The sequence below is a fragment of the Clytia hemisphaerica genome, unplaced genomic scaffold, assembly GCF_902728285.1.
Source record: "Clytia hemisphaerica strain Z4C2 unplaced genomic scaffold, Clytia hemisphaerica genome assembly, whole genome shotgun sequence".
Classification (NCBI taxonomy): Eukaryota; Metazoa; Cnidaria; class Hydrozoa; order Leptothecata; family Clytiidae; genus Clytia; species Clytia hemisphaerica.
In genome coordinates, this window is record NW_027104580.1 from 101,443 (window position 1) to 227,133 (window position 125,691).

At 35.6% G+C, this 125,691-nt stretch overlaps 4 protein-coding genes, 1 long non-coding RNA gene and 1 other non-coding gene across 7 annotated transcripts; 3 read left to right on the forward strand and 3 right to left on the reverse strand.

Annotated features, from left to right (window-relative positions):
- Positions 1 to 1,174: 1,174 nt before the first annotated feature.
- Positions 1,175 to 54,159, forward strand: LOC136823550 (nose resistant to fluoxetine protein 6-like). Its single transcript, XM_067079738.1, has 17 exons — positions 1,175 to 1,246; positions 20,293 to 20,635; positions 21,052 to 21,182; positions 28,064 to 28,145; positions 28,335 to 28,416; positions 28,847 to 29,061; positions 29,684 to 29,863; positions 29,987 to 30,083; positions 30,821 to 30,928; positions 31,321 to 31,501; positions 31,807 to 31,886; positions 32,491 to 32,637; positions 33,780 to 33,909; positions 34,327 to 34,522; positions 35,162 to 35,304; positions 35,791 to 35,926; positions 53,768 to 54,159. The coding sequence occupies exons 2-16, from the start codon at positions 20,314 to 20,316 to the stop codon at positions 35,896 to 35,898; spliced, it is 2,202 nt and encodes a 733-aa protein (XP_066935839.1). The 5' UTR covers positions 1,175 to 1,246; positions 20,293 to 20,313; the 3' UTR covers positions 35,899 to 35,926; positions 53,768 to 54,159.
- Positions 22,991 to 24,359, reverse strand: LOC136823552 (uncharacterized). The gene is made up of 2 exons (XR_010849046.1): positions 24,274 to 24,359; positions 22,991 to 23,920 (listed from the first exon to the last, which is right to left on the reverse strand). It is a non-coding gene; the product is annotated as an uncharacterized lncRNA (long non-coding RNA).
- Positions 54,160 to 55,079: 920 nt separating the features above from the next.
- On the forward strand, positions 55,080 to 86,598 carry LOC136823549 (O-acyltransferase like protein-like). Its single transcript, XM_067079736.1, has 16 exons — positions 55,080 to 55,342; positions 61,835 to 61,988; positions 67,029 to 67,159; positions 71,547 to 71,634; positions 75,773 to 75,857; positions 76,388 to 76,599; positions 77,000 to 77,185; positions 77,764 to 77,857; positions 78,738 to 78,836; positions 79,394 to 79,571; positions 80,147 to 80,226; positions 80,947 to 81,108; positions 81,909 to 82,038; positions 82,936 to 83,128; positions 83,679 to 83,821; positions 85,109 to 86,598. Exons 1-16 carry the CDS (start codon positions 55,112 to 55,114, stop codon positions 85,214 to 85,216), a joined length of 2,274 nt encoding a protein of 757 aa, XP_066935837.1. The 5' UTR covers positions 55,080 to 55,111; the 3' UTR covers positions 85,217 to 86,598.
- LOC136823558 (U11 spliceosomal RNA) lies at positions 70,047 to 70,181 on the forward strand. Its single transcript, XR_010849047.1, has one exon. It is a non-coding gene; the product is annotated as a U11 spliceosomal RNA (small nuclear RNA).
- On the reverse strand, positions 70,807 to 99,482 carry LOC136823551 (organic cation transporter protein-like). Of its 2 annotated transcripts, XM_067079740.1 has the most exons (10): positions 99,058 to 99,482; positions 98,288 to 98,391; positions 96,674 to 96,997; positions 95,926 to 96,135; positions 95,199 to 95,333; positions 94,859 to 94,944; positions 93,576 to 93,684; positions 92,844 to 93,052; positions 91,925 to 92,039; positions 70,807 to 70,830 (listed from the first exon to the last, which is right to left on the reverse strand). In XM_067079740.1, exons 1-9 carry the CDS (start codon positions 99,400 to 99,402, stop codon positions 91,948 to 91,950), a joined length of 1,614 nt encoding a protein of 537 aa, XP_066935841.1. In that variant the 5' UTR covers positions 99,403 to 99,482; the 3' UTR covers positions 70,807 to 70,830; positions 91,925 to 91,947. The 2 variants fall into 2 exon arrangements, with proteins under 2 accessions (XP_066935841.1, XP_066935840.1); XM_067079739.1 differs by lacking the exon at positions 70,807 to 70,830 and having other exon boundaries at positions 91,412 to 92,039.
- A 2,583-nt stretch (positions 99,483 to 102,065) lies between these two features.
- Positions 102,066 to 116,074, reverse strand: LOC136823527 (organic cation/carnitine transporter 2-like). Its single transcript, XM_067079713.1, has 6 exons — positions 115,433 to 116,074; positions 110,552 to 110,680; positions 109,642 to 109,727; positions 104,921 to 105,029; positions 103,004 to 103,208; positions 102,066 to 102,306 (listed from the first exon to the last, which is right to left on the reverse strand). The coding sequence occupies exons 1-6, from the start codon at positions 116,062 to 116,064 to the stop codon at positions 102,211 to 102,213; spliced, it is 1,257 nt and encodes a 418-aa protein (XP_066935814.1). The 5' UTR covers positions 116,065 to 116,074; the 3' UTR covers positions 102,066 to 102,210.
- Positions 116,075 to 125,691: the final 9,617 nt, after the last annotated feature.

The following is a 125,691-nucleotide window of genomic DNA, read 5'->3' on the forward strand; positions in this document are numbered from 1 at the left end:
CATTGACGTTGACCCGAACCCGACTCGAACTCGGGATCCCTAGAGTGCAAGAGCACAATGCGCTACCATTAGGCTGACTTCTATTGAAATAAATTAAAAAATTTAAGGGTCTTATTCCTTGGTCAGATAGACAAGACCTACGTTAAGAATATTTCACCCTCAATTTTGGCACTTCTTAAGAATAATTGACCCTCTCATCCGAAGTACACTATTCTTATAAAAAAAGCGTTTAATTCTTAGAGCATTTAGAAGATTTGACCAATTGTTTGTCGTAAAACGGCTGATGCAATAACGCCAACGCGCTTTATGATGAAATCATAATGAAATTATAGCGCATCCCGACGCACACATATCATTGGCGAGTTTATGTATGTGTGTTTTTCAGCGACGGAGACGGTAAAGTTCTAATTTGAGTAGATCCTGACCAGCTGATGACGACGGTAAATTAGCACTTTTACCGTCCTCGATTTTGCGGGGCGGAATTGCGGGTTTTTCCAAATCGCTTCAGTCACTCTACCGTCCTCAAAAGTGCAAATACATAAACTCGGTATTATAACCTGGTTGTCCGAGAATAAAATCGGGGAAAAAATTTTTGAAAGTGGGCCAAAGGGTGGGCCAAAGGGTGGGCCAAGGGTAGGCCATATGGCCCGGGCCAGAGAGGTGGGCCAGGTTTTCTACCTACCCAGCCTGAAGGGCTAGAGGTCAATCTCCTTGGTAGGATTTGAAGCCAACAAATCCTACCAAAGTTGCGCGGCCTGGTTTTTACACAAATGACAGACTGAAACTAAAATTTACCGCTTAATTTTGAAAAATATATCACTCGAAAACAAAGGAATTGCTAGATTCAATCCGTCATCAAAAATGCGGCGCATATTTTAAGGCTTCACTTTTCCTTGCCTAAGAAAGGTTAAAGATTGACCTCTAGCCCTTCGGGCTTGAAACTCAATGGTTCGAATCCCACCGGTGGCGATCTGTCGGTAAGTTAGAAAACATATATAGAAATTAACTCACAAAGATCCAGAAAGTCAGAAAAACTACGAACAAGAGACTGGAAAGTACGAAATAAGTCCAAATCTGTCTTTCGTCCTTGTGAAAAAGCCACGACCACGCATTTTGCTGAAAGGACACAAAGTGACCTTCAGGCAGAAAATCATTCGATCATGTGACTGTATTTGCATTTCTCAGCAACATTCCAACTGCAGCTTAAAAATGTTAAAACTGTTTTTGATGACACTTTCAATGTGAGGTTGGTATTTTATGATTTGATTTGTTAAAAAGATAAACTGGATAGGAATTTTTATGTTTATAAACCACAGTCTAGCACACTAGTCAGAAAATCTTCTGCTGTATACTCTCCAGATCCTTGACTATTAAACCATGTGTGTGTCGGCAGATTTAGTATAAACTCTTACTACTAATAATCAGTGTGTTACTGAGTTCATGGCCATTTGTAAAATTTTATGCTTGTGAAAAATTGACAAAATAGAAATCTAGGTAAAACCAACATTGTAAAATTTATGGCACTTAAGTTACCGTAAGTTGGTCTAATGACAATGACGACCCACGGCATGGCCCGAACATGTTCGGGCCTGTTCGGACCGGTTGGCAAACGATATCATCCACCAGGATGCATCCTCTCTTTATTTTCCCCCTATTTTCTACTTTCCTATCTTCTATCCTGATTTTCTGACTTTCTCTAGTCTAGTGTTTCTAACTGTTTTCTAAGTATTTTTCTGAAATTTGACCGTACCGGTGAAATTGGTCTTCGACCCCGGTTCGAACCACCAAATGCAAGCAACCTTGGTTTACAAACCCAATGCTTAACCGCTTGCGCCAACGAGACACGGCAGAAAGTTGTCACTCACAAATACTTATAGCGTGTAATTTACCGACCTTTATTAAGAAAGCTCCCAATCCTACCGGTGCCCCTACAAGGATCCCTTCTATTCATTAATTCAGAGGGTACATACGTACAATTTCCTGAATGTAAAATAAAATGGTAATAAAATAAAATCTATCTAAATATAATAAAATCTAGAATTTAATAAAAAGGCAACCACTTTGGATTAAGAGGTAATATTGAATATTGCAGAAAAAAGAACTTAGATTACAGAGGAATTTATTGGTTACCAAAAAGAGCTACATGGCTGTATTGACATTGAAAACAAACTAAAGGCTAAAAATGTGAACGATAAAAATATGTGAAGGATAAAAGCAATTCTGAGTAAAAACATTTTATTAACTAATATATAAAACATAAGATAAATTGAAATAAATTAGATTGCAAGGTTGAATTGAGGAGAAAAACTACAGAAGAAGTTATATGACCTCACGCATCACTGAAAGAATTTTGAAAACTTGATAAGCCAAGACAAGATTAATTAACACTGAGATTTGAAGCAAACTTAAGAAAATAATCTATTTGAGGAAGGCCACTAATTTATCATTAAATATATCTAACGACTCAGCATTAACCAGACCAGCTGAAAGCATATTCCATTTTTTGATTGTGTATGGGTAGAAGGAGTAGGTATACCGTTGAATTGCACCTTGGATTGGCTGAAATCGAAGATCATTGCATCTCTGAGGTTTAATGGTATTAGGAGGCATGAACTTGATTCCATTGTGAAACTGGTAGAGAGATGTTAAGCGCTTGACTGTACGCCTCTGCTCCAATGTTTGCAGGTCAAGGTTCTTAATCATACTAGTTGGAGAGGCTTCTCGTTGCCATTGATTAGAAATCCATCTAGCTGATTTTCGTTGTACAGACTCTATGTGTCGATTGAGTTTTAGATTTCCCTACGTGATCTTAAGTTAGGTCACAGGGTACGGATGCCCCTAAGAAGGCCTTCGGCCTTATATTGTGACTCTCGAGCTCCAACCCTAACCCTAAAACTGATAATAACCGAACCCCCGTCTAGGTCCGCAGATTGAAAAATTTCACTTGCATCCTGGTGGATGATATCGTCTGCCAACCGTTCGGACCATGCTCGGGCCACAAAAAAGTATTATTGAATCGGCCCGAACATTTTGTTCGGACTATGTTCGGGCCATGTATTTACAATTGATAGGAATAGTAGAATTTAATTTTATTTACCTTTCCTGGTTTATCATCATCCATTGCTAAATATTTTCATTAGACAAATTCAAAGTTCCAAACACCAGTTTGATTCACAAAGCTGTATAACAGTACAAAAAACAATCCAGAAAAATTCTGCTTCGAATAGGAGAAGACCACGAGAAAAGGGAACGGGATAAAGAATAAAAAGAAGACATTATGTAAGATTCAAATCATTCTTTTTAATAATTTTCCTAACTTAATTGGAAAATAGATGATTAACTTTTATATTTGAACAATATATATTTGAATAAAGATGAAGATTTTTAAATTTGTTTGCTAAAATAAGGAATTTAAAATATAAATATTGGGTCCTGAAATTACACCCACGATTGAGCAAAGTTTCGAAAACCTGGCCCGAACATGGTCCGAAACTGTGCGGGCCATTTTTAAAAAGTATTAAATGCCGTGGGTTGTTCAGGGTCGTTGACAATGTCGACATCCCTTTTCGAATTCCGACACCCTTCTTTAGAGATAGGAATAATATGAAGGCCGGAATCACTGATAGCCAGACAGTGTCAATCGAACAACGAATCGAGTGCCGAATCAATTGAACGCAATTGAACACAATCGCATAATTGCAATTCGATTGTCAAACGCAATCGAATCGCAATCGAATATTACTCAGGATTTGCCGTTCGATTGCTTCAATTATGTTTGATTGTATTCGATTAGGGTTATGAGTACCCATTTGATTTACTGACCAGGATTAAATCGTGTGAAAAAGAATAACATACGCTTTTAAAAATAAATATAGAGTGATATAATAATAACATACAAAACAAATAATATAATATGTGTTTATAACATAATATTATGCTTGTTTGCTTTAAAACATGTGTTTGAGAGAATCAAAGACTACTTCCTAATGTCGTTTCATATCCAATTATATTTCCTGCATCATATTGAGTATGAATGTAATTCTTAATCAAAGTAACCTTAGAACTATTGTATTTTATGATGTCATCTGTTGCGGCCATGATAACATTGGCCCCAACCAGTGTAGACCTAAAGCTCTAAAACAGCATCTAATAACATGAAAACCAGAATATGATTCTTCAATGGGAATCAAAACTATAAAGTGCACTTACAAACATCAATTTGTCAGATCTAACAAAATTAATAACCAACCGCACTGTCATCATTGACAATAAAACAAACGATTTTCCTTCAAGAGTCTTGTAAACATTCCAACAACTTCCATTGAAATGATCTATCACAGCTCAGTCTACCATTTTTAGCGCGGTCCGAGGATTGAGCCGAGAACGCTCCGCGAACTCCTGCGTGGGTGAAAAACTTCAATCTGTCAATCATTTTCTCAAGCGAAGAGTACGCGAAGCGATTCTAGCTTTACCATAGTGCCACGGGTCATCAATGGATAGTATTCAATTCATTATCGCTTTATTTTCATTCCTAGAACTTTTGCAAAAAAAAGGAAAAATAGAAAAGTTGTATTTTTTACTGCTCTATTCACATACTGAATTTGAAAGATCTTCTATGTGGCGTTTTTTTTGCAAACTTCAAAAAACTGATTTTTGTCCCGCCTTTGCAGGACTTTGGCTTAAGTGCTTGAGTGCAGCATAGGGTACAAAGTCCAAACATGCGTTTCCCGTAATTTTTGTGTGTTAAGAGTTAGGTCTATACTGCCAACAGACTTGTGTATATAGTATGACGTATGTTGTTTTGGTAGCTATATTCCCATTTGGGAATTAGCGTAAGATATCGCGTTTTAATGTTTAATTTAATTAGTTTTTTAATGCTACAATGCACAATTTTCTCTATTTTTATCTCGCCCTTTTTTGCTTTTGAATTCAATCTAGAAATTGTTATGAGAACGTGTAGACGTTTTGAGGAGTTTGTAGAAACTCCATTTTCACTTCTCGTTGGAGAAAATTTACAGTTACATTTTAGAGTTCATTGAATTGATTTTCATTTTGGATTTACTTGAGAATTTATTTTGGTGTTTCCTGTGGAGACATCTATAAACAGTGCTTTGGAGCTTATGTTTCAGTAAGTTTTTCCTATATTTTTTGACTTGTAATTTTTCCTATTTTTGTACATTTTTTTGGTACTAGATTCTCTAGGATTCTTAAGATTTTTGCTTTGATTTTGGTCACCTTTTGTCCTGGTCTGTGACTTTCTTTTAGTCGATTTTGGGATCATTCTCCTAGCTATTTCTGCTCACAGACCGTTAGTCTTATGGGCATCACATTTCGTCCTTTGGTCGTATTGGCTTCATACTCTATTTCTGGCCTCTATTTGCCCTCTGTTTGCTCTAGGACCATTTTACCTTTTGAGTTCCGCATTGTTTTCCGTATTCCGGAATTGGCCCTTTCCATCCGGAACTGGCTGATTTCCGAAATTCGGAACTTAGCTATTTTTATTTTATTTTAAATTTTAATTAGACTTTCTTTGTATTTTTCTAGCCTCTGATTCAATAAAGAGCGTTGTAACACACCACACTGTTTCGGGGTTCCACAAATGTCATCAAAATTTTTGGTAGAAAGTGTCAGTTTAGTGATAAAAATGACAAAAGAAAATGTCATTGGTTTTCTTGCTCTAAAAGCTATTCTTTACAAATTTTCCAATGCTAAAATGACTGTTAATTTGTATCCTTTTGTACAATGAGCATCACCTTCAGTATAATAAATCTTTTTGGAGGAATTTGACTTACTATTATTATATTTCAATATTTCGTAAATATCTTTGCAAGAAAGTGCCTTTTTTTGTCAGCATTCTGACATGTAAAAAGAAGAGATAATCGTAAGATGTTACTAGCCAGCACCTTACAATTTTCCTGATTTTTAAAGCTATAATATGATGTTGGTTACTTGATTGGAATACTGTTTTGTTTAGGGATCTTCTCAAAAATATAATCGATTTTCGATTATTAAGTTCGATTAATGATTCGACTATTTAATCGAATAGCTGCCCGTTTAGTCGAATAGCTTCGACTATTTAATCTCCTATATTCGATTATTTAATCCTTGTATTCGATTAATTAATCCTTTTTCGCTTATATCTTAGGGATCCTTAGGGCAGTGGCTAGGGCCAGACCTAGGGTCTCGCTCTAGAATGGAGAAGTGTGGCGCCTCCTTCCCTCCACTAGCCTGGGTGTTCGCCTTGAGCAAGCGTTACTCCACCCACGCTCCCCTTGTCAGGGTCATGACACCAACTGGCAATGATGTTCTGACAACTCGTCATCTTCATTGGCAACAGCAATGTGGCTTGTCAACTCGGCATCCTCGTTGGTACCCTGGCGGATATCAGAATCAACTCGGTCCTATATCTGGCATCTATTGCAACAGACTATCTTCATTTGGCTGCCCTAGCTTGCTTTGCCGCCGTGTCCATGGAGTTTTCTGCCAAGGGAAGTTGCTCTTGTCCCAAGCAGCTTCGACATACATTGGGACAGCCTTACAGTTTATGTATGATTAGAACTTCGTAAGAGGGGGATACCACTACTGCATCCGAGAAAACCGATGAATACACGAAATCCTTTCAACCTCACACTTGGTTCGTGGAATGTACGCACGACAAACGACACTACCAATTCAATCAGACCCGAACGAGCAACTGCAATCGTTATTATTTTATTTATTTTATTTATTTATTATTTATTAAAAGATTTACAGTCCAGGCACACTAGGGCCTCTAAACCGGTCTATCTACATAATGATTACAAAAGTGATCTTGAATCGTAACGTAACGGGTGCTTTATCCATGCCTGAGTCAGTTCTTCTTTAAATGCTTTGATTGACTTAGCATTAACAACATTTTTTGGGAGCTGGTTCCACGCCGATATGCATCTATAATAAAATGATTTTGTTTGCACACCCCTTAATCCATCATCTGAGAAATTAGGGATCAATTCGTAATCATGTTTACGATGGGGACGAGTTCGGCGAGAAAACTTTTTGACGATGGTATTTTTGTCATAGAAGTGAAGGTGTTTGTATATTTGAACCATGTCGCCAAATTGTCTCCTAAATTCAAGAGATGGTAAGTCCAGTTTTCGCAGGCGCTGCTCGTATGTTAAATTTCGTAGACGACGTACCATTCTTGTTGCACGCCTTTGAACCCCTTCAAGTAGGTTGACGTGCTTACGCAATCTAGGTGCCATACAGATTGAGCATATTCCAAATGAGGTCGAACAAAGGTGGTATACAGTGTGTAAAGTGTCCTGGGACATAATTCCTCGAAGCCTCTTCTGATCACACCGAGAATTGAGTTTGCTTTCTTGACCTGTTTCGATATGTGCTCTTCAAAGGTAATATCGGAGTCGATCAGCACACCTAGATCCTTTTCAAGGGAAACGTGTTCAAGTTGGTTTCCATCTAACGAGTATGGGTGTGCATGGATGATGTTCTCGAATTTCCCGAGAGTTAGTACATGGCATTTATCTGGATGGAATTTTAAAAGCCATTTTCTCGACCAATGTCCTGTTGGATTGTCAAAGAATCCTCGATTGAGTTGATCTCTTTGACTATCTTCGTATCATCGGCAAATAGGAAAATAGATGAGATGACGTTGTCCGGGAGGTCATTGATATAGATAACAAAGAGAAGTGGTCCAAGGACACTTCCTTGAGGAATACCACTTACAACGGAGTTTGTACTTGATCGAGCTTGATCGACCTTTACGAGTTGCTTTCTGTCTGTCAAGAAAGACTCTATCCATCGTAGACAGTTACTTGATATTCCATATCCTTCAAGTTTCTTCAGCAAGCGACGGTAGGGAACAGTATCGAAGGCTTTAGCAAAATCGAAATATATCGTATCAACTACTTTACCATTAGCAATGCTTTCGCAGCACTTATCCAAGTAGTTCAGGAGTTGAGTAACTGTTGATCGGTGACTGATGAAGCCGTATTGTTTATTTGACAATAGTTTTTGATCTTGTAGATGATTCATGATATGCCTCCTTAGAAATGATTCCATCAATTTACAAACAACTGATGTCAGGCTGACTGGTCTATAGTTTATTGCTAGATTTTGAGCACCCTTGTTCTTGTAAATTGGCGAAACGTAAGCCATCTTCCATTCTTTCGGTATGATTCCACACGACAAGGTTTTATTCATTATGATCGCCAAAGGCTCGGCTACGTGGTCGACCAATTCTACCAACATTTTGGGATGAATTTCATCTGGACCAAAGGATTTGTTGGTGTCAATCAGTTTTATCTGTTTCTTCATCATCTCCTCGGTGACGAATAGATCACTAATCTTCTTATCTGTTCGTGCAGGGAAGTCTGGTAATTCACCCTCTGGCTCATCAGTAAAGACACTACAAAACTGCTTTTGCAAGATGTTTGCCTTCTCGTGGTCGTCATGTTTAAGAGACGATTTATCGTCAGGGTTCTGAAGAAGTGGCGAAACTCCACTTGTTGATTTGAGTTTACTTCTTACGTGAGACCAAAAGATCTTGGGTTTCTCTTTGGATTTGTCACAGATACTCTTCTCATATACCCGATGTGCCTTCACCAGCATTCGATTTACTCTATTCCTTGCGAGTACATAGTTGGCGCGGTGATGATCTCGGTAGAGAGGTGGAGATCTTAACCACCTTCTATTCAGCAATTTCTTTCTCTTGATTTCATCTTGCAGGTCCTTTTTTATAGGGATTTTGCCTTTATTCTTCCAAAAGCTGTTACCTACTTCTTTCAGTGGTACAAACCTATTTCTGAGGTCGAGTATAGCTTCTTTGAAAGTTTTCCAAAGATCATCCACTGATGTTTCCACGGATGCTTTCTTGAAACTTTGTTTCCAGTCTCTTAAGCTAAGATCGTTATTCATCGATTGGAAATTGGCCGACGCAAAGATATATCTTGTCTGTACACTTTTGGGGTGAGCGTAACAAGCAAATTTGAACGCTAACGAGCTATGATCACTTTTACCAAGTGGACTTAAGTAATCTAGATTCACTATTTGATTTTCTTCCCTGTCAATATCAGGTCGATTAGAGATGGGTCATCTGTTCCACGACATCGAGTTGGCTCGTCAACGTGTTGATGAAGATATGCATCTCTCAAAGCATCTAGAAACTTTTCTTCTTTACTATCTTCTATGTGTGGGGTTGTCCAATTTTCCCAATTTATCGTTGGGAAGTTGAAGTCTCCTAGCAAACATTTGTGGGAATACTTGTTGTTCAGTGCAATAGATTTGATCAGACAATTCAGGTTGCTGTTATTTTCGTTTGATGATGTAGAACTGCTTGGACTTCGGTAGATGCACGCGACAACAAGCAAATCTTTTCCAGATAATTGTACTTCAATCATGCATACTTCGTTGAAAGTGATTGGAGGTTTGACATCGGCTACTAAATGTTTTATCGAGGTGTGAACAAGTATGACAACGCCACGCCCTTGATCTGTGTCTAAGTTAACTTGACTAGCAATTTTATAATCATCGAATTCGTATTCATGTAATTCCCTCAACGTACCTACTTTTGTCTTCGCTTCGCAGATAGCGACGATGTGAGGCTTTTCCTCATGGGCCATGGACTGTAATTCCTTAATTTTAAATGAAGTCAACTGATCGGGATTTGTATACAGAACTTTCATATCTTTGATTAATTTTTCTTTTTGAGCAAAGTTGGCTCCTGTTGGTCGATGATATTTGTCTCCGTTAGGTTGTTCGAGAAGGAGACATTCTTCATTGTTGGTGACTGGTTGGGGGTTGACGGTTTTCTGAGTGGTACTTCTTGACAGTGAAGCCGTTTTTTGAATCACCCCGGACGCGATATATTTCTGTTGCTGGTTTTTCGGTTTCATTAAGTTCTTTAGCTTCAATAGACAGTAGGCGCAATTTCTTACGCATTTCAGGTGTAAGATCTTCAGTAACGCTCACTCCAGAAAACTTTTCATTCCCTTTCAGAGCTGGTAAATTTCCAAGAAGATTGAATTTCTCGTCTTCGTTCAAGAGGCAGATCAGAATGGGACGCTTCTTATCGTTCGAGGTCTTACCCAAACGGGCAATACGCTTAATGGTAACGTTTGAATGGGTTGTTTTAATGAGATCCTCAACCCAGCTCCTGTCCGTGTTGGCATCTTGTTCTGGTACTCCATGAACAATAATGTTTGAAGCACGCTTCTGTTTGTTCGTTTCCTCGGCTTCTTCTTCCCGCAGAGCTTCTTTAATCACCTCTTTGATCGAAGTATTGGGCTCATCCTGTGAAGGGTCTTTCACCACATCAGCATACGACTGCTTTACCTCAGCCATCTGGTTTTCAACACTCAAGAGTGTCGCTTTGATTTCATCAATAATTGACGCCTTCATGGTTGCACCAAGTTCGGTGATTTTCTCATGGATTTTATCGTTCATTTCTTCGACAGTACATCTCTCGATTGACTTGTCTTTGAGTTTTGCATTACGGGACTTTAGTGTCTGGACTGACTTGATTAACTTCCTCTCATTATCGTCATATACTTCGATAGCACGATCACGCTCTGAGATATCATTTTTTAGTTTGGTAAAGTCGTCGTCCTCAACTGCACCACAAAGAGCAGGGAGATCTTTCGGTACTTCAACACAGTTGTTGCAGCAGAAGGTCCATCGTCCATTTCTTTTCGCTTTTGCGTTCAAAAAAGCCTGAATTTGGTATGGTGGGAGTCTGGAGCATTTATAATGTACGAAACGTTCACATGCCATACATACTAAGATGTTTTCTTCGAAACCGTAACATTTCGCTTCGGAGCATCGGAGATCGTCAAAATTTTGACTGGGATGGTCTTCTATGGAAGTGTCAGCTGATGTGTCCTCATCCATCAGGAATCGATGTTGAAGTGTGGAAAAAAGCTCTAGTTTAGGTGGAAAAAATACAGATTTTTTGATTTTCTTAATAATCATAACACGAGAACTTGCTAAAGCTAACATTGATATATGTGCACTGAGCGAAGTTAGACGAGAAGGACAAGGAAACCTAGTCGAAAGGGATTATACAATATACTGGAGCGGAGGCACTAAGAAGGAAGCCGGTGTTGGATTTGCCATTTCTAACAAATTATCTTCTTTCGAAATGACCACAGTACCGATAAGCAATAGATTGATGGTGTTAAGAATTTGACTCCATTCTGGAAAATATCTTAAACTTGTCAGTGTATACTCCCCAACTATGCAACGCACACAGGAAGAGAAAGAACTCTTTTACCAATCTCTCACGTTTACGTTCTGACAGAGACGACCTTTATCTTATTCTCGGTGACTTCAACGCAAGAGTGGGATCAGATTGGCAACTTTGGCCAAACGTCCTCGGGAAGCATGGTATCGGAAAAATGAACTCAAACGGACTTATGCTACTCGATTTTTGCACCCAAAACTCATTCACTGTTATGGGTTCTGTTTTCCAACTTTCGAATAAATTTAAAACCTGCTCCTGGCAACATTTACGGTCAAAACATTGGCATCAGATTGATCACGTCCTCGCCGATCCTCAAACAAGACCCCACATCTCAATCACCAAAACGTATCTTGATGTTGATTGCTACTCAGACCATAAACTTGTTATATGTAAATGTTTCTTCCGTTTGTTTCGAAAAAGAAAAGGAACGAAAGCTCCATCCAGACCGAAATACAGCATTACGCCAGAAAGAATTTTGGAACTTCAACGTCGTCTAGATAATGATCTTGCGAACTCTGAAATTAATTGGGAAAACTTAAAAACTTCTCTGCTATCTGCTACGTCAAACACCTTTCCCAAACAAAGAAAGCAAAACAGAGATTGGTTTGATGAAAATGATCAACAGATTCTTACACTTCTTAAAGACAAAAATGGAACCAGGGCCGACCCTAAAAGAAAAAAAGTTTCTGGTCCATCGGCCGGGTGAAATTTTTGTTCGTCGCCACCCGGCCGCATTTTTTTTTCATAAGAACCAAATAGATAACAGATGATACTTTCTTCTTAAAAACCTTTACTCGTGACTCATTCAAACTGTTACATCGTTCCTATATAACACTCTTCGAAAAGTTTGTTTATTAATTAGCAACACGTTTGTTTCAGTGAAAGAGAGAACAAATATAAAGACAGAATGTGGGGTAACACAAACAGCCAGAGAGATGATTTTTTTCTTCCTAATTTTTCTTATTAGAAATCATGAAAAGGACCAAAAAAAATTTTTCCCGGCCGCCCGCATGACATTTTTTTTCGTCACCCGGTGGACCGGAAACGAAAAATTTTTTAGGATCGGCCCAGGCGTGAGATCCAACAAGAAGTGAGAAAGATAAAAAATGATTGGTTCATCCAAAAAGCGTCAGAAGCTGAAAGATATCGTTTGGAAAACAATCTGAAAGACTTTTACGCTACTCTTCGTGAGGTATACGGTCCTTCATCTCGCAATTCACACCCTATCAAATCGAAAGATGGGAAGTTGCTAACAACCAAAGGTGAAATAAAGGAACGTTGGGTCGAACACTTTTCAGAACTTCTCAACCGACGAAACAGTTCTTGATGAAATCGATCAACATCCTATCGATTACTCACTTGATGAACCGATCACCGAAAAAGAGCTTGACGATGCAATAAAATGGTCTAAACTTGGTAAAAGCCCAGGTCCCGATGGCATAATTCCTGAAGCAATATCATTTGGTGGACAGTCAGTCAGAAACTTCATTTTTTCATTATTCACGATATTCTGGACCACACTTAAGTTGCCCTCTGATTTAATCGATCCCAACATCACCGTTCTATTTAAGAAAGGCAATCGTAGTGTCTGCGGAAATCATCGTGGCATATCCTTACTCAGTTGAGTTGGGGAAATCTTTGCCGATATCGTTTTACACAGAATACAGAAGCTTGTCAATAATGTATATCCAGATTCACAACACGGTTATCGTAGCAAACGTGGCATAATCGACGGCATTTTCACGGTTCGTCAGCTAATGGAGAAATCTAAGAGAGCAATGTCGTAACCTGTATATCGTTTTCATTGATTTCACAAAAGCGTTTGATTGATACTGTCAATCGTCCCCTTTTATTTAAACTTCTCTTCAAAATCGGATGCCCGCCAAATCTTCTTAAAGCAATCCAGCTGCTATATTCAAATATATGTCAAAGCGAGACTCGTCATTGAAGGTGAACTTTCGAAGCCTTTCAACTACGATTGTGGTCTGAAGCAAGGTTGTAAATTAGCCCCTACCCTCTACGGTTTATATGCTGCGATAGCCCTTTGGATCGCTTTCAAAGATAACACAGAACATTCAATTTACGTACGTTTCCGAATGGATGGCAACCTCTTCGACCTTAGAAGATTAAAAGCGAAAACGTAAACTTTCCACATGTATATCCGTGAAGCTCAATATGCCGACGACATCGCTGTGTTCAGTGATACTTCCGAAGGACTGCAATCTCTACTAACAAGCTCATCTTACTGCCAAGAGATTCGGTCTGCAAATAAACGCCAAAAAGACTGAGCTTATGTGCCTAGGTCCTGAGTGTGACTTCTTTATTGACGAAACGAAACTTAAATGTACCGACCGTTTCAAATATCTCGGAAGTATATTGTCTAAAGAATCGAATCTCAAAGATGAATTGATCACACGTATCCAAGCCACATCTTGTGCATTCGGCAGACTAAAAGACAGAGTCTTCAACAACCATGATTTGACAACACGTACGAAAGTTACAGTTTTCAACCGATGTTTAATGCCTATACTACTTTATGGTTGTGAAACATGGACTTTATATTCCCACGAAATAAAGCAATTAAGAACTGTACAACAACGTCATCTGCGAAACATTCTGCATATTAAATGGGATGATTTTGTCAGTAACGAGGAGATATTAAGGAGATCCGATTCGGTAGATATCGAAGTTATGCTAGCCCAGAATCAACTCCGTTGGCTCGGTCACGTTGCCCGTATGGACAACAATCGAACTGTTAAGCAACTTTTTTACGGTGAACTAGTTCTCGGCAGCAGACCAATTGGGCGTCCACGCTTGAGGTACAAAGATAACATAAAAGCTCTACTTAAGATTGGTGACATCCTTCACTCGTGGAATGATTCAGTTTCAGACCGATCCGGTTGGAGACGTAATGTGTCATCTGTCTGTGAAAAATTGAATGTAAAACGTGTGGATATGTATGAAAGAAGAAAAGAAAGAAGAAAAAGATAATATATTTTTTCTTAGTTCTCTTGTATTTTTAACTGTATTTTACTCGAATATCGAGTTTAGGCGTATTATTATTATTATATTAGGGATCCTCTCAAAACTACCGAATTTCGGTAAAATGGTTTTCGGTTAAATTCGGCTGTTTGTTTTGGACAATTTCCCACCCATCGCAGTGAAAGAGGATAAAAAATGCTAAAAAATGATGTATAAAAAAGTACAGGGTGTAATCCAATTTTCATCGATTTTTTTGCCTTGAAGTTATATCTTTTTTCAAATGCTGTAACGTCAATTTTAACTTCAATGGAAGCGCAATTTTGAGAAAAAAAAATCCCTTTATTTTACAAATCACCGACACATATCTACTCATTCTCTTTAGCATTTTTTACCTCCAAAATAAATAAAACTTACTGGTTATCCTTGGGAGTTTTTGATATCCAAAAATGAATCACCATTAATAAAAACAAAGTTTAGATAAATAAAGGCTCCCATCGAAAACTGAATTTTGTAGGGAGGAAAGTCTGTAGTGAAAACTGAAGCAAACAAAGCATTCCATTTCCATACATACATACCTCTTACAACCATATCTCAATGTAATAAATTTTATAACTTTCTGTTTTCAACGTCTTTTCAAAATACGAATAAAATCACAATATTTTACTTTAGGTTTAATTTTTATGGTTGTGAAACATGGACTTTATATTCCCACGAAATAAAGCAATTAAGAACTGTACAACAACGTCATCTGCGAAACATTCTGCATATTAAATGGGATGATTTTGTCAGTAACGAGGAGATATTAAGGAGATCTGTTAGCCCAGAATCGACTCCGTTGGCTCGGTCACGTTGCCCGTATGGACAACAATCGAACTGTTAAGCAACTTTTTTACGGTGAACTAGTTCTAGGCAGCAGACCGATTGGGCGTCCACGCTTGAGGTACAAAGATAACATAAAAGCTCTACTTAAGATTGGTGACATCCTTCACTCGTGGAATGATTCAGTTTCAGACCGATCCGGTTGGAGACGTAATGTGTCATCTGTCTGTGAAAAATTGAATGTAAAACGTGTGGATATGTATGAAAGAAGAAAAGAAAGAAGAAAAAGATATATATTTTTTCTTAGTTCTCTTGTATTTTTAACTGTATTTTACTCGAATATCGAGTTTAGGCGTATTATTGGTCAGCCCCGGTGACCCTTCAAATCGGTTCCGCGATTTTTTTCCAGCAGCAGCATCCGCAGCGCATTTGGATTTGTTTTTTAACTCCGATTTCGGATTATTTTCGGAAAACAAGTTATCGGTAAAACTTTGGGGCGAAAAATATTTTCTATAGGAAGAGAAAAAGAAACACGTCACTTCATTTATTAAGATTTGCGCATAATATAAGAATAATAAAAGTACACTATGTAAAAGAAGAAAGTAATAAAAATGAAATTTTTTTGTTTATTAAATAAATTGAAAGAAGCTAATGCATTGTAAATAAATAGAGAGTATAAAAGAAAGTTTTTTATGATTAGTTTTGAGGCTTTCTTGTCTGGAGAGAGTTTTTGTGTGTAAGAAAGCAGAGAAATGAACGTCAAAGTGTGGCGTAACATTAACAGAAACTTAGAATCATCATAACTTTTGATTGAGTTATCGAAACTGGACGGAATTTTGGACGCAGCTTCCTCAATATAAAATGCCCCTACTCATTCACATTATACTAGGGGCCTACTTGGTTCAACACGTCATTTAAATCAATCTGACAAATGTGACGAAAGCTGCAGTGAACAGTGAACATCTAAAGCGACCGCCTCGGATATACTTTCTCAGAGAATAACGAACAGGTTTAAGACATTCTAACGAACAGATTTAGGTGAAATTTCCCGGGGGGTTTACTTAGGCAAAATGGATGCAAACCATAAGGGTACCTTTTTTCAGGCCTCACAAGTCTCTCAGAGGGGTACAAATTCATGAGTTAGTCTCTAAAAGGGTCCCAAAATCACGAAAATCGAAAATTTTTCTCCAAAAAGGACACAATCCAGAAATTTTGACCAAAATTTGGTGAAAATCAAACCGAAATTTGGAAAAAATCATCAAAATTTTGTCTCTCAAAGGGTCGATTTTCGGCTCGGACACCCGTCACCTCGTAAACCTAGTACCCCCTGGTGAAATTCCAACATCTATCCCATGTCCACTTTGGACAAATCCAACTTTGTGTTAAACATTTTTTCGTCTGAAGTTTCAGCCAAAATGAGCTTTTCAACCTCTTTGACAGTTTAACAACGAATTAGGTTTCTTGATTGTACTTCCTTCTGATCGTTTTAAGCTTATTGGGCTGACCTTCCAGCGCAGCTGGTTTATTATTATTATATTAGGGATCCTCTCAAAACTACCGAATTTCGGTAAAATGGTTTTCGGTTAGATTCGGCTGTTTGTTTTGGACAATTTTCCCACCCATCGCAGTGAAAGAGGATAAAAAATGCTAAAAAATGATATAAAAAAGTACAGGTTGTAATCCAATTTTCATCGATTTTTTTGCCTTGAAGTTATATCTTTTTTCAAATGCTGTAACGTCAATTTTAACTTCACGTTTCAATGGAAGCGCAATTTTGAAAAAAAAAATCCCTTTATTTTACAAATCACCGACACATATCTACTCATTTAATTTTTAGAAAATGTTTTCTTCTCAAAACCAAACTCACAAATGAATTCAATGTTTTGATTGCAACATTTTCGAATCTTTCGAATGGGTGACGCAATTTGATTGGCAGAAAATAGAACTCGCGCGAAAAACGATACAAGGACTTCATTTTTTAGATGACAAAAAGTGCAACATCAATTCTGCGCGATGATTCGATCTCTTATCTAGCCATTAAAAAAAACCTGGATGTAAAATTCGAATCCATTTTTGCAAACAGAATAATAGAGCGTGACGTAACTTGTAAGAATAAAAAGGTTGCATTGACCAATCAAAACGCCATGATTGACGTTTGCGAACAGAACAATAGAGCAAAAGAATGTTTTCTTCCTGCTTTTATATATGACGTAATGACGTATTCTTGATCTTGTGAGCGCCCTCCCTTTTATCCTTTTACCTTTTTTTTGTTTTGCCCTTTTTGATTTGAACATGAACACAACGATGGAGTGCTATTTTCGAATCGAAAAACAATAACAAAGACATAAGAAACAACTGTGTTGAGAGGTTGATAACAGAGGGAAGAGTGTGGAAATTAAAAAGATAGAAAAAGATAGAAGTACTTTATCGTAGAGAGATCGTGGAATTGTTATCCAAACATTAAGAAACTTAAAGATGATGCGATAATGTGATTCACAAAAGGATTATTCTATCATTTCATAATTTATGATGCCCCTTGGTAGATCAAAATTCCTTAAAGGTAAGAAGAATTATGCAGTCATTGGTTGATTTGACTACGGCTTTTTGAAAATATTTTTTATTCTGTCTTTCAAATCATAAGTAGACAAAGGCTTGTTTGCGCTGTTTTCGATCTACGACCTACGTAAGAAAAAATAATGTTTTGGAAAAAATTCGATTACATTTTGGAATCAAAAGGATTAATTAATCGAATAATAAGAATAAATAGTTGAACCGAGGGGACTAAATAATCGAACTGAGGTGACTAAATAATCGAATTTCGATTGTTGAATAATCAAAGTACTTCGATTTAAGCGAATTTTATTTTTGAGAAGATCCCTTAGTTACTGAATTTATTCTGGTCTTACGTATTCTGGTCTGTAAATTTTTGAATTAGGAAAGGAAAAAAGCAAGATGGCAGCAGATTTAATTAAAAAGCAGTAGATTTTCACTACGAGTCGGAGAACGGCAACGTGACAAAAGTTTTGTGACAATCTGAAATCTAACTTTATCAAACCATCAATGAAAGGTTTTAGCACCATATTATAATGAAATTAAGTGTCATTTAACAAAATTAAGGGCGGAAAGTGGTACGCCAATAAGTACCCCAATTGGTGCACCAATTGGGGTACCATCAGGGGGGGGGGGTCGGTACTAAAATCTCAGACATCATGACATTTAGTGACGTGGTGGTACTGCGAAAAAGCTCAAAAATCATTTTAGTACCATGTGTACTAAAATACCAAAAAGGGTGGTCTTTCGAAAAATCTTCAGAAATCTTTCAAAAATTTTTCCAAATTTTTAAATATTTTTTAAAAATATTTTTATGTTCAGTTTAGTAATAAAATTATATTATTTTGCAGATTGATGCACTAAAGTCGACTAGGTTTGTAACAATGACCCCATTTTGGTAAATTTAAAGCTGTAAAAGGGCAAAAAATGGGTGGTATCTATGTTAAATTGCTCAAAATAATTTTAGTACATGTGTACTAAAATAACATCTTCGAAAATAGGTGGGGGTATGTCAAAAATTAGCGAAAATCCTTTTAGTACTCATGTATGTCTTACATTTTAGTACTGACCCCCCCCTGGTACCATACTTTTTAAAATAACCCCAATATAGGGGAATTGTTTACCGAAAGAAAATTTCGGATAATACAATTGATTAGAGCACCCGTTTTTTGCTTCGTACATTACGGTCCTCAAAATATTATTATTATTATATTGTTATTGTTCGCCAATATATTCTTTTATTTACTTTAAAAAAGAAATTCCTATATTCGTTTATGATTGTTAAAACTGAGAGCAAAATATTTCTTGTGCATTCTTTACTTTCACTCTCTGTTGGAGTTTACTTTTACTTTCATTATCAACATTATGTAAGTTTTTATCATAATTTTACGATCGTAAATATTTGTAGTTCCATTGCTTACTTATTTCTTTTTTGTTGCATAAATTCACCGTAGTAAACAAAAGCGAGAAAAGATTATGCCATTGTTTTAGAATTATGTTATATAATTTAAGTTTTATGATAATTATTAGGAATAATCAGCATACTTTATGCATGGATTGTGAATCGTAGATCGTTAGATCGTGCATCTTAAATTACACCAACCCCTAACTGTTCATATAAGATTTATGTGGGAAACACATATTTGGACTTTGTACCCAATGCTGCACACAAGCACTGAAGGTAGAATCCCGCAATAGCAGGGCAAAAAGCAGTTTTTTTAAGTTTGCAGAAAAACACCACATAGAAGATCTTTCAAATTCAGTATGTGAATAGAGCAAATAGATGTTATATCATTAGCAACAAAAGCAATCTGGGGGTGGAGGTACAGTTGCAATTTCGGTGTCTGTGTTTGCATCTCTACCGGGGACTTATCAAGGTGAAAAAAGGAACCCTAGACCAACAAATGAACAAATTTTCTAAAATTGAGTTTTGAAATTTCCAAGGGGTTAGATATTGATGATTCCTGGCATACTGGTTGTTGAAGATTTCCAAAGAGCTATATAACGTTTCTAGGGAATTATCTTTCCTTTTATTTGGAAAAATACATCAATATTTGTTTTCCCGCATCTCATTGAATGCTTGCCCCCATAGTATTAGTAATGGATTGGGGAATGTGTGAAGCTGAAAAAGTCAAAAAATGATCACTAATGATTTCAATGAATCTATTTATTGACTGAAAAGAAAAGGGACTAAACAAAAAATGGATGGCTAAAACTCCAACATCAGGATTAGAAACTAGGCTAGGCTTTTCTCTTTCACCCCTCTCACAACTAAATTGCTGACTTTAGTTGAATACTTAAATGTAAAAAAAGTTTCTGCCATGAAAAGTTAAATAATAATATCGAAATCTGCATTAAAAAATGAAAGATAGGAAATAAGTATCTACTTATGTTTTGTTTTTTAAGATGTATGTTCTTACAAAGATGACATAAAAAGACAAAAGTTTTTTAGGAGAACGCAATGACCTTTTGAATATAATTATTTAAAATTGAGGAGATCATGCAGAATGATGATACATCAAATATAGACCCAGCAAAACAATGATGAAAAAACTCAAATTTGGAAAAAGTTATTGGATTTTACTTTTAGAAAAATATTAAAAGACTGGCCCTGAGAGGAGACATTTTTTTAAAATTTTTTCTTTGCAATTCGGGTCTAAAAATATTAAATTGCTTTGTTAAAACCTCATTTTAATTTTTTCTAGAGTTGAGTTCAGACCATCAAAATGATGAAGAATCTCCTGTTTATCGGAAGCTTAGTGCTGATCACTAATCTCTGTGACTCTCAAGACTTCCAATACGACCCATTCGCTCACTTAAGCAGACAATATTCGGAAGATTCTTTCAATATCAGCTCAATCAATATTGAGCAGATTCATGATCAACTTCAAACTGTCAATTTAGCCAAACTTTTCCAAAATTTCAACACAGTTTCAGATGAGGCAGCCTGTTTGACAGCGCTGCTCAAATTATTTGCTCCAGTGCTAGCAATTAAACATTGGACTCCTGAGGCAATTCTTAATCTCCTCAGTCAACCTGTTGGCAAAGGTAAGTCTGTTTCAGTTTTTAAGAATTGATTGTATCAGGGTCAAGATTTGGAACAATTGTTTTAGAATACAGAGCCTTAGTAAACTTTTGAGTAGGTTCAATCACAAAATTTCTGAGCTGTATGTTATGATAATTATTTGTTACCCAGTGCTAAAAGTTCATCCAACTCAGATTTTGACCTCAACCAAATTTAGAAACATTACTCTGTCAGAATTAGTGAAATTTCATTAAAACTTTACACAATTTAGTGTATTCTTAATGTCTAGTCCATTTTCCTTCCTTGCTTTGACAATAATTTACCAGCTTTATAGTTAAAATCCTTTTGTTCGGATGAAACATTTACATAGAATATTTTGATTGATAAAACCCATTTAAAATCCTAGTAGTACAAAACACTTTCCATTTTTTTATCTTAGTACTTGATTCTTGGGGAAAACCACCATCTCGCATTCTGTCTGGCAACTTGGTGTGGCTTGGTGCTTATGATGAATGTGTAGCAGTAGATGACATGAAATATTGTTCATCCTCGATGGCACTTGGAGGAAAGGTGAGTCTTTTGAAAAGGAGATTTCAACAATTTCTAAGGAAAAAGAAAGAAAATAATTGTTTCTCCAGGGGGGGGGTACATGTTCAGTGTAGTGACCCATGGCCGGTGGGGTGGTGGTTTTTCGAAGTTATTTCCATTTAGTACATGGTAGTAAAAAGGGTGGTCTCATAAAAAAGATCCCAGAAAAAATTACTACCATGTACTAAATTAGGTGGTACCAAAGTAAACTTGAATTTTAAAGGATAGTACAATGTAGTATATTCAGCTAGATTTGATCAAACCAAATCGAAAAACTGCCAGTTGTATTATCGTACTGCACTGTACTGCATGTGCCATAACTAAAATCTTTCTTTCTTCTTTCTTTCTTTCTTTGTTTATTTTTCTCTTTCTTTCTTTTTGTTATGTTTAGAAATTTCAATTTCGAATGTTTGAAATATTCGAATTTCGAATGTTTACATAAATCAGTGCTGATTTCGCCGTGACATTTAATATTATTGAAGGACTTACTTATTCAAAACGTAAAATAGTCATTAACTCAAGAAATGATTTTCAATAGGTTTACCGTATTACTTCGAATAAACGCCCCTTTGAATAAACGCCCCCTCGAATAAACGCCTCCTTGGAATGGACGCCCTCTCTAGTGGAGGGGCGTTTATTAGAAACTTATGACTTTCAATACAGATTTTAGTCATTTCTTGTAACCAGAGCAGTTCTCGATGCAATTTTAATCCTTAAACCAAAGAAGTTTTGCACTAAAATCCTGATAAAGAACTAAAACAAAGAAAGGGCATAGTTGCTGTAAATATTCGACTTTAGACTAAATAATAAAAAAAAACGCCCCCTTCTTTTAAACGCCCCTCTTAAAATTGAAATTTTTTTCGAAGTAATACGGTAAGTAGGTTCAAGGAGCCAGCGAAAGCTTTTCTATCCCAAAATTTTAGAAAAAAAATCATGGTTAGTATCAATGACTGCATTTGTTATTGCTTTTCAGTACTTTTTCAAAAGAACCAGAAAGAATGGTTATTTGTATTAAAAATAAAGACAAAGTAAATGGTACAGGTGTGGTTAGTTACCTGCAGCGTATTAAAAGGGTGTTGTAAAGATTCAAAATAGGTGATGGTAGCCACTACAGGGTATTAAAAGGGTGGTATGAGGATTGAAATGGGTGGTGCTAGCTACTACAGGTTACTAAAAGGGTCTGAAGGGTGGTATAGGGATTTATATGGGCGGTGAAACACTGTGTCGTCAAACCAGAAAATTGTCGTTTCAGTTAATTTTCTGAATATAAACGAGATTCAAGGATCTTTTACTAAAATAGCAAGTTTTTCGGAGTAAATTTTCAATTTGTTCAATTGATTCCTAAGAATCGATGAGAGTCGAGAAAGGCTAGGAAAAAACAAAAAAGAACTGTCATTTTACTTACCAAATTTAATATCTACAACATTTCAGTAAAACAAAGTCTAAGATGGCAGATCTTACTATTAAAAATTAAAATGTCCCCCAAAGGAAAACAACTTGAATTTTAGGTCAGAATTCAAATAAATAAAACAAATCAGCATTCCTTGTTATATTTTTCAAAAGAAATTTCGAAATTCTGAAAAGTCTGGTAAAATTCGGAATTCCGGAAATTAAAATAATTCTGAATTTTGAAAAATAAAAAACAATTCGGAATTCCGAAAAATCGAAAAATTCGGAATTCCGAAAAATAAAAAAATCGTAATTTCGAAAAATAAAAAATTCGGAATTCCGAAAAATTAACATCCGGATTAACATTAAAAATTACTACACTTGAAGATGCTGTTGAAATCTTTGGACAGTAATATGCTTGTAGTTCTTTTCAACAATATAATAAGATATCTATTTATATAAAACAATATTCAAAAGTATAATTAGCTTCTAAATTGTTCTAGAAATAACTAGAAATAACAAAATATCCAAACACTTCCCATATTTTCTAAATTTGACGAACAAATTTGGTCATTGTCGTCAGGGATCATAAAATTTTTTATACCTTGAATCACTTAGCATAGAGAATTCAAGTCGAATTTTGCTACGCCACTCATATCTTAGAAAATAATAGCTTGCATGCTTTTGAATTTTAGGTTATTTAGGTTAACTTTCAAGAACACCTGTACAAGTTCTTTTTTTAAGAACATCCAAAATTTTGGAGCCTTTGGATAATCTTAACTTTTAAAGCCTAAAATTATTCTTAATATGTTCTTATTTTCCCAATTTCGCGTTTATTTTTGTCCATTTCGAAATCGGGCGTTTTAGAATCCGCAAACCCTTAAAATGTTCTTAGCATGTTTTGAGCATTTTGGCCATCGAAGCCTTATGTTCTTATATAGATTGTTCTTACAAAAAACGTGTACTAACATAAGAATTCTGACAGCCTTTGAGAGTGCATTAGTTCAGGCTTAGTTTTCTAAGTAATAATGTTTGAACATTTCCAACAATTCAAGAATCAAATGTGGAGCAAGATCGTTGTTTGTTATTAGCCAGCTTGTACCCATCACACGCCGTTTTTATTGTCACTACATATCCAAGAGTTTATAAGAAACACGACGATCGAGAATTGGCTAGGTTGTAATTAACGTCGAGGAATCTTTGATCATAATCGTTTCAATTCTTCCAGATTTTTTTTCGTTAGAAGGGGTGATCGGGACAGACATCGATTTCGGTTACAGTATTAGTCAATTCGGAAATGGGCATTTTGGATGTGCGTGTTGACATATCAGCTGTAACGAAAAATGAACATTATTAAATGATTAGTATTTGTGTGCACTTCATGCTGTATCCAAAATGTCTGAAGAAATTTGACAATGTATTTCCTCGATGTGTTTGGGTACGCAATTTTACACAGCAATCAAGCAATCATGCCAATGCAAAGAAAAAGTTAACAAAGTCAGAACATGGTTTGTCAAATTTCTTCAAAGAAATTTATTGCAAATCTCGATTAAAAACTTTTTATGAATTACTACAGAGAAATCAGGTTTTTCTTAACAAAATCTTTTCAAATTTACGAACCGGTACAACCACAAGTACTTAAAAAAGGTGAATATATGAAATAAATTATAAATTACGATCTTACCATTTTTCTTCAGATGCTAAAATGTTATCTTTTCTTGAAATTCATTTTCATATCACAGCTACACATCAATCTTTCGTGGCTGATAGTAATAAGCAAGAGCTCTTTTTTCAGTTGATTAGATTAAAAATATAATTCTCAATAACCCCCTGTTTTTATCATCCTCTCAGCTATTATGTGCATATAAGTTCAAACTATGACAGGGGGTAACTAAAAATTCTTTATTAATAACAAAAGGCTCTGTTAACGAAATTTTTGACGCCTTCGCAAAAGAATACAATGAATCACGAAAAAATTAGCTTGTGTGAAGAAACCAATTAATTTAATTGAATTTTAAAATCATTCCGAAATACTTCAAAGTATCATAGGTGACAAAATTTTTTTTTCTTTTCTTTCTCGAAAAACAGAAGATATGAGTTTAATCATGAGGTTTCATTTACGAAAAAAGTTGCTGAAATACTGAATGTATAAAAGTATAAGAGCAAAAGAAGATATGATATCAGAGCGGGTTAGAGCGCCAGCATGTTTAAAAAGTCTGCTCTCGTGGATTCAGCCTTTTTAATGACAGCGAGGTAGTCAGAGCTGTGTTTTTATCGAAGAAAACATGCTATCAATAAGAGTTCCATCTAGAGCTTCGACTGAAGTACTGTCCCACCATCAAGAAAATAGATAATAACAAACACCAGAGATGGCAAGCCGATGACGAACAGAATAACTGCTGTAAGTTTTCTCGTCACACTGCACATATTTATCACACCTTAGTAATTTTAAAAAGAATTCAGAATGCAGCGCAAACAGCGAATGCTGGACGTTTTATTTTATTTTGAGAGCTTTTTGATTGCACACAAAATTATTGAATGCTAGAAGGATGTGAAACTGTACAAGTGAAACATTAACTCTTTCTTTTTTAAGGTAAATGTTGGGACTTGCGCACGTTCACAGCTGAATAGCGCTGACAAAACTGTGCTATAAAAGCAGCATCTGAACGAGTATTGAAGAAAATGCTGACTAATGTGAATTATTGGAAAGATTTCAATGAAGAGGTGGTCATGCAAAGGAAAGATCAATAAGTTTTTGCTATTACAAATGGTGAATACTACCGAAAGCAAATTACAGGATTTAAGAAAGCATAGAGGTATAAAGAAAGACAGGAGATGAATTTGTCGGTAATTGGTCGTTTAAGTCTTTTGATTTCTTTTATGTAATAAATCAAAAGAAATTCTAGGCTCGCCCGATGAAATGCGACTTTTTAGTAGAACTCAAGTTTGCTCTGAACATTCTTACTATCAGCATCGAAGATTTCTAGCCTTCTAATATACGAGAATAAAATAAAATTTAGCTCCACGAAATAAGTTTGCGTTCAATTTTGTCATCCATTAAATTTTGTTTTGAAAAGATATTTTCTCAAGCCAGAAAATAAAAAGTTCTTTATAAGCACACACAATTTCAGACCCAATTTGTAGACAAAAAGTCGCTGGAGAATTTTGGAGGAAAGTATTAAGCAATAGAGTTCACCTTGAAGAAAATGTTCATCGAAAAATCTTGTCATTTGATGAAGGATTGCAAAGTTTACAGGCCCTTTTTTAATCCAAATATTTTCTTACGCCAATGTCAGAAACAATGAATCTCGTCTCATCTTATTTCCAACACTTAAGTTAGCCAATAAGATTTCACCTATCAACAAAAGAGCTCATTAAAAATGCACGATATATGAGATTATGAGCATGCATACCTCGTATTTTTTTTAATCGTAGGGCGAGCATGGTTACAATAGCATACTTCTCCTGTTTCTTTATACCTCCATGAAGAAAGTAATACACGATGAATTCAAAGAGACTCCTGTCAAGTACAACAACCTATACATCACATCAGATAATACTTTGTAAATACCCTAACTATCAGCAGTAATATTGGTATTGCAGTTACATCGTCTTAATCTGAATCTTAATTTCCAATTTTTTCGGAATTCCGAGTTTTTATGATTTTTCGGAATTCCGAATTTTTATGATTTTTTCGAAATTTCTAATCTTTTTTATTTTTCGGAATTCCGAATTTTTACTATTTTTTCGGAATTCCGAATGCTTCTGACTTTTCGAAATTCTGAATATTTCCAATTTTTCGGAATTCCTAATTTTTCTAATCATAATGTTTCCTAAACTTTTCAATTTTCGGAATTCCGAATTCTTCACCTCTAAGAATTTCATTTTTTTTATCTTACTTTCAAATTTTGGTAGATTTCACTCCTGAATATCTTTGAGTTATGGTGAAAATTTTTGATTATATTATAGAAACTATTTTAGTACTTTCTTCAACATAATTCTTCATTTGTGAATTATTAGTAAAGCTTTACCTTTTTTATCTATTCAACTCAGAAAAGAATTACACCAATTAGCACAGTGTTCACTCTTTGTAAAAAAATTAACGAATCTTCAATCCGCTACTTTTTTTATTAGAATTATGACTTGAAAAGAGTATTAGAGTCAGATTTGCATATTTCTATGAGAAAGTACCTTAATTTTTAATGTCTATTCAGATTAATTTCTTAAGACAATTATTCAAGCTGAACATCCGTCAAAAGTATAACTTAAATCCGAGTCTTAATTCAAGTATTCTTAGGTTGATCTTCTTCGATTTTCAGAAGCAGTAAAATAAATAGGAGTCGATTAGACTTCCTTTATTCTGTGCCGACTTTTCACAGTAGTATAGAAACAAATGGATACATTTTTCCTACATTTTTAGAAACGACAATTTTCTGGTTTGACGACACAGTGTTGTGATATCTACTACAAGGTACTAAAGGGTGGTATAAGGATTCGAATTGGTGGTAATAGCTACTACATGGTAGTAAAAGGGGTGGTCCCCTAAAAAAAATCCCAGAAAAAACTAGTACCATGTACTAAAAAAGGGTGGTGGTCCCAAATTTTTTAAAAATTACCGAAAATCAGGTTATTACCCCATGGGTTACTACACTGAACATGTACCCCCCCCCTGGTTTCTCTGTTTAAAAGATTTTCTGTTTTAGATGGAGACCTTTTAATGAAGTAAAGCTTTGTGTCATGAGGCATTCAAAATTAATTTATACAGTATATACTATATAAATGTGGCCCCCAAAACGTTTATCTAAATTGAAATCTTTCTAGTGAATTCAGAAAATAGGGAAAGTTAAAAAATTTTCTTGTGAATTAAGCTTCAACATGTCTAGTTTCTTTCCCAAAAGATAATTTTCTTTTAGAATAAAGGTTTTTGTAAGATTTTTTTCCAGTCAGAGTCACATTCTTCTAATGTCCCCTAAAACGGAGGTTTGGTTTTTTTGAAATATCAAAAAGCATAGCACCGACATCAAATTACTATCAATAGGTATGAAACCAATGCTTTACGACTTAAAAAAGTCAACATTTACTTTTCTCTTTATCTTTATACAAATAGTTGTCAAAACGTAGGTTAGTAGCCCCCAAAACGTCGATTCTAATTTTTGAAAAAACAACGAAGAAGAAAATTAGCCAAGTTAAAAATGCAATTTTGGTATTTCTCTTTTTTCGGACTCAAGAGAAATGTGTTATGATTGAATCTAAAGCTTTTCCAGGTTTTAAAGTACGAACATGAAACCTCCGTTTTGGGGGCCATATACTGTACATAATAAAATCCATCTAACTTTGCTTGACTTATTCCTGCTTAGTCACCATGTTTGGTTTTAGGTGGGTGCTAGTGACCTGATGAAATATTTTTAACATAGTAATCTTTCTATTTGAATATTTCCTTTCTCTTAATTTTTATTTCGTTTACTTTTTTACAGTATCCTGGTCGATTTGGATTTTGCTTTCCAAAAATTTGTTCAGCAAACGATTTGTCTCCTATTATTGCTTTATTGAATAATCGTAAGATTTATTTTCTATTTTTTATTTTTTTAAATGATTAGGAAAATAAAATGTCAATTTTTATTAGCCAGTCACAATGAGCAGTCAATATTTTCCGAAAGTTCTTTATTCACGAAACATAGTAAATAATTAACTCTTTGGAATATTATTTGTTTAAACAAAGTTGTAACTTCTTTTCGCAATTTTCAGAAACAAAAGGAGCTTTGGTATTTGGCAAAGACTTGACTTGTGAGAAAGAAAATTCCTATGATGGTGTTACAAAATTTGCATTGTAAGTTCCAACAAAGTCTCTGACAAGCATATTTCTCAATAAGACACATTCATGGTTTCAGCCCCCCCCCCAGTAATCTGAAGGGCACCTAGGCCAAAAGTGTCAATTCAAAAAAATTATCGGCTGAATAGGGGTACCTAACTCAAGGCAATTTTTCAAGGGGACTTATACTCGTTGGTGGCACCATATGCTTCAATGGGGGCACCTGAAAAGTGGGCTGAAACCATAATTTTGCTCTTGGTAAATCTTGTATAGTAGGATGGTCTCAGTATATTTCTTTGTAGTAAAGGATGTAGCTGATGTTAGCTGTCCAAGTATCAGAATTTGAATCTCATTATTTTCTTAAGTGGAAGATTATTTCTGGTTTAATTAATGTTAATGTTACTTGATTTTTACTTACTATTCCATATCCTTTTCCTTTCACTTTTAGTGTAGTATGTGGCCTTTTGCTTGCTTTGAGTTTGATGGGTACCTGTTATGACGTCATAAAAAAACTTCGTAAAACTCCTTACAATAACTTGACAGAAGAGGACAATCATATTAATCAAAATGGTGACGTCTCAGTGCTTTCTAGCAGTGTTAGTAAATCGGAATTGCCAAAAGAAGATAGTGTTGAGACTATGCGAGTCAATGGGCCAAATCAAAGTATGCTTTTTTATTAACACAATGCGCTTGACCTTTTGAAATGATTTCCAAGATAATGATGAAATTCTTTTCATCTAAAGATACATTTCTAAAACACTACAATACAACAATATTGTTCACCATTTTGAATGTTTTCTGTGCTTTTGCCAGTGATATATACAGCCAATTCGATTGACTTCAAAATTTGCCATACTCACCAACTTTGCCAAATCCATAATTTCAATGTCAAAAGATCACAGTCTTGTGGCAAAACCTTACACTGCTACTCTGCCATTTTGATTTCTGTTTTGTGATGCTTTGTCAGCAGTTTTCTCTTGGCGTTTGTAAAGCGCAAAGTGTTTATACGCGCAGGCTATTTTTTTAACCAATCAATTTGCCGATCGGCATTGTTTTGCTTTGTCATTGGAAGGTGTTCTATTTTATCTTTCATAAATCTTTGCCAAAAGTGGCAAAAAGAATGCCAGATTCACCACATCTTTTTTATTTGACACTTTTGGTGCTCAAATTATGCCACAATTTTCTGTGATTTTGCCAGTGATTTATTTACATTTTAGTGATGTATACATTGGAAAACAATTGAAGAGATTTTATGATGTCTCACTTCTTTTGCTTTTGTTTTTAGAATTCAGTGTCATCCATGACTTTTTGATGGCATTCTCCATCCCTAAAAACATAACAGCAATCTTATCAACAGAATCACCAAAAGGGGCTATTGGATCAATCAATGGAATAAGAGTTCTCAGCATAACATGGGTGCTAATTGGACACGGATATGTGTTTGGTGCAAGTGTTTTTAGATTTGGTAATGATAGCCGTTTCATAATGAAGGTTTATCCTTATTTAAATTTCTTCCTTAATTTCTAATAGCATTACTATATATTCGATGCTTCTAATTCTAAATTCCTAAAAATTGTTTTTTGTTTAGATAATATTCTTCCAGTGTCGAACGAATTGATGCATAGTTTTGCATTCATGGCCATTTCCAACGCAACTTTCTCAGTGGATTCCTTCTTTCTACTCAGGTACATTTAACTTGTTGAAATTTCTCTTTTACTTTATCTATCAGCTATGTGTCCTGATGTGTCATAGATCACTTTACATATTCGGTCATTATGGGTGTCACCCCTTGATAGCTACGGCGTAGACCTACCTTAAAAAATAATATTCCCAAATTCCTTTGTTTTCACCCAGTCGCAGTTTTCTCAAACATTTCAACCTTTTTACAATTTTGTTTAAAAATTCTCTCTATTTAAACTTTTCTACACTTGAACAATCTAAAATAATTTATCTGTAGCTCCTACTAGAGTCATATAGCGCAGTATACCCTGCTTTAATTCAAAAGAAAAGACGAGAGAGAAATCATGAAAAGAACCAAAAACTTTTTTTTCGGCCGCCAGCTTGACTCTTTTTACCGTCACCTGGTGGATAAGAAACTAAATAATTTTACAGTTGGTCTAAGATATGTTACAATAACGAGGGTACTGAAAATGCACAGCTTATTTGGGGGACCTAGCTTGGATGAGCCAAAACTACATCACTGAGATTGGTTGCCAAATAATTTTTTTATAGTTAACTTCTAGATTTCATAGCATTAAAGGAGAGCTTTCGGCTACGGTTGAGGGTTCAACCCCCAGCCAGGTCATACCAAGGACTCACATAATAATTTGGTACTTTAAAAAGGTTCATCAGTTGTGGAACTTCTAATTCTTTCTTTGCAAATCAAAAATTCATTAAAATACCTCCATTTTTTTGTTTGTAGTGGACTTTTGGTTGGTTATTTGACCATTCGAAGATTGGACAAACTACCCATGACAACTAGCAAATTGATTGCACTATTTGCCAAGTCAAATTTACATCGTTACATCAGGTGTTTATAACTCATTGTTTTCTTAATTGTTGATCATTTTGTTTAGCAAGTAAGCCAAAGTACACCACTCTTTCAGTAACCCAGGTCGGGTTTAGAAGCTCACTAGGGTGGTAAAGAAAATAACAGGGTTTCACTGGGGTAGATTTTTTGGTAAGTTTTCTCTTCGGACAGATATAACAGGTTATTATTTCTCTAAAGAACTGCTTTCTAAAATCTCAAAATCAAATAAATCCACAAAGGTGAAACAATCCTCAGGAATCTTTGTACTTAAAAATTGAAGCCTTTTATCTGATGCTTTTCAAATTAACATTCACAATTTAATAAATTTAGCTCAAAGAAAGTCCTCGCCCTCATCATCTGAGAGTTTTTATACATTTTCCTTCTTCTTCCAGGTTGACCCCATCTTTGATGTTTGTGATGCTCATTTGGTCAAGCTTCTATCCACGAATGATCACTGGTCCAAATAAGATGTTTTTTCAAGATTCATCAAACTGGAATAAAAATTGTGAAAAATACTGGTGGAGTAATATATTGTACATCAATAATTTCTGGCCAACAGACTTTAATGCTGAGGTAAAGAATTGTTTTTTTTTCGAGTTTGAGACTTATTATTAGCCACAAAGATAAAATTTAAATAGAATATCCCAATAAATGACTTTTTAGATAGTATTTTTGGTTTTCATTAATTTATTACCCATTCCAGAAAAAATTGAAAATTTGAAAAAGTCTTGTCTCAACACAAATTATTTTAAGTTTATTTTAGATTTGAAACTTTAACTACCAACTACTAAGTAAGAAAAAATACCAAAATGTGAAGGTTGGTTGGCTGGCTACTTTCAAAATATTAAAGTTTTTTGTTCTAATTTTTTTCTTTTCAGTGTATTGCATGGGTATGGTACTTGGCAAATGACATGCAATTCTACATTCTTTCTCCTTTCATCTTGGTTCCAATGCTCATGTAAGATTCTATACCTTTCACTTTGTTTTTCCTAAACAAGAAAGATTAAACTATGCCTATTCTTTTTTAAATGTTTTCTCAACTTCAGTTGAGCTAATGTGTAGAACCTAAGAATTTCTGTCTGTGTGTTGTTTTTGTGTATGTCCTAAAACTTGGGGGCAGCCTGAAGACCTCAAAAGTGGCTGGATTTATCCGAAATATGGCAGACTTTTTTCTTGGATGAATATCTAGGGAAATTTTTCTGGGTGAAGAAGAAAATTTTAGTGCAGTGTGTTGAGCATATGCGCGGCCATTTTATTATTGCTTCCACACACACAATGAATAGAAGACATTTTTAACTGCAGTGGTTTTGTCTGTGTAAATATAAGGAAGTTGCTGATTTCAAATTTGCGTAAATAATATTTTAATTTGTTTTTTAAAGGACTGAAAATATGAGTCGAACCAGAATCTATTTTGGTCGGATATTTCATCAATTGGGTTGGACAATGTCAGATGTCCGACTGTTATTTCAGGCCCTATAAGAATCATGAAAACTCAAAAGACCAAGAAGATGTATTTCATATTTTCTCATCTACTTTTTACAAAATTACCTTTTCACTTACAGTCTTGAGCGTCGATTCACCAACTCAGCTATCAGTAAAAGATTGTTTCCAATATTGTACATTGGAGCATGGACCTGTGTCTCTCTTATCATCACCGCAATCATCTATCAAGTGTATAACCTTCCCGCTATCGGTCAAAACCCTAAAAGGTATGTTTAGTATAGGTGGCGGTAGTTAGCATAAATTCTTCAGTTTTCAATCAAAGGTCTAGCTGCTATGGTGAATTTATTTATATTAAATTCCTATTTTGATAATAATATTTTCTTAACAAAAAGAATTGAAAATACAATTTTGTATAGGGGTATCTATAAAGTAAGTAAGTCTTAGTCAAAGCGATTTTTCCACTTTCACACAAATACCTTTTTTTCACAAAAATATATTTTGGTTAAATTTAGGTTGCATACCTTTTAATGTTCAAAACCAAAAAACTGAAACTGTTTCACTAAAATGCAAATGGTTTGGGTTTGTTTACCTAAACAAAGAAGCTGTTAAATTGCTAATTCGATTTCTAGGATCTTGCCTGAAGTCACAGCAACAAATTTCAAAATGGTAGCCCAGCGCTTTTAGTGAACCAGCGTAAGCAAAGTGTAGTGCTTGGTTAGAATAATGGTTTAGCAAAACAAAAAATCAAATGGTACAGTTTGTTTGCTAAACCTTCGGTTTAGCGAACGAAGAAAACACAGAAAATAAACTGTTGGCTTTGATCGTCTGTTTAGGTAAACTTTTAAATGAATCGATGCGTTCGCTAAACCCTCTGTTTCACTTTTTGGGGTTTTTGGCTAAATGGTATGCACCCTTAGTACTTTCCTTTAAAAAGCTGCACTTTAAAAATTGGAAAAGTGGGTTGGTCTAAAAAGCAGGGTAGCCTAAAAACTTATAAACAGTTATATGCCTATATAGGCCTAAAACGACCAAAAAGACCAAAAACAGCTAAAAATGTCCAAATTTACACTGTTGTAATTTTTTATGATATATGATGTATAACTTTCTAATATAGCTTAAGGATGCTGAGAAAATACTCAAAAACTTAAGTGTCCACATACTTTAAAGTTTTTAATTTTTTACTCTGGTCTGTGACTCCACAACTAGGCGAATTCGATATCCAAATTGGCTACAACAATTGGCTGCCCTGCTTTTTAGACCAACCCAAATAAGTATTGTTCTCTCAAGAGCGCTGAAAAGCATTTTGTTACTCGCCTTGAAACTTTAAAACAACTTTTTTTGATGCTCCAAGGAATCGGATTTTAGGAACACAAATTTAACATTACAATCTTAATTTTTTTTATTTCAGGGCTAGCAGTAATGAAGGTCAAAATAAAGTTTATGGCAAACCGTACACAAGAATTACACCGTATCTGGTCGGTATTGTCTTGGGTTATCTTTTCTCAAGGCGATTGTTTGTCAACGATAAAATGAAAAAGGTAAACAATAATTTACAGACCAATAAAAAGGTCTCTTTTTAATATGACCACTCTTATACTAAAGATAACTAGGTTAGGAGATTCCTTTGCGTCAGTTTTTTTCTCCACCTTTTTTGCCTAAAGAAAAGATTACTTCATAAAAAAAAAATTGAAGGAAGTTCAACTTTTTTCAACCATTACATCAATGTTGACCAATGGAAGATGCTTTACTTTTCAACCGACCAATGTCCTTAGAAAAGCGTTAAAAAGTTTTCGCTCGTTTTGCGCGAAAGTGGAAACCGGCCTTTAAGGACGTGCAAGCGCGTGGTTGTTCCCATTTGAAACTTGTTGTTGTTTTGGTCTATTTCAGGGCTTTGACGCATTTTTCAAGTTTTTACAAGTCAAGTCGACTGACTCTCTTTCTCTTAATATTTTCAGGCTTTTGTCTTTTTTGGATGGGTATGTGCATTCATAATTGGTTTGCTTGTCATCTACGGGCCATACTGGAAAGCCGTTCAACCTGGAGCAACGTTCTTCAACGACTTTCAAAGGACTATGTACGGAACATTCATGCGATTCGCTTGGGCTGTTGCGTTAGCTTGGGTTGTGTACGCCTGTCATAATGGCTCTGGAGGTTTGTACCTTTTTCTCATATTAACTAGCATGCTTTTGAAAGTTTGGCCGAATAATACTACTAAACGTTGAAACTATCCAAATAATGTGAACTAAATAAAGTTAATGACAGAAAAAAGCTAAATTTAAAATTTCAAAGTATCTTCTACTAAAAACATTTTGTCAATTGTTGTTGTTGTTGTTCGTGTGTCAGGCATTTATCAAAGTTCAACAAAAGAAACTGTTAATGTAATATAATTATTGTAATCATAAAAAATACTGACTCCTCATTTAATATTGTGTCACATATAGTACTGTTTTCTCTCCTCAAAAGAAAGTTTTACTCAGAGATTCTCATAAACCAGGGAAAAAGTTGCTAAAAAGCTCAACCCTGTGATTAACCGTCATCGATTGTAAAGATGTCATTCCTCAAAATTTAAATGTTATTTCAGTGCCGTAGGAAGCATTTCCATATTGGGGGGGGCTGAAGTTTAGCTCTAGATTGCTTGAAAATGCACTCAATTGTGACAATTATGACAAATTAAAAAAGAAAAACTTTGCATTTTGCAAAATAACCATTTTTGAAAAAATTATTAGGGGGGCATAGCCCCCCCCCTTGCTCCCCCAGTTGCTACAGCACTGTATTTTCATTTGTTTTTAGGGTTCATCGATTCTTTCCTGTCTTGGAAAGTATGGATTCCGTTGAGTCGACTGACGTACGGAGTTTATCTGCTTCATATCCTCGTCATTTATTACTTCTTCGCAAGCAGAGAAACGGTCTTCCATTACCAACATAATTTGTTTGTAAGTTTTTTATTTAAATACCTTATCGGGAAAAACTTCGTCGGGAAAATTTTCGTCGGGGAAAATTTTTTTCGGGGAAAAATATTCGTCACTTGCTGGTTTTGGTAAACGCATTAAGGCCAGGAAAAATTTTCGTCGGGGAAAAATATTTGTCACTTGGCCAAAATTTCGTCACTTTTCCCCGACGAAATTTTCCCCGATATGGTAATATCCAAACCTTCGGGTATTCTTAACTTTTTTAGTTTTTTAAGCCTAAAAATGTTCTTAACATGTTCTTATTTCCACCATTTCGTGAGCATATTTTTACCATTTTTTTCAAAGAAAATAGGTGATTTAGGGTCTCCAAACTTGTTCTTGATGTTTTGGCCATCGAAGCCTTATGTTCTTATATTATAGTTTGTTCTCATTAAAAAAGTGTACTCTTTTTACATAATTTGACGTCTAATAAGTAAAACTGTAATGTCGAGCTCTTTTTTGTTTTCACAGGCATTTGATTTGGTTTCAATGACTTTTGTTTCGTTCGTTTGCTCATTTATGATGGCTTTGTTCCTGGAATACCCTGTCCTGAACCTGGAGAAACGTTTTCTGATGTAGAATTATGAATGGTTCACACATTTTGTCTGTAAGAAGATTTTTTTATATTTGATGTTTTGCTATTCATGATATGCACCACTGGAGAGTCTTCTGAGAACTTTTAAAATTTTCATGTACGTCACTTAAACAATAGAAAAAGTGACGTATTGGGTGGAACAAAAACAGGAAAGTTGCATAATTTCGTGAAGTCATTGCAGTGGTGCATATCATGAATTGACCATAGCTTCTTTTTGGCAGACAGCTTTTTCTTCGACATGAGGTTGGATTCTGAAAGAGTTTTACAGAACTCATCTCATTTAGACGTTTGTTATGTTCTATCGAAGGGCTTTCTAACATCGCGCAGCGCTCAGTTCCATTTCATATTCTGACTAAAATAAATTTATAAAATTTGAAAATTCAAATTTAAGTCCGATGCATTCAAATTCAAACTCAATGCATTCAAATTTTATTTACTTTATGATGAACTTTTAATATTTCTTTAAAGTAGTAAAGGTTTGCAAATCGGCCATTCCCATTATTTTGAAAGTCATTATCTGATGAATCTAGGAAATTATTCTGTCAGAGACTAAAAAATTTGCAGACAGTCTAAGTTCACAAAAAACCTACACCGTGTCCACCCCATTACCTTGTCACCTGATCACACCCGCCCTTTCCGCCCTAACGATCACCTTGTGCATCTCGATAATCGCCTATTCCAGCCTATTCCGCCTTGATTATTTTGGCATTCTATTCTTTGAAACACATTTTCAATTTACATTTAAACATTTTTGCACTCTAGAAGCCATTACTTTAAATGCTTGAATCTGTACGGGTTGAAGGCCATTGCAAGCGTCAATGATAGCATTTTCAAGTTCATCCAGCAGTGTCATAGGCTGTTCGTTTATTGCTTTTGTTCCAAAGGTTACTTCAGTTTACTCCGTAGAAAGATAGAAATCACAGGATGGCGAGGTCCGGTGATCCATGGCCATTCACCTCGTTTGTTGATAGTAGTATAAGTCTGCGACAGCAGTCGGAAGCGACCCGAAGGCTCCTCTTTCGATAGCTATCTACCCGAAGGTAGGGCTTGTTCTCCCTGAAGTTCCCCACTTACCCTTGACCCTTCTCTTAATTGCTGAGCATCAAGCAGAAAGGCGTCAAGTACCATTTTGAGAATCTTTGGTATGACCCGGCTGGGGGTTGAACCCACAACCTTGCGAACCGTAGCCGGATGCTCTACCACTGCACTACGGTCGTTTACTGATAAGTTTACTGGGAAATTGACCTCGATTGAGCGGTTACTAGTGTGAATAGTTGCTTCATCCTGCTGTCGCCACGCATCAAGGCTATTTATGTAGTTTCGAGGAATATCTCTTTGAACCATGTTGTAACGGACGATCCCCAACCTAATTATTCATGGGTATCCATTTTGATGGTCACGACAAACGAAACGAGGACCTAAAAGGACCTTTAAACCCACCCAAAACATAAGCTGGTCTGCTCCCGGTTAGAATTCAACGTAAGGATTGTTTGTAAGACCGTGCCCAAACTCTGAATAATAACAAACATTCCTTGTGTTTGTGTTAACCTCGACAATTAAATTGAATATTGCTTTGTCTGAGGTGATCAAGTTTTGCAGAAAGTTTGTATCCTGTTGAACAGTTCGAAGAAAACGATTACCTAATCCTAATCATTGTGTAGGATCACCATTTTGAAAACCTTGACATCGAACCATATCGTTGATAATTTCGTGATGATCCATCATCATATTCTCTCTATCCTCAATGTTAGGTTAAAAAAATTGTGAGTTTGACTGGCTTGCTTACGCTCTTTCTTAATTCAAATTTTTGCGTCATCTTCTTCTGAGTATACCCTTATACTAAATATCAATTTTTTAACCCTCGTTATATATACAGAACTATTTTGAAATTAAATCAGCATAGGATGAAATAAAAGTTCTCTATTTTAATTGATTCATAACTTCCTGCCTTCTATCTGATTGCATCACTCTTCGATGAACACAGTAAAACAATGCGATCTTCACATCTGTATATATCACACTCGTTATATCTTAGAGTCTCTTTGGTTTTTCCATAAATAATCCTTTTGAGATTCCTTCCAAACGTGCTGACGTCAACCAATTCGTCTCGAGGAGCTTTTTCCATCATTTTGAAGGGAGTTTCAAATTCTATTCATGTTTTGCTGAGTTGTGAATCAATTACCTCGGGGTCTAACTTCTTGATCCACAATCCTTCACGTCACCGGACGTCCACACCAACCTTCGTTTGAATGATAACAGGTTGCTTGTCATGTGTATAGGAAATGTAGTAGCTAAAAGTTTAGAACATAAATAAAGATCTAGATTAAAACTAGATTAAAAGATGTAGGATAAAAGGAATAAGGATCTTTTATTACCCAAACGTAGAGGATTTGATTTTTGCATTGTAACCATAATATTAACGTGAATCAAGTTCTTACTACATACTATCCTAGAATTTCCTTTATTTTCCAGCCTTTTTTTGTTTTCTTGGCTTCAACTTCGGTCATTTGTGACTTTAGATCGTGCACCGGGAAGAACAGTTAATTTGCAATATTTCAGCATCAATTATTCCTGGATTTGAAAACCTCTATCAGCCATAACTTTAATATATAGATCTAGTACATCATAGAAGTTGCTGTCTTGACAAATGAAACGATCAGTTGCTCTACCATAGCAATGAGACAAGAAAGATATGAATCCAGCCGGTGTTATCCCAATCAAAAATTTGACGGTGCTGTGCGATTTATAATCAGACCAGGTTTGTACCTAGACTTTAAGGGATTTGGAGCTTGAGCTTCAGAAACAATGATGTCAAAGTCGGTTTGCGTTTATTTGTCGTTCAAGTCATTTTGTACAATATACTTTAACTGAAAGTTTTTATACCACCCATAGCGTCATCAGCTCATTCCTAGAGCAAGTTAAAGGGAATCTATCTCCTTGACATTCCTGGATTAACTCAAGGAGGTCGCTCTGTTTTTTCTTAAAACAATTTTTGGCATTTTTTTAAAGCGCTGTCATTAAACAATCCTCGAATTTCAACCCATCATCGATGATTCTTCTCCTTGTTATTCCCATCAGTTGTTCTTGGTCGAAATCTCCAAACCGAAGATACTGTTTTATTTTTCTTGCAAATCCTTGATTTGTTTTAACAAAATTTTTCATCACAGTATCGTAGCCAGCAAAAATAAAAACCGGTCCTTGTTTTCGACCACTAGGGTCCTTGCTCATCGACCGCATAATTGTGTCATTACCTATTGTCCGAAATCCTTTGACCCAATTCGCAAGAGCATTTGGCTTTTTCGATGGCTACCATTGTTTTGATGCCAGTACCGCCGATGTGGCTCTGCCACCAAATCGGAACTTTCCACTTCCCCCGTTTATAAGGCACCTGAAAGTAATAATTCCCTTCTTTACCTGAGGTAGTCATAAGTTCCTTAATGAGGAATAAAATCTAGTTTTTGCCATTTTTTGCCTTATCAAAACTCGCAAAACAGCATGAGAATGCTGACTCGAGAAAATGAACTTTGACTAATTTTGATTTTGACTAATATCCTATTCTTTGGCAGTCATTTCCTATTCAAATTGTATGTAACCCTTCATAAGTTTTATCCCGGGCAGTTTCAATGCTTGGAATCACCATAGAGTATAAGATGGTAACGAAAATCCCAGCTGTAGGGATTTAGAATATTCAGCGTCGAATAGGTAGTAGTAGCCAAACGTTGTTATGATACCAAGTTGGTATACAATAGTTGGTAACCTTGGGTTGGTTGGTCAATTAGTTGCCCTAGAAGGTTGTTTTCGTGATTGCGGTTTTCGTAGTGTTGGTGGTTTTGGTATTGTGGTTGTTGAATTAATACTTCTTCTTATCCACCATTTTGTTGGTGGAGGTGTTGAAATTGTTCTCCACCAAAAGCTCGGTTGTTTTGCCGCGAGGCAGCCTCACGACGGAAGTAGCGCAACTAAGCTGCTTCACGATCTGTTAATTTTGGTCGGGTGTATCGGTTCGGAAACCGGAATACCCTGCACCATAATACGGAACGTTTGTTCCAAATATCAAACGATTTGATAAAGGCTTCATCTTTTTATATTTAATAACAATTACTACTTTTTAACACAACAATATCAACTTGTTTATTGTTAGAAGCTGAGCGCTAAGTCAAAGTTGAAATTAGAAAAAATTTCAATTTGTAGCATTTATGAAAAAATATTTGACGTCAAATAAGAAATATTTTGTTCGATTAACGTGACGTCAATTATAGTAAGTGACGATTACGTTTCTCCGGGTAATTTTTTGGACCTACCACGGGAGTTCCTTTTTAAATGAAACAGTAAAGATATTAACAATACTTAAATAATGTAAATACAATTCGGAAATAAATACTGGTTGAATAAATGGTATAATAAATACTAGAGCAAATAGACTATCAATGAAAAAACCCAAAAAATGTAGACCGAACGATAGACGTTAAACGATAAATGAGTTCCTTTAAATTTACTTTTGGTCGTAAAAATCGGATTTTCTTATTTGGAGAAGTTCTCTTCTGTCATATTGACGAAAATGAGTATTTCTCGAGATTTACTTAGTATTTTTGGACCTACCCCGGTGGGCTGTAGGTCCTATAAATTAACCTCTGTTCGTCCGTTCGTTCGTCCGTTCGTTACTAGCTTTTCTCGGGATTGGCTAATTTTTGGCACAAAGATGCAAGATGGTAATGCCCAAAATGTGACGGAGCCCGATTTTCGAAAAAAATTCATTTCCGGCCGAAAATGCCGGAAATATGCCGGAAAAACCGGTTTTTTGGCATTTTCTCGAGATTTCATCATTAGTTTTTTCTGATTTTTTGCACAAAGATGCGTATTAGCAATGCCTAAAACATGGATTAGTCCGATTTTCGAGAAAAATTCTATTCCGGCTGAAAATGCCGGAAATATCCCGGAAATCGCCGTTTTTGCAGATTTTCATTGGACTTTTTCATTATATTTCGTTGTTTTTTCACACAAAAACATTATTTGTAGCAATGCCCACCATCAAGCATGGTTTAATTGTCAATAAAAGTGATTTTTGAAGCCGGAACTTTCTAAAAATCGCCGGAACAGCCTATTTTCGCCGGCAAAACGGTATTTCTTGAATTTCTCGAGCTGTACTTTATATTTTTTCATGAAATTTTGCACACTGATGCAAAATGGCAATACCTAAAATATGACAGAGCCTGATTTTCAATTAACGTACTTTTCCGGCCGAAAATGCCGGAAATATGCCGGAAAAACCGGTTTTTTGGCATTTTCTCGAGATTTCGTCATTAGTTTTTTCTGATTTTTTGCACAAAGATGCGTATTAACAATGTCTAAAACATGGCCTAGTCCGATTTTTGAGAACAATTCTATTCTGACTGAAAATGCCGGAAATATCCCGGAAATCGCCGTTTTTGCAGATTTTCATCGGACTTTTTCCTTATATTTCGTTGTTTTTTCACACAAAAACATTATTGATAGCAATGCCCACCAACAAGCATGGTTTAATTGTCAATAAAAGTGATTTTTGAAGCCGGAACTTTCTAAAAATCGCCGGAACAGCCTATTTTCGCCGGAAAAACGGTATTTCTTGATTTTCTCGAGCTGTACTTTATATTTTTTCATGAAATTTTGCACACTGATGCAAAATGACAATACCTAAAATGTGACGGAGCCCGATTTCCGAAAAATATTTTTTCCCGGCCGAAAATGCCAGAAATATGCAGGAAATCCGTTTTTTTTTTACATTTTCTCGAAGTTTCATCTTTAGCTTTTTCTGATTTTTTTGCAGAAAGATGCGTATTTGCAATGCTCAAAACATGGGCGAGTTCGATTTTTGAGAAAAAATTTTTTCCGGTTGGAAATGCGGGAAATCGCCTCAGATTTTCATTATATGTTTTCCTTGTATTTCTATGTTCTTCACACAAAAACATTATTGATAACAATGCTCACCATCAAGCATGATTCAATTGTCAATAAAACTGATTTTTGCGACCAGAACTTTCTATTAATTTTTCCCTACAACCCTTCCCTCTCCCCCCATCAACAATCAATGATGAATTTATTGCGTTATGCATTTTCGCTTAACGATATATTTTCTGACTGATTTTTTTCTCCTCGCATTGCTATCTAACTTTCATCATCAGGTAGGTCCATTCAGCATCTAGCTTGTTTTCTTATCTTTTGCATAGTGATATAAAATGGTAATATTTAATTTCTAAATTTGGATACTCACGGTAATTTATTTAAGTTGCTCACTACACTTTTTTACTCTCTTGTTATTCGTCCTATATATATCTGATTCTCATCATCAGGTAGGTCCATTCAGCATGTTACTTGTTAGTTATAATTTTGAAGAGAAGTACAACACGGGAGAACGGGACTGAATGGCCTCAAAAACAGCAAGAAAAGAATTGGCCGACAAAGATACTTATGTTCCTTTAATTCCAATGTTTCACATTATCTTGTAACAATTCTGAATATCGACTGCGATACTGACTCTCACAAATGCGTTTATTGCTATTTCTGCCGGTTCGAAGCCGACAAGTGTAACAGTAATAGCCAAGCATTGAAAGATTATCATTTGAATCGTAATCGAATTCTTTACAATTAACCATTGAACACTCCAAAAGGAATGACACATTATACACCCGGTACAGTATATCCATATGCAGGGTTCACGAAATTTTGATGAGTATAAACATTTGCACACTCTGCAGTTGTTTGTTTCGTACACGACATCATCGAAAACCTCATCAACATTTTCGTCACTGTCGTCGTCATGCACCAACGTTGCCGGCTCCGTTGTTGCGACGTCCGTAAGCCTGATTTGCTGACCAGAAATGAGGTCCTTCCCTGGAATGGTGTTTTAGTTTGGGTTTTGAGTATTCCCTCTTGTGCATCTCCTGGATCGAAACCAATTTGTCGCAGACAACATCGTTCAAAACATTTTTCGCCTCTTCTTCTGTTTCTTCCCATGGTTAGGTTAAAGCAATACATACATTTTATTAGATACATTGAATCTTAACACCCAAATTAATAAAGAGGACAAAATTCACCGGGATTCGTTCCGAGATATTTTGGTAAAAGAATTCAGAGATATTGATCCTCACAGGGAACAATTTGAAATAATTCCCATCCTTTTCTTTGTTTAGTACTTCAAGGTTATTTTCCGACTGTCTGTTGTCTTTGTTTAGCCTCATACAGACTTGAAAACGACCCTCACTGCCCACACAACTAATATTCTCAGGTATTTGATAAACGGGGGAGGGGGTCTTAATAAAAATGAAAACCCCCGACCTTTCACTTTCAAAAGACCCCTAATAAGGTTCACTCAACGAGAAAATTAAATTTTATTACGAATCGCGGGCGTTGAAGGTGGTTCCATTCTTCCAAGCATTGGTAGGTGTAAAAAAAAGTGCCACTTCTCTTTTACCCTCCTTCTTTTGACTGAACTTTTCCCCTTCATTTGTAACCGCGACTTTTTACAGAGCGAGTAAATACATTTATAATATCCGTTCATCAATCTCTACACTGTATCCAATTTTTCTTAGAAGCTCCTCAAAGTACCCCTTTGCCTCTACATACGTTAACGTCGTTGCGTGTACCGCCAAATCCCCTCTAACCTCGACGATGGGTCTTCTTTAGTCAACCTTTGAATCGTTCGTACAATTGATCGAATTATTGAATCCCATGTTTTTAGATTAAATTTTATTTGTAAGAAAGAAAAACGTTAAACGCCTTAACAAATTAACAAACTTCACTTTGCGTCACTTTTCTTTTTCGAAGGTTTTGTTTATTTAATTTCTAAGACGATCCAACGTCACTTTAGCCAGTAACTTCCCACAAACCTAATTTTTTCTTTGTTTTATGGTCAGTTACACTTTGAAGCGTTTGTCGAAAGTTATCGCACTGTGGTGGAGGGTGACGTCGATTCCGTGCGGAGTGCATAAAGGCGGGAAAAACACGGAACTCGAAAGCAAAGACTGGAATGGACGACCGAATAGAATTTCTTGGTGGAGAGTTGCGCGTCGATGTCAAATCTAGTCTTAAATTTAGAGTTCCGTGCATAAAATCAAAACCAAAGAATCCTCGGGATCGGGGTAAAGTTTTGTTGAGCTAAAAATGCTTGTTTTTCAAAACGAGAATATTTTGATACACCTCTTTATAACGAAAGATCTATAGAAGCAAAAAGGTCTCCAAGCAGCTCCAATTAATGGTATTGTCAACAGGCTCTTAATTTAATAAAAAAGGAAACCCCCCTTCTTCAAAAGGTTTTCTTCCTTGCAGAGAAACAACCAAAATCAAAAAACTCTCAGCACTAGCCATAGCCAGTCTTTGAAACAGGGATGTAAAATAATGAGGATTCCAAGACTAGTATTTAATGGAATAAGTCGATCTCGTACAATTCCAAGATACAGAGGTACAAAATAAAAATAAATATTTGTTACATTTTACATCATTATTTACTTGAAAAATTTTCAAAGTTTTTATAAAAGTTGTAATAAAATTATTACCATAACTGTAAAATAATAAAAGGAAAGTCAGATAAAAATAACAAAATTTAGGTAGATTCCTCCCACAGTTCGAAGCAAAACCTCCAAATTTTCAGAAGCAGCCACCGACCTAAAATTTGCAAATATCTGTTCTGATTTGCCAGCTGGAAGGATTTCCACGAAATTAAGAACAGTTCCTCGTTTTCCAGGCGAGAAATTTTTACTTCAGAACAGTTATATTTTTCCAGCTAGGAGGTAAAAAAACTTTCAGAACAGATACGAAATTACCAGCCGATTGATTTTACGCGAGTTAACTGTTCTTATCTACCAGGGCTGACAAAATCTTATAAGAACAGATCGCTAAATTCCAGCTTGACATTGAAGGACTTTTAAGAACAGAAACTTAATTTCTAGCTAACAGTTCGAACAGATCCACAATTTCCAGATGTTTTGTAGAACAGATGGAGAATTTTCAGCTGCCACTCCAGGCAACCACATTCAGGACTTTTTTGAAATTCCCTCAGAACAGATAGGAAATTCTTAGACACGTTATTTATAAATATAAGATATCAGACTATTTTTTCATAAGAACAGATCATATTTTTCCAGCTGGTCCCAATCTTCAGTAGAACAGATCATATTTTTCCAGCTGGTCCCAATCTTCAGTAGAACAGACCATATTTTTCCAGCTGGTCCCAATCTTCAGTAGAACAGACCACTTTTTTCCAGCAGACTTTTTTCTTTAGTTCGGTAAGAACAGACCGCCATATCCAGCTGGAACGTGCCTTCAGAACAGATATTTTGAAGTCCTCCTTCGGTGGATGCTTTCGAATTTTACTGGCTATCTAGTTTCCAAAGTTGAGGAATTTGAAAGTTTTTAATCTTCACTCAAAACTAATTGGTAGTAAACCTTTAAACTCTAATTATACAGAACAAAACTTATTTTCACATAAAAATATAAAAAATCTGTCATTGTATCAACTTCAGCGCATAAGTTTTAAATCAAAATCAAAAAAATAGTGTCAAGTTTTGATATGTGAAGATTTGCCAATGACAATGGTCACTGTTGCTTAGAGCTGAAGAAAATAATTTCCACACCCAGCAACATTCATTAAATACTTTTGAATCGAATACAATCAAATTTCAGTTTACTTTCAATCGTATGTCAATTTACATTCTACAATTCAATTTATGTCACATTTTCAAACAAACGATCACAAACCACGTCGAACCGCCGATAAAAACAATAACAAACAAACAGTTCTTCTTTCCACTGGAATAAGCGAGGGATAAATTCTTCTAGGTTTCAAGTCATATCCAAAAGATATGATATTCGTTGCCATCCCAAAACATACAAAAAGTCCAAACCAAGTTCGTATAATCATCAGCACTATTATGGCTAGGATCCAAACCAAAGCAAAGAAATGATTTGATAATTTTCATTCACCATAACAGGATTGTAGAAGCCGAGAGTTAAACTTTTATGGAAATAACCCAACGACTCTGCTGCTGTTGATGCAATGATAAAATTTTCATCTTCTTTCTCATCCTTCCGCAGATTTTTGTTTTTTTTCAAGAAAGAGCCATTCACATTTCAAAACAAAAAAAAATCACTCAAACAATTTTCAACATACGCCTTTTCGGGGTTCACGACGCCATTTTGTAAGCGGAGCATATCTAATGGCGGGGGTGCAGTCGGCCTCAACTAGAAAATCATTTCGGAAAGCCGTAAGCTACGACCTCGGACTATTATCGAGTTGTACCCGACTGAGACGGAGCAAAACAAGCCCCCTAGGGTGATTCCTCCACCACTCCCTCGTCGTGTCTACACAAAAAGTAAACAAACCTTTAAAAATTAGATTGAAAACTCATCCTCAAACAGTCAAAATATAATTTTCCACTTAGAACTAAATCTATCATGGATGTTACTACACAAACCTAAATATTTCTGTTTTTTAGCTTATCAAAAGTCCTCAATTCTTCTTCGCCTGATTGTTCACATTTAAAAAAACAATGCTGTACTAGGGTCTTTCTATATAATCATATCAAAGAAAACAGGGATCATGATCAAACAAAAGGAGTCTCCTAAAGAATTGTTCTGATTCCCTTTTTTCTAGGTATTTTCCATTGGAAATTCCCATGCATCAAAGCAATGATAGATAAATAATATCAGAACATTTTTGCTAATTATACATCAGTTTGTTATTGTTTTGTTATGGACAGAGTTTTATATATTTAACATGAATTTGTGATTAACAAAACAAATTGCTAAATACTGCTTTTAGCTCAAATAAAAAATATAAAAAATAAGATTTATTAATTAGGAGAACAATGGTGTAAAAAATTTGATGATATATTTGAAATTCAACTAAAAGGAGGAATAAGTTTGGGTATGCTATTCAGAAGTAAATTTTTGTGAGGAAAAACCACGATCATTTGTTTTATAATTTGCGGTGAGAGCAAATTTATCCGTACATAATCCATAATTTTTCACCGTTGACTGTCTATAAAATATGGTTTTTTCAACGGATAGCCCATTCACGAAATCTTGATGATTATATACAACACAGTCTAAGATTTAGTTTATATTCAAAAATTGCCCAAGCTTTGTAACAGCATCGTATCATGTCATGAACCGATCGGTTGATCTTTGATGAACAGATTCACAAAATCAGGAGTATTCCAACAAAAACGTGTCCTACAAATTTTGTCTGTATTGCCACTTGTAGCATAATTCTATCAAAAGTGAAAAGAATAGTACCGTAAACGGCCATAACTTGCAACATGGACTTAACTTGCAACAGTATTCATATTTCCTTTGAGAGTAATTTGTCTGCCATTAAAAACACTTCCTCTTTTTGTTACTATACAAACCAGATAACATCAACCATCAACAAGGCCAAATAGATAACAACTTGTTTTCTCTCTACCATGTTTGCTAATTCTGCTAAATTCATTCATTCTGTCATTTGTTTTTCTCTAAAATAAATAATAGGAAAACGTGAAACCATCCTGATACTGTCCATACACATATGACAATATGACATGGATTGACAAAGGATCATTTACTTGTCAAAGTGAACCGCTGCAAGTGGGGATTGAACCTCAGTCACCTCTGTACAGCAACCAAGATTAATGACCACGCCTTAGTGTATATCTACCAGTGTATATCCCAAAAGAGCAAAAGGTATAAAATATATCTGAGAGGAGCATAAAGGCTTAAAGCTAGCTAGTAAGGACGGACTTTCCCGTCCAAGAACATTCGATTCCACGGCAAAAAGTAACAGACGTTAAATCGCGATAAAAAAGCGGTTTTCGTCTAACAGGCTAACGTCACTTGGAATAGCCTAATGTTTAGGTCGAAAATGTCATTGGTTATCCCATAGTAACCCTGTGAATATTATACAGAACGAAGAAGCTTTTTGAGCTCACATTCTGGGTAGCTTGACACCAACCCTAATTATATAACCCTGATTATAATCATAATTATCCTTATGCGTATTACGTCAAGGTCTATCATGTCCCAAAGTTACATTATCCAAAATAAGCCCCTTTAATAGATAGCAATAAAATAAATCATAAGAATGTATAGTTTTTTTTTTATTCTTGGCTAAGTAAGGAAACCGATCAGGATCAAGAAAGCCCTGTCCAAAATTCAATAGCAAAAATGAAATAATAGGGACAAGTCAGCGTTTCTTATGGGTTTTCGTGTTATTGCCACAAGTAGTCAAGTTTTTACCTCAGTTCACCACTCGGTAAGTTTCTTTTTCCATTCAACCTTAAGACTTCGGAAAGCGGCACAGTCAAGCGGTTGAGCCAGGTGGGTTGCGTTTGGCAGGAGCGCAATAAAAAGTATATTTCGCTTAACACATTCCTGAAAAAGAAGTATTTTGGTTCACAATAACTTCTTTAACACAGCTGAAATAATCTGTGTCCCTACCTGTGCGGCGGTTAAGGGTATGTTTTTCAAAATATCCGAAATGCACTGTAAGGGTGGACTTGATAAATGCACTGTATGTGTGCAAGCAAATCTAGGAAAAATTGCAAATATTTGCTCGAAAATCTTGGTTTTCTTTGCTCTAAAAGAGTTTAAAATTTGAAAAAATGCATTGTAAGGGTATGAATTTTTCAGTTGGTAAACCCACTGCCCCCCCCCCCGGCCGGTAACCAACATAGGCATACTTACAAGATTGAGATTAATAGAAACTTTGCAACAAACCCAAACAAGACATTTGAAGCTGATACATAGAAGTTTCGAAGTAAAAGTAAAATTTCGCTTTACTACAGTACTGAAGGAAATAATGGGACAAACATTTTCGTTGGATCTTGTATCGGTCCCCTAGTTATTTTTTTAGTTAGATCTTATCATTGTAAAAATAGCTGGTATCAAATTACCATCAATACCAATAAGATAGGGTTTGCATGGCCCCCGTCACTCAATATTTTGGAAAGCAATTTTTTTTACTTTAAAAAATCTTATATATACCGTTTAGAGGGGTGAAATAAGGGTTAAAAGTCAATAATTTTCTTCGTCGCCCAACCATGGTGGGTGACATATTTTTTTGATCCCCTCAATTCGATTCACACGCCGGGGGCCATGGTTTGATACATACCTCAAGTACTTCGAGGGAGAAATGTGCTCCAAGGTTGTCTCCGATCAAGCAAGTAGGTTTGTCGTTATTGTTTACGTGTTGCAAAAACACCTGAAACAAGCACAATATTATTTATTCTCGGATAAGTGCTTTGTATCCAAGTAAAATTATGCAGATCTATATTTGTCAAGTGAATGGCATACCGTCGCGAATCTAAAAATAGACATTGATTTTTATGTTTGACTGAAATTCAATCCGATCACCCTTTGCGTTTATTACGCTTGCACGCAAATTACACTAAATTACAAAGAACAAGTAATAACTTTCACGACTTTTGAATTAAGACAACAAGGATTGTGGGATTGAATTTCGGTCAAATGAGAGAAGTAATAATCATGACGTTTGCATGACGAAGCGCTATTGAAACAGTTACTTCGAAAACCTTGAATTTTTGTGATACTGTAGATCTTCGAATCTCGTTTATGAGTAGAAGAACAAGCAAAAAGACGGTTTGCTGATGATGTTTGATATATAATATAATTGCTTACTTGAAAAAACCAATGTTCAAACACTTGGCCATCAAACCATCCTGAATCTGTTGATTCAAACTCAGTGCCTTTTGGTGCACCCATTGTCCACTGACCATATACATGTGCCGACTTGTAAATAACCATGGTTGGGAGGTACTTTTCAGACGCATTACCACAATACATCACACCAAAAACAACAAAATATATGTACAAACTTTCGATGACGTAACAGTAACTCCCAAGATTTCAGGAATTTTACGCTTTTGGAAATGTTAACCTTTCGGAAGAGCAATCAAATTATTTTTACCTTCTATTTGGAGTCGACCACCAATGAGTGCCGGCCAATAATAAGAATACTGTATGATGTCTATTAGCAGACCATTCGACCCCTTGGAAATAATTGGTCACAAATATTTAGAGGCTTACATGGCTCCATTGCCGATATGCTCAAGATTTTTCGAATCTAAAATATTTCTAAATTGGGACAGATAAAAACGTGCAAGTTACCTAAATGACTGCTTCGAATGTTCAACAAGCTTTTCAACACGGTTAAATTGTCCGCTCCCAACTAAGACCCGCTGCTTCCCAGGATCATCTTGGAGATTGGACTCGTCGTAGTTGTAGATGAAGTCGGGATCGATATCCTTGATAGCGTTCGTAAGTTCCTTGTGATAATCCTTAAATAAAAAAGTGAACTTGTTAGCCAAATATGACTTAGCTATTGTTGCAATACGCAAATGTTTTAGTGCAAAAAAATCAATGTTAAATATTTTGCAGATTCGTTGTAGAATTTCTTTGATGAGAAACTTCATTCAACAGTAGGGTTTTTTTATTCTCGCAAACTCGGCATAGAAAAATTAATATGAATATGCCCGAACAGTGGCTCGAAAATTAAGCTTGTTAAGAATATCTAAATAAACAATCAAGCTAAACAATCAAGCTAAACAAGAACATCGTATTCAAAGCCAAAGTTTTCTGATTCTTAAATATCGGAAATCTTCGTGGCAAGAAATTTTTTGCGAAATTACAAAAAAGTGACTTAAGAGTAGCTACGATCGTAGTTTTCAGATTACTTGTATTTTACAGAACATGTGTTGATATTTTTGGAAACAGCAGAACGAGAATAGAGAAAAACTTTCGATCTCTACTTGATGAGAAAATTCAGTAAAAATTTTATCCAACCTCATAATTCGCGAATTTAAATTCCCGCGAAAAATTTCATTAAGTCAAATTCACGAAATTAAATTCCTGGTCTGAATCGCGAAATTTTATCGCCATGAAAATTCATGACAACAAAAGATCCAAATAATTTCTGACCTGGATTATAAATCATTTTATTCTCTCAGTGCCCCGTTGGCGTTTTCATACTTGTCAATGTAGTTTGGAAGCTTCGTTATTCGAAAATGTTAATTTCGCACATACCTTTAAAATATCTCTCGTTACGACACACCGTTTACCTTTCACTTTATCAGCTGTACGTAGCGTAACATTATTTTTGATTGAAATCCTCTCAATCATTTTGGACCAAGCAAATATCTCATTTGCTGTAGACACACCGTTTGCCTTTCACTTTATCAGCTGTACGTAGCGTAACTTTGTTTCTTGATTGAAATCCTCTCAACCATTTCGGACCAGGTAAATTTTTCATTTGCTGTAGACATAAGGGTTTGCGGTTCATTTTGATCAGGTACTTTTGCACGAGTTCCATGAACTCGAGTGAAGTTAATGGCATCTTCCATTTCGCGACGTAATTCAGTATCTAGCGTTAGAAAAAAGGATTTTCTACATATCTTCCCATTCACTTTATTATAAAGAAACTCTAAAAAAGGAAGAAGAAGTATGGATATTTCTCTTGAAATTCAATTATACATTTCATCCATGTATAATGAATGTTTCACTTTTTCTTACGCGGGGAAAGCACAGGTTTGAATCTGGCCATTCTCGTCTTTAAAATTCAAGAAATGATTCCCTTCATCAAAAGTCGTTTAAAATTCAAATCATAAGGTATCCCATACATAATAGCTTTAGAATTGATTTCCCTGTCTGCTCAATAATTTAAACAAAGCGGGCAGTTTGCCAATCCCGAAATTTCGAGCTTGAACAAATAGATTTTTAAACCCAATCGGGATCTACGTAGGAAACTTCATCCCCATTGAGAGAAAATGTTCCATAGGGCACAGGGGTGTAAAAATTATCGTAGCGTATCTACTTATATGAAAATCAAATGTAGAAGAAATCAGAAATATTTTTTTTGAGCTTTCATAAATATTTTCGAGCCTTCACTTCGCTCGGTTGGCTTTTGGAGCACAAAAATTTAATAAATTTGCTGCAAATTCTCAAAGGTCGATGTTCGAATTTTTTTACTCGACAAACGCCTTTTTGACGTGTTGGTAAGTGTGAGTAGTATCGTTGGTGTTCCTCTATCTCCAGAACTGTTCACAACACTGTTTCTCCCAATCAATGTAGACCTTTGAATTGAAAAGTCTTTCGCAGCTAGGGTTATTGTGAAGCAAGCTCTTATGGCCTCTAAAGCATTTTGGATTTTTTGCTCCCTTTCCTTTTTTGACGGCCGGCCCAAACGTCTTTAATTAAAATCGAACCTGGAGAAAAAGTGCCTATTCATCTTAAATTTGAGAGAGTAATTTTTATTTCAAAGCTTCTCATGAGAGTGATTTTAATCTCGATTTATTTTTTCTTGACCTTCTGCGGCAGATTGCTCTAAATGCTGAAGATGAAACCAGAAGTTCCCTTCCTTTCTCGATCAATTTTCGCTTGAGAGTTACAATCGTAGTTTTGCTCGCTGCAGCAATACCGACTTCTTTACGTTTTGCGATCAAAACATTTCCGCTCACCACAATTAACAAGGTATTTTGAGATTTTTGATTACAAAGAGATCTTCACTGTAAGACAAACCTCGCCGCGACATAAATGAGGCTTTAAGTCAGCCTTAAATCACCTCTAGATTTTACCGAACGTGATGCAACGGGGCAAGTGTCGGCCGGGTGGACGGTGGCGTATGGTCCGCTATTCTAGATGCGCTGAAGAAGGCCTTGCATCGTAACAAATTAAAAGTTAAACTAAAACTTACTCTCTTATCTTACCATTTACAATAACAGTCGAACTGTCGTTCTTTGCATATTGGATCGATTGGAACACTGGTGGAATGAATATAGGATTGTGGCGGTTTGCGTCAAATAGTGCTGAATCAGCATATTCTCGTGATATATATTTACAATAATACACAAACTGTCCTTCTTTGCGTATTGGATCGATTGGAACACAGGTGGTGTGAAGACCAGGTTCGCGGTTAGAACTGGCTGGGATCTGTAGTTTTGCCAGGAAACAGGTTCATGGCAGTTTCCGTCAAATAGCGCTGAATCAGCATATTCTCGTCCTAGAAGATGAAAACAAAGGTAAACAAAGCTCCACGTTTCAGTTTGAAAGAGTTTGCTGATTGTGTGACTTGTCTTGTGTGTATGTCTGTCATTATCGGTTCATGTAGTACAGTGGCAGGGTCGTCTTTTCTAAACACAAACAAATTACGGTAGACGATCCATAAATCTTCAACGTCAAGTCGCATAAGAGAACTGAAACTTCCCTAGTCTTTGCAGAATTGCTCCACAGATTCCGTTTGTTCAACCCTATTCATACTAGGCTTTTAAAGGGATTTTCCTGTTAATTGATTCATTAATTTCCCCCACCGAATAGAAACAGCATAGGCGGTTCTAGCCTCTGTCGAACTTATCAGATGAAGAGATTTGTAATTGAAATTCATTGTATATTAACGAGCGTTACACCCTTACACTTCTTCGCATGTTTCTGACGTATTTGCTTTACTGCTTGAATCCGCCCGTGAACAGTAGGAATAAGGTTAAATAAAAACTCCAAACGGTTCAAGTCAACTGACTATGATACTATTTATCTAAAATGCAATGATTTCTTTTGAAGAATCGAAATGGAACTGAGCCGCTTTACTAACTTACAGTTTAGTTGTAAATTTCTTTCCTCTACTGGGGAAGGTCTAATTTTAAAATTGCTTGCTAATTTATACTAATTATTTTAAATTTATATTAATGACTTGTTTTTATTTAATTGGTTTTCGATAATTAATTTCCTAACATATATAATATTAATTTTTATAATATTAATTTGTGAATTCCTGGATTCCTATGTTGTTCTTTTGTATATATCACAAAAATGTATTATTTTTCTACTTTATTTTAGGTTAGACCGTACATGCTTACACAAACACGCTACAACATACCCCCCTTTACCAGTGTCCATATATTGCCGAAATTATAACTTTATGCCTCCGACTGGAGCAGTTCTGTTGGACAAGATATTTCAAAACTTTTTATAACTGTCCACCGAGTTAATCAGGGCGGGCTGCTATTTTTAATCCACGATTTCAAAAAATTCAATTTCGGATTAGTCTAGCATTAGCAATAAGCTAGACGACTAATTCAGACATACTAGAAATAAAGCAAAAAGTAATGGAAGGAACAATTTTAGTTAGTTTATGCAAACTAAATAATCGTAATAATAATCGTATTACCATATATCTTGTCTTGTAACTTGTCATATAACGCCTATACTATACTGTATTACACGCATTATGAACGACTCCAGTCTAATTTCGAATTTAAAGCCTTGGGAACTAATGATCAAAAATTGTTTCGCCAAACCGTTTAATTTTTATATCAGTTCAGTTTAGTTTTTATCAAATATCCAATTTTTGTTTATAATTAAATTTTTGATGATAATTAAATTTTAGATTTCTATTCGAAATTGTATATAACTCTATGATTTCAATGACACACTCTCAATATTTTTTAAGCAATTCTTTCTAAGTTTTTTTTTTCAGAAAAACTTGTGAATCAGATGCTAGCACTAAAATATGTCTTAAAAAGCAGCTTTCTATTCTACACCTTGAAAATGTAAAATTCTGGTATTGAATCAATGTTATTCATTACGTTAAGTTTCCTACTGAAGCACCCCGGTTTTTGCCAGTAGTGACAATCCTTAGACATTTAAGCTAGGAAAGAACTGTTGTGAATTTTTCACTACTGTACTGTAAAAAAACTGGGGCTTTTTCGTAGAAAACATTACGCGATTGGATATCATGAGTATCATATTGTCAGTTTAAGTTCTTTTGTTTGGATTTTTGGTCCAATATGACACCCCTGTCTCACAGTCCCGGTGAAACCTCTTTCCACAGTGGGGAGGAAAACTTCTTTCGAAATTCCAATGGAGATAGAAACCCTATTGTTCTCAGGTAAAAAAATTCCAATTGGTCTTGCAATACAATTTTTTTGTTTTTAATTTTTAATGGGGATGACTCGAAGTCAATTTCCAGTGGGGCATTATATCAGCGAGCAGTAAACATGTTTACAGCTCGCTGATTATATCATGTAGGTTATTTTCTCCACCGGAGACGAAATTTTGGCCAAATTTTTTAGTGGGACTGGGATCCCAGCGGTTTTTTTGACAGATGGTAATATGCATACTCACTTTTTGTTTCTTATTTTACAGGAGAATAACAAAAAAATATTGAAGTAGATAAAAAAAATGAAAATCGAGTTATTTTTTTACTTGGTGGCTGTTTCTATCATCTCTGGCAACAATGGGTTAGAGATTGACGTCCAACAACCGATCAAAACTGACATCGGAAGCATTGTACAGCATGTCACACAACAACAACAACATTTGAAAGACCACCGTTTGAATTTAATGAATGTTATGGATGATGAATGGGCGAAGAAACTAGGTCATCTCAATGGCTTTGATCTTATGAAGGAGGTTTGTTTCTTTCTGGTTATAATCCGTTCACTTTTCTTTGGATAATCCTTAATTTCATGAGTCTGTTTGCTTATTCTGCAAAAAACATTCCACAGCTCCATTAAAAATGCAGACAATCCATCGATTTTGAAAGTGAGGGGCGGCGCGGGCCTTGTTATTCGACACTTTGCAGTCAAAACATTGTAAACTCTCTGGTCATTAAAATGTTTATTTTTGAATGAACCCATTGCAGTGTTGAATCGAACAATTAAATTACGTCACGCGCTATCTTTAGTTTTGACGATTGGTTGAATAACTGCAATCTTTTTTACAAGCTGGCAGCGTTTTTGAAGCAGCGTTTCAGACCTTGGAAAACATAATGTCAATCTGGCTTTAATAGCGAGTTAATGTTTTTGCACTTTTGAGGACGGTAAAGGAACTGAAGCGATTTGGAAAATCCCGTAGTTCTGCCCCGCAAAAATGAGGACGGTAAAAGTGCTGATTTACCGTCGTCCTCAGTTGCTCAGGATCTTGTCAAATTAGAACCTTACCGTCTCCGTCGCAGAAAGTTACGCATACGTAAACTTGGTAATGACAAAACCGTTAAAGCAATGAAAAAGAACAATTGTTTCAATCTGATATTCTTGACAAAAGTCTGTTCCAAAAAAAATTGGTAGTCCGTGCTCTTTAGGATAAAACTCAGTAATATTCGTTGAAAAGATAATTTTCAGCGGCTTGGGTGAAGATTCGTCGAGTACCTGAAAATTTTATAAAGAAGAAACTTTTATATATACTTTTTGGACCTACTTCGCAGGTCCTTTAATTTAACCTTCGTTCGTTCGTTCGTTCGTTCGTTCGTTCGTTCGTTCGTTCGTTCGTTCGTTCATAGTTTTGCATAATGTTGCAAAATGACAGTAAGTGACGGAGACCGATTTTCGAAAAAAAAATATTTTTTGGGCAAATTTCGGCCAAAAATTGCCTAAAAATTGGCTTCTTTTGCATTTTCTTATTTAGGAAAAGTCCCTTTTATCATTTTTAGGGAAAATGAGCGTTTCTCGTGATTGCCTCGGTATTTTTTTCAGATTTTTGCACAAATGGTAAAATGGTAATGTTTAAAATCTGTTGGAGTCCGATAATTTTCAAAAGAAAATGTTTAGGCAAATTTGGGCCAAATTTCGGCTTTGTGGATGTTGATTCATTAGATTTTATCTTTAAAGAGATGGAGTTATCTTTAGAGGAAATAAAGGATTGTTTTTGTCGGAAAGCCATCTTGGAACAAGTTTCATCATATTTTCACGCTACGCATCTCTATGCTATGCTGTTATCTTTCCTTTTCGTTCGAACATTTTCATCTTCATTCAGCATGTTTCAGACTACCTATATCAGGTACACGCTTTTTTTATAAGTATACACTTTATAATAATGTCCATGATGAAAATGACCAAATAATTAAAAATAATGCTATTCTTAGCATATCGCCATGGAATTTTGCTACTCAAGCTAAGAATGTCATTTTTAGAGCATTTTCAATTAAATTGTCTGTTACCCCGAAGTAAGGCTCACTCCTTTCACAAAAATGTCATTTTATGCTTGAGACGTATGTACTAAATGTTAAATCTAGTCTGAATTAGGATCCGAAGCTAAGAATGTACTGTAAGAAATTTTTAGGATGATTTTCCGAAAAAAGTTAAGAATATCCATGATGAAATGGATTTACACCATTCTTATAAAAAAAGAAGCGTGTAGCCTACCAGCACGTTGCTTGTTTTAAACTTTGAAAATCGCTGTTTTCAAATATGTATTCAGATTTTTCCTATCTTTTTATCAAAGGAATGGATTGTATATTTTGAATTTCCCTAATCTGGCTGTCACATATTGGTCACGTCAAGATATTCGGTGCGGTCTCACGCGAGAGTATTCGCACTTTTCAATAAAACTTCTTAATCAAGATCAACGAAATGTTCGTCTGACAGTCAGACCATGTTCAGAAGTTATCCAGTATGGTGTTTGTTACGGTTAAGAAGTGTTCATGCTGCTGTGCCGTAGCAACTGGGTTTTTCAAAAATGGTTATTTTGCAAAATGCAAAGTTTTCCTTTTTGGACCTACCGGGAGGTCCTTTAATTTGACCGTTGTCCGTTCGTCTGTTACAAGCTTTTCTCGGGATTGGCTCATTAGTTTTTTTTAATTTTTTGCACAATGATACAAAATAGCAATGCCTAAAAAGTGACGGAGCCCGATTTTTGAAAAAAAAAAATTTTGGGGGGCAAATTTGGGCCAAAAACTACCTAAAAATAAGGTTTTTTGGACTTGGTGCAAAATTGCTTCATTAGTTTTTCCTGATTTATGGCAGAAAGATAGAGTGCAAGGCACCCTAAAATGTGGCTGAATTAATTTTTCTCGGAAAATTTTTTTTCTTCGTAAAATACGGATTTTCGCAAGTTTGGGCCAAAAACTACCTAAAAATAAGTTTTTTTGGACTTGATGTAAAATTGCTTCATTAGTTTTTCCTGATTTTATGCATAAAGATGGAGGGAAAGGTTTTCTAAAAAGTGGCTGAAGCAGTTTTTTTCGGAAAATTTATTTTGGCCGTAAAAATCGGATTTTCTTATTTGGGGAAATTCCCTTTTGTCATATTTAGGGAAAATGAGCATTTCTCGAGATTGGCTTGGTATTTTTTTCTTATTTTTTGTATAGTGATATAAAATGGTAATATTTAATGGTAATTTGGGTAGAAAAGTGCCTAATGTTTTTTGTTTTTTTTTACTTTTTTGACTAATTTGAGCTCTGATACTCACGGTAATCTATTCAAGCTGCTCACTACACTTCCTTATTCCCTTGCTATTTGTCCTATTTTTTTTCTGATTTTGATCAACAGGTAGGTCCATTCAGCATGTTGCTTGTTTAATTTGTCATAATTGTCTTTATGTGCATGTTTAGAGTGTATTTTTAAGCAATCTAGAGCTCACATTTTCGAAATTCCCCCCCTCGGGCCAAACAACGGTTGGCCCTCGCAGTGTCACTAAACTTCACCCCCCCCCCCCAATATGAAAATGCTTCCTACGGCACTGTGCTGATTTCAGTGCGTTTCGGAAGAGCAACGGAAGGAAGCATTTCCGTTTCGCAATGGAGTTTTTCCAAATAAAAAATACCGATATCAGCAGTCATGTCGTTTTTTTATCGGGAATCAGTAAAACTTAATGAATCTCTCTCTCTTATTTGATCTTCAAAGACCAAAGATTTTTTTCGGATTAGAGAAATATTCGAATTACAGAGTAATTTCAAATACTTTTCAGCTGAGGGGGTCAATAATATAGCTCGAATTACAGAAAGATTCTGATAAAAGATTCGAATTAGAGAGTTGTCTGTAGTAACTTTAAAAATCAAGGCGCAGAAATTATCAAAGGGTAGAAATTTATTTTAGAGTAATGTCGCCTTGAAGTGTGTGGTAATAGTATAGTTAAGTCATATTTGGACTAGAAAACTCGAGAATTTGTGTTGTAGACTAGTCTGTTTGTATGTGTGGTTTTTCCCATCAGCCCTTTCAAATTTGTTATAAATAAACAAATGTTTTGTTTGCGTCTATTCCTGCAAGTTTCTTTCATATCATTCGCCAGTGTAGATTAGACAACTTCTCTTTTCAACGACCTTAGAAAACTTCTTGGCAATACATATATAAAGATATATAAAGGTAAGTGTGCAAGAATATATACTTTCATTTTTAAACCTCTTTATGAATTTTTTCTTATTGCGAATTTAAAATTCAGCAATAGTTGGCCTAAAAGAAAATGTATAACACACCTTAGTTTTGTTAGATTTGTTGGTTACATCAATCAGAAAACCACATTTTATACAGGACAAATATGAAAATTCACTATGGTCAGATCAGAGCCCTTAAAAGAAAATGTGGTGTGTATTCTCATTTTAGATGTCTCTCACTTTGTATCACTACACAGATAAATCGAGCGCTTTGTCGATATTGCAGTCAAAATATATGTATGGATCTAGTCAGAGCTTTGATGCAGTATTTGGTGAGGGAGTCTATTTCACTTCATTGTCACCAGAATCTGGTAAAAAAAAGATTGCCGAAAACAATTGGGACGACGGCGAGAAGGGTGTATATGAAATGATATTCAATGGGAGGGTTGATTACTGCATCAAAGTGGTTTTTCCGTCCAACGACAGAAGGGTTTCTCGATGTAACACGACACAGCGCAATATTTACCTATATAAAGGCGATCTCGACCTTTCTCTTTACCATCACAAAGGAATCAAAGTGTTCAATGAAAAGGAAGAAGCTGCCAAACTGGTAATGCAGATGTTACAATGCACATTTCTTTGAGTTTGTGTTGGCAGGGAGAACTAATATATCGAATTATTGACTCCAATAAATAATAAAGATTTTGATTTTAGGGTCAAAAAGAAATATCGTACTCGAAATTGATTATAATTTGTATCTTAACCCTTTAATATTAACCCTTTAACTCGTACCCGTGTTTTACTCGTTGGACCAAAAATGGTCAAGAACGGTCAAAATCTTTAAAAAAGTGGATTTTTGTCAAATTTTTGTATTTTTTTGACTTTTTTACTTAAAACCTCGCTGGAAAGACTCACTTTGATTTTTTTTTCTTGCTTGACCTTGAAAGCCAATCCTTTTCCTACGAGTTAGACCAAAAATGGCGATTTCTAACTCAAACTGGGCATTACAGGAGACCTTCGCCTATAGCCCATGTCTAGTATACTCGTCATTGGTACTTAAAGGGTTAAATACCTTTACTCGGCAACTTCAAATTTTCGATATTTTTGGACCTACACGTTTTTTTTTTTATAAGAACAAACTATATAAGAACATAAGGCTTCGAGGCCCAAAAATCTAAGAACATTCTAAGAACATACTAAGGCTTTGGAGACTTAAAAACATGCAATTTCTTAAGAAATTACATCAAAATGCTCTAAAAATGCTGAAAATAAGAACATTTTAAGAACATTTTTAGACATCAAATCCAAAAAACTAAGAACATCCGAAGGCTTCGAAAATTTTTGACGTTCTTATAAAAAAAAAACGTGTACCTCGGAGGTCTTATAAATTAACCCATGTCCGTTCGTCCGTCTATTACCAGCTTTTCTCGGGATTGGCACATTAGTTTTTTCTGATTTTTTTAACAATGGTGCGAATTTTGGTGCCGGGGGCACAAATTTAGGCCAAAAACTCCCGAAATTTATTTTTGGCCGTAAAAATGGGATTTTCTTTTGGGGGGAAATTCCCTTTCGTCATTTTAAAGGAAAATGAGCATTTCTCGCGATTGGCTTGAGATTTTTTCTGATCTTACAAATTGCATTTTCTTTCTATTGTTGCCAGTTTTTCAACTAAAAAAATGCCAATCTCGACCGATATTTCATTTTGGCGGGGTAAAAAATAGGACGGCAGAGGTCGCGGCGCTTCTAGCTCCCGTTGAAAATTTCCCAACGTCTTTAGTTTCGCTTTCACATCAACAAAGCATTCAGTGGAAAATTCCAATTGGACATTCAAACAATAACATGGCAAAGCATGTTCAGTGGAAAATTCCAATTGGACATTCAAACATTAACATGGCACTTTTGTGCTAATATTAAGAAAAGGTGTACCGTTGAAAATTTCCCAACGTCTTTAGTTTCGCTTTCATATCAACGAAGCATGTTCAATGGGAAATTCCAATTCGAATTCCTCCTCTTAAATTTCATTGATTTAAACACAAAACATAAAGTAGGCTACGTTATATCTTCCTTTGCTTTGAGCGTAAAATTCCTACTTTTCGGGGTACTAAAGTCGATCATTTAAAAAAAAAATTTCGAAATTTTGATGACGTCAGCAGAAAATAGGAAACAGGTTTTTTACTAATTTCTGCTGACGCCATCAAAATTTCGAAAAAGAATTTTTCTCAAATGATCGACTTTAGTAAGATACATCTTTGGTGAAAGTTTGAAGACAATTGGATAAACCATTCTTGAGAAATTCAATTTTTAGTTTTGATGACGTCATCGATTATTACGTAATATGGTAATCAGTTTTTGCGATTTTTCGTGAAAATCAGCGAAAAAACAATTAGGTTACACATCAGAGGTTAGAAACTACATCATAGTACCCTTCATGTTCAGTCAATTGTTTGGTCATTCTGTCGACTAATGCGATCTAAATATTATGGTAATTTTCAGTTTTTGAGACATGCCATAACTTACCCGAGACAGCCCCGGTGGAACTTTCTTTTTCAGTGGGGATAAAAGTTCCTATTGAAATCTCAATGGTGATAGAAATTTTATTGTTCTAAGGTTAAAAAACCAGTGGGGATGGTTTTGGAGAGCCATTTTTAGACAATGATTTTCGAGTGGGGATGAAATCAAAGTCAATTTCCCAGTAGGCTGAAATTCCAAGGTATTTTCCCACCGGGGACCAAATCTTTGCCAAATTTTCCAGTGGGACTGGGGTCCCAGTGGGTCTGTGACACAGGGGTGTTCAATTTCTCTATTTTTTTTTTCAGGTAGGACAACCAGGAGGAGGTGACGGATTCCCAAAGTTGGACGTGTCCTTGAAATGTCAAGCTTCTTTGATGCAACTCTTCGGTCCCGTTATGAACATAACCAATCTCAACCCTGCTGTCATTCTCGCTTTGCTTGGACAACCTGTCGGAAAAGGTGAACGAAATATTTTGGTTTTTAAATTTACATTTTGTATAGTGTGGAGTGTTTTTGAAGGTTTTATTTTTACATAAAAGTGTTCCCATTTCATATCAGACACATTTCATATCAGGACAGTGTCTGCCTATTGTTATATTATGCTGATATAAGCAAAAATATGTTTTTCCAATCTTGCTCCACATCAATATCATAAAATAGCTTGTAAATTAAAATTGATGATGAATAAGCAAACGATTTCACTCTTATTTAAAAAACAAAACCTTTACAGTATATGGACCCCAAAACGGAGACGGCCCCCAAAACGGAGGTTTTCATTAAAATGAAGATTCTGACTTGTAGATTTATCAGAATTAAACGATTTTTGTTTATTTTGAAAGAATAATGCTTATACTTAAAAATGAGCATGTTTTTGCTGGTTTGAGACAGATTCAAAATAACATATTTGCGTCTAAAGGAAATATTTTAACACCAAAATTAGATAAAAATTGCATATAACTCACTCTAGCTCCTTGGATATTGAAAATAAGTTATGAAAACAGGGTATAGGAAACTTTCTACACCTAATGCCGTTCAGAAAATGCAAATACATCTGTGACTTTAGAGGCTGGGTAAAAGATATAGCATCTTGAAGGTCAACCAGTATTTTGGAGCCCTAGAATCAGCATTGACAAAACCGAAAATTCTAAATATGAGAAAGAGAAAAAATCTCGAAATTCTATTCCTATCACCTTGAGTTAATGGTTTATAACAAAAAATTAACATTATATGTAAAAATTTTCGCTGAATCAGCAAAAACGGCAAATTCTGTCTTTTTTTTGCAAAATATAGGAGAAAAATATCTTTAAAGCTTAATATTTTCAGTTTCAGTCAAGCTTTTTTTCTAAAATTTTCACAGCTTATTCCATACATGAATGGAACTATTTTCAAAAGAGATTTGTTTTCAAAAACTTGATCAAGACGTTGTTAAATCAAAATTGTCATTTTGAAAATTTCTAAATTTTCAGTTTGGACTTTGCAATATGGAAAATCTTGAAATATTATTTCATAAAAATCATAAATTTTACATCCATCGGGTCGTAGATTTAAGGGAAAACACAAATATGTTCATAGTTTTTCCCCCTATTACCACTGGGCTAAATTATTTGATTTTAACTACACCTCCGTTTTGGGGGCCCCAAACCTCCGTTTTGACAACCAGGGGTATACTGTACAAATTTTATCAAATAAATTTATGCCCAAAACCCTCTTAATCATATTTCAAAACTATGGTCAAAATTTTGTATTCATATCTTAAAGATATCTCGAGAAATCGCTAAAATTTCAAACCTCCGTTTTGGGGGCCATTAGAAAAAAGCTACCTATTGCGAGCGATTGAAAAATATTGTTGAAATTGAAAATTTTGAAAAAGAACTTCCAGGAAATAAAGTAGAGATGTTAAAGGTTTTCATGCAGCAAAAATTTTTGTAAAATCTCTTTTCCTCTAGATTTGAGAGAAATTTCAAATTTGATTGCCGTTTTGGGGGCCACATACTGTAACCTCTTGAGTCTTTATGACTCGAATGTGTCCTTAACTCGAACAAGTTTTCTAGTTATATTTCACTCTCCATAATCCATTCAATCATTTTGGGAATTGAATATCAATTGAACAGAATTGTAACCTTAGGCGAAAATGGAAAAATGTAGTGTTTCCGGAATGTGGGTGAATGAAAAAAGCTTTCATGCGGCCGGCTGGAAAATTGTTTGTTTCTTTTTGCTTTTTTAACTTGATTTACAAGCGGGAATATCTAACGAAATGGCTTTGATAGCTTGAACGGTCAACATGATTTTCTTTATGATGAACCATTTAGATGAACCCATAGTCTGCGGCCGGGTCAGAAAATTATTATTTTTCACCTGGCCGGTTTCCGGAAACAATACATTATTTTATTTTTGCCTATATTTCAATCATTTCAAGCCCAGTTTAAAAAGCGAGTTTTTTAAGATTTTACTTTTCTTTTACTTCTGTCCGCTTTTTTGGGACACACTGTAGTAATTTTGTTGGTGCACACAGAAGATACATCAGGGCACTTAAATTCAATAAATCTAACTTCTCATATTTTACAAAATCTCCACATTAAACAAGAAAGGAGGAAGAAAAAAAAGCAAATTTCCTTCCGCCTACTTTTTTTTCGAAATCCAAATATATTTTCCAATCTATGATTTGGTGCCTCACAGAAAATTTAAACATTACGTAATGTTATATTTGTAGACACTCGCCAGCTAAAAATGTCTTTCGCCGTATATCGGCTAAAGGCGGAAAATCTCTGGACAAAGGAAATGTCGCTTATTAAGCATCCTCTATAAGGAGTATGAATCCGTTAGTGGATGCCAGCAGCCTATTTCAAGCCCAGTTTAAAAAGCGAGTTTTTTAAGATTTTACTTTTCTTTTAAATCTGTCCGCTTTTTTGGGACACACTGTAGAAACTGCGCTGTAATACCATAGTTTCTACCCCTCCTGCAGTTAGGGGGGTCTTGGGTTTTGATGAACCAAAAGCAAGGGGGCATGTTAAAAGTATGACTTTCCTAAGGGGGGTTGCCAGTTAAGGGGGGGTCTTCTTACCTAAGGGGGGGGGGGTCTTCTTAGATAAAGGAGGATCAAAAATCATCTAACCTAATTATGATTCTTGTACAATCGTTTCATTTATACTGATTTTCTAAGGGGGTGTGAAATTTTAAATGAATTTCCTACGGAGGGGTTAGCACTTAAGGGGGGGTCGGGTCCTCTCACCTAAGGGGGGCGTCTTCACCCCTCTAGAAACTATGAATACTGAAATGCCTGGAATAGAATGGGCTTTGCCAAATACATTTTTTAAATACTTATCGTACGCATTAGAATCTCTCTATCTCGCCTCTCTATAACCTGTCTCTCTCGAAAAAACTTTTCAACCCTTCGACTTTTTGGGAATTTGCACTGTTTATAGAAGATTTCTGGTGTATGAAATTAAGCCTTTTTGTGTAAGTAAGTGCCGAAAACTAGGGTATTACTAGGGTACTATTCTACACGTCTCCATGTGAAATCTTCCCTGTAGAAAATCTTTCCCCAAACAATTAGCCTATTTCATAGGATTTGTGCATCTGTTACATGCTTTTTGGACCTACCCCGGTGGAGGTCCTATAAATTAACCTCTGTTCGTCCGTTAGTTCGTTAGTTCGTTACCAACTTTTCTCGAGATTAGCTCATTAGTTTTTCCTGATTTTTGGCACAATGATGCAAAATAGTAATGCCCAAAATGTGACGGAGCCCGATTTTCGAAAAAAATCCATTTCTGGCCGAAAATGCCGGAAATCGCCGTTTTTGCAGATTTTCATCGGACTTTTTTCTTATATTTCGTTGTTTTTTCACACAAAAACATTATTAATAGCAATGCCCACCATGAAGCATGGTTTAATTGTCAATATAACTGTTTTTTGTAGCCGGAACTTTCTAAAAATCGCCGGAACAGCCGATTTTCGCCGGAAAAACGGTATTTCTTGAATTTCTCGAGCTGTACTTTACATTTTTTTATGAAATTTTGCACACTGATGTAAAATGACAATACCTTAAAAATGACGGAGCCCGATATGCCTGAAAAATTGGTTTTTTGGCATTTTCTCGAGATTTTATCATTAGTTTTTTCTGATTTTTTGCTCAAAGATGCGTATTAATATTGCCCAAACATGGCTTAGTCTGATTTTTGAGATCTATTTTTTCCGGCCGAAAATGCCGGAAATATGCCGGAAATCGCGGTTTTTCAGGATTTTCATTTGACTTTTTTCTTATAATTGGTTGTTTTTTCATTCAAAAACATTATTAGTAGCAATGCCCACCATCAAGCATGTTTCAATTTTCAATAAAATTGATTTTAGAAGCCGGAACTTTCTGAAAATCGCCGGAACAGCCGATTTTCGCCGGAAAAACGGTATTTCTTGAATATCTCGAGCTGTACTTTATATTTTTTTATTAAATTGTGCACACTGATGTAAAATAACAACACCTAAAAAGTGACGGAGCCCGATTTTCGAAAAACATTTTTTTCCGGCCGAATATGCCGGAAAAACCGTTTTTTTTTACATTTTCTCGAATTTTCATCTTTAGTTTTTCATGATTTTTTGCAGAAAGATGCGTATTCGCAATTCTCAAAACATGGCCGAGTTTGATTTTTGAAAATAAAATTTTTCCGGTTGAAAATGCCGGAAATCGCCGTTTTTGCTGATTTTCATCCTTGTATTTCTATGTTTTTCACACAAAAACATTATTCATAACAATGCTCACCATCAAGCATGATTCAATTGTCAATAAAACTGATTTTTTGCGACCAGAAGTTTCTATTTATTTTTTCCCTACAACCCTTCCCTCTCCCCCCATCAACAATCAATGATGAATTTATTGCGTTATGCATTTTTGCTAAACGCTATATTTTCTGACTGATTTTTTTCTCCTCGCATTGCTATCTAACTTTCATCATCAGGTAGGTCCATTCAGCATCTAGCTTGTTTCTATTCAATTTACAACGGGGAAATGTACAAATACGTGTAGATTTCCCTTCGAGAAAGCCGTTGACAAAAGTTGATTTTATTGTAATCATTCAATCGACTTGGGAATCAAAAACTCTTTTCCATAGTTTTGCATTTTTTTTTGAACTTATCTCAATTCGCGAAAAACTGTTCAATCATGAAAATTGATCACCGCAATTAGGTAGACAAATACCATCTACTAAAAACACGAATGGGCTCTTCCAGAAAATGTTCGTACATGGGGGGGATGGTGGTGGATATAGTGTCCGGGGGTAGTGAAAAATCTACAAAATTTGCTGTGTTCGGGGGGGGGTAAGCTTGCTCTGTTTTTTGGGCTGATTTCTTCCTGTTTGAGGGTAATTTTGAGTGTCCAGGGGTCAACTAATGCTTGTCCGGGGGTACTTTTCCAAAAATGATATTTCCATCTAGATTATTCAAATGTTTTTTTTGGAAAAGCTCAATCCTATGAAATAGGCTATTAACGTATTTCATGCTATCATACAGTACTGGACACTTGGGGGAAGCCGCCATCACGATTCTTGATGGGTGATTTCAGTTGGCTCGGAGCATATGATGAATGTAAAGGTGTGGAAGAAGTCAAATACTGCAGGGCTACTTTCTTCTTCGCTAAACAGGTAAAAGCAAGTTTATGTATTCGAGATAAATCGAAGGAGACAGTATAAAGCAAAGTTGACATGTCTCCAAAATCACCGTCCACTTTGCTCGACAACGGTATAAACACCAAAATACCGTCGTCTGTTTAGGTGCGCAAAGGCGATATAGAGCCGTACATCAACTATCGACTTTGTTTTGTGCCGACTTTATTTACCGTCATCGTTATCCTCCGATACATAAGCTCACTAATGTCAGTCTTCTAGTCCGAATCGCAGACCTTCTACTTTAATGGGATAAACTTTCGCGGGGATAAAATTTCGCAGATTTCGCGGGTGTCATCCGCGAAAATCCGCAAAATTAAGTCCCATCGGAAATTTGGAAGGGCCTCATCCGCGCAATATTTCTAAACAATACTCAAAATACTATTTGAATGGTTACTTACATCAAAGAAGCGCAAATAATGTGTATTTGAACAACCAACATGCATGATTTGAAAGTAGAAGTCACAAAATCGTGAAAATATTGCCACCCAATAGTGCCACACGCAAAATTAGGTACACGCGAAATTTAATCCCCGCGAAAGTTTAACCCATTAAAGTATACAAAACGTCAGTCAGTACATAGAGGTATAAAGAAAGACAGGAGATGAATTTGTCGGTAATTGGTCGTTAAAGTCTTTTGATTTCTTTTATGTAATAAATCAAAAGAAATTCTAGGCTCGCCCGAAGAAATACGACTTTTTAGTAGAACTCAAGTTTGCTCTGAACATTCTTACTATCAGCATCGAAGATTTCTAGCCTTCTAATATACGAGAATAAAATAAAATTTAGCTCCACGAAATAAGTTTGCGTTCAATTTTGTCATCCATTAAATATTGTTTTGAAAAGATATTTTCTCTAGCCAGAAAATAAAAAGTTATGTATAAGCACACACAATTTCAGACCCAATTTGTAGACAAAAAGTCGCTGGAGGTTGTTGGAGGAAAGTATTAAGCAATAGAGTTCACCTTGAAGAAAATGTTGATCGAAAAATTTTGTCCTTTGATGAAGGATTGCAAAGTTTACAGGCCTTTTTATAATCCAAATATTTTCTTACACCAATGTCAAAAACAATGAATCTCGTCTCATCTTATTTCCAACACTTAAGTTAGCCAATAAGATTTCACCTATCAACAAAAGAGCTCATTAAAAATGCACGATATATGAGATTATGAGCATGCATACCTCGTAATTTTTTTAATCGTAGGGCGAGCATGGTTACGATAGCATACTTCTCCTGTTTCTTTATACCTCCATGGTCAGTATAAGGAGTATGAATTTGTTTGTGGTTGTCACTAGGTTTAATCTCTTATAAAAAAAAACGTGTAATTGGTTCTCTTATACTAACCTCCAAGCAGCTCTTCGTGCTCCACTCATTCCACGCATGCGCTCTAAAGGGAATGGTTCTGCAAGAAGACCTGCGAAGGTTCTCGGGTTTTCTTTGATAGCCGACACTCTGAAATTTCAGAGTACTTTTCACGATTCAATCTGATTCAATCGCAGCATTCGCATAAAATTTATCGATTTGCTCGGGCCGTCTTTGGATGCGTGGGCTAAACATCGATTCTACTGCGACCGTGGCTTTCTTGCTCCGAACCAAATCCAAGATGGCGCCTGAAATTCACGTTTTGGCTCTTGGTCAATGTTTTGATTTTCTTATGGCTTTTGAGACTTATGAAGGAAAATTCAATGTTTCAAATGTTGTTTATTCATTTAAGTGTAGCTCTGACATACACCCACAGAAGTGGCTGCTCATACTTATTGACCTAAAAGCTTTGAAAGACTGTTTTGAAAGGTGTATTGATTGTACACTGATTTTGCTTGGATGTTTTCTCATTTTTGTTCAAGATGAAGGCTCAGATATCAACCAAATTATTACAGGTATGTTCTCTTATGTAATGATTACTTCTCTCTTGCTATCTGCTTGATTATTAGGAGGAATGAAGCATTTTATCAGAACAATTATAACTTAACGTGTGCGAAATGTCTGTCAGGCATTCAACCGACAAAAAATTTGATTCAAACACTAAGAGGTTGACTAGTTTAGGCTCTCTTTGTATTGTTGGATATTTGGATACTCTTTTTGGATAAAATATTTTGGTGAAATTTTATGTTTGTTGAGCTTTTTTAAGCGGTTTCGATGATCATTTTTTTGGGTTGATACTTTTTGCAATCAGACTTCAAAAAACTTTCATGAGAACTTTTTAATAGATTTGGAAGATAAACAAATACCAACTCTAAGTTCTGGAAATTATTGTTTGGCTTGAAAAGGTCTCAAAACTCCAAATTAAATTATATTATTTATGATTTTGTAGCCATGATATGTTCAGGTGCTCAAAGGGCATTCCAACAGGAAAAAAGTTAGTATTTTTGACAGGTGAAGATTCAGATTGTTCCATGTACAATTGCCTGTTATCATCTGAAAAAATTCTTGGAAAATATTCAATTTTTCAAAAGATACAGAGGATTTTGCTACTTATTTCTTACAAAAAATTGTTTCCTATAAAATGATAAATAAATCTTGAAAACTGCGGGCCAATCGGATACCGGTATCTGGTCACGTGTCATAGTTTTTCCCAGACCCCGCCGAACGCGGTTTTGTAAAATTCCGCTGGAGAAACTTTTCAGATCATCATATGCCTTAGCAATGGTGATCGGTTATGAGATTACTCTTATACGTGCACAAATTATAAATGATAATTGCAACCAATTATATAGTAAATAAGACAATGAGATAAGTGCAATGTTACTTAATATGACTTATGGGTTTTCCCTACTTAACAGGAATTTCCCAGAAGACAATTTCTTAAGACCACAAGCGATTATTATGCGTAAACCATCCATTCAAAATTAAACTTCTTTCACTTTCGAAAAGGGTACTTGTCGTCTTTGACACGTGGTAGCTCCCTCATAAGAGGGGGCACTGCGCGGAATCGCAATCAAGAGATTTCGAGTACAAAATGTTTGGACTTGCGAGCTGTTGGTCTCTTTGACCGACGCTCCACCATATTAGAAGTGAAACATTTAAAGCGTGGGTCACGAGAAGTTTTTTTCACGTTAGTGCAATGCAACATGCTGATATGCTCCATCCCACCAACCTGAAACGCTTTCTCGTGTCTCCATTCCTTTTTTCTTTCTACCCATAAAAGTGAAAACTCACTTTTGTCCCAGGGACAAAATCAGCGTGTCTTTTGGGTATTTCCCTAATTTTTTGTCTCATGAAACAAAAAAACATGAGACACACACTTTTTCTTGTGTTGGTGGGATGGACGCGTTTCATTGCACTAACTCGTGTCCCCGAGGCTTTACTCTCTCAAATATCATGGACACAGCTTCAGCCACTATTAAAAGACTCGGAAGGTTCACCAAACTCGTAGCCTGATGCCATCCACTAACTAATTCGTCCTTCCAATCGTTTTAATCCTATTAAACAGGGGGTTCCATAATTTATGACGTCTTTTGGTGAGTTATTTTAGCTACAGTGGACGCTCTCTAATTCGACGTTCTACTATTCGATACGCTCCATTACTCAATGATATTGAAAGTCACCGTCAACATTCAGCAAGAAACTCCCATAAAAGACGCTCTACTATACGATACGCTCCCTTATTCGACGAAAATCCTATTCCCCTTGAAAATCGAATTAAAGAGAGGCCCTCTTTTGACGTCAATACAATGTCTTTATTCAATCTTTTCCTAGCAAAGATTTTAACTGCCAACTTTGCGCCCACTTTTCGCCTACTCTATCAATTAGAATAGACAGAGCAGAAACTCGGCCGTTTAAACTAGAACTAACTCACCAAATGCCGTCATAATGGATAACTCGCGTATTTATTCAAGGATTGATTTTTTATCAGTTCAAAAGAGGCGTTAGGCTTCTGCTCATCCTCTAGCGAAAAAAGTTTCTTATAGGAAGTATATCTATATAGGAAGTCTGCGATTCAGACTACTGTGGAGTCAGATTATTCCGTTCCGTTTCATCAAAGTATCGTTTGAGTGGTAAGGTCTGCGTTTATATTTTTTAATTCGTTGATTGGACCATTTCATTTTATATCCAAACAGGGGTTGGACGAGCATTTCCAGGGGGTAATCAGAGAAGATTTTCCAGGGGGTGTAAACAAGTATTTTTTCGTTTTTTCAGGGGGTAAAAGGTTGTTTCAAAATTTCTAGGGGCAAAAGACTGATTTTAGTTCCTTCGCTTTTACGATATGAAAAGATTGAATTTTTCCAAGGATTCTTTTGCAAATTTTGCCACTTTCCAGGGGTACACACTTTGCCTTGAAAATGTTCGTCCACCCCCTTGTATGGATATATGGAACATCCCATTATTTATGGTTAAATCACCATCTTTTTCTTTCCATCATATTAGTATCAATTTCCTGGCACTTATGGAATGTGTTTTCCGGATCAATGCACTCAAGAAGAGCTGGCAAAATTGTTGCCCTTATTCAACCAAGGTTTGGACGCCTTTTTAATACCTTATCGGCCCTTATCGGCCCCTTTTTACGCTGGCCCTAATTTAGAGCCGGCCCCTTTTACGCCAGAGCTCTTCTTTCATTTTTGGACCTACCCCGGTGGGGTGGAGGTCCTATAAATTAACCTTTGTCCGTCCGTTCGTCTGTTCGTTCGTCCGTTCGTTCGTTCGTTCGTTCGTTCGTTATTAGCTTTCCTCGTGATTGGCTCATTAGTTTTTTCTGATTTTTTGCACAAATATGTGTAACTATAAACCCTCGAATGTGACGGAGCCCGATTTTCGAGAAAAAAAAATTTGGGAGCAAATTTAGGCCAAAAAAACGGCTAAAAAACGGGTTTTTTGGACTTTGTGAAAAATTGGATCATTAATTTTTTTTGATTTTTTGCATGAAAGTAGGGTACCATCATAGGCAAAAGATGGCTCAAGCAGATTTTTCCAAAAAAATTTCGGTGGCTAAAAAAACGCATTTTTATCTATAAGAATCACTATTAATAAGCACACATCAATGTTCTTAGTTAAATTACTCAATTTTTTGATGAGATAGATGTTTTTTTTGCTCATGAGGGCTTACTTTTGAAGAATGTGTGTGTTTAGACATGAAATTTTGGTTGCTTGGAGTATTTTTATAGAAAAACTGGCCAAATTCGATATTTTTTTATAAGCACATTAATTACTTAGGTATTAGCTTTTCTCGAGATTGGCTCTTTCATTCTTTATGATTTTTTGCACAAAGATGTGTAACTATAGACCCTCGAATGTGACGGAGTCTGACTTTCAAAAGAAAAATATTTGGGCAAATTTGGGCCAAAAAACGGCTAAAAAACGGGTTTTTTGGACTTTGTGAAAAATTGGGTCAATAACTTTTTCTGATTTTTTGCATGAAAGTAGGGTACCATCATAGGTAAAAGATGGCTCAAGTAGATTTTTTCAAAAAAATTTCGGTGGCTAAAAAAACGCATGTTTATCTATAAGAATCACTATTAATAAGCATACATCAATGTTCTTAGCCAAATTACTCAATTTTTTGATGAGATAGATGTTTTTTTGCTCACAAAGTCTTGAACATGAAAGAATATTTCAAGAGCATGAAATTTTGGTTTCTAAACGTTTTTTTATAAGAAACAAACGACTAATTTTAATATATTGTCACTATTTGTGTTCTGAATGATTGTTTAATGGTCACGCTCACGTGATATCAATTATATATGTGTTAAATGCATAACCAGGTAGGTCCATAAAAGTATCACTTGTTAGTCCTAATTTCACTCGGATCCCTTATGCTGACCCTTCTATATACTAAAAGTCTAATTCTCTATGAGCCGTGGGGTGGCCATTATGGATTTTTTTCCAACTTTCATTTTAAATCGAGCTCCGAGCGGGAAAACAGTACAGTGTTCTTTTTTCGCGGCGGAGTACGTTTTTTTCAGACACGGCACGGGAAAACATGCCTACGGTTCCTTGCCGATCGGGAAACGTCGCCCGGTTCGGAAGCGTATCTCCGTTTTCGAAATTCTACTTTACTGGTAATTTTCGTAAAAGTAAATAAACAGAAGAAGCTCAACAGCTATTTTGCTTTTTCTTTCTTTGGTTTCTTAATATTGATTGATTGATCTGGTCTCTCTGCTCTGGTCACTGATGGTGCCATCGTTTGTACATGGATAGGGAATGGTCTAATGGTCATGGTATCCTGTTTCTTAAATAGAGAACATTTTGTTATGGATTTGTACAGTTGAGTTGTTCTTCAGAAATTATTATGGGGCTTATCGCAACCAACCATCTTAACAAAATAAACAAAGACCAAAGACCGACCAATGGAAACATTTACTTTAGCCATCTTGAAAATTGAGAGTGGCATATTTTTGTTGCATGGTAATATACATCCAAGTAATTTGGTAGTCTTTGTAGGCGGCAATCACAAATACAAATATGTTCGTTTCAACGACCGACCGACACTGACTGACCGACCGGCCAGCCGACTCACTTTCTAGATCGACCGACCACCTCACTTTGTAGGGCGACCGACCGCCTAACTTTGTAGACCGACAGACCGCCTCACTTTGTAGACCGACCGACCGCCTCACTTTGTAGACCGACCGACTCACTTTTTAGACGACCCACCGACTCACTTTTTAGACGACCCACCGACTCACTTTTTGGACGATCGACCAACTCAATTTTTATACCGATCGACCGACTCACTTTTTAGACCGATCGACCGACTCACTTTTTAGACCAACCAACCGACTCACTTTTTAGACCAACCGACCGACTCACTTTTTAGACCGACCAACCGACTCACTTTTTAGACCGACCGGTTCACTTTTTAGACCGACTGGTTCACTTTTTAGACCGACCGGTTCACTTTTTAGACCGTTCGACCAACTCACTTTTTAGACCGTTCGACCGACTCACTTTTTAGACCGACCGACTGACTTACTTTTTAGACCGACTCACTTTTTAGGTCGATTGACCGACTCACTTTTTAGGTCGAATAATGAATATTTGGTACGTACAATAGTGTAGATACATTATCATGTTGAAACGTATGGTTGAATATCTTTGACAATGACTATATATTAGACTTTTTCCTTATCACAATGTTGTTGTTTAACCAAGAACTATAGAACAATGATAAGCAAAATTTAAAATACACTTTCACTTTATTTTCCATTATTTTTATTATGTTGTAAATAGGAAAAGGTTATAGTTATTGACACCATCATATCTAATTTCATTCAGATTTATACACATTAAATTTATCACTAGCACCTCTTCAATTAACACTAAACCTCATTATAAAAATATTGACATTATCCTATCTTCCATTTCTTTGGGTTCCTTTAATATTGAGCGGCTGATATTTTCATTTTATATCGTACCAGTTTTTTGTCCTCGCTAAAGTCATGTTTTCTGTCTAAATGATTTTGGCCTTCGAGCTTAGCTTCTTGCTTTTAAAGTATTCAGTTATTAATCATTATATGTCTATATAAAAAGTAAAATGGTTAATCGGGAGGGGAAAATTGGAAAAATAAACTTTTTCTAATCTATGACATTTTTGTTCCCTGTCCCTGTGTTTTGTTTACATCGGGAATCGGCCATTTTTCTTAAATCCGTTCACATAGCAACGTGATAGACCGTATATTATATAGCCCGGGCTTTTACGGAAGATAGCTAAGAAACTCAATAAGGCGATATCTCGAGATTGGAAAGGAGTTGAGAGATGGTTGACCCCTCATTGGGTCGGGAATTTAATAGAGAATAAGTTGGGAAAGGTAAGAGTGGGTATAAAGACACTTTCGAAAATAAATATATTCGGGCATCTTTGGCCCGATGACGTCATCAGAAACTAAAAAATACAATATCTCGAGTTTGATAAGGATTTAAGCAATGGTTGACCCCTCATTGGATCGGAAATCATCAAAAGAATCTTTTCAGTCAATGAAGAAATACTTTCAGTTGAGTGAAAAGTTTATTACCCTTTCGATGACGTCACTTAGGTCCCAAATGACGTCACCAAACATAAAATATGCGATTTTTCAAGCTTCAATCATTGATAAGTGGTAATATTTTGTTTTTTCCGCTTAGAATTCAATCTTATTACCCTCCCTCACCATCCAAAGGGCTTTTGATGTGTTCAACAACACTCTACTCGGCGGGTGCGACGCCGGGTGACGGCTAGTCTATATACTAAAAGTCTAATTTTCTATGAGCCGTGGGGAAGCCATTATGGATTTTTTGGATGGGGGTTCGAGAGTTACGTGACCGATTTTTTTGTTGGATGGTTAGGTGGGTGGTTGAAAACGAAAGCGAAAGTGGTCAGGGGAAGAGTGTGAAAATTAGCGTTTTTGTAAGAAGTCGTTGCAGTGCAAATGTTTCGCAAATTTAAAAACCCACTTTCCCGTGGAAATAATTGACGTTTTTTAGTTTTTTGGGACCCTTGGGACCCGTGTTTCATAAGAACAAACTTTATAAGAACATAACGCTCCGATGGCTAAAATAGTTAAGTTAAGAACATTTTTAGGCTTAAAACTCAAAAAAAGTTAAGAACATTCGAAGGCTTCAATAATTTTGGATGTCCTTATGTTCTTATAGAAAAACGTGTATTTTTCTCTCCCATTCAGCATTACAAAACGTGATAACATTTGCACCTACAACTATGGCATGTGAAAGTCCTTTGGAATATAGCACTGGAAATTACCTCGCCATGTGAGTGACCTTCGTCGATTTGCAGAAAGAAATGCACTCGGATTAGTTTATTTCAATCGCCCACTCCTTTCATTCTTGTCCTTGCTTAAATAGTCGAGTTACCTGTTCGTCAAATACCAACTTTGGTATATTTTCATCATATTTTTCATTTTCATCCCCAACACGTAAATCTCCTTCATGAACCACTAATTCTCCACTATCAACTTGATTCACTTTCATAGCTTTCATAGTCACCCTCATTCTCAACGTTCGCCATCTTGCCGCCTTCTAAATACTGAAATCTTCGATTTTGTTTTGCTGAGTTTGCGATATTGGATGGACGCTTCTGATTGGTCGAGTTTTTTTTGTAAAACCTGAATGACCGAAATCAAATAAAAGGCGGGAACAATTAGGAGACACAGATAAAAGGACAATTCATAACTATTCCTTTGGTTTTTCCTGAAAGTTCACCTTAAGGGGAGCCTTTGGTCCACATTTGAGCATTGTGAGACTTTGGAGTGCGGCTCAACTAACTTTTCATTTTTCGTTAGCCTTTTATGCGCCTTTTTGGCATTCATGGTTTGTCTTGGAACGTTCACCGAGATGATCGGCAACGCACTGCATGAATCTTTCAAGAATGACGTCAAACCACCGGTGACGGACACCAGTCACGAAGTTGCGGAATTTAAACCGGAGAAGGGAGATAGCGGAAACAGCGGTGAATTGTCAACTCGTATCATGAAAACGGGACATGATTTTATTGGTACGTTTCTGTTTGTTTTATCCTATCCAGCTCACAGGAGTCCGATTGTGAACTGGTGAACTAATACTGTTATTATGACCATTTGTAAAGTGTTCTGCTTCGTGTCAATTTTGGCATTTTTTATTTAATCCACCGTCCTTTAGATTCTTTGCTTGCCCGATCTAGATTTTTCATTGTTACTCCTTCAGCATTTGAATAAAACCTGTCTAAGTGAGGTAGTATAAACCAAGGAAAAAAACAAAGTTGTTAAAAAAAAAAGTACTAGAAGTTTCATATCTTCAGCTCTATAACTAAATATATAACACATAATTGTGTAAGGGAATAAGCTAAATTCGATCCGAAGGTAACCAAACCAATCAACATTCATGTCTTAAAATATTCGATGACTTGTTTTCCACAGGGCGCAGTTTTTTGTACGATTTTGCGACCTCCTTTTCACTAATCCGGAACATGAAAGCCATCCTGTCAACAGAATCACCGAAAGGAGCTATTACTTCATTGAACGGGATTCGGACGCTGTCAATGACTTGGGTAATTCTCGGACACATGTATGCGTTTGGTTCTATGCCTGGATTCGCTTATTGGGGTAGGTTGGGTTGGTTTGTGTTTTTTTCCATTATGAAAATAAATTTGCAACCGCTGTGGGAAGCGACTCGACGGCTCCTCTTTGGACAGCAGTTGGTTTGTGTTTTTATTTTATTATAAAAGTAAGTTTGCAGTAAGTTTTTATTAACATTCATCCTGATTCATCCCTCATGATTACGGAATTACGCTAATTTATGTAATGTTTTCCATTCGTTTCTCTGTAAATTTGAAGGAGGAAAATTTCAAACCACCGTAATAATCGAGTTTAAAGCCCACGGAGGGGGCTAGAGAAACCGCTTTCCCCCCCAGCCAAAACGCCAGATTTCGAAAATATGCCGTGTGAAAACAAAGAAAGCGTTCGATTTAATCCATCATTAATAAGAGGCGCAAGTTTGAAGATTCATCTCTAGTTCTTCGTGCATTGAACTCAATGATCTTTTCCCAGCTGGCACACAACGCTGTTTCAACGTTTATCTAACGTTATATGGACGTTGGGAACATTATATAAACGTTGAAAAAACGTTGTGTGCCAGCTGGGTTTAACTTTCGTTTTTTCTCTATCTCCCTTTCATTTGACAGATAATCCGTTGCAGATTTTGAAGATTTTGAATCGCTTCTCTTTCATGGTTGTTTCGAACGCCTACGTTTCAGTCGACACCTTCTTCTTGTTGAGGTAAGATAAAAAATTTGTTGTAAATGAACTTTTTTAGCCATCGAGAGCAAAATTACAGTGAAAAAAGTTGTTGGGACATAAAAGTACTGACGAAATTTGTCAACAAACCGTATGCAGCGGGATACAAAATCAAAACATGTGTCACATGTCAAAATACAAAATCTAAACAAATATGGCTGATTTTGATTGTTTCGATTGTTTTACAAGTTTGTTTTGGACACGTGATTTTAATTGTTCTCTTTAATGACAAGTGGTTCGCGCAATGTTTACATTTAAACCCCATATTGATTCACACTTCCAAACGTAACACACTTTCATAGTTTCATACTTACTTATATAATTTTACAATGGAGTTTCCTTAACTCTAACCTCTATAACTTGAATGTCTCTTTGACTTAACTGAAGGGACTAAAACATTCGAATGATAGAGGTTCGAGTTAAAGAGACTATGTTGTATAAGGATTTTCTCTCAAAGTTTCACCCCTTGCCTATTCTACAATCATGGTCGAAATCTATTGAGAATTAAGCTTATTTCCTCGTTTTTCGAAATTTGGAGTTCGGGCGAGAAAGTCGATTTTGGGCCATCTCTCAAATTTAATCGAATATTTCAATTTGGCTTGGGTTTAAAGACCTCCAGGCTATATTATGAGCCTTATTGGACCATTTTTGAACATTTGGATCCTCAGATCCTAAGGTCGTAACTTAAGTGTCATGTTAAAACTCCGAGTTAAAACTCTACCCTTCCAACCTACTTTAGAGAACTTACAAATTGATTGTGGTTGCAAAACATCCCGGTGGATTTCCCTTTTTTCTCAAATATTACGACCATGATTGTACCCGCCCCAAAAATTAAGAACACCTTTTTTTTTTTGATTTTCAGCGGTGTCTTGGTGGCCTACTTGACGTTCCGCAGAATGGACGCGAAGAATGGATATCCGGTTAAATTGATTTTGATGGGATACTTACATCGCTATATCAGGTTCGTGGTCGAAAAGTTATTGTCCTCTGGGATATCAGCTCACCCATTCATCCCCTTCTCAGAACCCCCTACAGTCATTTCTCTGCCCCACTATGTCTCCCTCCCATTTTTCGAAAATCTCTAGCCTTCGTTAAAAAAGGGGGAAGGCATTATGGAGATATTATCATACAAGAATCATTCCCAAGATTGGCAAGATTGGCCAGAAAGAGGAAAATAAAATAAAAACATTTTTTTGCTTATATCAGCATGGTACAACAATAGGCAGACACTGTCCTGATATGAAATGCGTGTCTAATATGAAACGGGAACACTTATGTAAAGATAAAACCTTTAACCTTTGATTTGATTTTAAAGAGACATAAAAGTACTGACGAAATTTATAAACAATTCGTATGCAGTGGGATGCAAAATCAAAACAAATATGGCTGATATTGATTGTTTCAATTGTCTTACAAGTTTGTTTTAGACACGTGATTTTAATTGTTCTCTTTAATGACACTGGTTCGCGCAATGTTTGTCCCTTTGATTAAGTGTGTTATGTTCGTTGATTCTTTTAGATTGACGCCTTCCTTAATTTTCCTGATGATCTTTATGAATAACATCTTCCCACTGTTGGTGACTGGACCTTCGTCGTTTTTGATTCGATCACCACAATTGACGAAACCGTGCGATGATTACTGGTGGACGAACATTCTCTACATCAACAATTTCTACCCTGATGGAATGAGTGGACAGGTTTATTGATACATTGGAGTCTCCATAACTCTTAAGTCACCCTTAAATGGCTTATAACTCACACACCTTTTCATCGTTACAGTCTTTAAAACACGTACGGGAAACGCAAATTTGTTCGAATTGAGAAAATTAAAAAATCTGGAACAGTAACTTTGAAAAAGATACGTCGAAATATCGTTTTAAAAAATGTTATATATTTTGATTTTCGGTTACACTCAACTTATGACTAACGATTCTTTTTAACATTTTCACGCCTAAACGTTTGGACTTAGGTTTGCAGAAAATAAGAAACCTGTGAGGTTCGCACCCAAAGATGTATTATATAAAGCGCTAGAGAGAGCTATTCTGTCTTTCTCAGACTATGATGGTTGGCTCGGTGCCGGCAATTTGAACAAACAAGTGACATGGTGGGAAACGAGGAGTCGAAAGAATGGTTTTGATTGATCAAATTGCCGGCACCGAACTGTGGTCAATTAGGCAGAGACAGAGTTGCTCTATCTAGTGTTTTAGATAAGACAGTACTGTGTATGCACCTACGCTGATACCAAGTAAAAAATTCTTTTTTTCTTTCACAGTGTGTTGGTTGGGTTTGGTACTTGGCGAACGACATGCAGTTTTATTTGATTTCACCCTTTATATTGATTCTTCTCTTCAAGTGAGTTTCATGGTTGTTCAATCGAATCCTATTGTCATAAAAGTGGATAATCAAAAGGTGGTTGGAGAGATTTTTTCTCTCCTATTGCTTAGATTCAATCTGTGTGAAACCTCTGTATCTAGCAAGAAGGTCTATATATTATCACGAGGCAACATTCGAAGATTCTTCCAACCTTAATAGTGAAGATTCTTCTAATGTCGATAGATTCTTTTAACCGATCACGAAAAAAAAATTTGCGTCGGCTATCCCAGAGCAAACAATGGTAACATCCCCGGAAAGCGGGTTGAATCTTAGCCTGGGGTCCACTTAAAGCTTTTTGATAGAATGGATGGCGCGATTAAGTGGCCCGGTAGTATATGGTAATATGCTTTTGCTTAAGCGGACTGTAAAACATTCCGCCAGATTTTAGTTGTTTTTGGAAGGTAAAAACAGTTTGAAGCAATGTTTTTATTTGAAAATAAGGGATCGCAAATATGTTATTGATGTTTATTTCTCATTTTTGATTATATCTTTCAAATGTTTCCATTTTCCAGGGGGTATCTGTGCATTTCCAAGAAATATTTTTTGACTTGAAAATGTTCGTCCACACCCCTGTATGAATATTTAATGGGACAGCCCAATCCTGAGTGAAAAAATTATGACTGATCACAGCTAAACGTCAAAGGCAAATTTTACTGTTTCTGTTACTGATTCTATTTCAATTCTTTGTTGTTTTTTTAGATTGGATCAGAAATACGCATACAGCCGCATTCGTTACCTTGTTACTGGGGGTGTCATGGGGGCGTTATCTCTTTTCTTTATTGGAATCACCGCCCTTCTAATGGGTGTTTATCATTTACCAGCTGTTCAAAGTGCGGGCGGTATTGCAGGAAATCCAAAAATGTAAGGCTTCCTATTTTGAGAATAAATTAAGATTAAATGGCAAGCCTGCAGATTAGAACCCAGCTATAGTTGATTGCTTTTTCGTATACAGTTGTCCTCTCTAAGTCGATCTTCATGGGACCAAGCAAAAGTTTGCTTCGAATTAGAAAAGATTCGAATCACATGAAGTTTTTTATACTAATTTCCAGCTGAGGGGATCAACATTATAGTTCGAATCATGAAAGATTCGAGTAATAGAGAGAATTGTCTGTAACAACAATTTTATAGCAGACGGGGCTCGCATTTGACCAAATCATAAATTATGCCCCAGCCTAAGCTTTCAGAAAGTCTAAGAAAATGTAATGTAAAATAATTGAATTCACCATTGCTCTTATAAAACATGAATGATTCAAATACAGCCTTTTACTTTAATTTTACTTCTAACGATAATAAACTAAAATATTGAAAGTATTGAAATATTGAAATGTATAATATAATATAATATTGAAATTTTATACGATACCTTCCACTATTCGATGATAGCGAGGTTAAGCACGGGTTTATTTTGACCGTAAAGTGCGATAGCGTAGGCCTGTACATAGGATTTCACTTGCATGGCTTGCTTTGACAAGTTATGTACAGGCCTACGGTATCGCACTTTACGGTCAAAATAAACCCGTGCTTAACCTCGCTGATATTGAAAGTAACCGTCAACAAGAAACTCTCATAACCGACACTCTTTTCTGATGAAAATCTAGTTCCCTTTGAAAACCGAATTACGCCAACTGTAAAACTTTTTCCACCGTTTTCTATGATTTCAGGAAGGATGGCACGAAGTTTATGGATCGGATATACGAGAAACCGTACACCCGTATCACACCTTACTTAGTTGGTTTATACCTCGGCTATTTACTCCACAGGAGGGTCACCATAAAATTCAATCTAAGACTGGTAAAAGCTTATTTTATTGTCAAATACAGTTGAGTCTCCATAACTCGGACACGTGCGGAAAACACAAATTTGTTCGAGTTAAGGAAATTTTGAGTTATAGATTTATAAGGCATTGTTAACTAAAGGGGCCGGCGAACTTGTTTCAGTGAAGGAGACATTCGAGTTGTATAGGTTCGAGTTATTGAGATTCTCTACTGTATAACTAACATACTTACAGCACCTTATTGTTTTTTTATTGGTTCGTTTCAACAACTGCAATGCTTTCGTTTTAACAGACGGACCTTAATAAATATTTAATCTGCACTCTTTTTGGTACATGTGAAAACCACGTCAGCGTAATTAAACTGACTACCCTGGTTTTCACATGGTAGCAAAATAAGAGTGGAAACTTGAGGAAATAGACGATATCGGCTTTCCGAATTCTCCCCGAATGATTACACATGATGCATTGCGCAAAGAATTCACGGAAAGTCAATATAGTCCGTGAATTTTTTGCGCAATGCATCATGGGTCATCATTCGGGGAGAATTCGGAAAGCCGATATCGTCTATTAAATTCCACCTTAAAGGAGGTCGGGAAAAGGGTATTACATTTGACCTTGTACTTTTTGAAACAGGTCTAAAAGGCTACGTTCTTATTAATACAGTGTCTCCATAACTCGAACCCGCACGGGGAACTCAATTTTGTTCGAGTTTTGAAAATTTTGAGTCATGGTGAGTGGTTTATAAGGCACCGCTAACTGAAGGGGCCAGTGAACTTGTTCGAGTCTAGGACACATTCGAGTTATAGAGGTTCGAGTTATCGAGTCTCCACTATACCAATTTTTTCATGAACACGTTGAACGAACGCGGAGTTGTCCCAATATCCGGGATCTTATTAATTTCTTCTCACTCTCAGATCATCGGCCTGATTGGTTGGTTGGTTGCCATCGCAACAGCATTAAGCGTCGTTTACGGAACCTGGAAAGTGTTCGACACTCCGCCCGTCTTTTTCACGGATGCCGAAGATATCATTTACGAAGCTTTCCATCGTTTCGCGTGGGCCGTTGCCGTAGGTTGGGTCATATACGCATGCCAGAACAGACTCGGAGGTAGGAAAATAATTTTTACACCCCTTCTCACAGATCCGGCGGAATTTTATCAGCCAATGGGGATAAAGATAATGGACCAAAAGTCGATGGGGATTGATCTTCCCATTGTTTTCTAGCCTGAAAATTCAGAGGGGATGGAAAAAATAGCATAATATTTTGTAGTTTGGAATTGCTTATCTGATTATTTTCAGCTGGAAGAAAAATTAGAGTATAAATTTCCACTGGGGGCGATATTTTGGCCAATTTTTCCAGTGGGAAGAGTTTCCAGTGGGTTTTTGGGAAGGGGTGTATTTTTCATAAAGTTTATCTATCACTTAATTCTGAAATACATTTTTATCAGAAATTTCTGCAATTAATATTAGCTTTTATCTGCTGCAAAAAAAAACCTTAACCATTGGACATCACAGCTCCGTTAATAGCGGGAGTTATGCATTAGTCAGCTTTGAAACATATTGGTACTGTACAGTTTGGCCTAAAAGAAAGCGGACAGATTTTTTTTCAAATACAGTTTTGTTCACAACTGATAAATGCGTTTTCTTTTTTTTTCTAGGATTTGTTGATTCGTTTTTGTCATGGAAGTTTTGGATTCCATTGAGTCGGCTGACGTACGGCGCGTACTTGATGCACCCCTTGGTCATCTTCTACTTTTATATGGCGCACGAGACAACACAACATTATCAAGATAACATCTTCGTAAGTTCTCTTTTGGTATCTTGCTTTTGGTGTTTTACTCTTCCCAAAAATATGCAAATTTTCTCATAATAAAAAACTGTTTGTAAACTAAAACTGTGAGTAGGGTCTGTTAAGAAGTTCAATAGCTCCAATAGACTATTCCGTGTGACGTCATTTTCACTCACGATCAGCCATTTTTCTAAGAAATGACAGAAAGAATATACAGGACGATTTAGTGACGCCTTGCTTAGCTCCAAGGCTTTTAGTGTTCCTTTTTTCGTGGGTGAGAATTAGTCAGTTAAGAACTGGCAGCTTGCTTGAGATTTTGTTGAAGAATAGTGCCTAACTGGATTTTGCTGAATCAGTCTCAGTCTCTATCTCACCTCAGTCCACTACTTGAGGCCATTGTGCTACTCTCTCCTGTTCGAAATCATCTAGAAGATACAACACTTACCTAAGTTTACAGGTTGCAGCAATGAATACTCTTAGGTTCCAAATAAACGGGGGGGTTGGAAAAATTTCGAGATTTTAATAAACGGGGGGACCTAATTGCCGGGGGGGGTTGGAAATTGTACTTCTGAAAACCCAAAAATAAGGTAAATATAGGCTAAAATCAGGCTATTTAGAACAAAATAAGGGGCCTTCTCTTTGATAGCTGAAAATATTCTCAAAAATTAATAAACGTGGGGGGGTCCAAATAAGGTCCGGGGGTTGAAATTTTTCGAAAAATTAACAAGTGGGGGGGGGGTCGTTTATTTTGAACCTAAGGGTAAGTGTGACGAGGGCTAAGAGACGGTTAGTTTTGACGAGAAAGACGCTATAATATTCAGAGGGTTTGATCTTAATGTTTGGCAAGTGGTATAAAGAATTTTTTCATCGTGCTTTTCGACTGGTTTGAAAAATAGCAGAGAGAAAGTTTGACGATTATTGAAGCAGGTTAAAGAATGGAAGAACCTTAAAAAGAGAGAAGAATGAAGAGTTCTAGAAGATAGAGAAGAAATTTTTGCATGTGCAGGTAGGTATCGATAGTTTTTCATCGTTTCAAAACCATGACTTTTATAACATACTTTAACCGTTATTATTCTTCATTATTTAAGGAATTTTGCCAAAGTATCTCTATCTTGATCCAAAATTAAATATCTTGCTCAATCACCAAAATTAGTGGAATAATAATTTCCCGTCATAATTTTAAATATTCTTAAATGACGGAAATAAAGTTCGCCAAGTTGCTTCTATGTGTATATCTCATCAAGTGTCTGGCTAATTTAATAACATATTAAACATTTCTTTCTTTTTGTTTATTTTCAGATCTTCAACATAATCTCTTGCACTTCAATCGCTTATGTCGCTTCCTTCTTATTGGCTATTTTTGTGGAGTTCCCCATTCTTAATTTGGAGAAGAAATTCCTTGGATAGGTGAGTACTTGGCTATGCATACATTTGACAGTGTGGAAATAGAGAGTAATAATGTTGTACACGTTTTTTATATGAACATAATTCTTCGATGGCATAAATATTAAAAACTATAGACACCAAATTTTTTCGGAAATTTCATGGAAATATTCACAAAACGGTGAAATTAAGGAAAATTCAAGCTTAAAACTCTAAAAGGGTTAAGAACATCCAAATCCTTTAAAAATATTGGATAATCTTATAATAAAAAACTTCTCAAAAAGAATGCCTCGCTGTCATTCTGTTAATTCATTCAAAGGTTTAATTTTTAAATAAGAGCGAAATTGTTTGCTTACTCATCAATTTTATTTCACAAGCTTTTTCACATTGAATCGACACAGATGTGAAGCAAGATTGTTCAGAAAGAGAAAAAGAAAAACATTATTTGCTTATGTCAGCTTATAACAATAGGAAGACACTGTCCTGATATGAAATGTGTGTCTGATATGAAACGGGAACACTTATGTAAAACCTTTAACATAATCACAACGACTACTTACAATGTACGGAAGACAAATTAAAGTTATTGTTCTACGGGAAGACCTTCAGAAAGATATGGGTCAGTCTCGGTGTAATAAAAAGAATTCTCCTAAGATCTACGGTCGGAAAGTCAAAATCTAAAAACAATTGTGACGTTTTGAAGCAATAGTATCGATGAACATTCGTGTCAAAGAGTTTCTATCCGAAGGTTAGGTTTCTAAAAAAGCGACGCATTTTGGGATTGTTTCGAGTGTATTACAACAGAATTCCCTCGAGGAATTCCTAAGAGATTTCTATTGTAATACACTCGAAACAATCCAATGCATCGCTTTTTTAGAAAAATCAAAAACTCCGATAAGGTCTATTATAGCAACATGCTATAATTTTCTATCTTTCTGCACCTTAAAATCACTTCTTTTATTCTACACCCTGTACCATACATCCAATATCTATATTTTCTAGTGATTTTCTGATGTTTTTTTACGTTAAGCTTTTTTCACATGTACCTAAAATTTTACTTAAGATCTTGAAGAGTGGGGAATTTCCCTATACTAAGCTTACGTGGTGTTTTAAGGCCTTATGTAGAGTTTGCTTACGTTCAAAAAGTTTTGAACGGAAGGAATAAAAGTCACGTAAGACCCTCTTAATCAACAAAAACTCTACATAATGTCTGGGAAATTCCCATAAGACAGCCTTATGAACGATTTTCCGTAAGTTCTAAAGTAAAATTTTACGTACATGTGAAAAAAGCTTTATAGATACACATTTTCTTTTTAGATATATTTGTAAATTCTGCTAAATTGTTTTAAATTGTAAATTCTCTGCTAAATTGTTTGATTTTCGAAATAATATTTGCATTCAACAAATTAGATCGAAATAGATTTTTTTGTGATTACCCAGGATCACATTGTGAATTACCCATAGTCCCATTGTGAATGGTAACCCATAGTCCCATTGTAAATTACCCATAGTCCCATTGTAAATTACCCATAGTCCAATCACAGTGATACCTGTACATAGCTTTATATTTAAACCTGATCATGCAGACAATTGTTGCCAGGTTCTGCTCAAAACTTATTTTGAAATCTGCAGCAAGTCAATTTTGATAGGATTCCAAGAGTTAATAAAAATGAAACATTTGTATAATACTTCACAAAAATTGTTGCAGTGGAATATCCATAATTCGTAAAGGTTTATTTGGTATTTCCAGACCAAAAACCCTTAGAACAAGTCTCTTTACACGGTCTTTCTATAGTTCGACTAAAGATTTTACTTTTCCTGATCTGTTCTAGTTGTAGAGCCTCGACCAATAGAATTTGTAGATAAATGGTTGTTGGATGATATGCGACGACCTTCTAAAGATGATGCCCTTCGCTGAAATTATACCTACCCAGACGGTACACAACGTCAAAACAACGTCGATGTGACATTCATAACGTCTGAATAACGTTATTTGAACGTTAAAACAACGTTGTGTGCCAGCCGGGTACATCATATACACTACATTGCCTGAAGATTACGCTAGTATGAGACATCGTGTAACAATTGTGAGCTACTACAATAATCATGGCCAAAATATATTGAGATTTTAGTGTATTTTAACGTTTTTCAAGTATCAAAAAACGTGTTATCAAAAATGTGTTATGTTTTATTTTGATTTGGTTGCACATCACAAGGATTTTTATGTTTCACTTATTGAGATTTTAATGTATCTTAACGTTTTTCAAAATGTACAGTTCTTGCGAGAATTGCTATTATAGTACTTTCACTTTCTTTCATTGGATATTTCGATTTTGGAGGCGTTTGATGGTTTCTAGGCTATATTCCAAGCCTTTTTGGAACAGTTTTGAGCTTTTAAATCCTGAGATCCTAAAGTCCTTTAGTCTCATGTTCAAACTCTACTTTCCTACTGAAGATGATGAATAATGGGTGATTATTACTTCTCAATACTTTCTCGTTAATTTTGATTGCCTGTTAATGATTTTTAATGGATTTTTAACAAATTTTAACAGCAAGCGAGCAATCTGCTACGGCACTTCATGGGTAAATATTGTATTTTAATATTTTCTCATTAATTTTGATTGATGTTAATGATTTTTTTATGGATTTTTAACAAATTTTAACAGCAAGCGAGCAATCTGCTACGGCACTTGATGGGTAAATATTGTATTTTAATATTTTCTCATTAATTTTGATTGCCCGTTAATGATTCTTAATGGATTTTTAACAAATTTTGTCAGCAAGCGAGAAATCTGCTACGGCACTTGATAGGTAATTATTACTTCTCGATGTTTTCCCGTTAATTTTAATTACCCGTTAATGATTTTTAATGGATGTTTAACAAATTTTGTCGCAAGCGGGAAATCTGCTACGGCAATTGATGGGTAACTATTAATATAACAATAGCGTTCTGTTTGAGGTCGTTGTTGTTATTTTCTGCCCGTGTAGTTTGATTATTCGCCCGATGGTGTCATTTGGGCCCGACGCGAAGCGGAGGGCGCAAATGGCACTAGAGGGCTAATAATCAAACTGCAAGGGCAGAATTAATGACAACAACAAACGAAAACTTAACGCTATTACTATTATTATTCATATCGGACATTCAAACAACATTTTTTTCTAGCGTCAACCAAGTCTTTTCGCTTCGATGCAATCTCTTCAACAAATTTTTAGCACCATGCGAGCGGGCTGCAAAGGACCAAAAAGTGTTTTTTTCTGACGTTATTTTAGTCTCTTCGCTTCAATGCAACGACTTCAATCCAATTCCGAGCGGGCCGCAAATGACGTTATTGCCCTATACCCGGGCGGTAAATGATATTTCAGCCCTCTGAAGCCTGGCGCTTTTGTTTCCTCAGCGCGGGTATGACAATTTGAGTCACAAAACCTTTCAATACCGCCCGCAGATCGAACCTTTAATAGCTTACTTAATGACCGCTACATGGATAATAATTTTTAATATCTTCTCATTAATTTGAATTGCCCGTTAATGATTTTTTATTGATTTTTAATGAATTCTGGTAGCAAGCGTGAAAAATGCTACGGCACTTGATAGGTAATTATTACTTTTCAATGTTTTCTCATTAATTTTAATTACCCTTTAATGATTTTCAATGGATATTTAACAAATTTCGGTAGCAAGCGAGAAAACTACTACGGCACTTGATAGGTAATTATTACTTTTCAATTCTTTCTCATTAATTTTAATTACCCTTTAATGATTTTCAATGGATGTTTAACAAAGTTCGGTAGCAAGCGAGAAAACTCCTACGGCTTATAATGGGTAATTATTACTTTTTAATGTTTTCTAATTAACTTTAATTACCCTTTAATGATTTTCAATGGATATTTAACAAATTTCGGTAGCAAGCGAGAAAACTACCACGGCACTTGATAGGTAATTATTACTTTTCAATGTTTTCTCATTAATTTTAATTACCCTTTAATGATTTTCAATTGATATTTAACAAATTTCGGTAGCAAGCGAGAAAACTACTACGGCACTTGATAGGTAATTATTACTTTTCAATGTTTTCTCATTAATTTTAATTACCCTTTAATGATTTTCAATGGATGTTTGACAAATTTCGGTAGCAAGCGAGAAAACTACTACGGCACTTGATAGGTAACTATTACTTTTTAATGTTTTGTCAATAATTTTCATTACCCGTTAATGAACACTTATAACTACTGCATTAAACCATAACGTCCAATTATCATCAAAATATCTTCAATGTCAAGATTGACTCTTCTTCTTTCTCTTCATGTTTCATTGTTTCTTTTTTTTCTGTACCATTTTATATGAATACACTCTTTTTTATTAGAATAATATTATAAGAACATCCATCCTAAAGAAGATGAGGAACAATGGGCCCTCCCAGGAAAAAATCCGTTTATTGGGATGGAGGATATATTATTTTCAATGATCGTTTTATAGACAGTCAGATCTCTTACCCTTTGGAGACGTGTTCCACCCCGCCATGGATTAGCAAATATCATTAAAAACTACCCATAGAAAATGAAAATTTACCCCATGAAAATGACGGCTTTCTCAATATCTCAGTACAATATATCTTACACCCTAGATGGGTGGTTTTTTCCTGGAAACTTATTATCTTGAAGTGCTGATTTTCAAGACAAAAAAAGGCAAAAAATATAATTAAATATAGAACTTATAAGTACAGTTATAAGGCCTTATAAGAATATAGAACTTATAAAAAATTCCTAAAAAAGTATACAATACAGCGAGTCTGCTAAATGACGCGCCTTACGCGCCCACGCGCCTTACGCGCCCACGCGCCTTCATATTTCTAACGCACCTTCGCGCCTTACGCACCTTCGCGCCTTACGCACCTTCGCGCCTTACGCGCCTTACGCGCCCACGCGCCTACGCGCCTAACGCGCCTGAAGCGCCTTGAAAATTTGACGCGCCCTATGATTTCGACGCGCCTTGAAATTTGACGCGCCCTAGAATTTCGACGCGCCTTGAAAATTTGACGCGCCCTAGAATTTCGACGCGCCTTGAAAGTTTGACGCGCCCTAAGATTTCGACGCGCCTTGAAAATTTGTCGCGCCCTATGATTTCGACGCGCCCTAGAATTTCGACGCGCCTTGAAAATTTGACGCGCCCTAGAATTTCGACGCGCCTTAAAAGTTTTGACGCGCCCTAGATTTCGACGCGCCTTGAAAATTTGTCGCGCCCTATGATTTCGACGCGCCCTAGAATTTCGACGCGCCTTAAAAATTTGACGCGCCCTAAGATTTCGACACGCCTTAGGGTTTTGATATGCCTTAAGTTTTCGACGGTTTTGACGTACGGAATAATGGGACCGGTCTAATCATACATGGTTGGTATATAAAAAATGCCGGTGTTAGCAAAATGATCATTTCTTAAGAGATTAGCCTAAAGTCGACTCGTTCCATTTATCGGCTGTACACTTTATGTACGCTTTATTAGTCTATTTCATAGAATTTATGTGCATGCTACACGTTATTTCTATTCAATTTACAGGGGAAAATGCACAAATTTGTCCCTTCACAGAAAAACCAACTGTTTGTAATCATCTTTGACTTGGGAATTTTTGTAAAGTTTTCCATTGTCGCTGTCTTTGTTAAATGTACATCTCAATTTGGAAAAGAGTGATTTAAAATAATAATTTGATTACTGCAGTGACGTAGAAAAAAATTATGTACTGAAAACACGAATTATGGCTTGGTAATAAAATACTCGGGAAAAAGGTTTGTATCCTCAATCGCTCACAGAACGACACTGGGATAAGAACAACATTCTTTATGAGACATGGAGAAAACTCTATGATCTTCAAATCACTCATTACTGTCAGTTACTTAGCTAGTGTCAAATTATCATGGCGCGTCAAATTATCAGGGCGCGTCGATTTTTTAGGGCGCGTCGATATTTTAGGGCGCGTCAAATTATAAGGGCGCGTCGATATTTTAAGGCGCGTCAAATTTTTAGGGCGCGTCAAATTACCAGGGCGCATCGATATTTTAAGGCGCGTCAAATTTTTAGGGCGCGTCAAATTACCAGGGCGCGTGGGCGCGTAACATTTTAGGGCGCGTAAGGCGCGTAAGGCGTGAATGCGCGTTAAAAATATGAGGGCGCGTGGGCGCGTAAGGCGCGTCATTTAGCAGACTCACAATGCAGCATATAATAAAATATACAATACAGCATATCCGAAGCAAAGGAGAGGATCAAAGCAGTTACAAAAAAAGGTTCCTTCTTTTTCTAAAAACAAAACCTCAGAAAATGAAACTATCTCCCTTAGTTGATATATTCGCTTCAAGGGTTTTTTACTTTTATTAAGAATTACAACGAAAGAACCGTGTGTAAGAACTGAATTTTCAGTAATTTCAAATTGTGATATCTCGACTTTGGAAAATAGTTACACCAAAATACTTGGAAGTTTTATTTGGGACTGTAGAAGGTTACTACAGGCCAAATATCTCAAACCATCTAGTTATCCATTTAAAAAACTGTCTTGAAATGTTGATCTTTAGAAGAATGAATACAACTCTCTCTAATTCGAACCTCTACTATCCGAATCTTTCTATAATTCGAACTAAAATATTGGTCCCCTCCAGATGAAAATATTATAAAATACTCTCTGTAATTGGAATCTTTCTCTAATTCGAAGAAAAAAATCCCTGGTCCTTTAAAAATCGAATTAGAGAGAGAGTCAGCTGTATGTGCATCGTCTTCAAACAGAAGTGTTTTCTTTTTGGTCCTTTTCATCCTCTTTGGTGAAATCAGTTTCGATAATTGTTGTCATTGTTTTGCTCTCCTTCGAATCTGTGAATAGAGAGGAAAATCCTGCATTACTAAAAATAGACACAACCCCAACCGAAAGTGACTGTACCACCCCTACGAATTTATTCCTTCTTGTTTATCAGGGGAATTAACTACATGTGGTTTGAAAGAACGACAAATTACGCATGTGTGTTATTAATGTAGTAATTGTCAGTCGAATTCACGTATACGTGAAAAGTACAGTTTATCTTTCTCTCGTTGAGAGCCAACGTGGTTTAATGAATTCGTTACCGTTCCTTTGTATAAGATTCCCATTTCCGCACTAAAATTCCTTTGCCACTTTTCTAGTGGAAAAAGACCAGGACTTCGGGTAGTTGAAAAATAAGCTTCAGAAAGTTAGGCAAAATTTAATTTTATAATCATTCAATTCGCTTGGGAATTCAAGACCTCTTTTCTATCGCTATTACCTTTGCAAAACTTATCAACGTCAACGTATGTCAATTCGCAAAAAAGTGTTCAACTATAAAAAATTGATTACTGCAATGACTTGGAAAAATCATTATGTACTGTTAAAAAAACGAATCATACACGCTTTTTTTATAAAAACATCCAAAATTTTTGACTTATCTTTTTGAGTTTTAAGCCTAAAAATATTCTTAACATGTTCTTATTTTCCCCCATTTTTTAAGTATTTTTGTCCATTTTCTTAAGAAATAAGGTGTTTTAGTGTCCCCAAAGCCTTAAAATGTTCTTAACTTGTTCTTAACATTTTGTCCATCGAAGCCTCATGTTCTTATATAGTTTGTTCTTATAAAAAATACGTGTATGAAAATCATAATCATGTACCTGATTGGTTGAAATCTTCTAACGTTTCAGCCAAAGCCATTCCCGTCGTTTCGTTTAACTTATAGCACAATGCAGCACTGATCAAAGATAATGACCCCATCACTAAGAAGGGGAGATATTTGTTGAAATTTCCTAAATATTGAGCCACCCAGGGTGCACTTGCGCCACCAATGCGGCTGACAACGTTCATCAGGCCCATTCCTTGTGATCTGAAAGAGGCAGATTTTTTAGAAGATAGATTCACTTATCGCAATTTTCACTTATATTAATTTTGAACCAAAGACATACTTTTGGAGATTTATTTACGTCAATCGCGTTTTAAATAGTTTGGCGGTTTCGCGTAGATTTAATCTTGTAAATCAGCGCCAAAATGTCGAAAATGACCCTGAAATTGCACTAATAGCAAATTTACAGGATATTTAAAGTCGTAAATCTGATCAATATATTTCGCATAGAATTAATTTCGGGAGTCAGCAATTCCACGCGATTTCGCGAGTTATGTTTTTGGCAAAAATCGAGAAAACGCAAAATTAATTCTCGCAAAAGCTAATCAGACTAAAAGTAGAGTACACGCAAAAAAAGAAGAGAATACATATGTCAAATTTGGCGACTGTATTACATGGTGACTTTAGTTTGGGTTCGGATCATAACCTAAGAATACTGTAATAATATTTCAGGATGAGTTTCCCAAAAAATTAAAATGAAAAAGCAAAAAAAAACGTGTAACATTACCTGATAACAGTTGGGTATAATTCGACAGACCAAACAAAGAGAGCGCTGAAAGCCAATGTAACACATAGTTTACCAAGCATACCGAATGCTACTCGAATCCAATTGTAGACTAAAAAGTAAATTGTGGTGTTAATGACGTAATGTTTACAGAAACACCCAATAATAGACCTTTTCATAAATTACGTCACGAACATCACTTGCCTCGTTTTGAAATTATTGCCATGGTGATTAACTCCAAGCGGATTTTATTACAGCTACTTTCTATTTATAAAAATCATTAAATGTCTCAAGGGATATAATCACCATGAAAATTGTTTGAATACGAAGCAAGTTATGTCGTAACGTAATTTATATGACTATTCTTGTCATCCAGACCTGAGATCAGATTGTGAATGTTTTCTGCACACCACGCTGAAGCTCTAAAGGGATGTGTGAAAACAAACAATCTGACGAATATGCAATCTCGAAATCGTAAGGACCGCGTTCTTCTAAAAGGACTAGAAACGACAACAAAGTTGCGTGATTGTGTTTATACACAGGGCGCCGTATCAGTTTTTAACTTTCCGGCGCACAACAAGGTTCTTGTTGTAGAATTTTCCGCGGGAGGACTATTTTCCTCAGATGTATAATTTTCAAGCGCCTTCAGAGGTTTACCGTGCGCGTAAGAAAATTACGAACAGCTGTTATCAGGTTATGTCATCCAGACCTTGAAGAAATTTTGAAGACTACTTTCAAAAATGGTGACCTATGTAAAGTGCTACTAGAAAATAGAGACAATAGAGCAAGTACGTTCGACGTGTCTAATCCGCCTATTCCTAGTATACTTCACTGGACTTTATCAAAGATCATCAAAAGGCAAACTTTTGCCAGAAATAGACTCTAGAAAAGTACCTTATTGGCCTTTTTTACACCGGCCCTTTTTGGCGTTATTTTTTGGCTCGTGGCGTAATAAGGGCTGGCGTTAAAAGGGCGGCGTAAAAAGGGCCAAGATTTTGCAATTTTAACCTAAAAGCCTATTGAAAAATGAAATTTTAATGTAAATTTTAGTCATTATTTACTAATTTGAAGCATAAAAGTAGCCATTTTTACAAATTTTGGCGTTGTTAACGGCCCTAATTGGCGTAGGACCAAAATTAGGCTGTGGCATAATAAGGGCCGGCGTTAAATTAAGGCCCGCGTAAAAAGGGCCGATATTAGAGTAATTCTTCAGAGAGTGGTTTCCACATAAGATTCTATCCACCATTTTACAAAACTCTTTTACTGATTGGACAACGAAGACTTACCGCCATGAGTTGGAATAAAAGCCACGCCCATGCAAGAAACGCCACTGATCACCCAATTTCCACATGTTGTAGGGCGTCGACCAAATCTTTAAAGAGAAAAATGGGGCCCGTGTTTACTCTAAATACTCAGCAATTGGAGATACGGAGCAAGGTTTGGTGGAGAAAGAGAAGTGTCCTCCCCTCTTCAGACTAAATAGCTATAAAAAGGGAGCCTTCCGGTCGCCTCAGACTGCGATCGCAAAACTTATTTTTTCAGTCCGAAAGAAAGGAAGATTAAGCATTTTCGCGGTCTTTTTCTTAGGTTTAAACACTGTCCCATATCATAATTCTGGAATCTTACATATTTAGCGTGAACATGGCCAGAATGTTTGCAGGAATTTCTACAACACTTGTCAAAACAAAATCTCGATACATGCTTCCACCAAGGTTGTCTGATGCTAACGAAATACCGTAATACACCAACGATACCGAAAACCTGAAAATAACAAAATCTTCATCTTTATTTTTTGGGGGGGGTTTAAGCCTTAAAATTCTCTTTCATTGTTACAGTTACCGCTCTCTAATTCGACATTTTATAATTCGATAAGCTCCCCTTTTCGATCAAATCAAAAGTGACCGTCAAATCTCCTTAAGAAACTCTCATAAACAACGCTCTTCTATTCGACATTCTATATTTCGATACGCTCCTTGAAAATCGAACTAGAGAGCGTCGACTGTATTATGTTTAGCATTTTGTGAGTATTTTGTCGTATCAGACTTTTCTTGTCATTTCTCAAGGGCTCTAAGAGCTGGTTTGGGTGATGGCGTGACAGGGCCTATTTTTGGGCGTGATGATATGATGTAATAAAAATGTGATACACGATTGTTTAGAAAAATCTTCTGGTATGATGTCATGATAGGTTAACATTTTCGACATATGGATGTACATTATAAGAATTTATTTTGGCGTTATAACGTTATCAGAGACTCCATTGGGGCTCAGCTATCTGTTTGAAACGATTTTAAACTCTTGACATTTACAATTGTTAAGGGTAGTAAGAGCTTTTCATTCACAAAATAATACTTACCATGCAAAAACTTGAATTAATGTTGAGATGCACATCTTTGTTGGTACGAACAAATATTTTGCTGACACCACCTCTGATGTTGTAGCTGGTGCAGAAAGTTTTGCGTTAGGCCACGGTTGCTTATTTCTGTGGGCAACTTTACGAAGAATTTGTTCTGCTTCCTCAATCCTACCATTTAGTCGCAACCAGCGAACAGACTCTGGAACCAAACTGAATTATATGTTACGTTAAATTTTGTAATGACAAATTAAATCATTCTAAAGAGGGGGTTAGTACTTTTACGGTGGGGCGGGATTGACCCTATTGTAGTACGGTGTTACGGGATTTAACGAAAAATGAGACGGGAAAACGGTATTTTAAAATCAGACGGTGACGTTATTTAGCCTTATTTTTTGTTATTATGCCGGTATTTTAACCTCTACATCCGTTGTGACGGTGTTATTATTTTTTTCAATTTTCGGGATTCCAGGATTTGACCAGAGACGGTATTTCGAACCCCTACAACCCCCCTAAAGATGCTAACCTTAGCACAAAGGTAGAGTATTCGATCACAATTGTCGTGAGGTTATTGGTTCGATCCCTGGTCAGTTCATATTAAAGACTTCTATTTTGAATTAATCCCTTTCGTGTTAAATGTCCAGCAATTAAGAGAAAGATAAATGGTGAATGGACCATTTAAAGGCCACTTTAATTTGATGATTGATGAGAATCGAAGGAATGTATCAGAAGATCACGTAATAAAACTTACAAATATGTTGGCAGTAATATGATATAAGGAATGGAGCTTATTTGAAGAAGCCTTCTCCATTCTTGAACAAAATACGCTTGTAACGCCATCAAGCAAAGAGCCAATGTGAACGCAACCCATACTGTTGTACCAGCAAAACTTCGATATTTCGGTCCAACTAATTCGGATGCCATTACGAAGAGGGTGAGGCCGATCCCTCCTTGCGCAAATCCCATGAAAACACGCAAAACAAACACCCACCATATGCTGTTCGCAAAACTCATCAAAAATGAGCATAAAATGCATACTGTGAATGAGGGATATAGAGTAATCTTTCTACCATACCTTGAAACAGAAAAAAAAGAATGATTGCCTTTAAACATAGTATTCATTGGGCTTTTCCAGAAAATTTTCACCCCCACTGTTAAGGATATTGATTTTTCGAAGTATCGAACCCCCTGGATATTCTACTTTATTAGTAAAGAACCCCTGTATATCCACTCTTAAAATTATGCTCAACCCCCTGGATATTGTCTCTTATAAAGATGCTTACCCCTGGATATCGTATTTTTTACTTGAAGACACAACTTTACCCCCTGGATATCCGCTCCCTCGGAGATCTTTAACTCACTTTTGAACAAAAATCGTCAACCCCCTGGATATCTTTCTACCATATCTTGAAATAGATAATTGAATGATTGCCTTTAAACATTTAAATGTTCATATGTCTATGCTTTAAAAAGGTTTATATGTTTAAATGTGATTTAGAGAGACATCACTTTCTCAAAGACACCTCTTTCTCACAGAACAATTAGAAAAAGTGGCCCAGTTGCAAAATTATACTCTTATGTTTGTCCCCGCTGAAAATAATCAGATAATTCAATCCTCTCTGCAAAATATTGTTCTATTTTTCCATCCCCACTGAATTTTCTGGTTCGAAAACAATGGAATTCAAATACCATAGAGTTTTGGTCCGTTATTTTACCCCCACTGGCTGACACAATCCTAATGGGTCTGCGAGAAGGGGGTGTTCAAAGCTGATGTTAACTAGTAGTTCAAATCTCGTTTAGGTCTAAACTAAAGCAGACATGCAAACTGTAAATCCAGGTTATCAGTTCTGTTAGATTTATGAGACTTCCTTTTATGGACGACATTTCCAGGGGGTTATAATCAATGAAAAATTTCCGGGGAGTGTAAAAGAGAGCTTTTTCCATTTTTCCAAGCGGATAAAAGGTAATTCAGAAATTTCAAGGGGGTTCGTTCACCCTCACTTTAAGGCATGAAAAGCTTTTTTCAAGGGTTTTTTTTGCAAATTTTGCCATTGTCAAGGGGGTATTCACACATTTCCAAGAAATTTCTTTTTGTCTCGAAAAGGTTCGTATTTCAATTCTTTTTGTTTTCAAGTCAGAAAATTCAGTCGGGATGGGAAAATAGCATAATATTTTGCAGTGAAGATTGGTTTATGTGATTATTTTCAGTGGGGACAAAAATGGGAGGTTAAGTTTCCACCAGGAACGATATTTTGGCCAATTTTTCCAGTGGGAATGGGTCTCAGTGGGGTCAGTGAGAGGGGGATGTCCTAATGAGACTCTCGTTTTATCTATAAAAATAAGAGAAAGTTTCAAAACAACCTACTTGTCGGAAATCCATCCCAGAATGGTTGCACCAAACGCCCAACCGATGAACATGGCTGAGTTGACCAGGAATGAAATGTAATCGTCACTGCATATCAAGTCCCACTATGTAGAAAGATCTTAAACAGGTTACTGATCTGATAAAGTCAGTTAGCAATAGCTTTTGTTTTATTCAAAATGCGTGATTCAAAAATGATATCAATCATCGAAAAGTATTGCAAAAGAAGGGGTTACTCGGGCCTTAAGGGGCCCTTTTTTAAAGTCTCTAAAAGGGGTACTAAAACGATAATTTAGCAATTGATTCTTTGAAAGGGTCTCAAAATTACGAACTATATTTTCTCAAAGGGTGGCAAAAACGTCGAAACTCAGTTTTTTTTAACTTTTCGATGTTTATCTCGGACACACCCATCACCTTGTGAACCTAATATCCCCCCCGGGAAATTCTGTGACGGTGTGTGCGGGCCAAAAGTTGGCTTTTAAAATTGCCTTACAGTGCAGCAAAAATCAGTGAAAATCATACCCTTAGAGTGCATTTTCCCCCAAATTTTCGATCCCTTTCGTGCAAAAAATGGTCAAAATTCTAGCATTTTTGGTCAAAATATCTAGATTTTTCAAGAATTTTCTGAAATTTCTACCCTTACAGTGCATGTCTAGTTTTTCCGACCCTTATAGTGCATTTTAAACATATTGGAAAAGGTACCCTTAGGACCCGTCATCAAAAAGTATGAAGACAAATATAGTTTTCGAAAAAACTATCAAAGATTGTAATACCTCTGTAACAATGGAGAAAGATGTTTGTTTTGTATATTCCCAAGCTGTTCGATTCATATCACATCTCCGTTTATCAGTTTTCGGGAAAATGTCAGTCATATTACATTCTGTACTGTTAGAAACACATTTCCAATCAGGACTGTTACCGATGAAGGACATAATCAGTGTTTGATATGTACTCGGGATGATTAACAAGCAAAATATGAAGACGTATAATTTCTGCATTAATCCATACTGTCCGATCTTTTCGAGAAATTCGTCCACATCCATTTCGGACACTTCTTTTGTACGGTTGGCCATATCTTCCAGTTCATCTGGAGACTGGGCAACTTTTTGACCATTCATTTTTACAAGTTTTTCCTTATAAACAACAATGCTTATATCTAGGCTTATAAATGGCAAAAATTTAAACACATTACTTGAGCCTACGAAAAATATGTTTTCCTGAATTTGGCTGGGATTCATGATATTCATGACATAATGTTTTCTACGGAAATACCCCAGTTTTAGCCAGTAGTGGCAAATTTAAACTAGTTAAAAGTTATATAAGAAAACATTACTTTGATGGGATAAACTTTCGCGGGGATTAAATTTCGCGGATTTCGCGGATTTGGGTGTCATCCGCGAAAATCCGCGAAATTAAGTCCCGATGGAAATTTGGAAGGACCTCATCCGCGAAATATTTCTAAACAAAACTCAAAATATGTCAAATGATTACTATTTGAATGGTTATTTGCATCAAAGAAGCGCAAATAATGTGTATTTCAACAACTAACATGCATGATTTGAAAGTAAAATCGCAAAAATATTACCACCTAATAGTGCCACCCGCGAAATTAAGTCCCCGCGAAATTTTCTAATTTCGCGGATAGGCCCAACCGCAAATTTTAATCCCCGCGAAAGTTTATCCCATTAAAGTACGTCATGAATATCATGAATAGACCTTTTCGTAAATTACGTCACGAACATCACTTGCCTCATTTTCAAACAATTACCATGGTGATTATAACCCTTGTGACATTAAATTATTTTTTTATGAAAGTAGTTTTAATAAAATCCGCTTGGAGTTAATCACCTTAGCAATAATTTCAAAACGAGGCAAGTGATATTGGTGACGTAATTTATTATTTATTGCTAAAACTTTGCTTGGGATACAAACTTATAAACATTTTTCAACCTTGCTAAGCCCTCGATCTAAGGGGCCGTCCATATAGTACGTACGCAAAGATTTTCCAAAAATTTGAAACCCCCTCCCCTTGTACGCAGAGAACAATAGAGATGATATCATTAAAACAATAGATGTACGCTTTTGCTAACCCCCCCTCTCCCCCTTTCACTGCGTACGTACTATATGGATGGCCCCTAAGCATCTCCGAGCCTGTTTCATAAAATAACTTCTACAATAATGACCAATAATTACCCACCCAAAATTAAGCCAAAATTAAGTTTTTCGAGCTTTAAAAAACAACTTCTACAATAATACCCCGTAATACCCATAGTTCGACAAAATTGTACAAAATAGTAGAAGACACGAAATGTTATAAATGAAATTCAATCCTCCAAATTTCAATTCACCTCTCAATTGGTTTAAAGTTGTAATTTGAAGGGCTTTTTTGAAGAGAGTTTTATTGCGTTTTTTTCGTTTGTTTGTATTTGAAATTTTATACCTTCTTCTTTTCTAACAAGTCGTGAAATTCAATTTCAGGCATCTTATTTTCAGCTAAAAGATAATAGACAATTTTCGTAATTTTAAAAGCCGTATAAAATATTACACGTTTTTTTTATAAGGAACACGTTTATAAGAAACTTGAGGCTCAAAAACAAGTCAAGTCACAGAAAGTTAAACTTGAATTTGCACACATTTACAAAGCCTAAACACAAAGATAACAAAATATGTTGACGAAACAACGTTCAATAAACGTCTTTTTCGCATTTTAGTCTATTGCTATACTTTACATAAGTCACATACTTAGCAAATCCAATCTTAGCAGCTTAGTAGATAAGGAACTTTGAGGCTGAAATTCTCTCGAAAAAAAAGGAACTCCAGGCTTGGAGCCAAGTTTAGGTTCTTTATAAAAAAAACGTCTAACACTTAAAGGTTCTTTGACCTACTTTCTGTGAACTTTGTAGAATACATCTGCAAAACACTTACAACTAACTGTGTACCGTGCTTATGTACGCTCAATATTTCAATCAAAATATTAACGCTAAAAATGAAAATCACCGAATATTTTGAGATATGAGCCAAGCTGGCCACTCATGAAAAAAAACTATTCAACGAAACCTTCCCAGATTATTTGCTAGTATGGTTTTAATTAACTTCTTTTAAGGCGGCTTTACGGCACTATCCATTTTTTTGCGATTCTGGCGCGTTTGATTGCTGAGCGAACTTTTTGATAGATAGCCGTAAGTAGGGTATAGCAACGTTTTTTTAGAAGAACATTCAAAATTCTTGAAGCCTTAGGATGTTCTTAACTTTTTGAGTTTCAAGCCAAAAAATATTCTTAACATGTTCTTATTTTCACCATTTTGTGAGTATTTTTGTCCATTTTCCTAAGAAGTTGGGCGTTTTGGAGTCTGCGAAACCTTAAAATGATCTTAACTTGTTCTTATAACATTTTGGCAATCGAAGCCTTACGTTCTTATATAGTTTATAAACAAATTTGGCCTTTTGAAATTTGAATCCGAGATAGTTGACAAAATCCTAGACTCTCTCTTTCACACGCTACATGTTTTTTTATAAGCAAGTGTCTGCCCCTACATCCATTGTTTAGGTACCAAAAACTGAGCCTGCATATGCTTATAAACGTTATGCTTATAAAAGAAAAAAACATGTAACACCATTGCTTCAAAGTAGACATTGATATGTTCAAATTTCTACCATGATTTATTACCTAGGATTACTTTCATTGTTTTTCATGATAATGACATTGAAAAGTGTGTCACTTCAAACAGACAATTTTCCCTAGTAAGATTTTCGGAATTTTTACGCCAAAATCACAAAAAAATTAACTGCAATTTAACTGTATTTTTACGTCTTGATAACGGTTTATTCATCATTCATTCAGGTCAAATTCTTTTTACAACGACTTTTTACAATTGTATAATGATAACAAACATGAAATATTAGGACCTCCAATTTGTGAAGGGTGTCTAGCATTTCACATCAGATAGCAGATTCGGCGTTTTTGTTGAGTCTTTTTGTTGAAACCTTCTCGATGGCTGACTTTCCTTTACAATCTTTGATATCTGGTAAAAAAATATTAAAATTGAGAAAGAGCAAGAGTGGAATCGGGTGCTCCGCTGGATAAAGCGTCACTTTCTTAGCTTCCCAAGGTCAGCCTCGTCCCCGTGTATCCCAGGTTTTATTTACGCTACTGATTTGACGCCAGAGACGTATTATCTAGCGCTATCAGTAAGCATCAAAAGCTGATAATACGCAGGGAACGAGGTTGCCCAAGGTATGGTTGAAAACACAAAATTGTAAAACCAGTCTCAGGTAGTGTACAGCCAAGATTCAAAAGAATTAAATTAAATTCCAGAAAAGGGTCCAAATTTGAACCTAGGTGGTACAACCCCCGTCTATCAGCAAGTATAATTTAGTACCCCCTGAAAATAATTATTCATGTGAAAAGTACACTTTTTTTTATAAGAACATCCAAAATTTTTGAAGCCTTCGGATGTTCTTAACTTTTTGGTTTTAAGCCTAAAAATGTTCTTAACATGTTCTTAATTTCTCCATTTTTTGTCCATTTTCTTAAGAAATTAGGTATTTTAGAGTCCTCAAAGCCTTAAAATGTTCTTAACTTGTTCTTAAGATTTTGACGATCGAAGCCTTATGTTCTTATTTAGTTTGTTCTTATAAAACAACGTGTAATAGTAGCTCAGTCGGAAAACAAAATGATTGAGAAGATACATAAAAAGATAGATTGCCGTACTCACTAACTGCGTAAAATTCTTCCAAAGTATCAGCCAATGGTTTTCCATTTGTTTCTTTCAATTTGAAGCATAACAAAGCACTGACCAATGAAAGTGTTCCCATTACTAAAAACGGTACAAAGTCTCCATATTTGCTCAAATATTGCGCCACCCAGGGCGCTGCTGAACCACCGATGCGGCTGGCAACCATCATTAGTCCAAGTCCTTGTGCTCTATGGATGAAAATAATTTCCGTCTTTGAATCACTACATTGCCATTAGCGCACAATATTATAACAACTTTTCTGTTTTTTAGCATTATTTCCTTGATCTCTAAAAATATTGGTTCTCCTTACAAGAAAAGTGTTTTATAATGTGCTGTGTGAAGATATATATAAATACCTAACAACTCGAACAGATATAGGAAGAAGGACTCATCGGAAGGAATAAGGAGTACTAAATATAACGCTCGGAATCAGAATACTGAGATATGATGTTTGGAAGTTTTGTTCGATTTTCTTTAAATTTTTTATTCCTCTTAAACCATCTCAAGTGTATGCGGATTGGTGTGTACAATTGATCAAAAATTACAAAACTTAGGAAAGTGGAAAAATAAGATCAGATTAGACACTAGAAGACAAAGTGACGAAATTTACTGCGTTGACGAAAAACAATTTCTACAAAGAGGCACTGAAACGCAAGGGACATGGTTCATCTCAGACGACCAGTAGCATAGACAGGAGGGGCGCAAAATTTGTGTAGTGAGAGCAGATTTTTATGACACAGTAATTATCTATTCATAATATAAAAAGATAATTACCGTGTAATAAAAAGCTGCTCTCGTACACAAATTTTGCGCCCCTCTTGTCTACGCTACTGGACGAACCGACAACAGCAGGCGCCCCTCTTGTCTACGCTACTGGACGAACCGACAACAGCAGGCGCCCCTCTTGTCTACGCTACTGGACGAACCGACAACAGCAGGCGCCCCTCTTGTCTACGCTACTGGACGAACCGACAACAGTTGTCAAACAGATGGTTTAGCTAAACCAACAAGTACAAGTACAAGAGAAAGATCTATCTATTTTAACAAGCAGTTTACGTATTTCAGTGAAGCTCGTTTTTTCATGTTTATCCCCGGTTTGAACTCGCAAAACTTATAGTCTGAATCGCAGACCTCTATAGATACAATCCCTACCGTGAAAAGCACAGGTCGAAATCATATATCGACGCTGTGCCGACCAATCCAGATTCTATTCAGCGCGCAATCAGCGCAGAGAAAAGTAACCATGACGACCATCCAAGATCTTGGATGAAGTTCAAAGTTGATATTTTTATTCCCGTCGTTGAAAACACAACTCATAAATGTTATCAATACTTTTTAAAAAGAGTCAGTGTAGAGAATCATAACATAAAGTTTGTCTATTATTTCGATTCAATTAAAGTGACATTTCAATAATTAAAAGTTTAGTAATTACTGTTATACATTTGGGGATCATGTAAAAGATTTCTTTTGAAGAAACTCATTTCAATTACACTTGGAGGTTTCTGGGGAATTCGTAAATAGTAAACTGCATACTGATACAGTCTGCTAAACATTAATATAGTAATATTTGCTCTTCATCTTTGATTTTTTTCTACAGTGATTAGATTGACACATGCGCGATAAAGTTTCTATTATTGGTCGTCAGAGGTTGAAATATTCTCAACCTCTGATACTCAGGGTATATACTTCCTACATAAAGTTTTTTATAGCAGAAGCCTACGAAACTTGTTCAGATAGAATTTTGTGACCATAAAGTGCAAATACAATTAAAGAAAGTTGCTTTCAAGACTCCCCAGCTGGCACACAACGTTGTTTCAACGTTCGTATAACGTTATATGGACGTTATGGACGTTGAATGGTTGTTTCGACGTTTTGTACTAGACACTCACAAGTAACATACCTGATGACCGTTGGATAGAGTTCTGCGGACCAAATGTACACACCACTGAAAGCGAAAGTGATCCAGAATTTGCCAAACATTCCCATCGCTACACGGATCCAATTGTAAACTAAAAGTGAAACAAATTTGAAATTAATTTCTAGCATTTTCCGCAGCGTCTATAGTTGTATATGACACCCCCTTCTCACAGACCCGGTGGAATTTTTCAGCCAGTGGGGATAAAAATAACGGACTGAAACTCAATGGCGATTGGCACTCCCATATTTTTTGTGGCTGGGGATTTCATTTCTTTCGTTTTCAAGTCAGAAAACTCAGGGGGCGGGGTGGGAAAAATAGCATAGTATTTCGCAGTGAGGATCGGTTTGTTTGATTATTTTCAGTGGGGTCAAATATTGGAGGGTAATTTTCCACCGGGAACAATATTTTGGCCAATTTTCCCAGTGGGTCTGTGAGGGTGTTAATGTTCTTTAGGAAAATTTTAGCTTCAATTAATAGATTCGAATTATCGTTCAACTTCAAGCCAATTGAACATGCGAATGTTTTAACTAGGTCTTTTTTTAATTTTGAAATGTTTTTGTTAAATTTGTTTCAAAAGTTTTAGTGTTATAGGTTTTAAAAGTTTTCCAATTCAATTTCTTTATCTGTTGTTGCGATTTTCCAATATTGGTAATTATATCTAAATGGTTTCCAATTCTCAGAAAACAACCCTATACCACAACAGATTATGATAGTCCACGAAGCTCTTTGTATGGAGTCTTATACAAAAACGTTTGCCACCCCTGTGTGCATAGCACTACTTCGTCACATATCCTTACTTCGTCTCCTATTGTTATTTTCTCTTTTACGTCATAATATATGCATGAATAATTGCATAAATTATTTCTGATTGATCTTGAGATTAGAGGTGGTTTCTACTTGCTTTTTTTTATTGTATTGTTCTGTAACACCTTTATAACTGTTAAAATTAAACAAAAAAATTGTTCTTTCATGTGAAGGTGTTAATAAACAAATGAAACAAGAAATAGTCTATGGTTGATCTCTCTTTTTTTTAAAGGTGTTAACAAACAAACTTAATAAAGTGAATGAATGATCGCTTTCTCGTTCCGTCTAGCAAAAATTAAAGGTTCAATGTCTGAACCCTTTTTTTATCAAAAACTTTATAAAGAACATACTGCATACGGCTTCTAAAAGAAGCGGCGGCATACAATAAAACTAATAAGATAATAGAATCGAATTTGATATTATTTTTTAAATAATTTTAATAAATTAGTTTTCACAGATCATTATCTGTGGAAGTTTTAAAAATCGATTTTTTTTCAGCTAGTACCTTTAGTATCTCTAAAAGTAATGATAAAGTCTCCTTATAACGAGTCAAAATGTAGAAGAAAGAAGTTTTTTTATACATACATCAACCAGGTCACAATTTCTGGGACACTTTCGTTTCCGACAGATCACTCTATCCTATCCTGATCACGGTTGGGTTCCCTTAAAATCGGTCATACCGGTTACCGATCGCCGTAAAAATTTCAATAATATTTTTAGGGTTAAGATTCAAAAGAAAGAACACCCTAAAGCTTACAAAAAGTTGAATATATTCTTAACAAATCTCAATAGAAAAAGGTATATGTATCCCATTCTGTCTCGTCGGGCGTTTCGGCCACAAATGTACTAAAAGTGCAAGTTAGCAACTCCTCTTCACCTGAACTTTCAATGTATCGTAAAATTCTTTAAATATCGAAGACATTTTTGGACGAATAATGGAAGTGACGAGAGCTTTCAATGAAAGATATAATTAAGTAACATTTGGTGGGGTTTTGTGTGAAAAATATCTGAATGATTAAGGAGTAAAGAGTCGCGACCAAGTATAGTGTTTGGTCTTTTTGATCCAAACTATGAACATTTCTGATGAGGAAAAACGCGCGACGGAGTAGTGTTTGGTTTGTTTGATCAAAATTATTAACATTTCTTATGAGTAAAAAGGCATGACGAAGTAGTGTTTGATGTTTTTGGTCCGAAATATAAAGATTTCTAATTATGAGTAAAAAGGCGTGGTTTATGATCCAAATAATGAACATTTCTTATGAGTGAAAAGGCGTGACCAAGTATAGTGTTTGGTATTTTTGGTCCAAGTTATTAACATTTCTAGTGAATGAAAAAACTTGACCAAGTAGTGTTTGATGTAAACATGACCAATTAAGGATAAATTTTTTGTCTGATCTGCAAAATCTTACTTTCAAGTCATGTGACCAAGTAAAGATAAATTTTTTTGACTAATCTGCGAAATCTAACTTTCCAGTCATGTGACCAAGTAAGGATAAATTTAAAAAAAAATCTTACTTTCAAGTCATGTGACCAAGTAAGGATAAATTTTTTTGACTAATCTACAAAATCTAACTTTCAAGTCATGTGACCAAGTAAAGATAAATTTTAAAAAAAATCTTACTTTCAAGTCATGTGACCAAGTAAGGATAAATTTTTTAAAAAATCTTACTTTCAAGTCATGTGACCAAGTAAGGATAAATTTTTTTGACTAATCGGCATAATCTAACTTTCAAGTAATGTGACCAAGTAAAGATAAATTTTTTTGACTAATCTGCAAAATCTTACTTTCAAGTCATGTGACCAAGTAAGGATAAATTTTTTTTGACTTATCTGCAAAATCTAACTTTCAAGTCATGTGACCAAGTAAGGATAAATTTTTTAAAAAATCTTATTTTAAAGTCATGTGACCAAGTAAGGATAAATGTTTTTGACTGATCTGCAAAATCTAACTTTCAAGTCATGTGACCAAGTAAGGATAAATCTTTTTGACTGATCTGCAAAATCTAAATTTTCAAGTCATGTGACCAAGTAAGGATAATTTTTTTGACTAATCTGCAAAATCCTACTTTCAAGTCATGTGACCAAGTAAAGATAATTTTTTTTGACTTATCTGCAAAATCTAACTGTCAAGTCATGTGACCAAGTAAAGATAAATTTTTTTGACTGATCCGCAAAATCTAACTTTCAAGTCATGTGACCAAGTAAAGATAAATTTTTTTGACTTATCTGCAAAATCTAACTGTCAAGTCATGTGACCAAGTAAAGATAAATTTTTTTGACTAATCTGCAAAATCTAACTTTCAAGTCATGTGACCAAGTAAGGATAAATCTTTTTGACTGATCCGCAAAATCTAACTTTTCAAGTCATGTGACCATGTAATGAAAATTTTTTTTGACTAACCTTCAAAATCTAACTTTTAAATCACGTGACCGTGTAGTGGGAATATAAATTTTTGTGAAAGTTTTAAAGAACTCTTATGCAATGAATGGTGACCAAGTAAGGATAAATCTTTTTGCCTGATCTGCGAAATCTAACTTTCAAGTCATGTGACCAAGTAAGGATAACATTTTTTGACTGATCTGCAAAATCTAACTTTTAAATCACGTGACCGTGTAGTGAGAATATAAATTTTTGCTAAATTTTTAAAGAACTCTTACGCAATGCATCGTGACCAAGTAAGGATAAATCTTTTTGCCTGATCTGCGAAATCTAACTTTCAAGTCATGTGACCAAGTAAGGATAACATTTTTTGACTGATCTGCAAAATCTAACTGTCAAGTCATGTGACAAAGTAAGGATAAATTATTTTGACTGATCTGCGAAATCTAACTTTCAAGTCATGTGACCGTGTAGTGGGAATATAAATTTTTGCGAAATTTTTAAAGAACTCTTATGCATTGTCGTGACCAAGTAAGGATAAATTTTTTTGCCTGATCTGCGAAATCTAACTTTCAAGTCATGTGACCAAGTAAGGATAATTTTTTTTGATTGATCTGCAAAATCAACCTTTCGAGTCATGTTACCAAGTAAGGATAAGTTTTTTTGACTAATCTGTAAAATCTAACTTTTAAATCACTTGACCGTGTAGTGAGAATATAAATTTTTGTGAAATTTTTAAAGAACTCTTACGCAATGCATCGTGACCAAGTAAGGATAGATTTTTTTGACTGATCTGCAAAATCTAACTTTCAAGTCATGTGACCATGTGTAGAGCATCCGTGCATGCGTATTATGGTTTCTTCGAGATATTTCTTTAGAATTTCAATCACGATTGTTCATCGTGCACTCACTCTTCAAAATGTTACATGTATAGTAGTGATTTGATTGGTCAGTTAAGAAAATGTACAATGTCAAAATATGTCTTTTATTTACCTCTGCGCCCATCATTTTCACACCTAACGGTAATTATTTTATGTATTCTAGAAAAATATATCTGTCAATCAATTTTTCATATTTTCCCATTCAAAGATATCTGTCAATCAACTTCTTAGCTTGCATAATAGCATGTATTACGTCATTTAAATGATTAACAATAATCTAGTAGAAACCATGTATATTCAGCTGTTTAATTTTTAAGCATAAATTATGACGTAGAAAAGAAAATAACAATAGGAGACGAAGTAAGGATATGTGACGAAGTAGTGCTATGCACACCCCTGTCTCATTAACCCTGTGAGATATCAGCCAGTGGGATGCAATGGAAGGGTTTAATGCACGTTTTTATTGTCTATTTTTTGTCTATTTTCCTAAGAAAATAGGTGTTTTAGGGTCTGCAAAGCCTTAAAATGTTCTTAGCTTGTTCTTAGCATTTTCGCCATTGAAAACTCATGTTCTTATATAGTTTGTTCTTATAAAAAAACGTGTATTCACAACTGTGTTTTGAATGTAATGTTCCTACCTCCTTGTTTTGGTATAAAAGCAACAGCTAGACATGAGATTCCACTCACAATTATACTTCCACCAATCGTGTTGCGCCGGCCAATTCTGTGAAATGATAAAAAACACAAGCATTTCATATCTATTAAACTGTGAAATGATAAAAAACACAAGCATTTCATATCTATTAAACTAAGCGCTTTTTAAAAGCACACCGTGCTGAATCTGAAAGTATAGTAACAACCTGCACAAGTTTATTCGTTTGTGTTTTTGTAGAATTTCAGTCTCGTGATCTAAGGAAATTAATTTTACACCCCTGTTTCAGTGACCTATTGACGTCACCCAATGGGGGGGGGCACTACTCTTGTTGACCGAAGCGGGTGTTCCACTGAGGTTAAAAAATGGACGTGAGACTCTTTTTTAAATTTGCCAAAATTTGCAAAAAAAGTGACCCTGAATGAGACTGAATGTCCAAAATGATCTCAAAGTTTTCCCACTTTTTTCATAAATTCCCCCAAAATTGTCCTCTACGAGGAACTGATTTTTCTCTCGACATTGGGGTCAAAAGTGAGGATGAAATCAATATTTTAAATATTAATTGGTTAAGTCCAGTGTAGTTTTCGACTAGCCATGAAATTTCAAGGTGTTTCAAACGGGGGCGATTTTACTATACAAAAATCTGTTTCACTTTGTTACGCACCGAGTTTGAGAATCGTTTGAAAATACAATTGACTATACTCGCTAATTCGAACTTGCATGGGGAATCTAATTTGTTCGAATAACGGAGAGATTCGAATTATAGAAAGGATTTTACGAAAGTTTTTTCTTTACGGGGACTCATGAAAATTAATTCTAAATATACAAATTCGAATAATAGAAGTTCGAATAAATGAGAGTGTACTGTATTGAAAATGAACAAAGCAGATACTTACAAATTCAAGAAGTACATTAATAAAATGTTGGCTGGGAATTCGACAATGGTCGTCAAAGCGAAATCGCGGTACATGTTTCCACCCAGATTATCGGATGCAAGAGAAATTCCATAGTATGCCAAAACTACGCTAAACCTTAATGTTAACTAGCCATAGCTTTCACTAACTGCCACCCGCTAGTACAAATGCTTCTAAAAACTAATTAATGCTAATTAAGGCTTTTTAATGCTTTAGCAAAAGTTTGGAAATGATTTGGAATAGTAAGAATGATTCTTCTCAGCATTTTCTTTGAGATATCAATGAATAAAGCTAACATAAATGAAACATATTTTTTCTCTAAAATTGAATTACTTTTTACAAAGAATAAAATACGAATCTTAAAACATTCATTAGGAAAAGTGTCCAGGTAGAATCAATTACATACAGTTACAGATACTAAACCAGTCAAAAGACATGCAACTATATTTATTTCAACCAATTTGAAATATAAATGAAACATAGTAGAACCAAACAGCATAAGAAATGCTATGAGCCAGAAACATAACGAGCAGGAACCAAAAATTGACAGGTAACAACATACATAGGAGTATTTCCAATGGTTTAACAAAGGATATTGTGATCCAAAATTGTTTACATTAAATGGATTTACCAGTAATCTAGAAGCTGTAACAGCGTTGTGTAAAGGATGGAAGATGATAGGACGTAACGTGGTAATAGTATCAGTAACGAGGCAATATTGATGAGCAGGAAGCAGGTATTAACAGGAAATAGCGTACATTCAGGACTTTTTTTAACGGCATGATAAGGGATCTCATGGACAAAATTGTTTACATTAAAAAGATATGCCAGTTATCTTGCAGTTGTAACAGCAATATCGTGTAGAAGGATGGAAAATCCTGACGTAACGTGATAATAGTAGCAATAACGAGGTAATATTGCGTTGTCAAGGTAAACGAATCCTCATTCATAAAAAGCTTAAAGGGAAAATAAGAAACATAAAATTAGATGATGGGGGTCATCGAAAAAATGCTCTGTTCGAGTCGCAACGGGTGTTTATAAAATGCATGCGGGTGGACGGGCGGTCGGGCGGGGCGGGTGGTAACGCGAGCAAAACAATTTTTCGATGGTTGTCAGAGCAATTGAGAAAAAAGCTATACTTTAAAAGAACAAATTGCTTTTCCCAGATTTTTTTTCTGCATCTACGCACCGGAAAATCAACGGAAAATTTGATGCGGGCGGGTAACGCGAATAGAACAATTTTTCGATGACCGCCTATATGGTGAGTGTACTGAAATTTCCTCAAAAATAGTTCACAAACGTTTCTTTCAATCTTTGATAATAATTTCCCAAATAGTGCCTGGTAAGTATCAACAAGAACACGGGTTAAAACATTAAAGATCTTTAAAGATTAATAAAACCAAGTCTTATAAAAGTACACAAAGAAAAAAATATTTGTACTTACTGTTGAAGTACCATAACACAGGATCTTTAAGCATTCTTGTTGGGAGTAGAGTATGTTGAATGACGATTGTCGAATAAATTTAGTTACAGTGGAATTTCGTTGCCAATTCAACCACCAACAATAATCACTTTTGTCCATATTCAATCATTGTTCTACTATTATCATTTTTAATCATTGTCATTATTGGGGACAAACTGTTTGGGTCGAAAAATGTATCAATCTCCTGAATGTCTAAGACAGGAGACAGATTGAAATTTGGCTGTCAGCAAATTCACTGATTGAGAGAGCTCGAATTTAAAAAAACTTCCAGAAACTTCTGCATTCCATTTCCTGCATGTTGACCAATCGGGCAAAATTCTACAAGCGGAATTATCTGATATTCCGATGGCGTATTGGCGGCCGCCCACGCTAAAGCTCTAAAGTAGCGGGCCAATATACCATCGGAGAGAAATAGTAGTCATCCATTGATGTGCCGACATAAAGTTTAGCCCTCATTTTCGGGGCCGTGCTGAACGCTCAAAAATTGTTTTTTTGAGATCTGGCGCGTCAAAAAGACCGTCAAATCACTGTCGTTAGTTACCACGTCATGAGTATGTCGGCAAAAATTACAAACAACATGGCTGATGTAATTTTCAAAAAATGTGTGCTGTTATGGTTGTTTTTGGTTTCTTTTGATGGATTTTTTGTAGTTTAACTGTACTTATCACTCCCTGAATATTAGTTTTAGTATCCAGTGTAATTTCTGTATGTGCACCAACCCAAAAAATGTGTTTCTACCACAGAAAAGTTGATAATCATAACTTTTGTTTTTGTTTGTTTTGATGGCTGATTTTTTCTGCACTTTCTCAAATTTTATACCATTCAAAGACCAAAGAAACTAAAGCAGGTATGTTCCTATGGACTTAGGCTTTTATCAGTAGCTTTCATGTTGTTATCTCTCTTAGACCGTCCTCCAAATATAACTGTTGTCCACCGGCCGACAACCGACAAACCGACTTCAGTGTTCCAGAACTGGAGTTTTTTGGATAAAATCTTTATTAAACTTCACAAAAGTGTTCATTGAGGGTTAGTTCATTTTCTATATCTTTAGTTTTTCTTTTAGTGTTATTATAGATGCTGATTATGACTTTTCTCTTCTTCTTTTAGGCTTTTTTGTGTACAATGTTATTTCTACTTTGTTTTTGCTTCTGTGATCAGTTTAAAGAAGGAAAAATACTTATTTGAGTATTTCTACATGCCCTCCTTGTGAAAAGAATGATAATATTTTGCATGATTCCTTCTCCAAAAAGTTTTGTATTTGAATTTATTTCGTGAAACCTTTTGAAGTTTTTTCTGACCCAAATTTTGTCGGCCATGACACCTTCCCTGTCCAAATTGCACTCGGGCCCATTTTTCTAAAAAATTACGCGGTCAGGCGAAATTCCGTAATATATTTCTTCCAGATGTTGAAAATTTTCCCGACCTTCAGAGCTTTAGCGTGTCGGAAGAAAATTTCTACATCGGGTGCCAGATTACAAGCGGAATAGAATGTACTGTCGAAAGCTGAGTAAAATGCCCGCGGCGCCTGCTATTATAAAGAAAAAGTTTTTAGGCTAGCAACTGCCGTTCCGGAAAAAAAACCGAACATTTACGGAAGAGACTAACTACGGGTAGGCTTGCGCGACAAAACAAAACACGCAAAGTTTCGAGATTCCAGTCCAATATCTATGCGTGAAACTATGAGTGCCTCCTCGTCGCTACGCTCCTGCGGGGGCAAAAAGTAAAAACAGGTGTAAGCAACAAACGAAAGTTAATAACTCAAGTGTATCAGAAAAAAAATGTTTGAAAAAAAATGGATAAAAATGTTTATGCCTGGGTCCTTGGTTCAATAAATCTTAACTGTATTAATTTTTGCTGGGAATTTAAATTCTACTTTGAGTATTTAATCTGGTGGTTGATGAATTTTTGTTAATATTGGCAAATCAAAAATGGCAGATCCACGTCAACATTGAGATAATGAGATCACCCGCGTACCCGTACCGGACAAAAAATAATATAATTCGTTCTTTTTAGAGTTTCTCCACTGAAGGAGGCTCGAGTGGTGTCCGAGGGGGGGGGATACTTAGGCAAAATGGGCGTCGGATATGTGTAAGCCATAAGGGTCCCTTTTTCACACCCTCGAAAGTCTCTCAAAGGGGTACAAAAACTACAAAAGAAGCTAATCAGTGGGGCTGAAATTGTAGGATATTTTCCACATTGGGTTTCAAATTTTGACCAAACTTTCCATTTCGGGGGCCCTGACACAGGAGTATCCCTATAGATCAAAGTTGCTCTATTTAGTCCGTTCGCTCCACTGCATCACTTTGAAATTGAGTTCAAATACCCTCAGGGGCTTGATATGAAACTCTTGGATGGAAAATAAAACCAAATTATTTCTCATCCAAAATGCGTTACCCGTGTGGTTTTCACACACACGGCAGATTGATGATGTAATCTATTGCCTGATTTCGATTAATTCACCGCACCAATACTAGGAAAGCGCTAGATTCAATGGTTTGTCCAAAATACAGTGTAATCTTAAGGATTCACTTTTTCTTGCCTTCTTCGGCTTAAACTCAATGAACATCAGCTGCCACACGACGTCGTTTCAGCGGTTATCTAACGTTAAATGGACGTTTTGAACATTCGGTGAACGTTGAAACTACGTTGTGCGCTAGCTGGGATGAGACAGAATTCAAAATAGAATCATGAGAATTTGAACTCATTTTTTTGCAAACAAGCATGGCTAGGCATGAAGGCCATCCCCTGATGGTGCGAGAAATGACCTTTCGAAGTTTTGTGAAAACGTGCGCGTTTTTTTATAAGGAATACGTTTAAAGAACTTGAGGCTGCAAATGGTCCAAAAAATAAGGAATTGTTAAGGAACTGGTGAAGCTGAGGTTAAGAAAAAAAGTTAAGGAACAGTAACAGATAAACTTGAACTTGCACACACTTCAAAACCTTAACAAAAAGTCCAAAATATCATCAATATTGATGACACCCCTGTGTCACAGACCCGGTGGACCCCCCACCCCCGGTGGAAAAATAGGCCAAAAAACCCATCGTCCCTGGTGGAAAAAATATCACTCCACTGCGAAATTGCTCTATGATTTTATCCCCATTGAAAACTGAATGTAAAAAATTGTACTCCAAAACCATCCCCACTGGAATTTTCGATTTGGCATTTTGATAGAAATTTTCATCCCCACTGAGGGAAAAAGTTCTACCGGGGCACTGAGACATGGGTGTTTGATGAAACAACATTCGATAATCTTCTTTCTCTGGATCGTAGTCAATCGCTTAAAAATGCATCAAATCAGTCCAAACTTAGCAGCTAAGTAAATATTTGGAAATCGATAAGGAACTATGAGGCTGAAATTCTTTTCAAAAAAATAAGGAACTCCATGCTTGGAGCAGAGTTAAGGTTCTTATGAAAAAATAACGTGTACTTCAAAAAGTGCTTTCCTGACATATAAATAAAAGATACCTCAGTAACAATGGAGAAAGATTTGTGTTTTGTATATTCCCAAGATTTTCGATCCATATCACATCTTTGTTTATCAGTTTTTGGGAAAATGGCAGTCATATTACATTCTGTATTGTTAGAAACGCATTTCCAATCAGGACTGTTTCCAATAAAAATCATCACCATTGTTTGATATGTGCTCGGTATCGCTAACATGCAAAAGATAAACACAAAAGTTTTCTGCATTCGTCCGTAAGGTCCGATTCTCTCCAAAATTTCTTCCATATCAAGCGCAATGACTTCTTTTTTCGTTTGATCAATCTGATTCTGAGCCTCAATTTGATTCTGATCCTCGATCTGATTCTGAGCCTCGTTCTGGTTCTGAGCCTCGTTCTGGTTCTGAGCCTCGTTCTGGTTTTGAGCCTCGTTCTGGTTCTGAGCCTTGTTCTGGTTCTGAGCCTCGTTCTGGTTCTTAGTCTCGTTCTGGTTCTGAGACTCGTCCTGATTCTGAGCCTTGTTCTGGTTTTGAGCCTCGTTCTGGTTTTCTAGCTTATTGTTGTTCGCCATTTTATTTTTACTAGTAACAACATGACATTTGTAGAGTTATTTTGAATATAAAGCCCCAAGTACAGCGAGTATCATTTTGACTGTGTCTCAGACCCGGTGGAACCCCCTACCCACTGGGAAATTTGACTTAATTTTTTCCCCGGTGGGAAAAATACCCTACAATTTCAGCCTAACTTGAAAATTGATTTCATTTTCATCATCAGATGAAATTCGATGGAATAATTGCACTCCAAAACCACCCTTTCTGGATTTTTTGACCTGAGAATAATATAATTCTATCCCCATTGAGATTTAAATAGAAATTTTCATCCCTGCTATGGGAAGAAGTTCCACCGGGGTGTGAAACAGGGATGTATTTCGGCATCGTAAAAGCATAAATACCGCGCTGAATGCCAGCGTTAACAAATAATACGTAATTATGAGAAAACACCTTGAAAAAATACTGAGATGAAGAGCTCTGCATCTGTATTCAATTAGCCATCCCGAGAACATTGAAGAGATTTCCCTAATTTGCATAACCCTGCTTTTCGTACTAGGGGAGGGGGCTGTTTCTGCTAGGAGGTCAAATTATTGGTAATAGATCCTGAAATAATAGCTTTTGCCATGAAATTTTCTATTTAGCTTTAAAAAAGAATTAAAAAAATTGATGCCTAAAAATTTTCACACCTTGAGCATGATGACATTTCTGACAGTATAGTGTCACGAAGATTGACACTTTTCCAATACAAGTTTATTTTTTACATAAAATATATCGTTTAAACCGTAATTTATGGAATATTTAGGATAAAATAAGCATTTTAGACTCAGAGAACTTTTTTCTAAAGCCTTTGTTAGAATACAATAGCTGTTTAAAAGAACAAAGGAAATTTTTGGTTTTTGCTCACTTTGTGCATGATGAGTGATCATGAGTCATCGAAAAGCTTTTTTGTCAAAAGTTTGCCTTATGTGACAAGGATCTTGTGTGCCAAATTTCATCCAAAAGATCCACTAGATCAAAAGTTAAGGGGTGGTACAGGAAAAGACACCCTTAGTTCTGAACCGCCTCTAAAAGCCTAGGTTGAGAAAATTTAGTAATTGTTGGTCAGCCTAAGCTGAGCATTCAAATAGGTAAAATTCGGTTCTTCCATCATAAGACGGCAAAAAAAAAATCCGATTTTCCGATCTCACTTTGATTTCTAAACTTTCTTCCGATCGGGTTAACTTTTTGGGTACTTTTAGCGTGCGTTGTTTTTACAGATCATAATTTAGTTTCAAGATGGCGGCTCAAGCGATAGCCAGATGTGATAAGTCAGTGTTGTACCAAAGTATTTCAAGTGTAAATCTGTTGCAAGCTTCAATTTCTGTTATTTATTTTTTTAACTCGGCAAATCAAACACATGATTTTCATCTAAGGGATTCTTTTTCTACATCCTTTGAAGGTTTAAAGCCGTTTGCTCAAGTTTTTGTTTATGTTGAATTTTCTGATATATACTTTTTATTGCTGCTTTTTAATAATTTTTGCAATAAAAACATATTTTTCTTGTTTGCCTCTAGGGGAATTGATGGTGTTATAATGTTATTGGGATTTGATAAAGTCTACAAAAGTACAGCTACTGTATAAATTTGATATAAAGACTGGATGCAATCGTGCTTTTTTGGACTTGGACGTGTTTGTCATAAAGGCGAATCGCAAAAAACTGTTTGGTTCCCGTCATTTCTACTTTAAAATTGAGAAACCGTGGATAAACTGGTGTTTTCGGTTTACTCTCCATTAGAATGCGGCTCTCTACACAGAGCGTGCAGAGGTCGACAGTGGAAATCCAGCAAAGCAGCGGAAAAGCTTTACGACTCTCCAGCTCTACCTGCTGACCGTAAATCAGATGACGGGAACCAAATGATGACGTCACATCTCCTATTATTGGACTTGCAAAATTATGACAAATGGTCTTTGGAATTGGATCATTTATATTAATATTAATATATACAGTTCTTGTTGAAATTGATCAAACTATTTTTCACGCAATTCCGGACGTAGATTGTGTTTTTCTAACCTTTTCTAACCTTGGCGCACATTTAGACTGAATGATAGAATGGCGATAACAGTTTATACCGGGTGTCTCTGAAAAAACTTCCTCCTGTTTGATTCAAAATTGCGAAAAAGTGAAAAAATATATTAGCTTGATTTTTTCGAAATCGTTTAGAGGAGGGTTTAACTTAAAATTTGGTATATCAAACTTTAAAATTGCTTCACTAGACCAAAAGTTATGACAAAAAGAGTAAAAAATCTTTTTTCAAAAAGAGCGAAAAAAGACGAAAAAACAGGGTATCAAATCGCTTTTGTTAGAAAAAAAGACACTCAAACTTTCTCTTCTCCACTCAAATAGACTCGCTAAGCTTTGGAAACTTTTGGAAAAATTTTGATAAAAGTTTGTTGCTTGTTTAAACTTCATGCTCATTAATGAATCCAAAAGGAGCTCTAAATTGGCAATAAAAATCATTAAAAACGAATAATAAAACAAAAAAAAAAGATGCACAGAAGTTCAAAAGTAAAATTTTACTGTCAATAAAGTAGTGTTTTCTTGCCTAATTTGATACCCTGTTTTTTCGTCTTTTTGCGCTCTTTTTGAAAACAATTTTTTTACTCTTTTTGTCATAACTTTTGATCTAATGAAGCAATTTTAAAGTTTGATATACCAAAATTTAAGTTAAACCCTCCTCTAAACGATTTAGAATAAATCAAGCTAATATATTTTTTCACTTTTTCGCAATTTTGAATCAAACAGGGGGAAGTTTTTTCAGAGACACCCGGTAGATATCTCTTATCAGACTTGCCGAAAGCGGGCTGCTGTCAAGTTACACAACATGCACACTCTCAATCTGGTCTTCATTTAACATTGTTTTAAAGTTTAAAAAACACTGCCAGTGCTTGGCACAGAAGAGCGGGCTCCCAGTTGTAATTAATTGCTACACCGCTGCCCTGTTGAATTTATTTATTATGGTTGTGTGTTTATTCCGCCAAGGCGGTAAAACAATCGCCCAAATTCATAGACCAATCAAAAGCGAGTTTAAAGCAAAACGGGGGAAAAATGAGCTTCCCCGCATAGTTATGAATTTTAAGTTTTGCTTTCGATTATCATTTGCGATCAGCAAAGTCTTCAAGATGGTTGTGTGCATGTTGTGTATCTTGACGGTTACTAAACTACAAAATTTATTTACCCAGACTGGAGGGGCCATCCATATAGTACGTACACAGTGAAGGGGGGAGAGGGGGTTCAGCAAAAGCGTACATCTATTGTTTAAACAAAGTCATTTCTATTGTTCTCTGCGTACAAGGGGGGGGGTGTCAAATATTTGGAAAATCTTTGCGTACGTACTATATGGACAATGCTAAAGAGAAGTATACTTGAGCTTCTCGTGGGGGGGGAGGTTGGAGGAGCTCTCAGGCTTGTTTTACATAATTTTAAATCAAGTTATCAAATGTTTCACTTTTTGTGCATTATTCAACATATTTATTCTACTCTGTTTCTGTTAACCCACTTATTAAAGCTATCTAGCTACAGTAAGCTCTATTGGCTGACCTTCCAGCCTCGGCTGGTTTATTATAGTTCTTTTACGTGCCAATTAAATTAGAGCAGATTTGTTCGACTTGAGGGCCAATTTTTAAAACCAAAGGTCATATTTACAGGAAATTAATTTCAAGAACGTCAAAAAATAGACACATCCAGGCTAAACCCAAATAACAAAAACAAGCTACAAGTTGAATGGACCTACCTGAAGGCTGATTGTAATACAATAATTGTCAACAATAGAAAGAAAATGCAAACTAAAATATCATAAAAAATACCAGCAGAAAATACTCAATTTCTCTCAAAATAACGAAGGGAAATTTCCCCCAATAAGGAAATCCGATATTCACGGTTAAAAAAATTCCTGGAAAAAACGGCATCAGAAATTTTTTTAATCTTTATGCAAACAGTTACATCAATATGCCTTCTTACCTGTCTTTCAAAATATAAATAAAAGTAATCACGGAAAAGGACGCGAAAAAAAAAGACATAAGTGTGAGAACAGAGTAATCAAACTCGTTAGAAAAAGTACCATTAGAAGTCATGAAAAATCAACTTGAATAAATGCAATCGAAATTCCAGAGAACTTCATAATTCCCCAAACAACATTACATTACTAGTCAAACTCCCATCACATAAATTTTACAATTACGTCAGAGTAGACTACGCTCGCCACCGAAGAGGTTTATTTGGAAAGGGTAATTATATTTTATTGTTCGCTTCTTTTTTAAAGATTCGCCGGGTTGGAAAAGTATGAATTTCTTTGTACATATTTTACCTACCCCAAATATTTAGGAGGCTGAGTTTTAAACGAATCGTCAAGTTGAAACGAACGATAAATGTATCAAGGTCTGTTTTATTTACCCCCTGGTGACTTAACAAAAGAGACTTAACTCGATGTTACAATCCAATTATTGAAAGTTTGTCTCGGCCTTTTTATAATGAGCGAGACATACGTTCTCTGATTACGCAATTTTCATATTGACATTTTCGAGGCATTATTTGATGTAACTGGCAAAAAATCAGAAGAACTGATGAAGTAATTTCCCACAAAAATAAAAAAAAAAACCACTTTTTGGCCAAAATTTATTTGCCCAAATATTATTTTTTCGAAAATTACTAGGTACCATTAGATTTTAACATCACTTTGCACCATTGAACGAAAAATCCGAAAGATAATGAGTCAATCGCATTAAAAGCTGGTAACAGACGAACGGACGAACGGAGGGAAGGGATATTGGTAAATTTGTAGAACCTCCGAGGTAGGTGTAGTTAACCTTTGTTCGCTAGGACAAAAAAGAAATTAACTCATAGCGTAATATGTCTGATCATTTTAGATCGATAAAAGAAAATTACATTAGTTGTTTTAGCACCTAAAAATATTTTTAGAAAGTATGTAACCTATATACAATAACAAGTCTAACCCAAAATACAAGATTCGATTTTTAAGTCATGCAATGTACCTCTAAAATCAAACCACATTCAACATAACACAACCAAAACATAACTTGTTATTAAATAGTACTGCATGCTATATATATGATTTGAAATAACAGATAAAAAAATACTCATTCTATTTTATTTATCACTGAGTTATATTTTATAAAATATCGAAACATGTTTTAAAATAAAAATTGACATGCACTGGGCGAAATCATAGATTTCCTAACTTGTAAATATAGTGTAAACTCGAACTTTACACTATATTTCAAATGGATTTGGAAAGTCCAATTTTCAATTTGTGAAATATGTTGGAAATTTTATGTTTCAACATTTGAAATATGATATTTACTATATTTTCAAAATTTGTAAATTTGAACTTCACATTTAATGAAAATGTATCGAAATATGAGATTTCAACATATTTCGAAAGAGCTCGAAATATGGTGTTTACTATATTTTCAAAATTTGTAAATACGAACTTTACATTTAATGAAAATGTCTCGAAATATGATATTTCGACATTTTTCGAACAACTTGAAATATGATATTTACTATATTTTCAAAATTTGTAAATTTGAACTTTACATTTAATGAAAATGTATCGAAATATGAGATTTCAACATATTTCGAAAGAGCTCGAAATATGGTGTTTACTATATTTTCAAAATTTGTAAATACGAACTTTACATTTAATGAAAATGTCTCGAAATATGATATTTCGACATTTTTCGAACAACTTGAAATACTATATTTTCAAAGTCTGTAAAATACGAACTTTACAGCCTTTACATTGAGTGAAAATGTCTCGAAATATGTAGTCTAGCAAACTAGACGACTAATTCATACATAGTATAAATAAAGCAAAAAGTAATAAAGAGAACAATTTTAGTCGTCTAGAAACCTTTGTGCACTAACTCCAAACAAAAGAAAAGTGTCAATATTTGCAATTATAATTTTTTCCCGCTCAAAATAATTCTTGAGAAAAACATGTGTGTGGATTTGTGTATTGAAAGTTTTTCATTTGAGTTGATTTCGTTTTGAGAGTTTGTTGTTGCTTGATAAATTGTTTTCTCGCTACGCAAGTTTCTGCGTAGCTAGCCCCTGTATCTATAAGGCTGGAACACCGGATTCTTCCAGTCGTTTATATAAACTAAATCCCGTATTATTATTATTATTATTATTATTATAATCGTCAGCCGTGCAAAATTACTCGAATCTGATTGGTTTAGAGGAGTGCAATTAATCGTTAATTGCACTATTACCACTTTTTGCACTCTTCGGCGGGGGGACACTTTTGTTCTCTTTTCTTTTCTCTCCCAAGTCATGTGTCAGAGACTTTTTTTACTATGTAATAAAATACAAAGACATTTTTTTCTCCAATATAAAAAACACATTTTACGTTACAATAGCTTCTTTTAATTGAAAACAAAGAAAAATTACACTGCAATGTTTTCTTTTTAAACAAAAGAAAAAAAGGAGGTTTTCGAATGTTTACTGACGATTACCTCGGAATCGTATGTTTTGTCGTGCAATTAACGATTAATCACTCGTAACAAAGGAGAAAATACCGTAATTTGCACTCGTCCTTCGGACTCGTGCAAATTACTATTTTCTCCTTTGTTACTCGTGATTAATCGTTAATTGCACTCCAAACCATACGATTACTAGTACGAATTGGTATATTAGTATTACACGCATTATAAACGATTCCAGTCTACGAAATATGATATTTCAACATTTTTCGAACAACTTGAAGTACGACGTTTAGTATGTTTTCTAATGTTTTTTTTCTTTGCTTCGATAATCCAAGACGAGATTTTCGCACTCGATAAGCAAGGCGCGGGATATCGAGTCAAAAATCTCAGAATCAAAACATTGAAAATGGCGGACAAAATTCTGCTAGAGTGTCTTCAAAAAAGAGTACCTTTCTTTTGGAAATAACATATCATTACCTTTCGATATGGGATTGGATATTTATGTGAATTGAATCAGCAAGATATATTGGACTTTTTTACCAAGTTTGAGAGGATATTTCGATGGGATTGTCAAGATATTGCTGGATATACATTAGAGAGTCAAATTTGATGTAATGAGCTAGAATGATGCAAAGTTGGAAATCTCAATTTTTGTGTCTTATCTTTGTTTCCTTTTATGAATCGATCCACCACTTATTATTTTCAGTTAGCAATATTGAGAAAAAGCAAAATCTAAAATGAAAGATAAAAATATTTGGATGACTCAGACAACCTTTCGAAAGTGGTTGAAGCTAAAAACCCAACATGGGCACGAGAGAAGGACAAACAATCACTTTGCCCTCTACCTGTTGAACGTATACGTATACCAAACCATCCAACTTAAAGATTTGAGAGACATTTGCTTGACATGAAGAAAACGCTACATCCCCATAACTTTGGACATTAAATGATTGGCAAAATGGTATTAACATTCTATTCTATATATTGAGATGTGAAACTGGTCCAAGTTGAAGAATTGTTGAGAAGACTGGGCAGTACAAGAAATATTTGCTTTGGAATACAAACTCTTATATGGACAATACCTCTGGAACAAGTAAATGCTTGGTTCTTACATTCATGAGGTCAGAGCAGAGGTTCTGTGGATTTTATAAACTTTTGAAACTTGTGTGATTGTTTTGGTTGTTTTCCTGACGAGATACTGTGAACTTGTATTTGATAAACATTGCATTTTGGCTTGGAGTATGTTTTTTGATGTTTTAACGGCAACACCATTTCTTGTTTGGATTGTTGTACCGTAGTGTTATCTTTTAGTCATTAGTGCTCCAATGTAGATAGGTTATTTCAATTTTATTTTTTATCAATTAATTTGTGTTTATGTGATAGGTTGTCCAAGAAAGCATTTTTTTGAGGTTCCCATATGTTCCAGACGTCCGCGCTCGATAGGATCGATCATCGGGACGGCTCGATGACGGATCGATATGTGATCGATGGATTACTTAACGATCCGGATGGGAGATCGATGGAAGATTCTGCCATTAAAAAGTCTTGAGTATCGATCCTTCGTTGATCCATTATCGAGCTAGTTTTTCAATCGAGTTTATCGATTCGTCATCGATCGTTAATCGATTTGTTATCGATCGTAAATCGAGTATGAGTCGATAGGGTCGATAAGATCGATAAAAGATCGATGATAGATCGATAAATAATTGATAACTAATCATAAACTTAAAGAAATCTTGATTATCGATCCTCCATCAATCTCCTATCCGGATCGTTAAGTAATCCATCGATCACATATCGATCCGTCATCAAGCCGTTCCGATGATTTATCCTATCGAGCGCGGACGTCTGGTATGTTTCGTCCAAAAGTGTCAAAACTTTTCAAAGACATCTATAGACAGTTAAATCAATATGCCAAAAACATTTTGTTCAACCACCTTCACTTCAAGATAGGCCACCATAGAATGAACTTCCTTTTATATAGGATGAATAAAAATATCTCAAATAGGCTCTGCGATGGAATGCAAGGCTGAAAGCCACATGAATATGGTTCATCCTATAAAAGGAAGTTCATTCTATGGTGGCCTATCTTGAAGTGAAGGTGGTTGAACAAAATGTTTTTGGCATATTGATGTAACTGATAGACATTTTATACCGTGAGATCAGGTAACTTGCATCAGTGGAGGCAAACATGCATAGCCCTCAAATGAATGACTTGTCTGGTCAAGACAAGAAATTTTAATGACCAGCCAAGTCTTTCATTAGCCTCCACTGATGCAAGTTACCCAATCTCACGGTAAGTATTTTCTTTTCCTAACTTTATATAATTTTAAAGAGAAGACAAGAACCTTTATTGTTGGTGTTATTATTACAAAGCCCCTACTATATATTTTAACTCTGTCAAAGTCATAAAAATTTGAAACCTTAGTGAGAGCTTTTTAAAATAATTTTCATGATTTTCTTGAAATTTTGAGAAACTACGTTTTATATTTTCAGTTTTGTTTTTTTAATCACTCCTTTGATCATAAGAATTTTTTATTCTATAACAAAATCTTTCGTATTAAAAAGTGTTTCTTTCATGTATACATCTTTTTGTTCAGATTTTGTTATTTTGTTCACGTTTATTAACTTTAGTTTCATTTTCTGTGTATGTTATTTATTTACACAGCAGAAAACCGAAAATTCACAAAATGTTCATATGGACTACATGAACAGTCCTTTACATTATCGGAACTAATTTTTGCGGTCCAAGTAACATTGCATTTACAAGCAATTAATATCAGTTGCTTGGGCTTAGCAGGTATGAAAATTTAGCAAGACTAAAACTTAATGTCTATGAGGTTATTACATTTTAGCTATTTGATTTATTTCAAGGCGCCATTTTGAAACGATTTGGTGTGATTGGTCTAAGACAAGTTTATATTTTATATGTTTTCATTTTATTTTATCTTTTTAAAGAAAGTAGATATATTATATACTGTAATATGTTTTAAAACTGTTATTACCTTTTAAGGTTTTTAAAAAAAAGAAAAGTGTATTTTCGTGAAATAGAATACTTTATTATTAGCAGTGGCGTTGTGGCAGGGGGGGCCGGGGGGGCCATGGCCCCCCCAGCGGAGCTTTTTTGAAGGGGCGCCGAAGAGCAAGGGGCGCCAAAAGATTTT

Excerpts from the sequence above, each read along its gene's own strand:
- LOC136823550 (XM_067079738.1), top strand. The coding sequence starts at position 20,314 with ATGATGAAGAATCTCCTGTTTATCGGAAGCTTAGTGCTGATCACTAAT. Across the intron at positions 33,910-34,326 it reads TCAACGATAAAATGAAAAAG|GCTTTTGTCTTTTTTGGATG; the intron begins GTAAACAATAAT and ends TAATATTTTCAG. Across the intron at positions 34,523-35,161 it reads CTGTCATAATGGCTCTGGAG|GGTTCATCGATTCTTTCCTG; the intron begins GTTTGTACCTTT and ends ATTTGTTTTTAG.
- LOC136823549 (XM_067079736.1), top strand. The coding sequence starts at position 55,112 with ATGAAAATCGAGTTATTTTTTTACTTGGTGGCTGTTTCTATCATCTCT. Across the intron at positions 77,858-78,737 it reads GACACCTTCTTCTTGTTGAG|CGGTGTCTTGGTGGCCTACT; the intron begins GTAAGATAAAAA and ends TTTGATTTTCAG. Across the intron at positions 78,837-79,393 it reads TACTTACATCGCTATATCAG|ATTGACGCCTTCCTTAATTT; the intron begins GTTCGTGGTCGA and ends TGATTCTTTTAG.
- LOC136823551 (XM_067079740.1), bottom strand. The coding sequence starts at position 99,402 with ATGAATGGTCAAAAAGTTGCCCAGTCTCCAGATGAACTGGAAGATATG. Across the intron at positions 93,053-93,575 it reads TTATACCCAACTGTTATCAG|ATCACAAGGAATGGGCCTGA; the intron begins GTAATGTTACAC and ends TGCCTCTTTCAG. Across the intron at positions 92,040-92,843 it reads AGAAGATTTCAACCAATCAG|ATTCGAAGGAGAGCAAAACA; the intron begins GTACATGATTAT and ends CTCTATTCACAG.
- LOC136823527 (XM_067079713.1), bottom strand. The coding sequence starts at position 116,064 with ATGGCGAACAACAATAAGCTAGAAAACCAGAACGAGGCTCAAAACCAG. Across the intron at positions 105,030-109,641 it reads TTTTATACCAAAACAAGGAG|TTTACAATTGGATCCGTGTA; the intron begins GTAGGAACATTA and ends TTTCACTTTTAG. Across the intron at positions 103,209-104,920 it reads CTCTATCCAACGGTCATCAG|AGCACAAGGACTTGGACTAA; the intron begins GTATGTTACTTG and ends TTTCATCCATAG.